This window comes from Colias eurytheme, chromosome 14 (assembly GCF_061535395.1).
Source record: "Colias eurytheme isolate Ceu_HAF_F1 chromosome 14, ilColEury1 Martin Lab GWU primary, whole genome shotgun sequence".
Taxonomy (NCBI): Eukaryota; Metazoa; Arthropoda; class Insecta; order Lepidoptera; family Pieridae; genus Colias; species Colias eurytheme.
In genome coordinates this window covers 5783961-5928139 of record NC_142993.1, presented here as the reverse complement: position 1 = coordinate 5928139, position 144179 = coordinate 5783961, and the positions used below count along the sequence as shown (strand labels likewise).

General features: G+C 32.1%; 15 protein-coding genes and 1 long non-coding RNA gene across 27 annotated transcripts; 11 read left to right on the top strand and 5 right to left on the bottom strand.

The window, feature by feature from the left end:
- Positions 1–5587: 5587 nt before the first annotated feature.
- Positions 5588–28878, top strand: LOC149902914 (uncharacterized). Of its 3 annotated transcripts, none has more exons than XM_090109745.1 (7): positions 5588–5681; positions 24058–24131; positions 24304–24477; positions 25072–25186; positions 26240–26374; positions 26592–26862; positions 28703–28878. In XM_090109745.1, the coding sequence occupies exons 2-7, from the start codon at positions 24073–24075 to the stop codon at positions 28840–28842; spliced, it is 894 nt and encodes a 297-aa protein (XP_089965871.1). In that variant the 5' UTR covers positions 5588–5681; positions 24058–24072; the 3' UTR covers positions 28843–28878. The 3 variants fall into 3 exon arrangements, with proteins under 3 accessions (XP_089965871.1, XP_089965870.1, XP_089965869.1); XM_090109744.1 differs by lacking the exon at positions 5588–5681 and adding an exon at positions 23571–23685; XM_090109743.1 differs by lacking the exon at positions 5588–5681 and adding an exon at positions 23594–23869.
- LOC149902916 (uncharacterized) lies at positions 12202–18568 on the bottom strand. Its single transcript, XM_090109700.1, has 9 exons — positions 18335–18568; positions 17976–18139; positions 17355–17548; positions 16701–16910; positions 16167–16338; positions 15871–16045; positions 15164–15800; positions 14703–14818; positions 12202–12372 (listed from the first exon to the last, which is right to left on the bottom strand). Exons 1-9 carry the CDS (start codon positions 18566–18568, stop codon positions 12202–12204), a joined length of 2073 nt encoding a protein of 690 aa, XP_089965826.1.
- LOC149902915 (ubiquinone biosynthesis O-methyltransferase, mitochondrial-like) lies at positions 19274–21953 on the top strand. The gene is made up of 5 exons (XM_090109699.1): positions 19274–19437; positions 19872–19986; positions 20082–20216; positions 20466–20736; positions 21826–21953. Exons 1-5 carry the CDS (start codon positions 19274–19276, stop codon positions 21951–21953), a joined length of 813 nt encoding a protein of 270 aa, XP_089965825.1.
- A 645-nt stretch (positions 28879–29523) lies between the features above and the next one.
- On the top strand, positions 29524–33509 carry LOC149902913 (ubiquinone biosynthesis O-methyltransferase, mitochondrial-like). 4 transcript variants are annotated; one of them, XM_090109746.1, is made up of 6 exons: positions 29524–29651; positions 30932–31078; positions 32012–32126; positions 32386–32520; positions 32774–33044; positions 33310–33509. In XM_090109746.1, exons 1-6 carry the CDS (start codon positions 29590–29592, stop codon positions 33423–33425), a joined length of 846 nt encoding a protein of 281 aa, XP_089965872.1. In that variant the 5' UTR covers positions 29524–29589; the 3' UTR covers positions 33426–33509. The 4 variants fall into 4 exon arrangements, with proteins under 4 accessions (XP_089965872.1, XP_089965875.1, XP_089965873.1 ...); XM_090109749.1 differs by lacking the exon at positions 29524–29651 and adding an exon at positions 30067–30467; XM_090109747.1 differs by lacking the exon at positions 29524–29651 and adding an exon at positions 30067–30585.
- Positions 33510–35020: 1511 nt separating this feature from the next.
- LOC149902912 (ubiquinone biosynthesis O-methyltransferase, mitochondrial-like) lies at positions 35021–43258 on the top strand. 4 transcript variants are annotated; one of them, XM_090109754.1, is made up of 6 exons: positions 35021–35291; positions 36892–37038; positions 41239–41353; positions 42331–42465; positions 42637–42907; positions 43073–43258. In XM_090109754.1, exons 2-6 carry the CDS (start codon positions 36911–36913, stop codon positions 43186–43188), a joined length of 765 nt encoding a protein of 254 aa, XP_089965880.1. In that variant the 5' UTR covers positions 35021–35291; positions 36892–36910; the 3' UTR covers positions 43189–43258. The 4 variants fall into 4 exon arrangements, with proteins under 4 accessions (XP_089965880.1, XP_089965879.1, XP_089965881.1 ...); XM_090109753.1 differs by lacking the exon at positions 35021–35291 and adding an exon at positions 35333–35483; XM_090109755.1 differs by lacking the exon at positions 35021–35291 and adding an exon at positions 35957–36799.
- An 879-nt stretch (positions 43259–44137) lies between these two features.
- LOC149902911 (ubiquinone biosynthesis O-methyltransferase, mitochondrial-like) lies at positions 44138–49300 on the top strand. Of its 2 annotated transcripts, none has more exons than XM_090109752.1 (6): positions 44138–44449; positions 45690–45820; positions 46474–46588; positions 46872–47006; positions 47524–47794; positions 48970–49300. In XM_090109752.1, the coding sequence occupies exons 2-6, from the start codon at positions 45696–45698 to the stop codon at positions 49086–49088; spliced, it is 765 nt and encodes a 254-aa protein (XP_089965878.1). In that variant the 5' UTR covers positions 44138–44449; positions 45690–45695; the 3' UTR covers positions 49089–49300. The 2 variants fall into 2 exon arrangements, with proteins under 2 accessions (XP_089965878.1, XP_089965877.1); XM_090109751.1 differs by having other exon boundaries at positions 44139–44449; positions 45667–45820; positions 48970–49299.
- A 4391-nt stretch (positions 49301–53691) lies between these two features.
- On the top strand, positions 53692–58377 carry LOC149902910 (ubiquinone biosynthesis O-methyltransferase, mitochondrial-like). The gene is made up of 6 exons (XM_090109760.1): positions 53692–53899; positions 54636–54780; positions 56370–56484; positions 57196–57321; positions 57700–57970; positions 58261–58377. The coding sequence occupies exons 2-6, from the start codon at positions 54659–54661 to the stop codon at positions 58374–58376; spliced, it is 750 nt and encodes a 249-aa protein (XP_089965886.1). The 5' UTR covers positions 53692–53899; positions 54636–54658; the 3' UTR covers position 58377.
- A 3976-nt stretch (positions 58378–62353) lies between these two features.
- LOC149902908 (ubiquinone biosynthesis O-methyltransferase, mitochondrial-like) lies at positions 62354–71311 on the top strand. The gene is made up of 6 exons (XM_090109445.1): positions 62354–62457; positions 62669–62814; positions 63096–63213; positions 63546–63671; positions 69535–69805; positions 71142–71311. The coding sequence occupies exons 2-6, from the start codon at positions 62693–62695 to the stop codon at positions 71255–71257; spliced, it is 753 nt and encodes a 250-aa protein (XP_089965571.1). The 5' UTR covers positions 62354–62457; positions 62669–62692; the 3' UTR covers positions 71258–71311.
- On the bottom strand, positions 63792–64808 carry LOC149902909 (uncharacterized). Its single transcript, XM_090109655.1, has one exon. The coding sequence runs from the start codon at positions 64780–64782 to the stop codon at positions 64030–64032; it is 753 nt and encodes a 250-aa protein (XP_089965781.1). The 5' UTR covers positions 64783–64808; the 3' UTR covers positions 63792–64029.
- Positions 71312–72114: 803 nt separating the features above from the next.
- LOC149902907 (uncharacterized) lies at positions 72115–74243 on the top strand. Its single transcript, XM_090109342.1, has 4 exons — positions 72115–72364; positions 72671–72895; positions 73251–73370; positions 73742–74243. Exons 1-4 carry the CDS (start codon positions 72274–72276, stop codon positions 73993–73995), a joined length of 690 nt encoding a protein of 229 aa, XP_089965468.1. The 5' UTR covers positions 72115–72273; the 3' UTR covers positions 73996–74243.
- A 1682-nt stretch (positions 74244–75925) lies between these two features.
- Positions 75926–80492, bottom strand: Adck1 (aarF domain containing kinase 1). Its single transcript, XM_090109341.1, has 6 exons — positions 79923–80492; positions 79093–79503; positions 78438–78611; positions 77977–78177; positions 77225–77431; positions 75926–76197 (listed from the first exon to the last, which is right to left on the bottom strand). The coding sequence occupies exons 1-6, from the start codon at positions 80361–80363 to the stop codon at positions 76081–76083; spliced, it is 1551 nt and encodes a 516-aa protein (XP_089965467.1). The 5' UTR covers positions 80364–80492; the 3' UTR covers positions 75926–76080.
- A 4063-nt stretch (positions 80493–84555) lies between these two features.
- On the top strand, positions 84556–89830 carry RpL18A (ribosomal protein L18A). Its single transcript, XM_090109438.1, has 4 exons — positions 84556–84649; positions 85067–85243; positions 87518–87697; positions 89642–89830. Exons 1-4 carry the CDS (start codon positions 84632–84634, stop codon positions 89798–89800), a joined length of 534 nt encoding a protein of 177 aa, XP_089965564.1. The 5' UTR covers positions 84556–84631; the 3' UTR covers positions 89801–89830.
- Positions 89831–91029: 1199 nt separating this feature from the next.
- On the bottom strand, positions 91030–130780 carry Dcr-2 (Endoribonuclease Dcr-2). 2 transcript variants are annotated; one of them, XM_090109168.1, is made up of 36 exons: positions 130708–130780; positions 130529–130618; positions 126098–126232; positions 125542–125669; positions 125061–125171; positions 124355–124532; positions 123939–124062; positions 123284–123476; positions 122020–122198; positions 121675–121811; positions 121194–121434; positions 120428–120546; positions 119947–120059; positions 118585–118687; positions 118006–118178; positions 117564–117679; positions 116479–116608; positions 115875–116158; positions 115352–115529; positions 114900–114985; positions 114015–114153; positions 113049–113263; positions 111961–112043; positions 111605–111701; positions 110559–110663; positions 109721–109832; positions 109170–109342; positions 108569–108805; positions 107585–107720; positions 98094–98285; positions 97038–97142; positions 96679–96834; positions 95736–95947; positions 95238–95391; positions 94419–94603; positions 91030–93701 (listed from the first exon to the last, which is right to left on the bottom strand). In XM_090109168.1, exons 3-36 carry the CDS (start codon positions 126219–126221, stop codon positions 93545–93547), a joined length of 5175 nt encoding a protein of 1724 aa, XP_089965294.1. In that variant the 5' UTR covers positions 126222–126232; positions 130529–130618; positions 130708–130780; the 3' UTR covers positions 91030–93544. The 2 variants fall into 2 exon arrangements, with proteins under 2 accessions (XP_089965294.1, XP_089965295.1); XM_090109169.1 differs by lacking the exon at positions 110559–110663.
- On the bottom strand, positions 91030–134645 carry LOC149902902 (uncharacterized). The gene is made up of 2 exons (XR_016457442.1): positions 134603–134645; positions 91030–92577 (listed from the first exon to the last, which is right to left on the bottom strand). It is a non-coding gene; the product is annotated as an uncharacterized LOC149902902 (long non-coding RNA).
- On the top strand, positions 100460–106930 carry LOC149902904 (juvenile hormone epoxide hydrolase-like). 2 transcript variants are annotated; one of them, XM_090109408.1, is made up of 7 exons: positions 100460–100619; positions 102174–102359; positions 103465–103854; positions 104130–104287; positions 104753–104943; positions 105502–105730; positions 106045–106930. In XM_090109408.1, the coding sequence occupies exons 2-7, from the start codon at positions 102174–102176 to the stop codon at positions 106265–106267; spliced, it is 1377 nt and encodes a 458-aa protein (XP_089965534.1). In that variant the 5' UTR covers positions 100460–100619; the 3' UTR covers positions 106268–106930. The 2 variants fall into 2 exon arrangements, with proteins under 2 accessions (XP_089965534.1, XP_089965535.1); XM_090109409.1 differs by lacking the exon at positions 100460–100619 and adding an exon at positions 101993–102102.
- Positions 134646–136042: 1397 nt separating the features above from the next.
- Positions 136043–142986, top strand: LOC149902901 (PRADC1-like protein). The gene is made up of 5 exons (XM_090109493.1): positions 136043–136361; positions 136476–136612; positions 138624–138739; positions 139383–139508; positions 141241–142986. Exons 1-5 carry the CDS (start codon positions 136274–136276, stop codon positions 141410–141412), a joined length of 639 nt encoding a protein of 212 aa, XP_089965619.1. The 5' UTR covers positions 136043–136273; the 3' UTR covers positions 141413–142986.
- Positions 142987–144179: the final 1193 nt, after the last annotated feature.

Genomic DNA, 144179 nt, shown 5'->3' with positions numbered 1-144179 from the left:
CGCAGATAAAACCAAAACTAAAAGTAATTACACAAAATGCTCTGACAAATATCTTGCAAATGTTTTTATATAATTGTTTATGAAAAAAAAATCATAATAAGTATTACCATGTCAAGTAGAAAACGTAAAAGTGTGAAAATTAGAGCTAACTTGGTGATTTTTTTTTATCGAGTCAATTTTAATATTTTATGTTTTTGATTAAACAGAATCGTTGAACATATCATCTAGTTTGATATATATTTTATTTTTTAGATTTGGTCTTGCATATTACACGTATCATCTAATAGAAGATTGGTTATTTTGCTTTATGCGCCCCCTTAATAACGTTTAAATCCTGCTGTGTTGTGTACGTAATGTACCTATATAGGCACTATGATCACCTTTATGAATATCAAAAGTTTCAAAATGTTTTTTTCCTACTAAAGCCGATGTTACAGGTCCAAATTTTTTTAAATTTGCCGCACTTTACTGGGTTCAGCTTAGGCTGGCCAGACTGTAATACGTTTGCACTTTATAATAATATAGCATAAAGCAATTTTAAATCAATGTGAAAAATAAAACTTTTCACACAAGCCGCGTATATATTGATACCAGAAATATTTATGAAGAATATTTTTATAAACAATGAAATCTGCTTTAACATGAAGCGATTTATAGCTAATGGATTTACAGTTCTTCTATAGTATAGGTTCGTTCATTCTTTTACTTCGATTAAATAAATCAGATCATTATTTTTACACAACATCCTCCTTTGTTGTCGATGATCAAACGGACCCTAATTTCTTTGTAAAAGAAACTTACAAATTTGTGCCAATCTTCGCCCAAATCTATTTAGTTTAAATCATCATCCGCCGCTTTGTATTATATTGTTGCCTTTTTATAATTAATATTTGTAGCTATTAAGAGCAAAAGATACCAATTCATCTGCCATTCAGAAAAATAACAAAACCGTGGATATTTATTATTTAGTATTTTTATTATTATCATTACCCAATAGGGTACGTTAATTTTTGTACCATTTTAATGTTGATAAAACCTTTTAAAAAGTAAACGTTCAAAAATTCGCATTTTGCTTTGAATAGAACAAACAAAAATTCGTTAGTTTAAATTTAATATTTCTATTTGAATAAAAGATCTGGTACAGTTAAAACGCTAATTATTTCGTTCGTTCAAGGTTCCTTTGACCTATTTAACTTTGAGTGTATTTGAAATGATTAATGAATATAATGAATGCAAAGTTTCACATGTGCGAGAAATTTTGAATTTATGACATAAACTTTTTGCCATACCTAAATTAAAAAATAAAATAGTATTTTTGTGGATTCAGCAAACCTGAACTTTTATATCATTAGTTCATTCACTCTTAGCATTTACTCATTGAACGATTAAGTATCTATAAATTAGACTGCATATTCATAATAATATACTTATATTTATTAGGAAACGAATGTACTATATAAGGATATTTATATAGTATGTGTATTCATTTAGATAAGTATATGCATAAAATACATTAAAAACAAAGCATGTTAGAAAATATTCTACTAGGTAAAAGGGTACTTGACTAAGATCTGTGTTGTTTCTCCCACTTACACTAGAAGTTCGCAGTCCTTTTATTGCTTGGAGTCATTATCAAAGAGAAAAAGACCATACGTACTACAGAAAACCGTGCATTGCATTATACCAAATGCTGTGAATTTGTGTTGATTTATTGAGCACAAACGACAAGATGAATTGATCTTAAATCCGGTGCCGGGCGGCTAAGCTTTTTTGGTCTCCGAGAATTTATCCCAGTCTCAAGGCGCGAATTTAGATTCGACGCAAGACCGTTCGACGCTTAAGACGTTTAAGTAAAATGCATGATGTATTTAGATTTAAGAGAAGTTTAAGTAAAAACACGTACTCTATCGTTATTTTTGTGTATAATAATGGCGTGAAAAATAAATAAGCTGTGCTGAAAAATTCTGCACTACGTGAGTGATAGCGCAAGTCCAAAACTTATATTTAAATTAACCGTTGAATTTTGTACCGTTATGAACCGTTTTCTTATTAATATCTACGTAGCTATCTATATTTGTAATTCTTATAAAGCATTACACAAAAATCTTGAAATATTCATGATTTCACTGGGCTCCTACGCTTGCGCTGCCATAAAAAAGGAAAAAATCTTACGGGTTCAAAAAACAATAATATGTTTCAATTGTTATCATCACTGACGCTCCCGACCTTACACAATCGAACCATTAAAAAAAGTTCGTGTAAAATGACAACTTTTTAATTAAAAAACGTCGAAATGCAAACATTAATAAACTTTCAATTTAGCACCATCTTGTTTACTACTAAAAACGATACCCGGTCGCCAGAAGCATTGTCCCTCGTAACAAAAACCCGTTTTATACACTGTAAATGAAATAAAGGTCCAAACAAACCTTACACAGCGGCCCAATTAAAGCGACAACCGTAAAATTTGGAGCACGATTTATTCTCACGTTAAGCGTAATGTGTTACATAACAACCTAGGTATATGATACATCCTAAATTTACAATGGACTAAACACTGGCTTGATATTTTTTTTAATCTATTTCTTTCTCGATGAAATCATTCATCGGAAAATACATTTCTTTTTACTCTTTTCTCCATCCAGACAGTGAATCTGATAAAGCATTTTGTATGGCAGATAATATAGGAAGGTATTACACGGAACTCTCGTGACTCCAAAAATTGTAATGTCCATATTATGAATACTGCGTGTCGTTATTCCGACCCATCGCCATAATATGAGAGACATCGAATAGACATTGTGTTTGTACGCATAATAAATTTGTGGATTATAATATAATATCTCTTGCGCAGTTGGTTAGTCTCAACTCTCAATCGCAGTTGACTGATGTGTCGATTTTCTCAGGACTAATATACTGCTACTGCTGAACTATTTGTATGCTTGTAACGATGGAATAAATTAATTTAAAAAAATTAACATTATAAATCTACTTCATTCCAAAGTAGTTTTCTCTCTTGAGAATTCAAAAATAAAAAATATAGAGTACTTTTCATAGTTTACAAATTAATCTCCTTAGACTAGATAGTTAAATCTAAATCTTCCTTCATTTAGTCCACAATCAGACTAAAATCGTTTGAAGATAAAATTAAATCTTGAAATATAACCTTTGAAATTGCTAAAGGTCGATGGAAATGCAATAAAATGTCGACTAAAAAGCAGTCTCTACTCAGCTCAGCCAGATCTTTGCAAATGGGATTAAGGAAATTTTATTACGTTTATCTGAGCAATGCTCCGAGCTATTCGTGGCTTATAATCGAACTATTTGTCTCATAACGTGGTTTGTCATCAAATAGACTTAATTCGTTTGACGGAAAATATCTATGGAAAATGTGTATTATTATTATAGTGTCCTTGTGTTACCAATAGGAAGTACTGTTGTACTGTGGTTGTCCCATACACTGTCAGATAAAAAGTTATAATTAAATATGTATATAATAAGCTAACCCACCCAGTGCCTGCTCTATATACCTAAGCATCTTCATATCTGCAGCTTTATAACATTAGTTCCAATTCCCGTTCAATTTTCATACATGAAAAATATTCCATAATGCGCTATAAAATCATTTGTTAAAGTAATACAGTTCTCGTACAATAGGTACCTTCTGAACATAACAAATAATATTATAATCTGTAAAATGGAATGAATATGGAAAATCACAGATCATTTCCATTCAACTTAATGTATTGGATAGCTCTATTGATGGCCCCAAATTCTTTCATCATGCAAATGAATTCAAACAGACGATTCTAAGGTATCTGATAATCTGTAATTCACTTTGATCCTTTACTAACGCAATTATTATTAGAAAAAAATGTTTTGTTAACATGTTATTCAATAAGTATATTAGATATCTAAGTTTAATTAATATATATTTGCGTAATAATATAATGAATTCATATTTCAATTTCATAGCAATTATACTGGTCCTTGCTAATCATACACAATTTGTCATTTTTACACTCAAATATAGACGAAGCACTTAAATTAAATATACCTATCTAGTTAAAATTTTTCAAAGATCAAAGAATGATTTTCTTGGTATTATCATGTATTATTAAGAATGATAATTCAAAGCTAAAGCTTTAATAATCTTCTTCTTATATATAAAAATGAATCGCAAAATGTGTTGGCAAGCGCATAACTCGAGAACGGCTGAACCGATTTCGATAATTCTTTTTTCATTATATTCCTTGCAGTACGAGGATGGTTCTTATGTAGAGAAAAACGTAAATATGGACCACGGGCGAAGCCGGGGCGAACCGCTAGTAAATAATAAGACTTGTATGGACGACTACGTACGACTAGGTACGACTAAATCAAATGTTACTATAATATAAATGCTAAAACAATTAAATTACTAATGTACGCGGCTTTTTATTTGCAAAGAAAAGTGTGCAATACATCACTCGGGCTAACCAATGGATCTATTAATTCTTTAAAGCTCTTTATTTTATTTTGAACTCCTCGATTCAACGTCCAACTAATGAGGTATTGTAGACACGAAGATTCCATCAATGTTACACAGTTCTATCAATCAATTATACCGTAATACAATAATATACACCGCGAGTATATAAGCTATGTAACCAAGAATTATGGATTGAATTAAACAAACAAGTGACTTCATTACATTAATGAAAGGATAAACCAATAAATAAAGGAACGTTTTGAAAGCGTAAAAGTACGGAACTAAAGTTCTCGTGTCTGGAAACTAGCGGTATTCAGGTACCATGTTCATCGATAAAAATAATATTATATTAGGTACGGAAATATTCGCTTATAAAAAACTAATCCATTTACTGACAATAACTTAAAAACATCTCAATTTCTAAATGCATCACACCTATACAATTGTATATAAAATTTTCACTTAAAATTGATAAGTGCTGATCTAGAAAATTCCAATGAAATATTTTACCTGTTCGCTCATGTGTAATATTTTAATTTCTAAAGATTGACCTAAAAGCAAGTGGAGCGTTAATATTCCATCTCAATTATCAATCTAAGCTTTCACCTAGTCAGCATCTGTTTCTATGATTCAACATCACGTCGATAAGAATTTTCACTCAATTTTTTCCCTTAATGAATTGGATATTGCAGTTTTTCCAGTTCTCTAAAAATATTAATATCAAACTTTAATACCATTATTTTATTGAAATTGCTTGCGTGGTCGTGGTTTATAGTATACCTAGATATAAGTATAACAAAATGAATAGAACGTTTTCATTGGGGAGTATCATTTGAAAACCTAGCACAGTATCTATGAAAAATCTATGCAAATTCTAATAAAAAAAACTTGATACCTAAATTAGGAAAAACTTTATTTTCAAAGCGTAATAATTATTATGATGCACTACGATTTACGAACTGCCTATGCCCCCCACGCATTTCTTCAAAACATATACTATACATTACTTTACAAACTAACTTAATAAACAAACGCACCCAATCATAGGTGGTATTCACATTCTACAAGATTTCCCTCCTAAAAATTTTAATACAATATTTCGTATGACCTTCTGTACTTATATTTAAATCAATATAAGCTTTATCTTTGGGTAATTATTGTTATTTGTGTCAGCCACACCTGTTCAACATTGAGAAACCGGCTGGTCATTGTAAGTACACATTGATTATTATTACGAATTAAAAAAAACTAATAAAATAATAGTAATTTGATGAAACATGTCAGTAATAATTTACTCGGATATCATTATACGTTGGACGTCTGTACGAATATTAACTAACTTCTGTCTAAGTAATGCATTTGACTTCGCAATTTTCTTCAAAAGACGACAATGAAAGGGGTGTCTGTAGCAGATTATGGCTCTAAAGCGGCTAAAGCGAGTCGTATTAGTATAATTACGTTCAAGTTTAGCGCATGTAGTGCCATTTGCTAATAACACAGTATCTCATAGCTCGTGAATACGGAACTGAGACAAGCTGGTAACTAGGCAATAAATGACAATGGCCGTTTGTCCGCAGTCGGAGCTATATAGCGTCTCTGCAAACATTAATCACTAGACAAGATCGTGTGTGCTCTCTAATGGTTCTCCAGTGTCTTTGGAGTACCTTCAAAATCGCCTTATATTGAACGATATTTGTTATAATCCTTCCTTTTATAGAATAAACTTGTAGATTGCAGTTTGTGCGATAGTACGATACCACTTACTGGATTCTACTTGAAGCTATTCTCGATTCGCAGTATTTCCATTGTTGAATATATTTTTTCCTTCTTAATTGAATGGCTACGATAGCTTAACAATGCTCGAGATATTTCATACCTATATTTTTTAAAGTCTTGCGACAAATACCCACATAACTATGAGTCTCTCAATGACTCGACCAGTTCCCATTTAACATTTTTTGTTTGTGTCTATTTTCAATATTGATGCAATATATCAATAGGTATCCTATATAATATACCTACAGAAGTTATGAAACTGTAAACAGTGTTTTATACATTGTTACTAATTCTTATCGAACGATAATTCCCAATCAAGAAGGAAACGTATATATCTAAGTATTTAAAGGCAATGTACTAAAGATGATGATGTTATTACAAGTTCCATGAAACTTATTATGTGGCGATGTATAAACGACAGTTTTAGCATGAAAATTACTGGTCTGAAGCATGCCCATCTATTCCGACCGATTAGATCGATAACCCGTCTTAGAAAGTTAAATTGAATGGGTTAGGGCTCCGCTAACATACAAGTTACGATATAAGTACGATATAGCCAACATATAATATGAGTATAATCTATGAATGTCGATGTCCTGTGTATAAATTAAATAGGCTGATATAAATAGCAAGGCGAAACTAAAATCAATTCGACATGTTTAAATTTTAAATTAAGTTATTACTTACATGGATTTTGATTTGTACCAATTATATAACCTTTTCTGACTTACATATTTGACTTTAGACTTAAAAAAATGTTGTGTGGTTTTATGAAACCACGGTAAAAGTGAAACTTTCCGAACACTGCTTTATACCTACTCGTCACGCGACATGCGCTACACAGACCAAAAAGTTTGAGACGATGTAATAAAAGTTTCACTTTAAAAGTTATCTACTCTTTAACGTTAATCATCAAGTTAAGATGTGATGTGATTACAAACCAATACAATTGGAAGCACGGCAAAAACTAAACATTAACGGCAGATTTCACAGGTTCTGCATCATATTTTGTAGAGCTTATGTATTAAATGACGCATCATATAATATATTATGAAAAATAACTCAGAAAGTGTTTGCTATCATGGACATTATTAGGAAGCAATTAGGCTATAAAAATGCATATTTTTATGGAATAAAATCATAATTGATCTTTATAATTGATACTTATGTTTTTTATAACTCTCCTTATTTATTTACATTATAAATCAAATTTAGGTATTAAATTATTCTTAGAGGATATACAAAGTTTGATGAAAATTTGAAGGTAGTAAGGTTATTATATAATTGCTGTTGTAACAATGACACGACCGAAAACGAAGAGCTAATTGGAGGAAAATTAAAAAATACACAATTTCTGGCTTGGGGCATATTGTTTTATCGAAATAAATGACGAATTTCCTTTTCCTTAATGACGGCGGCGTTATTAAGAAAAAGGCGAAGTAATTAATTAAAACATCGTGGGCACAAATCTTTGTTAAACTCTGTATTGTATAATTAAGCCGAAGTGTACATCTTATCATTACAGCGTAGCCCTTTAAACTTTCAAAATTGTAATGACCTTATAGGTAGGACCGTATAGGACATAGGTACACACTTGTTTGAGAAGGAATTTTGCCAGCGGATTGTAAAGTCTATTACAGTTTGTCAGAGTCCAGTTTTATAATACTTATATTAATTCAGTGTTACGTGTCAGATTGGTATCTGTGGAATTAAGTTTAACTAGTGTAGTGTCACGCCAGCGAAGCCAATTCGCTCTCGGCAAATAACTACACAACTAAGCCTATAATATCCAACCCAAATCTAAAGTTATAGGGACTCATTTTCTAAGAGTTAATGTAAAGTTTCAAGAGATCTTTTGTATATAAATGAGAATGATTAAAAAACATAGTAAGAAAGCATTGTTACTCTATTTGTGTTTAATTTTTTATAAGCGAATTATGTAAAGTTCTTGAAAAAGTAACAATAACTCTTTCTTTAAGAAAATTTTAAACTTCACTGTACGATTTACAAATAAAATAAGAGTCATTTTAATTTTTTTAATTATGCATTTTAATTCATCATGCATGTCGTGGACTCAAATTAGTTTATTCACTTGGTATTTAATTTTTGTTTACGTAAATTATTCGTCATTGTAACGAAAAGTAAATGTATGATTTATATTTAATATAGTTCATTGAGGTAACTGCGAACAATGAGTAATTTGGAAAATTGCGATTTCCTCTTAACGTTTAAACTTATTGTACAAAAATACAGTGAACAATGTATTATTTAATAAGTTTGAACTTTTGAAGTAAAACTTATAGAAAAGTAATTATTCTCACAAACGACAAGCAATTAACCAATTAAAATGTGCCTATGTATGTATATGTATAATTAATTAATTAATTGTATAAATTATAAGCCTAACCTTAAATTCCACGAATAAGCCAGCAAGCTGATATATCTGGAGCTCATATTATTTTGTAATTAGCCATCGGATAAACCGTAAAGGTAACCGCACCGCCTTAGGGATAGTTCAAATACCTGGAACGTATTTAGTTAGTAAACAACGCTTGTATAGAGTACGGAATGAAGCCAATCTTTGCAGACCCTGTTTAAATTAAAATTTTAAATTGAGTCTTACCTTCTGTAAATATCATATTATATTTGGTAAATGGTTATAAGTAGTAATGTTATTGCGAGGATTATTAAATGAAGATAATTATGCTTATTTAGCAACCCTCCAAATGTTATCCTTATTTTTGCGCTTGTAGGATTTTGGAAGTGCATTCGTGAAAGCCACTTTAGGTACCTAATTTACGCTTATGTTTTAAATTTTACATAATTATATTTCTATATCTTATTATTTCAATTATGTAACCCCTTTTTCCTTTTCCCTGTTTCCTTTGCAACAACTATCCATGCTAGTTGCACTCACGAATGCGCTTTAAAGTTTCTATAAGCGCAAAAATCAGGATAACATTTTGCAATGCACATTAATCCTAAATAAGCGACCGTTTCCGTCCGCAACATCCGAAAGCCATTTTAGTTTCGAGATAAACAGCCATAAAGTATTTGCGATGAAAATAAAAATTTACAGCAGCATTGTTTTAACATGAGCGAATGAATTTATCGTGAACATATTACGAGTATTTGTTTTACTGGGAAGAGATTACTGGACGGATTAAGGGTCATATTTACATTTTTTCTAGGAATTTTTAGTTTTCAACAACATGCAATATGAGGTTTTGTTATCTTGTAAACAATTATTTCGAAAAACATAGGTATGTAAGATGGGCATTGGGCGCCGATGTAATATTTATCATCTATCTAAAGAAAATTAATTATTTCTAATAATACAAAATAATTTCACTGACAATCTTTGTAATATTTCTACCAAGTGAACTAGATATTATTAATTAGGTATAGGTACCTACTTGCTACTCCAGCAGAAATTGATCTGCCCGATTGACCCTTTTTCGTGTTTTCTCTCCATAAGAACCTTCTATGTCCAAAAATGGATTAAAAAATTTGCCAAATTTGTCCTCAAGTTTTACGCTTAGCAAAACATTTGGCGATTCATTTTTATTATAATTATAGAAAATAGATACAAAAAAAACTTAATAGAATACAAGCAATACAAATATGTTCTTTAATCTTTACTTTACGTTAGTCTTATTAGCCAACGAGGCTAAGAAATGTTATTACCCAAAGAAATAGCACTTAAGTTTCTTCCTTTAATTCAATTTAAGACGAACGCAAAAGAAAATACATATAATTTACCTACCTCTACTTGTAGCTCTACCTTATTAATTTTCTCTTATCATTACCTACATGGATTGTTTTACATTTTAACCTTATTTTATACATGTATTCGGTTTGTTTTAAAGTGTTATCCTATTACCAATTTGCATAAATACTAAATTACAAACGATTTTTTTTTTACTTACATTAAACACCTAATTATAAATAAGCAGACTACGAAATTTACAACTTCATCACTGCCATTCATTTTCTTAATTTCTTTCTACAAGTTGAATAAAAACGTCAATAGTAAAAAATATTCTCATTTGTGAGTAAAAAGCCTTTCGCTTCACCATTGCAAATCGCGTAATATCCATCGATGCATAATGCCCGCTCGCCGCGCTATAAACAAAAATAATGCTCGACACCAACAGTGGTTCAAAAAGACTTTAACAACATTATATTTATGCTACCTATTGATAAGATATACGATTTATTTTACTGTATTTTATATTGTTACATGATTGTACATGATTCATAGATTGAACGGAATTCTGATATTTCTAACGAAGTATGCTTATTTATAATACTCATTGTACTTATGGAAGTCAAATCGTACCTATCGATAAATAAACTAAGTACTTACTTACCTACTTATTAAAACCTTTGTAGTTCCAATTCACGTATCTACTTTCTAATCAGAACCACATCAGAACGCAGTCACGGTCAACCTGTTTATAAGCAATAACACCAAGTTTCGTAAACAGTTAATTATGCAGTACTAAAAGAACAAAACATGAAACGCTTTGGAAAATAATTTTTAGTCGTACTTACCCAACAAATACAACTCTCGTTAGAACATATCAACTCGGTAGAGTTAATTCAAACAAGCTTAAACATTTGCGACAAACTCGACTAAGTATGCACAAATTTTCGTACAATTATTCACTTACTTTGCCTTAAATTATTTCACCTTGCGTACCTACGAAAAGTTTTCCTTCATACGATTACCATTAAACGAATTAACATATTACAAATTACTCGTAAGTGAAAGGAAAGTATTGTCTTGATCAAAAGCTGATAAATTATTCCATACTAGATTTCCGCCCGCGGCTTCGCCCGCGTTTTCAAAGGAAAACCCGCATAGTTCCCGTTCCCGTGGGATTTCCGAGATAAAACCTATCCTATGTGTTAATCCAAGTTACCCTCTATATGTGTGCTAAATTTCATTGTAATCGGTTCAGTAGTTTTTACGTGAAAGAGTAACAAACATCCATACAAACTTTCGCCTTTATAATAGTATTAAGATTAAGATAGAAAAGTCAGCTGTGAATAATAAGAAAATCACGCTTTCGCCTGAATGGACTACGTCTCAGATGCAAGAAGTCGTTTAAACGTGTTTCAAACTTAACAATGAAAGCTGTAATTACAACTCGGTAAGCACTAACCGTAGGCTATTCAGGAAGGTTAATCGGAACTAGACCGCCTGTTTGTGTTTCAGATTATTTTAACTTGAAGCCATCGCGTCCAACATCATAGAGTTTAACAGTTCAAAATATTAATCCGAAGCATTTAATTTCGCGTATCCAAAAGAGCTTATTAAAACTGTAATTATCATTTAATGAAAGAGATCTCTTTGAAAGTCATCGTGTTTATTTTGTAACAATTTTTCATTATTTGATGCAATTTTTGCTGGGACCTTTTTTAAAAATATTTTCAAGTATCGCACTCCGGGATTGTGATGCATTTGGTACTGAAATTGAAAAATACACAATTGACTTAAATAATTATAAATTTCACTTTTTAAAAAAGAGATTTCAATGTCCATTTTTGTGAAGGACATTGAAAACTCATAATGATGGGCGGTGGCCTTTTCGGCATGATTCAAACCTAACTGTAACTAATTACACTAATGAGCTCAAAATGAGCCTTAAATTCAGAAGCATTCCATTCTTCATGTCTCTTAAATTAATCAACTTTATATAAAATTTTAAACTATTAGTTATTAACAATAATTCTCGGAAAATCAACCACTATTAAATTGCGATTAGTCTCTGAACTTCTGTGATTACTGCCGTTCAGAAAACTATATCAACCACCTGAAATCACTACATAGTATATAACGAAGTCACATAAAATAATATAATATACGTCTTTAAAACTACGCAACGGATTTTGATGAAGTTTTTTTTAATAGAAAGAGTGATTCTTAAGGAAGGTTTTTTTCAAGTTTATAATATATCTTTACCCAAATTAATATCATCTCGGAAGGTGCACCCGGGTCGCGGTGGCGAGCACAGTTCCAATCTAAAACTGGATAATTCATCGGGAGATGGCATCTCATTACGGCATGGTGTCGAACGTAATTTATTCGCTAGTAAACGACCGAACTTTAGCATTGCCTGCAAATTGGTGTTAACCATATCTATTATCTTGGTTACTCCAATATCTCTAAATAATATATTCAAAACTTATAGCTCGTTACGATGTATGTTATTCATTAAAAACTAATTACTAAGAAATACAATCAATTTTAAAGCGTACAAGTCCTTGTAGATATAATTAATGTAGCTAGCAAAATACGTGTATTACTTCCATGTTATGCTTTCAGTCCACTCCTTGGGGAATACAAGATGTTATGTAATTTTATATTATAACAGCTTTCTATATGAATATTATGCAAAAATTTTGATAGAGGTGGATCTTAGTCCAGCATTAGTTGAAATAGGTTTTTGCTATAATAAATGACTCATAACTAAAGTTAGTATCTACGTTTAATTTGAATAATGATTTTGACGACAAACATTGCATCATAGATATCAGTTATTAAACACCAATAATATGAAGGAAATTTGACAAACGATGATAACCAAACTAAATATACATATAGTAGAGCCAATTTAATAGGCAACATTTGACGTCTAGCAATTTTATCTTCACAGGGTGGTAACCTGCTTAAAAACATCGATTAAAGTGAATTAATCGATACGGACTTGAAACATTTGTCAATCGAACTTGAAACACATGTCAATAATTTATGATAATTTTTATTCCCAAGTAATCAATGCATTCGATTCTAGATGTCAGATTTCGATTTTTAGAGTAACGTCTCTGGTATTTAAAAAGAAAAAAGGTTTATTGACACAAAATTGTAGCGACGTCAGTCACAGAACAGTAAAAACATATAGAAGTGCTGTAATGTCTAATTAGTATGAAAACCAGTGTCGCCAAACCCACACATTTAAACCGATAGTTATACAGTACACTACAAGTAAACTATGCCTTTGATTGGACAGCTTAATTGGAGTAAAAACTGACTTAGGTTATAAATTCAGCATTTCAATATGTACCCTAACGCACCATGTTACGGTTTATTTTAGTATAACATCCCTAGGTATATTAGCTGTTTTGTTTCTCATTGCACAGAAATTCCAAATTCGAAAACATTCAGCTACTCCACAACAGAGGGCGTTAGTTTTCGATAGATATAAATTTGAAACGCAACACATAGAGATAAGGTTGAAATTTGTGTCACTCAACATTAATGACATTAACTTGATATTTATCTGATGCTATGCTCTGAGGGATGTCAGCCTTGTTATCGATAATTCACAAATAAATATTTTTTGTGTATTTTTTTTTCTTTCTTTTATATGAGTATAGTATAATGCGTCACATTTTGGAGTATGTTTATTACTACTAAGTACGTCTTTTTATATTATTATTATTAAATAAAAAACGGAATAGAATAGTATAAATCTATATTTACAAAATACAAACAGAAAGTATGCATTATTTTAAATCTTGGAACTGCTGTAGGTTTGATGTATCGGTGGCCTTTGTTAGACCGCTTAGTACTGTTCGGCATCCAGTTAACTCGTCACGTTGCATTTATCCATTTCTCTTTTAAATTAGCCTCTTTGGGAAATCTATAAATAAATTAGACAACTGAAAGCTAAGGAAAAATAAAATAAAATTTAATATTTATAATGTTTGTCTTTTCTAAAGTATCGATACTGTCGATATGCACCACAAGCATCACTAAAGCGAAATTCGTTTGTTTATTGCAATAATATTCCAGAAAGTCTTGTTTGCTGTTCAATCTATAATAGTACTAATTTCTTATGGATTAAGGTTCATTTTGACTAGATATTTGTATACAATTTTGACAAATTACGACAAGCGAAGTTATAACATAAAATATAATTAAAATAAATTAAAATAAGACTTACCGACGGTATGAAATGCCTTCATTGCTGATATTATTTCGTCTGCTATAATTTTTGCACTCTTTATACCGAACAACACGTCCTACTTAATGAATAAATATGGAAAAAAGGTTTGACAGCTGACAACCGACTCGAATATTTTTCTGCGCACAACTGAGAGCAAGTTAGGTGATCTAAACTTATCATTGACACGTGGGCCACGCCCACATCACACTTCTATCTACTTTACTGTTCTGTGACGTCAGTTCTTTAAATCAGAAATTGTTTATTATGTTTAGAATGGTTTATCGGTAAAATCAAATCCTAAAATTACTTGTATCGGTCATTATTATTATAAATATGTAATCGTAATTGAAAAAAGTTAAACAAATGTGCAGTTCTAACAAAACGAACTATCATGTTATTCTATGTCGTGGTTACTAGGTTACGTTGTTGAATTTTGTTGAACTGTCAAATGTTGCCTATTAAAATGGCTCTACTATAATTCATTTACTATGACTTACAGAACGAGCTGGTAAAGGTAATGTAGGACGCACATACACTGGAGGACATGCCAGTAATACCGACAAAGGTGCATACATTTTTAATATGGAGAATGGCATAGGTGATATAAGCATATCTGAAATATAACTTACGTTTTAATGATAGGAAACACATTATATTATGTTATCTACAATCTACATACCTACTTGTAAATTCAGTGACACAGAACTACTTCATGAAAACCTATTTAATGAAAAATTACGTAGGTAACACTCTTTTGTAAATGTATGTAAATTATAAAGCAAAAAAAAATAGGTTAAATATAAAAATGTACTTTTAAAAAAGTAAATTTAAATATTTATGAGTTGATTCTTCAAGGCAGCAAATACTAAAGAATGCTTGATTACAACATAATATCTTAATATATACTATAATCGAATAAATAGGGAAAAGTTTCAAGATTTTTTCTGTTATTACTTACTAGGATACAAGCGTGTCGCATAAGTATATGAAGATGAAAACAGAGTTTTCATAGAAGAATAAAAGTCTTCCGCCATACGCCAGATTTGTAAAATAGGACCGTGCCGCCTTCCTTCCACATAAAAAATAACCTTATCCCCTGTATCTAATACAAACCCCGTTAACAAATTATCCCTTTCCGAACTGGCCAATATTTCATCGTTGATCTCAGTTATTTTACGAAGCAGAGCTATGACAGTATTTGAATCGTCAACAAAACAATATAATCTCGATAAACTTAGGCATAATTCCTTTGGCCTACATCCAACAAAACCTATCGAGACCTCTAACGTAATTTGTGCTTGTAAAATGATAGAGGGCTGAACGATTATATCAGGCTTCAAAGGCTTTCGGATGCCATTTATATCATTTGTACAGATACCTTCGCGTTCTAGGTTAATGACCCTTCTGTCGAGAGGGAATAACGAAAATTCTCCTCGCACCAAACGATTAATTCCTTTAGACAAGACACTTGCATCGATTTTTGTTATTGCAATACATGCATCATGCACATCGTTGATCGGTGATCTTGATATCGTATCTTGATTAAAAAACTTTGTATTGCTATTGCTGTTAGAGGTTTGGAGTATTCCTCGTAACTGAAAATTTAATATAAAATCTAGCCCAAAGCGTCCAAATAAGAAATTAAGTATAAAATCGTAATTCTACCTCAATTTCAAATAGATTATCCAAAAATGATGACGTCACATGTGGTGCTATGCAATGTTCTAACGGGATAGCATGGCGGTCGTTAAAATTTACTTGTTTCTTTGTTTTAATTTGTTGTATAGCAGAATCGTGTACTTCGTCCCCAATTTTCCATCGTGTATATAATTGAGATATCCTGAAATGTTATCAGATTGAATATGATTTTGAGAATCAGAATATTTCATATGAGTAAAAATTTAATAATGGAAGTAATAGATACTAATTTTCACGTGAAAAGTGCCCAGCATAATAAATACCTCGCTTTTTTAAATGCTTCTAAAGGTACATCGCTCAATGATTCCACATTCACGAATATAATTGGTAAATCATCATGAGCGGGAAGATTATTACTGCTTATTAACACTATTATTTCCCCGAGTTCTGCTGGTCGGTCACCAATAGTTTCAAATTGTGTTATCCTCCCAACTCCTGAAATAATTTAGGTCATTAGCTTCTAAAATTCCCTTAATTTTTTTTGGCTATAATCTATCTAGATTTAGGCACTTAGGACGAGCTTGACAATAATCCATCACGATGTCCTAAAACCTTTGTCGTCTATAAGGCCGATGAATATTATTTTTATCACTAGTCTTTAAGAAAGCCTAATTTTGTTTAAAACTGTTTTTTAAAACTGTTTCTTTCTCTTTCTTCATTTTCACTTTTCGTCAATTATGTTGCAATATTCATATTGTAATAAACGAGTCAAAAAAGGTAACTTTTAACAAATAAGCATCATCATCATAATCATCGGACAAGACAACAAGCTACATAATATTAGGAACAAAATATACCGGCCAATATAACGTCACCAGTAAGGTTTATTTCAAACTTTATTTTTGGGGCTTCCAGAATTTTCTTTTTTTCTTTTGGAAATTTAGATTCTCGTCTATCTCTTGGCTTGGACAGTTCTTCAGGTTCAGGTTCTATTTCTTCCTCAGACATAATTCTACTTAGAATTGTTTCTTGAACTTTTGAAATCACAGCATCTTGATGTCTGATATCTTATTAGAATAGGAATAAATAATATGAAAATAGGTCATGAAAAATGCATAAAAAGCTTATTTTCTTTACGCTCGAATTCTAAGTAAAAAGTGCAGTAATATCCTAATCATTAATTCAACGAAACAAAACAAAATACTTACTCGAAATCAATTTTTACTCCGTAAATGATATTTGTATCAGTAATGAATACTGTGCAATGTTCCAAATAATTTACATATAAAATAACAATGTCAATTTGTTGCCAATATTAAGAAGGTACTCTAATATTCCGACATAATAAATTAAATTAAAATTAATGAAGACGATTGAAGTGATAATAAAATTTGGCCTTTTATATTGAGAGCTTATCAAATATGAACGCATCAAAGCCAGAACCTTCGGCAATGCATTTTAAGTAAGTAACTAATCTCGCATAAAATTATAGAAATTTTTGAAATCGCAACCTGACACGGTATTGGGACAATCAAATACTCCATCCAAATAAGACTTCGGTATAAATCCAACCACGTTACTCCATATAATGTGTTGAATAAATGATTCTATACTCTCCTCTTTTTCAATGACAGTACCAAAATATCTTCGCTCACCAAACTTCAAATCAGGCAGATATACTTCCACATTTTTGTCATTCTTTGCACTTAAAATAAAATAATTAAACGATATGTTCATTATAGATAAAGGAAAGGAAGTAATTGTACGATTAGTGTTAAAATTAACAGTATGACATTTTCCATTACTGTTTTTGAAAATAACAACGACGTACAAGACCTGTTTCTTGGATCCATTTTTTTAAAAGTAGGTAAGTAAGTGTGACAAACCTTATGTGATACAATTTTTCTCGATTATCTGGTTAATTATAGGAATTCAGGGAAAATATTCGCTTCCAATTTCATAAAAACAAAATAACTTCATTGCCCTCATTCACAAACAAAATAAGCTCAATTTCATCAATCTCTCAAAATGCAAAGAATAATACAATTATTTTATATTTTAACAGTTCAAGAATTGAACAGAAATCTCATCGGATTCGATGGTAAACTAAACTAAATCAAAGTACTGTTTACTTTGCACTGAGTGCCCCGAAACCAAACGTAGGTGTCACTGTAGCTACGAAGTTCTGGAAATCTATAACTCTGACAGGAAAGGCATGGCGTATTGAAAAAGCAAACCAGCGTCTCTCCAAAAACTGCCACGTTCGAACCCATCCGTATTGCATTCCACACCAAATCTGCACATCGAATATGTATTCTTAAGTGATTTATTTTTGGTACATTCTTCTGTATCTATAAGTTGATACCTCCTATAACATCCTGTTTTAGCATCTATTCATGACTCAACTTTATGCTTCTGTTGTACAATGATAGTAGTCGTAATAGCATGTCTTTCTATAATTATTATTATCCAAAGAAACGATTTTACCAACCTTAACCACATGAGGCCAGATCAAAATATCCACATCATAAATCTGCCCTGGGTATAATTGATATTGTACCTTTATCCCTTGGTAACATGTCCCTAAATCTATCCAGCCTTCATTGCAATCATGCCAAACATCCAGACCGAGTATCTCTAAAACAAATGTTAAGGTAAAAACACTTTTAGCATGTGATTCATTGCTGCTCACGATTACATTTTTATTGGACACTCCTTTATTCATATTATTTTATTTGAATTTGATAAACAATCGTTCCTCCTTTCGACAGTTCATAATCTTGAGTTGACACATGAAGACATGTGTAACGAGTGCAAACTCCTTTCTCATAAAAAAGTAAGGGGATACCGTGAAGTTCATATTATAATACTAGTGGTCCGCCCCGGCTTCGCCCGTGGTACCTACATGTTTAAACTATCCTATCTCTCAAGTTGGATCGAACTGCACATGGTGTGAGAATTTTATTATAATCGGTTAAGTGGTTTAGGAGTCCATTGAGGACAAACATTGTGACACGAGATTTATATATATTAAGATTTTGTTATACTAGGCAACCTACAGAACAGTAAAAACCACAACCGTACTATCTAAAAGTGAACAACATATGGACTTGTGGACCATCTAATTTCAAATCGAAAGATTGAATAACCATGACTGCTATGTTTAAGAGTGTTTCAAATAAAATGAACCTATATTCGTTACGATCACCTATATGGATTATCAAATGTAATAATCTGTAAGTATAAAATATTTTATCTAGTAAAATTGAAATTCAAGATGTATTTTTTTCATTACTCATAGCGTTTCATGCATGACAATAAACTAATAAATCCTATAGATAGCTAGTATGAGATAGTTCCAGCAGTAACCTTACCTAAAAATGACGAAAATATGCTGAAAATTTATATTATTTCAGATTTATTAAAAACCATGTACTTAACGAGAAGTGTACCGTTATGTATGAATATGTCTACGTCAAATAAGGCAAAATCAACAGTAGACGAAGGGGATGTTCAGAGACATAGTAATCTGATTAATGACTGGTGGGATCCCAATGGAAGTATTAAGGGATTACATAGCTTCAATTCTATCAGGTGCATGAATACATAAAAAATAAATTGTCCTGCTTCATCAGTCGTAAATCTCTACTGAGAATACTGGATCACGAGAACCTTAGTTGCTAAATAGATAATTGTTGAGGTTCCATAAAGTTGTTTGTTTCCTATCTATCATGTTTTATCAATTGCTATGAAGTTAAGGATCTTCTTTCAAGATCTTCAGAATTATAATTTTAAACACTTGACCAATGAGGAGGTTATAATTTTATGCACGACAGAAATAAATCGGACCAATGTCCGATCTTTCTGTAAAGATCAGAATAAACAAAATATTCGTACAAGAATATTAGCAAATATTAAATTAACTAAATATTCATGTAATGTCTCTTCTAACCAATAGATGTCAATAACATGTTTAGTTAAATTATGTTCATATATCTTTTGTGTAACAAGTTTCTCAATTGCACTAGAGTACCTTTTGTAAGAGATGGTCTTGTGTCGGAAATAGAACGAGATAAAACTTCTACCCCTTTGGCCAATAAGAAGATTCTTGATATAGGCTGCGGCGGAGGAATATTATCTGAGGTAGTCATTTAATTATTTTATTTATTGTCAGTATCCCTTGGCCATTTTATTATTCTTTATTTTATTCTAGTCCTACTTCTTCTTTTTAATTCAAGGGCTTGGCAAGAATTGGTGCAATCATAACTGGTGTTGATGCGAGTAAAGATTTAATTCAATTAGCAAAACAGCATAGCCACATAGACCCTAAAATAGCTGACAACAGACCTACATATTACTGCAATACTATTGAGGTACCTAATAATTATTATTTACAATGCTTTAGATTTCCTCTACGTTTCATGATAACAGCTCTAACTTCGTATTCTACTTTATTGGCCAAATTAATGATGGACAGTATTTAATTTTTTTTTTGTAAAGTTTATTGACCATTTCATTTGACGAGTCGACCTACCTACGTTTTTGCGCCTGGTCCTACTATTTCCAAACTCCTGGTGTACGAAGTTTTTATAACATCAACCAAATCAGGAATGAAATTGCAGGAACATTCAAATGAATTTTTTGAACACTATGACGCAGTTGTAGCATCAGAAATTATAGAGCACGTTGCGGACAAGGAACTGTTTGTTAAATCTTGTGTAGAAGCGGTGAAGCCAGGGGGAAAAATATTCATAACAACTCCCAATAGATCGAGATGGACGCAAATCCTGGGTATCTTTGTAGCGGAGTATGTACTGAATGCCTTGCCGAGAGGCACGCACCAGTATGATAAATTCACGACACCCAATGAGGTGACGACTTTATTGGGAAGAAGTAAGTATTTCATAAATGCAATTTATACAATTATGCAGGTTTTAGGTACACTATTGACATGCTAAATTGCAATTACCTCATCTATACTGAGCACTCTCTGAGCTCCGTACTTGACATGATTTCACCATAAAAATTTTATACCCACTTAAAGGTCGAAAATGTAGTCGTTACGACAAGATATTTTAAATTGTGTATATAAAATGTGTTTCATCGTGTTTTGATCTCTATTCATCCATTCATTTCCAATATCTTAGCAAATTTTAAAATTAATTTAACCTACCTAATAAAACACCCATAAATTACGTTATCTAAGTTTCAATTAAAATTCAAATTAAGTAGATAATAAGTAGGTAGGTATATAAAATATTTCATTAAGTGTTTTATAATTCAAATTTTTTGTTACACTTACACAATAAAATGCCATTTCAATATCGCTTCTATCAAGTCTTACCTATAGAAAGAAGTAGGATATCTATTACAAAAAAAACGTTAAACTTATTTAATAGTTGTTATGACAAAATCCACACTTTCGTTCATCCAACATTTCCCTCATTTAATGCTTAGGTACCTGACAACTGGTGTTTTTAATTGAGTTAATTTTGCTCCGATGAAGTTCTTATAATAAGTACAATAATATGTACTGTACTAGATTTCCGCCCGCGGCTTCGCCCGCGTTTTCAAAGGAAAACCCGCATAGTTCCCGTTCCCAAGGGATTTCCGGGATAAAACCTATCCTATGTGTTAATCCAAGTTACCCTCTATATGTGTGCTAAATTTCATTGTAATCGGTTCAGTAGTTTTTACGTGAAAGAGTAACAAACATCCATACATCCATATTTACAAACTTTCGCCTTTATAATAGTATGTATTAAGATTTAAGATAGTTCAAGTTGTATACCAACATGGACGAATAGAAATATTTTTATTAGTCCATGATACCAAGAAGCTTTTGTATAATCAACTTGTATAGACTATAGACTACAGATCCGCCTCCGTTAAGGTAATCCCAGATTGCTAAAAATTGTAACTTATAACATTTGATACACCGTAGACTATACATATATTGAATATTCGGATTATTTGTTACAGATAATTGCCAAGTGGAGCTAGTGAAAGGGATCACTTACAATCCATTTAACAACAAGTGGGCTTGGGTGAATTCGCATCCTCTGTGCTTTGCGCTACAAGCGAGCAAGTTGAATTCTTCCATATCATAATACATAATTATATTATGTTTAAATTAACTTTATTGAATATCCTAATTAAACCCTGTACGAGCCTAAACGAATAATACGAATAAAGTTGTTATATTAGATACATAAAGAACAGTATTTTATTTATATATAAAATCTATAAGTACCTAGTTACTTTATATATAAAAATCTGTACTTTATTAAAAATTGTGACAATAACGTAATAATACACACACTAAAAATAAGTATACAGTTTCTAGGATAACCCGAGATTTAGTAATTGTGATAATTCCTAACAAGCAAAAGGTAGTACGAGGTGTTCTTTTAAAAATCCTAGTCACAAAACGGATAGCATTGTAATTATTTATATGGCATAGGTAAAGGTAATTAAAGTAAGAGAGCTTAATTTTAACTGAGAAGTAAAATAACTACCTACATATTTTTTTTTTAAAAAGCCTTTAAATTGTGCCTATACATTATGACGTGTCAATCTAAACTGTTTTATTATTTTACACGTGATCCCTATCACGCGATATGGCCCTCAGAAGATAGTGAAGGTATATCACAATTCACACAGTACGATATTACATGCCGGGTTGTAACTTAAACCGTAATAAATCGTTGTTTAACGGATTATAGTAAGCTACATTTCAGAATATTATATTATTCACTATTCGTAGCTACTATAGGTACGAAGGTGGAATATAGGTAGGTATGTATGTATACAATAGGTATGTATATTGTATACACTATACCTAGACATTTAATAAGTACTACGTCCTACAGTATAGGTAATTAATATTTTCCGATTTAAACATCCGGTTGATTTCTCGTTGGGAATAATAATTAAATATTATACATATTTATATAATAATAATAATACATTAACAATAGGTATTAACAGTGTGCCCGAGACTTCGTTGAGGTGCGCTTATATCGCCCATATAATATTAGGGACCATGACCAGGAGTAATATACTACCTACACAACAAAACCTACACCTACCTATAGATACTAAATGGCATAATGTGTAGTTTATATTCTGTAAGTACCTAATTCATGTTTAAAGGCAACAAAACATGAAGGTCGTTACCTCAAGATTACGGTAGAAAGTCCAATGTGTCCGATTCCAAGAGATCCATGAGCTGTTGATTGTGATTCTTTTGGCTGCTGAAGCTGCTCGGTTGCCGACGGATAACCGACTCCATTGCTTTTGTTACCAATGAAATAATATCAAAATTTAAAGCAACTTTGTATAGTAACGCAAAACTACCCTACCTGCTCGTCTTTTAACATCATAATAATATTTAAAGATATTTAAAATCATAATAATATATTATATGTACTGTATGTATATTGTATGTACTTAAAATATATACTAGTCTAAAAAGATGATATTTTTTCAATGTTTTTTTTTTTATTTTACTGTATTCGCGCCAAAATGAAGAGATACATTCCGTCATTTGTTTGAGTGTTACCATAAATGAAAATAGAAATAATTGCTTTTGTTCGTTATTGTGAAATTACTATTTAAACATCTTTCTAAAGGCTGAAAAATATTTTTTTCTGCATTCATTCCATCTTCTTCCTCACTGAATATAGAACTGTAAAATAAAGACAAGCAGTATTTTTTGACTGGCAGCACTCATTACAGATGACAATGACAAGTGACCAATGAAAAAAAATGACAGTCCATAAACCCGATACCCAAAAATAAATAATTATAGTGTTCGAGCTTACGGTTATATGTTTAATAGTACGTACTTTTAAGCTTATATTAAAGTAACGAAAACAGTATTTTATGAGAACTCTTTATAGTTATGTGCTGAATTTATTTTATCGTTCAAAATACAAAAAGTAAACATAACCAACAACCGGTTTCATGCTAAAAATAAAATAATTTTTACTTACTGTTACGAAACATTCGATCGTTTCTGAAGGTACTTGAGGTTCATTATTATTTGACTACTATTAAGGAACAAACATAAGTATTCAATAATTAGTTATAATTTGTTAGAAATATTCGTACCTATTGTAATTGTTCAGCTGATGCATATTTATTCCATTGTGCTAATTTTACAATCATTTGAGAGAGATCCGTTGATAAAGCAGGAGCTTTTTGTTTTAGAGTGTATCAACAAAAATGAACGTGACTTCGTTACGACCGTTTACTTGGGTAACAAAATGTCTTCTCAATAATGGGTAAGTTTATGTGATAATTCCTTAAATCATTAGTACCTATATAAATAATAATTTATTTGAACACATACATTGTTTAAGATATACGATTCATCACTTATATAATAATGCAACCAAAATTATTAATAACTGTAGCGATGTGTTGACTATACAGTTGTAATTTTTGTTATTTCAGACTACTTAAAAATAATTTAAAGAGGAGTATGTCATTAAGTATGAACATGTCAAAGTCGGACAAGGCAAAATCAACAGTGGACGAAGGTGATGTTCAGAGACACACAAACCTGTTGAAGGACTGGTGGGATCCCAACGGAAGTATTAAAGCATTGCATAGCTTTAATCTTCTCAGGTATAACATTTTAATTTCAATGGTACCGGTCAACTTGTATAGCGCTGTCATTTTTTACACAATGGTAATAATAAAAATCTTTATTCAGCCATGAATTCCTCTTAGCAGTATAAAAATATCTTATGACATATTCTCAGACTTACCAAACATAAAAAACTCCATCTCCCTCTTTATTTTTATTACAATATTGCTTGCTTTTTCTATTCTGACTATTTTTAGGGTTCAATACCTCGAAGAAATAAAACCTTTATAGAATAACATTGTTTTTGCATCTATTAATAATTGGCTTACAGCTAAAATCCACTTATTGTTAGTATTGTTAAATATTTTTTTTTTAATATCGTCACATCATATACTAGCAATATACTTATTAAAGTGAAACTTTTATTACATCGTCTCAAACTTTTTGGTCTGTGTAGCGCATGTCGCGTGTATCGCGGCTGCCGAGTAGGTATACCTACTCGGCAGCCGACCGTCACGCGACATGCGCTACACAAAGCAGTGTTCGGAACCGTTCAAACAGTTTCACTTTTACCGTGGTTTCATAAAACCACACAACAATCTTTTTTTTAATTATTTTCTCGTTTCCACTAGAGTACCATTTGTAAGAGATGGTCTTGTATCTGAATCAGAAAGAGGGAAAACTCTTACCCCATTGGCTAATAAAAATATATTGGATATTGGTTGTGGCGGAGGGATTCTATCTGAGGTAATCCATACTAATATTATAAATGCGAAAGTAACTCTGTCTGTCTGTCTGTTACTCAATCATGCCTAAACTACTGAACCAATTTGCATGAAATTTGGTATGGACATATTTTGATACCCGAGAAAGGACATAGGCTACCTTTTATTGCGAAATATGTACCACGGGCGAAGCCGGGGCGGACCTCTAGTACTGAATAAACAAGTACAAGTATTATTGTAAGGTGACATCAGACAACTTAATAATTAAGGAAAATTAATTATATAATAATATAAATTTATCTAAATTTGTAATTACCTAATCAATGTAGCTTTATAATAAGTCTGTTGTTTCTTTGCAGTTATAATAAAATTTTGAATAATTAGATGAAACAACATATTACTAGACTAAAAATAAATTAGAGTTTATATAGAAAATGCAATATATAATCACATAACTAATAACTATTAATGCATACAGAACTGGATAGTTTCAATAATATTATTATTATTGAAACTATCCAGGTCTGTATATAGTGAAAGGTTTACTTCAATAATGCCAAGGTTTGTTTCCAGTTTTGAATCTAAAATAACTTTGTAGTAGATTTATGGTTTGATATTAATGGACTGAATTATCTGTCTCAGATATTTTATAGTAATTAAATGTATTAAACAATTAATAAGCTAGAAGAACTATATGAATTAGTTCTGTGTTATTTTGAAATGAAACCTCTTTAGACGCGTTGAGAGTCGTATGTCATGGAGTAAGGAGACGATTTTGGTATCTTGGAGTATTAGCAAAGAAGTTTCACTTTTGACACGTGTGCTCGGCACACGTGTCTACATATTATGTATTTTACTAAAAATACATTTTAACTAATACATGACAAGATGTTCATGATTGAGTTACTTGTTCCAGAGTTAGTAAAAATAATTGAAATAAATAATCTCAAAAGTTCTTAACCAATTTTGTAAATTGTATCAGAAGTAGGATCTACATTACTCCTGAGTGGTATAGATTAGTTAATAAATTAATGTTGCTTTATTTTATGGAAAAAAATAATTAACTTAATTCAAGGGCTTGGCTAGAATTGGTGCAAACGTAACTGGAGTAGATGCGAGCAAAGAATTAATTGAATTAGCGAAACAACACAGTACCATCGACCCTAAAATAGCTGACAACAAACCTACATATTTATGCACTACTATTGAGGTAAGCTTTTATGTTTAAAATTTGCTATAGTAAATAAATCAGAGTTGACTTAATTTCTATCTAAAGAATATATATTTTTGTACCATATATTAAAAAGTTAACCGCTCCTAACCATACAATTTCTATTGTTAATGTGTCTTGCCTATTGGCAATTATTAAAAAAAAAATATTTTTTTTTTTTTGGGTAGGTATTATAATTTGTTTTATTAAATTCCAGGAACATTCAAAGGAATTTACCGACCACTATGATGCAGTGGTAGCGTCCGAAGTCATAGAGCATGTAGCGGACAAGGAACTGTTTGTCAAATCGTGTGTAGAAGCAGTGAAGCCAGGGGGAAAGATATTCATAACTACCCCCAATAGATCGAGATTGACGCAAGTTCTCGGTATCTTTGTAGCGGAGTATATACTTAATGCTATACCAAAGGGCACACATCAGTATGATAAATTCACTACGCCGAATGAGGTCACGTTTTTATTGGAAAGAAGTGAGTATATGTAGAAATGATAGAATGGGCCGGTTGTAATGGCTATACTTCATACTTAGATTTAATACAGGAAACATTTGTGTTGTTTGGATATATCAGAATAAAACATGAGCTATAGAAATATATGAATTTAACTGCGTGTTCGTCCGCGGGTAAAACCACGCTAGTAATAATCTTTGTATTATTAAAGATAGCTCATAGTCCTTTCATTTTAAAATATCGAAAGTGGCTGATATACACCAATATGTTAAAACTTAGTTTAAATTCTTTTGAATTTCAAACTTTATCAACCACTTCACTCAATAATGCTTATCTAAGAACACAAAGTTGGTTTGTTTAATCCAGTTAGCTATAAGTACTCGACACTGATAAAGGTACTTTATTTGATGTTAAATACAGGATTATTTTACGTTAATTGGATAAATAATATTTTCTTTGAACACATGGGAATAACGGGACCTTGTTTCGCTGTCTGTCTGTCCGTCCGTCTATCACCAGGCTGTATCTTATGAAACGTAATTGTTGCAGTACATTTGAAAATTATACAGTATGTATAAGTAAATAAGAAAAAAGTAAATATTTAAGTGGGCTCTCAAAAAAATAAATAAATGTGGAACTGGAGGACTGCCGCGGTAAAGCTATTGCATAGCATCGCATCGCTGTGCCGGTTGGAGTGGGGGTGTTAGGTTTTTTCGTTACGGATTTTTTACATTCGGTCGCCGTGCTCAAAGTCTGAGATAAAAGCTATGCAATAGCTTAAAAATTCGGAAGATAAACATTTTTTTTTATTTGATAATTATAACGGCAACACGTACACACAAAAATCACAGAATCTTAAGAATGTTGACAAAAAATTCAAAAACAACAATAAAATGAAAATAAAACAAATGTTTAACATCCATACTAATATTATAAATGCGAAAGTAACTCTGTCTGTCTGTCTGTTACTCAATCACGCCTAAACTACTGAACCAATTTGCATGAAATTTGGTACGGAGATATTTTGATACCCGAGAAAGGACATAGGCTACCTTCTATTGCGAAATATGTACCACGGGCGAAGCCGGGGCGGACCTCTAGTATTATATAAAACGGGATATTATGCAAGTTTTTGCTTCATTATTGCTGATAGCGACATCTATTTCCAAGTGATAAGTGCTCACATAAAATATATGAAAATAAAGACATTTTAAAATATTACTTATACAACGTTTCATTGGTTTTTTTAAAGAAAAAATAGCTAGTATGTACGGAACCCTTAAATTATTACTTGACCTATAATAATTCTCTGAAAATGAAGCTAAAATAAGTATATTAGGTAATAATAATCTTTTAAAATACGAAACTTAATATACTACTTTCCTTGCCGGTAGTAACTGGTAAAACTATGTTATCACAATTCAAGAGCGCTTCTAGAAGAAGCTTATAGTAAAACTATGACGATAAAAAATTTATAAAGAACTAGCGGTCCGCCCCGGCTTCGCCCGGAGTACATATTTCGCAATAAAAGGTAGCCCATGTTCTTTCTCAGGGTCTAAAGATTATCTGTGCCAAATTTCATCAAAATCGGTCCAGTAGTTTATGCGTGAAAACCATACATACATACATACAAACCTTTCCTCTTTATAATATTAGTATAGATATAGATAGAAAATAATCGACCACTTGACGGGACTCGAACAATTCAGCCACCCGTGATCCAGAGCCAGCAGCCAGAGCGACCGAATGTATTCTTTCAGTTTTATGTGTCTAATGATGTCAGTATATATATGACGATTCCAAGGAACTTAAAGAAGACGTCTAAATTACTTATTAAATGTTTTGTATGGATTTGTTACAGATAATTGTCACGTGGAGATAGTGCAAGGGATCACATACAATCCATTTACAAACAAATGGACCTGGATTGATTCGCAAACTCTGTGCTTTGCCCTACAAGCTTGTAAGCTGGATCCTAACGTGACATCTACTCTATCATAAGAATAACTTTGTTGTTGAATAAAAGCTGATTAATAAGTATATTTTTTATTAAAAAAAATTGGTTGTTTGTAAAGTAGGTTTACGATCGAGATGTTTACGTGATAATGTCTTATTGGTGGCAGCGCTCGAGATGAGACGGGAGATCGGTCCGTCTCTCTCTCGTTATACCTGCGATCGCGCTCGTGAGGTTTTGGTGTGACACAAGTTTCTGAACATGTCACCCGACTAAAACGATTTTAAAAACGTTGTCACGTCAAAATTTTATGCTTATTTGGTGTCGATTAGTCATTTTGTATTGTCGTTTTACCAATGAATACCAATGCGCTGGACCGACCAAGTGAAATCTGCTGTAGGAATTCGCGTATCAGACTGCGCCAGACAGTCTAGTAACAGGAAGAGATGGCGGGAGATCGTGCGGAAAGCTGTGTCCGCCTCTACCACCGATGTGGACGTCTCAACGTGACCACGACCACTCTGCCAAGAGTGAATCGACAAAGAAGAAGAGTCATTTTGTATTGTCGTTTTACTGACATCAAGGAAGTAACGAGGAAAGTAGGCAGAGGCATAGTGTGGCCACGTTACTCGTCATGCTACTCGTCGTGCTCATCGTTCTGCTCACTGCTCCCTATTTTGTCGGTTTTTGCGCGCGAGTTCAAGGACCGGCAATACGAGTGCGAATGCCTGGCCACATAGCACATACTCGCGCGATAGCAGTCCGCATCGAGCGCTCGCGCAAGACGCACAAGTATGCAAAATTGGAAATTAATAGTTATGTCGTCGCCAAGCATGGATGGTCAAATGAAAAATTGGTTATTTTTTTTTATGTTTAAGGACGACGACGACTATGTATATTTCTTTTTACTGTATTAATATAATAAGCTATACTAAAAATGTATATCGCGCACGCTGCCACCGTTTCAACGTCCACGTGCAACGTGCGACAAGGCAAATGACAAGTGAGGAGCGTCGTGATTAATCGCGCGAGTAGAGCCGTGTGTGGCCAGAGAGGGCATGTCGAGGCGAATAACGGTAGCGCGATGAGCAGAGCGATGAGCAGTGTGACTGCGGTATAAGATTTACCGATAGAGTTATGTATATCGAAATATTATAGATATGTACCTATATTAAGCCTCTTGTTTGAATGAATTAGAAAATCTATTGTGTCGTGGCCCGATCGGGCCGCTCGGTGGTCAAGGGGTAGTAGTTAGTTTAATGTGGTTTTTTAATAGACTAGTAGGTAGGGTTTTTTTTATTTCCTATTAATTTTATCTATACTGTTTAATTATTGAATTTAAATTTATATATTTTACACGAAATACAAACTTTTTAAGCAAACAAGCATCGAAAGTTGTTAATTAATAATTACATTTCTTATTTCAGCCATGAATTAGTTATAATTTTTTATGCATCAGATAAAAAAATGTAATGAACTAACTACTACTGTGAAATGTGAATCGCGCTTTACCTACAACCACGCAAAGTCGGTGTTAAAGCTTTCATATTGTGGCAATACCTATATATTAGACTCGTACGTAGAAAAAATAAATATTATTTAAATAAAGTGAAATAAATACAGACCCCTAAAACTGTAATTACTTTGTTTAACTTATGTAAATACGGTAACGGTAAGTTTAATGGACTTTTGATAGGTTTGTCAAGGTTTTGTTTAAAGACTGATAAAGAAATAATATCACTTATAACTACTAACATCAAGCATAAAGACACTACTTGCATTGCTGAGTGGTAAGTTAAAAAGTTAATTACATATTTTTAATTGTATTAATTGAACCTCAGCGTCCCAGCGTGACACAAAATAAATTGGTAAGCTTTTTTATCTATCTCTTTATAAGTATGTATCTGTTACCTATATATTTATTCTCTTTCGGATCTGGATTTTGATAACGGACAATTCCACGAAAACTTTATTTTTATCTGTATACCAAACTACATAATTATAAATATCTAACATTATATTATCACGAACCTGAGGTAAAGGCAATTTTAATCGTAAGACAATCACAGATACAGTGAAACTTGGTTAAGTGGGAAATATTAAATTAATTCAAAGTACAATATTTTTTATTTTTAGGTTATTATCTGCCATAAGAATGTCGAATCCCGAGAGCTCACTAACTACAGTCGATAAAGGAGAAATCGAAAGACATGGCAAATTAACAGGGGATTGGTGGTTAGAGACTGGTATTATTCAACCGCTACATAACTTAAATGCAATCAGGTAATTAATACCTAATATTATGTACTAGCAGAACTAGCTTTCACTTATCTGCATAAATAATAAGCAAATACCATCTTTAATTTCTTCCGCTTTAATTCTTGAGATGAAATATGCATGTATACAGTATGACTTATCTGTCTATTAATACATGTCCAAATATGTTGAGCTAAATAGTGCTTATATTTTATTAATACTAAAATCTAAAAAATATGAATAAAAATATTAGTAAGTATTTTCATGCCGTACTTATAAGATATAGTAAAAATCTTTCCCAGACTTGGCAATTAACTTTGTAACTTTTAAATACGATGATTACGAAATTATAGCATAGACCATTACTATTTTTATATTTATAAGGTTATTCAGTAGGTTCGTTTTACGTATAAATACGTAAAACTGGTTATTACGATGATCAACCGACATTTTAAGCTTAAATTTCACTACAGAAATTCATAATATAATCAAATACTAAACGACTAAAGTATCGTAAAAAAATTTGTATCGTCAAATCTTCGGTAGGTACTAGGTACTATGGCAGCACCAACATCAAACTTTTATTTCGCAGTAAAAATTGTTAGTAACTACGCACAAAATCACGATTCTATAACGTTAAATTGCCCTTTATTATTAATTATGGTATGTACCAGAATCCACCTGTTTATTATCCACAAATTATAAAATCCTACTAGGTACTTACTTACGAATAAAAATGTTGATGTTTTAACTATTCTTCTTCAAAAATAATCTGACTGATTTCTTTCCACTTTTTTAGCATTCCTTACTACCTACTCTAATAAATTATGCTGTTATTAAGTGCGCTTAACTAATTTGAATTTTTATTTTAATATGTTAGTAGGTATCATAAAATGCAAGGCAACTGAATTAAACTATTTATTATAACATTTTTTAATAATATAATATACTTTTTTCCAGAGTACCGTATATAACAGACTGTCTTGTAATTGAATCGGACAAACGTAAAAGTTCAAAACCGTTGGCCAACAAATTAATTTTAGATATAGGATGCGGAGGAGGTCTAGTCTCAGAGGTAAGCAATTTATCCCTTTTCAATCGACAGAAAAAAGAAAGGTTATTCGATTCTTCTTCGGTAATTCGACTAGGTATATTTTTTGGGTTTGTTAGTTTGTTACCTCAAAAATTTCGAGTGGTTGAACAGATATTGATAATTTTTTTAAGCCTTGTGGCTGGTCTCATTTAAATTTTGTCCTGACTCCTGTTCTGACCATATTTACTTTAAAAATATTCATGACGATAGTAATTTGTTTTATATTCCGTATTCTTTCCAGCCTTTAGCTAAACTAGGAGCAAAAGTCACCGGCGTTGATGCTTGCAGTTCTTTGATTGATTTGGCGAAAGAACATAGCAACGTGGATCCGGAAGTTGCAAAAAACAAGCCGACATATTATTGTGAAAGCATTGAGGTAATTATAGGTACAACCTGCTAAGTCAATAAGCATTTTATAGCTTGTGTGCAATGGCTGTAGGGCTGTTTGTGTATGTGCGCGGCGAGGCGGGGGAGAGTACCGACCGTTCCGTTACTTTCTACTTCTGACTCGTGCTCATTCTTACCCCCACCCCGCCGAAACCGCACATACCTACACCGCCCTACAGCCACTGTACACAAGCTATAACAATTATATTTTATATGAAACTTGTTGTAACTATACATTTCAGGAACATTCGCAAAAATATGCCAATTATTACGATGCAGTCATAGCTTCTGAAATAGTAGACCATGTCGCCAATGTGGAGCTGTTCTTGAAACATTGCGTGGAAACACTAAAGCCTGGTGGGAAAATAATAATAACGACTCCAAATAAAACGAGGCTGTCTCAATTTTGTTTTATATTTTTGGCGGAAAACGTCTTGAATATAATACCAAAAGGAATACATAACTATGCAAAATTCAAGTCACCGAAGGATGTATCTGATCTGCTACATAAATGTAAGTACAAGATATTAAAATAAAGATAAAAAAAGGTTGGTATAAACAATGTCTAAAGCCTAGCCATAGTTTCAGAATAATTGAAGATAAGAACAGAACTTGTTAGTTGTAAATATAATTTCGAACATAAGTTAACATTTCATTAAAAACTTTATTAGTAGTTTGATCTCTCATTTGGTATTTAAGCTGGTGGAAATAATAATATTATACTTATAATTAATAGTTACATTAAGTTCTATAATGATTTTTTTCTCTTTGTTTGCAGATAATTGTCAAGTGAATAATGTTCATGGAATGTTTTATAATCCTATAACTGGTAATTGTTTCTGGTCATACTTTCAAACTCTCTGGTATGCTCTGGAAGCGACAAAGCTATGCTGAAATACTAGGTATATTTCTGTTTGTTTGTTTATAATAAATACTAATTTCCTTGTCGTTTGAACTATTAAACTTTCTTTTTATTCATTGAGCGTTTTAATATCTCATTTAGTGATGTAAAGATACATGATTTTGCCGATACCATACCGATACCGATACCGATATTTTTAGTAAAATCGGCGATACCGATATCGATGGCTTGGTAGAAAAATAAATAGTGAATTATGCATAAAAATTATCAACAGATTAACAGAGACTCAACTGTAAATCGTATTCTTTTAAATAAAAATGCCAAATCAAAAAACAAGAAAAACATTTATTTTAGTATTATTATTTTACAAAGTCAGGTAAACTTTAAGTAATACACTCAATAATATAATCAAAGTTTACTATTGGTAGAGTTTTTTGATAAAACAAAGGTCCCGTGCGCGGGCGACCTCCCGCATCGTTCATTGGGCGGGGGTTTTTTTATTTCGATATCGGTTGTTTTATAATCGGCGATACCGATTTATCGGTATCGTTTCATCCCTAATCTCATTAATCCAATGTCATCGTATTTCAAGTGATAATTTAAATCTGGTCAATAAATACGACGCACTGGGTTAAAAGTATTTATGGATATAGAAATACGATTTTTAAACGAGAAAGAACACACAAAACGAATTTTTAATTATCAGAAATGTCAAATTAACCATGTACAAAGTTTATGTAACTTTGGATTTGAAATTTAATTTAAAATACTTCTGGGTTTAGAGCAGGGGCGTAGCTACCGCCGTATTTGTCGTATCAATTATACGGGGCCCCACCGTGCGTAAGCAAAAATTACTAAAAATTTACCAAAAATTTTGTTTTTTCAGAAATGACAAAAGTCGAAAAAAACAATTTTCTGACCTCCTGTGTGTATATTTAATTTGAATTGTTTGTAAAAATTTTGGAATAAGTGACAGATAGATTATAAATATTTCTTTTAATTTTATGCAAACATTTTTTTTTTCTTTTTGAGAAATCTTCCCTGTTTAATTATTGAATTTAAACCCTTCCTAAGGGCCCCTAAACAAATTTTTATACGGGGCCCCGCCAAGGCATGCTACGCTTCTGGTTTAGAGATAAAATTTACATTCTAATAAAATCAAAGGAGATAACTACATAAAACATAATTTGTACATTTAAATGCATGTTAATTGTAACTTACAATAATTATGACCTAGAAATTGTAAGCAAGATATTGAGATGCAAATGACCCAGATCAGTATGTAATGATCTAAGGTATTTAATTATATAAGTTTTCTGATTATGCGAATCTACGCATGATCAGAAAACTTGTTTAATACAGGCTATCTACCTATTTAAATTATCAAGATTTTATTAGATCGGTAAAACACAAATTACATATAATACTTATTTAAATGAAGAAACTTCCATTTAGACCGCACTTGATCTTTTTACCGATATAAACATAAATTTTAATATATTTAAAGTGAAAGTCAACTTTGTTCGATTAATTATTTAAGTACCTAATAATTGTGCGCATAATATTGATGTTTTTTGCATTAAAACAAAACTAAATTAAGATGAAGAAGCAGTCTATGAATCCTATCCACTAGCTTAAGTGCGCGTGTTCGCGTAGTAATTGTCACTGCCCTTGACGCGCCGCCATCTTCAAATGCCATAGCATCTTCATCAGCAAGCAGTAAACTGCAACGCTGTGTGTTGTATTCAACACATAATACATGTTTTGTTTTAAGTCATAGAGCATGTAGCGGACAAGGAACTGTTTGTCAAATAAATAAATAAATTAAATAAATTTTAAATAAATACAGACCCCTAAAACTGTAATTACTTTGTTTAACTAATGTAAATACTGAAACGGTAAGTTTAATGGACTTTTGATAGGTTTGCCAAGGTTTTGTTTGAAGACTGATAAAGAAATAATATCACTTACAACTACTAACAGCAAGCATAAAGACACTACTTGTATTGCTGAGTGGTAAGTTAAAAAGTAAATTATTTTTAATTGTATTAATTGAACCTCAGCGTCCCAGCGTGACACACAATAAATTGGTAAGCTTTTTTATCTATCTCTTTATAAGTAGGTATGTATCTGTTACGGGTTACCTATAGATATATTTATTCTCTTTCGGATCTGGATTGTGATAACAGAAAATTCCACGAAAACTTTATTTTTATCTGTATACCAATCTACGTAATTATAAATATCTAACATTATATCACGAACTTGAGGTAAGTGCAATTTTATTCGTAAGAAAATCACATAGACAGTGAAACTTGGTTAAGTGGGACCGGGTTCAGTGAGAAACTTCCATAACTGGAACTAATATAGGTATACTTAATTACATAAACTAGCTGTGCTCCGCGGTTTTACCTGCAGTGCTCCGCTCCTGTTGGTATCCTCGAGATGATATCATAGCCTCGATAAATGGACTGTCTAACACCGAAATATTTTTTCAAATAGGACCAGTAGTTCCCGAGATTAGCGCGTTCAAACAAACAAACAAACAAACTCTTCAGCTTTATTATATTAGTATTTAGTATAGATTATAAAGCTGAAACTAAGGAAAATTCTATATATCGGGATTCGTTCTTCCGAATTATCGAATTATCTCTATCTATTATCATAGCACACCTAACTGAGGCAAGTGTGAATTTTATATCCATTAACCTCTGTTACCTACTGAGATAACATCATTTTATTCGCTCACTTACTTTTGTTCCTTAGAATTATATTCGAAAATGCCTTACTCAATTAATTTAAAATTTTGAACTTCCATGATCTTCAGTTTTACTTTTGCTTTGCGGATGCTTAATTGAAAAATACCGAAATTAAGAAATAGAAGGCGAAGATATCAGTCTAATGGCTTAAACTTTCAAAAGAAAATGTAAACTGACAGTTTTGGAACGAAGCGTTGCGAAAGGGGTTAGACGGAAAAAATTAAGACGAAAAGTTGTACATAACACTTTTTGCTATAGTTGTAAGCCGTGCGGCGCGGGCGTGCGCATGTTTCTCTATCTCTCTCTCTCACTCATAGAACTTCGCCTTCGTTCGATTCGAGTGTCCCTAAGACAAATTTGCTGGCCCCTTCGAGCCTCACATAACCATGTTTCAGTCAAGTACAATTACCGTGGTACAAGTTGTCTTTGGTCATCAAGATTATAGATTAGAATATATCTGATCAAAATAACACACAATAAAATACTGTATAAATAATGTGCCTACTAAAACACAATGTTAAGACATCAAGCATCATTTGTTAAAATATTGTTGAACATCCTGCATGTAATCTTTGTTGACAAATAAAATATTTCAAAAAGTAACTAACTAAGTACTTAAAAATTAAAAATCTCGCAATACTAACTAGGTAAGCCTTTTATTACTCATAGTAGTAAGTTACTCGTGCGTGTAGTTGGAGTACTTCATTTAAATTCAAAGTCCAATATTTTTGATTTTTAGGTTATTATCTGCCATAAGAATGTCGAATCCCGAGAGCTCACTAACTACAGTCGACAAAGGAGAAATCGAAAGACATGGCAAATTAACAGGGGATTGGTGGTTAGAGACTGGTATTATTAAACCGCTACATACCTTAAATGCAATCAGGTAATTAATACCTAATATTATGTACTAGCAGAACCAGCTTTCACTTATCTGCATAAATAATAAGCAAATACCATCTTTAATTTCTTCCGCTTTCATTCTTGGGACGAAATATGCATGTACTAACTACCTAGTGCTTTAAATATTTTATTAAAACTAAAATCTAAAAAAATATGAATAAAAATATTAGAAAGTATTTTCATGCCGTACTTATAGGTAAGTAAGTTATAGTAAAAAGCTTTCACAGACTTGGCAATCCACTTTGTAACTTTTAAATACGATGATTCGAAATTATAGCAGAGACCATTACTATTTTTATATTTATAAGGTTATTCAATAGGTTCGTTTTACGTAAACGTAAAACTGATTATTACGATGATCAACCGACATTTTAAGTAGGGATGTAACGATACCGATACAGATACCGATATATCGGCCGATATATCGGCAAGCCGATATATCGGTATCGCCGATAATAAATCAACCGATACCGATATTTTTTTATTAAATTATTTCTTTTCTTTTATGTTTTTGCATTGTATTCATTCATATTGTTTTATTTCTGTTTCTGTAATAGTGTTAACCCATTGACCACCGAGCGGCCCGATCGGGCCGAGACACAATAGATTTTCTATTGTGTCTGTGATCCGAGGACTGACGGATTAATTAAGGAAGAGCGGAACCTCCTGACACAAGCATTTTATTTGCTTACTAGGAGTGTTCCAATCACAAATTTGTTTATGTAAAGGAAAGAAATAAATAATTTTGAATTTTTTTAATTTTTAACGTGATAACGTTTTTAAAATCGTTTTAGTCGGGTGACATGTTCATAAACTTGTGTCACACCAAAACCTCACGAGCGCGATCGCAGGTATAACGAGAGAGAGACGGACCGATCTCCCGTTTCATCTCGAGCGCTACCACTGCATTATGTTATCACGTAAACATCTCGATCGTAAACCTACTTTACAAACAACCAATTTTTTTGATATCAAATAATTCAAAAATCCGCGCCCAATGAACGATGCGGGAGGCCGCCCGCGCGTGCGCACTTTGTTTTCTGAAAAAACTCTACCAATACTGCCGTCCTTTAACTAAAAAGCCGTTATCCCTCAAATGCTCAATTTTCAGTTTTAAATGTAGGGTGATAGAGTTCAGAATTCTCTATCTTTCTGTCTAAGAATCATTTCTCTAGCATTAATAGTTATAAATATATGAAAATATTGTAAGCCGTTAAGTAACACAATTTTCAGCGATTCCATAACTTGAAAGCGTCTAACCAACACTACTTAGCTAAATTTCCTTAAAAGTACCTTAACCGCCAGATTTAATAATTATTTTTTAGCTTTTTACTTGACTAAAAGTACGTTATCAGATTATACTTGACTATAGGGACGCAAAAGGACTATAACTGCTTTATGATATGCTTTCATATAACGATTCCAATGGAAATCCTTACCTTATTTGCAGTTACTCGCCCTTAACGCTTTTTTAGTTAAGTAATTTTATTTAGGAAAAATTCTAATAACACTTTTTTGCTTAGCTACAAAGCAGCTAACCCTCATTTTTAAGCTAAAAGGCAGTTATCCGATTCTGGTGATGCATCAGTTTTGGGGATGAGAGTGATGATGAAATAATGTCGCTCCCAAGCAGAGTACCGATTGTTTTTGATTTTCTTTTACAAGACGTATTGTTTCTGATCAGGTTTACTAAGTTTTAAATAATCTAGCAGCTAAATTACGGAAAATATAACAAGTCAAAGTTACGAAAATTCGGTAGGTAATGGTTACGACAGTGCGAACTTTCAATCGTACTTCTCTGTTTAGACTCTGATTTGTCTCTGTAACCGAGAAAGAGAAGAAAGACAGTCTGTACTATTTAATTTTTAAAACTATTTATTAATTATGTAATTTACCCCTTGGGTGGAATTAGTAATCGACTGTCAAGCAATGTACTAGAGATGGTGATACAAAAATTGTTAGGAGTACACTACCTTTGATCCGCTGACGGGGAGTCCATTTTGCAACTATTGCTATTTTTTCTTATCTTTATATGTATTAGATTATTAAGATTTGTATTTTTTACATAGTAGCAAATAAAAAGTTTTCTACCTCCTGTTATTTTTCACATATTCTGGTATATTATATTTTCTGAATGTGGATGAAAGAGTCTTCTAATCATTTGATATGCGGTTCTACATTATTTATTAAGAGCATCCCACATGTAAGAGCTTGAAGCCCTATTGAAACCAGGGTTTTATTTTTTCAAAAACCTTGTGCACAAGTCTTAATTTTTTTTTCAGGAAACGATTTATGTTTATATGTTTGTGGTTCTATATGTACTCACATATCCGTGACTCGCAGAAGAATATTTAAAAAATAACGTTAAAATTGCAATTCTAAATGAATATACGGTTCCAAAAAAGAAAAGCGAGAAGATTTATCTCAATCTTAACCCCTTCGCAGACTAACTTCGCAGAAGAATATTTATAAAATAACGTTAAAATTGCAATTCTAAATGAATATACGGTTCCAAAAAAGAAAAGCGAGAAGATTTATCTCAATCTTAACCCCTTAATGAGCCACTGTAATGAAATAAACGTGAACATGACGAGAAATAAAGGTTAATTTTATCGAAAACTTAAAAGAGTCATTTAGTAAAAGAGTTTAAAATACTTGTTACTCACAATAAGACGCTAAAACCATCAATTTAGATAGTGTTTAAATCCTTAATACTTAAACCTAAAAGCTTTTGATCCTTTTCCTTTCCATTGGTTGATGGTTGACCTAGAGGATGTAATTCCCGAGAGCAAAGCCTCAGACAGCAGCAAATTTTTAACATTAGTAAGATTAAAATTTAGTACAACTATGTATATAGAATCATAGTACAAAAGCATCCAAAAACCCTTAAACGCTGATTATAAAGTTTTTGAAATTTAAATTAAAACGAAAGTCATAGCTTAAAAGTACATAGTTATAGTAGCTTAACGACGTTTTAGGTAAGCATTTTATTACTAAATAAAAAAAAATCACAAAATGAAAATAAAAATACTAAATTACTTAGCTAAAAAGTCGCTATGGTATGTGAACGGCCGTCTTGTCCAGTAAATAGTTAAAATTTTCAGATTATTATGCTGAACTAAACGAGAAAAAGTGAATTTAAAAATAAATTATAACAGTTTCTGGGTAAAAACTAATATTTATATATAATTAAATGTCGATCGATGTATCTCACAATAATTATTGTAAGTGTCATAATTTTTAAGAAATAACGATTTCCGTGTTTTTTGCCATTTACTCGAAACTCACTTCGTGGGCTTAACGGCTTTCTAGTTAAAGGACGGCAGAATAGTAAACTTTTATTAGGTACTGATTGTATGTGTATTACTTAAAGTTTAACTGACTTAGTAAAATAATAATATGTACTAAAATAATAATTTTGTTGTTTTTTGATTTGGCATTTTTATTTAAAAGAATACGATTAACAGTTGTCTCTGTTAAATGTTGGTAACTTTTTATGCATTATTCACTATTTATTTTTCTACCAAGCCATCGATATCGGTATCGGTATCGGTATCGCCGATACATTACTACAAATATCGGTATCGGTATCGTATCGGCAAAATCATGTATCGTTACATCCCTAATTTTAAGCTTAAATTTTCACTACAGAAATTCATAAGATTATAATCAAATTATACTAAATTCTAAACGACTATAGTATCGTAAAAAATTGTATCGTCAAATCTTCGGTACTATGGCAGCACCAACATAAAACTTTTATTTCGCAGTAAAAATTGTTAGTACGCACAAAATCACGATTCTATAACGTTAAATTGCCCTTTATTTTTAAGTATGGTATGTACCAGAAGTTGTTTATTATCCACAAATTAAATATTGTTTAATATCCTACTACGAATAAAAATGTTGATGTTTTAACTATTCTTCTTCAAAAATAATCTGACTGATTTTTGTGAGATGCCTTCTGCGAAAATATGAAATATTATTAATTATTCTACCTAGTTTTTTACTTACTTTCCTTGATATCATGAATTAAGCTATTGTTCAATGCGCTTAATTTGAATTTTTATTTTAAAATGTTTTCGTATCAAAAAATGTAGTTAAGTCAACTGAATTAAATTATTAATTATAAGTAAGCAATAATTTTTAATAATGTAATTAATAATTATATACCTTTTTCCAGAGTACCGTATATAACAGACTGTCTTGTAATTGAATCGGATAAACTTAAAAATTCAAAGCCGTTGGCCAACAAATTGATATTAGATATAGGATGCGGAGGGGGTCTTCTCTCAGAGGTAAGCTATTAAATTTATCCCTTTTCAACCGACTGAAAAAAGAATCGTTGTCTATTCGACTGTATTTTTTTTGGATTTGTAACCTTAGTAATTTAAAGTATGGATGATTCTTTTTAAAGTGAAAACTTCTTTAGCGGCGTTGGGTATAAAATCTTAAACTCGCGTCAGGACACGTGGCCACTGGCCTGATCGAAATATCGTCGTAACGTCTTGCAATAAAAAAATTATGTCTGATGGATCTATCTAAAGCCAAAAGATTAAAAATTACGCGTTAATAAATGACTTTAAATTACGGATATTTACCTGTGCAGATTAGATGCGTACTAATAAACGCAACCACTGCGGCCAGCCAGACAGCCCGGACTCTAACCGAAATAGGAAGAGAAACAGTATATCAAAGAACCAACTATACTAAAATTCTCTCTTGTCAACGTTGCTAGCTCCCTTACGAAAACGTAAAAAAAAATTAACTGACTTATTACTTATTTACTGACTCGCCACTGTACTCGTTAGGTGTAATCAGTAATCACCCCTATTGCATGCTATGCCTTCGGGCCACACCTCCGCGCCCGTCGGAGTGGGGAGCGTGAGGTTTTATGTTTGATATTTTGGAATGGTATCCGTCTTACGCTTTTTCGATCAGGTCACGTGTCCTGACGCGAGTTTAAGATTTTATACCTATTACAGAAAAAGTGCTCAACGCCGCTAAAGAAGTTTTCACTTCAAAAAATATTAAAGTGAAACTTTTATTACATCGTCTAAAACTTTTTGGTCTGTGTAGCGCATGTCGCGTGTATCGCGGCTGCCGAGTTGGTATACCTACTCGGCAGCCGACCGACACGCGACATGCGCTACACAAAGCAGTGTTCGGAACCGTTCGAACAGTTTCACTTTACCGTGGTTTCATAAAACGACACAACATTTTTTTTTTTATGTGTATGACGATAATATTTATTTTTATTGATTGTTCTTTTTAGCCTTTGGCTAAACTGGGAGCAAAGGTCACCGGCGTCGATGCTTGCAGTTCTTTGATTGATTTAGCGAAAGAACATAGCAACGTGGATCCAGAAGTTGTGAATAACAAACCGACATATTATTGTGAAAGCATTGAGGTAATTATAGGTACAATCTGCTAAGTCAATAAGCATTTTATAGCTTGTGTGCAGTGGCTGTAGGGCCCCCACCCCGCCGAAACCGCACATACCTACACCGCCCTACAGCCACTGTACACAGGCTATAACAATTATATTTTATATTAAAATTGTTGTAACTATACATTTCAGGAACATTCGCAAAAATATGTCAATTATTACGATGCAGTCATAGCTTCTGAAATAGTAGACCATGTCGCCAATGTGGAGCTGTTCTTGAAACATTGTGTGGAAACGCTAAAGCCTGGTGGGAAAATAATAATAACGACACCAAATAAAACGAGGCTGTCTCAATTTTGTGTTATATTTATGGCGGAAAACATCTTGAATATAATACCAAAAGGAATACATAAGTATGCAAAATTCAAGTCACCGAAGGATGTATCTGAACTGCTACATAAATGTAAGAAATTGAATATAAGATATTCAAATATAAATAAAAAATAGCGCTAATGCTCCATACTTATAAGTAGTTTGATTTCTCGATCGGAATAAGCTGATGGAAATAATATTATACCTCCAATTAATACCATAAAGTTCTAAAATGTTTTTTTTCCTTTTTTTGCAGATAATTGTCAAGTGAATAACGTTCATGGAATTTTATATAATCCTATAACTGGTAATTGGTTCTGGTCTTACTTTCAAACTATCTGGTATGCTCTGGAAGCGACAAAGCTATGCTGAAATACTATATTTGTTTGTTTATAATAGTCATTCCCTTATCGTTTGAACTATTAAACTTTATTTTTATTCATTGAGTGTTTTAATATCTCATTTACTCCAATGTCATCGTTTTTCAAGTGATGATTTAAATCTGGTCAATAAATACGACGCAATGGGTTAAAAATATTTATGGATATAGAAATACGATTTTTAAACGAGAAAGAAAACAAAACGAATTTTAAATTATCAGAAATGTTAGTTATGTAACTTTGGATTTAAAATTTAATTTAAAATACTTCTGGGTTTAGAGATAAAATTTACATTCTAATAAAATCAAAGGAGATAAATACATAAAACATAATTTGTACATTTAAATAACCCAGCTGATCTGGGTCATTTGTATCTGTGTATCTTTGCATCTTAAGGCGTTACCCGGCAATTTCGACTATGTTCAACCTCTATAAAGTCTGGTACAACATAAAGCACAATACCGAAAAAAATATATAAAATAGGATGGTCTTTGATCTTTAATTGCTCGCGAGGATTTTTTTCCAAAGTTAATAGATTTCTAGAAAAAAAAATGTGCCGTGGTCATCGATTTTTCCGCAAATACTCTATAAACTTCGTAACCTGCTGACTTAGAGCTCTGAAAATTTTATGTTTAATAAATTATCAGTTACACAACAGTCCCTGACGAGGATTTTTTGTTTCACTGATTAGTATCTTTTTAAATACAAAATGCGAGGAAAAAAGAAGGTGCAGCGGGAGAGGTTTGAGATCCGTCTAGTATGGTCAAGGTTATTAGCGCATGTATAAGCCTTAATATATTATGTAGTGATAGGTACCTATGTATTTAACAAGTTTTCTGATTATGCGAAACTACGCATGATCAGAAAACTTGTTTTATACAGGCTACCTATTTAAATTATCAAGATTTTATTAGATCGGTAAAACACAAATTACTTACATATAAATGAAGAAACTTCCATTTAGACCGCACTTGATTTTTTTTTCGATATAAACATAAATTTTAATATAATTAAAGTGAAAGTCAACATTGTTTTGATTAATCATTTACCTAATAATTGTGCGCATAATAAACAATAGAATTCAGGGCAGGGGATAATTATATTCATAGACAACTCAGGCTAAGTTCAACATTTTTTTTGCACTCGCGATAAGGTAAATTTGTATATAATTCTGGTTAGTAGATACAAAGAAGTTAATTATCGTGTCATTCTTATATCTCAGTAACTCAGGAGTGCACGCGTTTGGATTTTACGTGAGTATAAGACATTTTTTTTGAGCCTAACTTCTTTATACGTTTTATACATTTAAGTTTTATACGTTTAAATTAGATTTAAGTAACTAAGTAATTCCATTAAAATCATTATAAAATAAACAATAATTAGTTAATTAATTGAAATTTATTTGTATTAGTAGGTATTTTGTATATTTTTTGTATTGTGTTTGATCACATTTCTTTTGATTGGCTATGGTTTTTGAACCTCATCGTCCTTATGTTATAATTATTAAAGCATATTTAAATTATAGTAAATTGTATATTGTATACTTTATAATCTATACTAAATACTAATATAATAAAGCTGAAGAGTTTGTTTGTTTGAACGCGCTAATCTCGGTAACTACTGGTCCGATTTGAAAAAATTTTTCGGTGTTAGATAGCTCATTTATCGAGGAAGGCTATATATCATCACGCTAATAACAACAGAAGTGGAGCTACGGGGATGAAACCGCGGAGCAGCTAGTTACTTATATGAGTAATAGAATTACATTAGCCTCATTAGTGTACAGTAGACAATAGGTAGGTATTAGGTATACATGACAAAAGTACAAAACAAAATCTAAACAATCTCTCTTTAAAAGGATATGAGGGACAATTCAGTAGGAATATCAAATTATGAACCTACTGCCCAAAATCATCACTCTAGAATTTAAATAAACTAGGCCATGATAACATAATTAGAATGGTCAATCTGCATACAAAGTATAAACCTTGGCAATTACTATACTTAGTTGGTATAATTAGTAGATATTACATTTACTTACAAACTTGTATTCTATTGTCTATTTTTATACATTTTCTCATGAAATAGTTACACACTCATCCCATGATCATTAAAGGTTAAATATACAATTGTATGTAGATATTAAGATATTTTGTTATGGTATGTAAGCACGAGTTACACACTCCTAATTTATAAGTTACTAGGTTTCCGCCCGCGGCTTCGCACGCGCAGTCAAAGAAAAACCCGCATAGTTCCCGTTCCCGTGGGATTTCCGGGATTGCGTCATTTTCCCGGGATAAAAAGTAGCCTATGTCCTTTCTCAGGTATCAAAATATCTCCATACCAAATTTCATGAAAATTGGTTCAGTAGTTTAGGCGTGATTGATTAACAGACAGAGTTACTTTCGCATTTATAATATTAGTATGGATAACACCTTTGGTAATACAAAAGTTAAATTTATTTTTTTAGATTAACCGGCAAATAATATTTAGATAAAAATGGCACATTCGAGTCCTACGCTTACCACAGTGGATAAAGCAGACATTGAGAGGCACAGCAAAGTGAGTGACTGGTGGAACAAGAAAGGCTCTCTAAGAGGTTTACACAGCTTTAACAAGTTAAGGTACGTAATACTTTTTTATGTCAGAGCAAGCAGGGGCAGGTGGGTCACCTGATGTTAAGTAGTGACAAACACTTGTAACACTGAAAGTGATGGTGCGGAACTGATTTTTCCTTAGCTACCTAATAGATAACAATCATTGTTGTTCTGTCATTACATAATTATAGCTGTTCACCCCAACGCCATTTGAATTTATCTGGTTAATCTAAATAAAAACTTAAACAATACATCAAAAGGGCGAGCGAAATGTATAGCCTTTCGCCCGCGTAGTCATAGAAAACTCCTCATAGGAATTTTCATTTACAATATAGGTACACACCATAAAGATTTCTGTGATCTGGGGTACACACCTACACCGCGGTTATAAGTAGCCTAAATCTCCTAGCCTATCTCCAGACAAAAACTGCCTAATGTAAAGCAGTGATGCGATCTATATCACGTCTGTCCATTAAATTTTATAGTAAAATAGTAAATATGCATAGTGCATTATTTAAAGATAAAAATATAATATTTCTTAAAATATGAGTTAATACTAAGCAAATTATATCCCAACTTCATATCATTTGCATATTTTAACCAAAAAAAAAATTACAAATATTCATCCAAATCATCGTTATTCTTCATATCATATTTTATAATATCATAACTTTCTTTAGGATTCCCTATATAGTAAACAACCTTATACTAACAGATGAAAAAAGAAACTCTTCAAAACCATTGAAAAACAAGAAAATTTTGGATGTCGGCTGCGGAGGTGGTATCGTTTCGGAGGTAATTATTTACATTTTTTACATACATTTTCAGCCTACATTTGTCCACTGCTGGACATAGGCCTCAGTCATGGCACGCCACTGAGCCCGGTCGTTTGCTCGTTGTATTTATAAATTTATAATTATTTGTGTACCATAAATTAAATTGTAATAAAGGTTAATTTATGAATATGGAGACATGCATATGTTTTTATGAAAAACAACTTTAAACAACAATTTTTTAACAATTGATGTGTTAATAAAAAAAACACATTTATTAACAGAAAATAATCATCATTTTACAGGCTTTAGCAAAATTGGGAGCAGAAGTAACAGCAGTGGACGCAAGCAGTGTACTTATAGAGATGGCCAAAAAACACACCGCCTCTAATGCGGAACTTGATGATAATAAACCAACATATCATTGCACAAGTATCGAGGTATTAATAATTTTAACCCATGAAAATGTATTTCTATAAAATTCATACAATATAGATAAAACAAATGTATGCGTGTACTAGAGTAGGCACACACATAAGAAGTGAAACTTCTTTATGACCTTAAAAATGTCTCGAGTATGGCGTAACGCAAAAATATCACGCGTACGGCGTAACGCAAAAATGTTACACTAAATTTTTGTCCAACCCCGATAAAGAAGTTTCACTTCAAAAACAAAATTGATATATTATAAAAAAATATTGAAAAGCTTTACCATAATATTATTTTTAACGGTCTAGCTATTTTCGGACTGTCTCATTAATCTACTGGATTAGTGTCAGTATGCAGCGTCGAAAAAAAATGTACAGTAGAAATGTGGCAGTAGAAAGTTGCCAAAAATGGCAATCTTTTTTTTGGCGGACTTGAGTTGAATTTGATCTTAAGACGTAAATAAATTTGCTATTCGTCGTCCTCGTAGTTGAATTTTCTATCTTAATATACCATTACTTCTAATTACAGGAGCATGCACAAACATTCGTCAACTATTACGATGCTGTAGTTGCTTCTGAAATTGTAGACCATGTGGCCAATGTGGAGCTATTCCTAGACTCATGTGTACAAACCCTTAAACCAGGCGGAAAAATATTCATAACCACGCCGAACAGAACACGCATATCACAATTTTGTGTTATATTTATGGCTGAAAATGTTTTGAACTTGGTACCCAAAGGACTCCATCAATATTACAAATTCAGAACCCCTGACGAAGTTGGTGCTATACTGCAAAAATGTAAGTAGTTACGTACTTTGAGATCTGTAATGTTTCTATTATATTATGACTAGACAGAACGAAAGCTATTAGGTTCTAGTTGATCCTTGAAATATAAGGCCGGTTGCAGAGCTTCACCGACCATCAGTGCGTACGTCAGTCGCGCTTGTCATATGTATGGAAATACGCGTGCGTATGGTCGGTCTAGCTATGAACGGTTTTATGAATTTCAATACATATGACAAGCGCGACTGACGTACGCACTGATGGTCGGTGAAGCTCTGCAACCGGCCTAAAATAAAAAAACTTAACCTAGACCTATTTTATCAAGTCACACTACTCTAATATAACTTTAACTACAGTTTCATAGCTAAAACGCGACTGAACTTATACTTTTAGAAAAATTTCCACTAAAAATTCATTAAAAATAGTCATTCTAGCTATTTTTTTAATAGTGTATTTAACTACGTTGTCGTTAACTTTTATGTCAAGACTATAGTTTAGTACTTAAAACATAAATAATATTTAAAATACCTACTTTCCTTTTTTTTAATTACTCCGAGCTCAATAGAAGGCGAGGGGAGGCCCTTTACTGAAAGAGTAGAAGAAATTCGATTGCTCTGGCGGATTCACGGGTAGCAGAAAGGCTAGGCGTTACCCCGGTTTGGCAAAAAGACGCGAATTCGAATCACGCTTCGTAATCGAAAGAATATTTTATTTTCTTTGTAATATTTTATGTCATATTTATAAAGCATGAATGCTAAACTAAATATTAAAGACTTTATGGTATGATTTTTATGTCTGATCTCTAGAGATAGATTCCGTCTGGAGGCACAACTGCGGTCATGAAAGCCAGTATAATACATATAACTAGATTTCCGCCCGCGGCTTCGCCCGCGTTTTGAAAGGACGCGCATAGTTCCCGTTCCCGTGGGATTTCCGGGATAAAACCTATCCTATGTGTTAATCCAAGATACCCTCTATATGTGTGCTAAATTTCATTGTAATCGGTTCAGTAGTTTTTACGTGAAAGAGTAACAAACATCCATACATCCATACAAACTTTCGCCTTTATAATAGCACATAATAGTATTAAGATATAGGAATAATATAAGCGTATACCCACAGCGTATACCTATACCTATATTATAATACGGCCAGAAAGCTAGTGAATAATTCTGAGTTTCCTTTTTCAGATAACTGTCAAGTAAATGAAGTATATGGACTATTCTTCAACCCGCTCACCGAAAATTGGCTATGGTCGTATTTTCAACATATGTGGTATGCTCTTGTAGCAACTAAATTAAGTATATAAGATTGTTTGAAATAAGAACGATTTTAATGTAAATAACTTTTATCTTCATAATGTAACGTTTGGTATAATATAGGTATAGGAATTATGTTATTATTGTTATTTTTCTTTGCGTGTTAAAAACATATTAAGCATTTTAAAACGTTATCTATCATTGTTCTCGTTTTGTCGTAAATGAGCGACTTTTTATTATTTTTATGCATAGATTATAGTACTTAAGTATATACATATTTCATACCTAATAAGTTAGTAGGTATATTTTTCAGAGATAATACCTATCTACAGACCGTTGATATATGTATTATTAATGGGTATGGTGAAATTTGTAAAATATATTATTTAATATTTACCCAATTATTGTGTGTGTAAAAATACAGGATTTTTGGATCGATATTTTTTTTTATTTGCACAATACCTTTGAAATAAGAAAAAGCTCTCTTTAAAATTTTCAATCTGCTACAATAGTGCCACCTTCATTTGATGATTTTAGCGGACACTTTTCTAATTGCTATAGATGGTCTTGATTGCCTTGCCTAGTATAGTATTATATTATTACTAGATTTCCGCCCGCGGCTTCGCCCGCGTTTTCAAAGGAAAACCCGCATAGTTCCCGTTCCCGTGGGATTTCCGGGATAAAACCTATCCTATGTGTTAATCCAAGTTACCCTCTATATTTTGTGTGCTAAATTTCATTGTAATCGGTTCAGTAGTTTTTACGTGAAAGAGTAACAAACATCCATACATCCATACTTACAAACTTTCGCATTTATAATAGTAATTAGTATTAAGATTTGTGCCTCAGGAATTTTTAGTTTTAAATTACATGCAGACTTAATCAATAAAATGTAATGAGTAAAAATATCTTTATGATGGTTACAAAATGATAATGTCGGTATTTGTTATAGCAGCTAGGTAGTAAGAGAATGTGTGTATTTATGTACCTAAATGATACAATAATGCATAAATTGATCTATCAACACAAAATTATGACTTCCAGTCTTTCGACTTATAAGGAACATCCTTAGTTACCTACTTGTTACACTGTAATAGTACTAATGCTACTAATAATCTCTAAGGACAAATTATCTACGAATAGACCTTTTATCTATCTCGTACATCTGCTCCTATAATTATAGCATCATGCTACAATTAACAATAATTACATTCACTTGCAATCTATAAATCAATATACAATGGATATTTTTTATTTTTATGGACATGCAAAACATGTTATGAGTAATATTTCCAACACCTTGGTTATATTTATTTTTTTATAATTACTATAGAGTAGCAGAGTATCTAGGAGCTATGTGAGCATTGTTCGTTGCTTATAGTTTTACTAGCTCCGCACCGCGGTTTCACCCGTATGGCTCCGCTTCTGTTTTTCTTAGCGTGATGAATGATGATATATAGCCTATAACCTATAACCTTCCTCGAAAAATGGGCTATCCAACACCAAAAGAATTATTCAAATCGGACCAGTAGTTTTTGAGATTAGCGATTAACAAACAAACTCTTCAGCTTTAAATATTAGTAAAGATTTTGATATCGATTGTTTTATCTGTACTGCAAAAATGCTAAATTAAATATGGAAAAAAAATGCAAAAATGCTTATTTTTACTAATATTTGTTCCTACAATATAAATATAGCAAATATGAGGAAAAACGATTCAATAAATGGTCCAATAAAGAGCATTTTAACTACATAAGCAAAATGTTAGACTTGTGCTTATACCAATATTTGTCAGATAATAGGAATGTCAACTACTTATACAGGGTGTGGTGTAATTAATGGATAGCCTTGAGAGAATGTTGTGGCGATTCAAAAAAATATATTTTGTTTTATTTTCAGATATTCCTAATGAATACCTATAACATTATCTCTTATTATTTTATCGACTGGTCATCATCAATTTCCTCATTAATTTACCTACTTATATCTATCTATTCATGGGTAATTTCTTAACTTCCTTAATTTAGGTATCTATTGAGCATGTTTGAAACGTTAAAACCAGAATAAGAATTTTCAAAAACAACGCGTCATTCACAAATAATACATAAATTTTCAAGGTCAATTTTTAGTTTTTATAATTTGTGTACCATAGTTAAATGGTTTAAAAAATTTGTATATGTTATAGTCAAACCCCGTAACACAATCTCTTCGCGGAAAGACTGGTTTATGTTAGGTTTGGCAAAAGCCATCGGGCTATCCTCGAAATACATTTGAATTTCACACTTTGATGGACAGAAGCTAGACAACGACTGACGAAAATTGTTTAATAAAAAGCTGAAATATTTCATTTATTTGGGCTTTCACAAAATCATTATGCCAGACCAGGTTTGACCAGTTCAATCAAGAAGTGCCGGAGCTTCGGGATTTGACTATAACATGCTATAACATATAATATATACTTTTTTAGACAATAGGTACGGTCGTTAACTTATATTACTGTATAAGTACACATACAATAACCAAGTAGATATTTAGATCGGAAAATTATACCTACCTAATGAAAATTTTTGTGTCAGTATCTCCCGGCTCGCCATATAATATTAATGGAGTCAATATAATATGAAGTGAAAATATCAAACTACATAACTAGCAATATAATATAAAAAATATCCAAATAATAAAACATAATTATTCAAAAATTAATAGATTAATTATAACTAGTTATCAACGAGTCAAGGCTAAATTTATGGACGTGTTCAAAAACTATTATTGTTACTTGAACAAGGCAATGAACCGAAATTTTCTTCGAAAGAGTTGATTCTCTGCTCTAATCACTCATCTGTAAAAATATTAGCGCAGCTAATAATAGGTACCTAGATGTGTTTTGTACCCTTCCCTGTATTACACCACTGAAGAACAAAAATATTTTCATTTTTCCAAAGCAAACAGAAATAAGGTATATACAACATTGATTTTATCTATAAGAATTAAGAAGTCTATAAGCTATTAAACATTTTGTTGCCGAACTGACTAAGTTTTACTTAGAGTATAATTTTACAGTAGTAGTCTTACCTCTAGAAGAAAGATGAAAATAAAATTATGACCTTTTAATTGTTTCTGTTTTTGTTTTAAACTCGCCTTTCAATTCAAAACAGACTACAGAGCTTTTCATCTATTTGGTTTTGAGGATGACAAAATGTATATAAAGTAGCTATAATATCTAATGTTATCAACGTACCGGACTATTCTATATTTCATCATTAGCGGTCCGCCCCGGCTTCGCCCGTGGTACATATATCGTAATAAAAGGTAGCCTATGTTCTTTCTCAGGGTCTAAAGATTATCTGTGCCATATTTCATCAAAATCGGTCCAGTAGTTTATGCGTGAAAACCATACATGCATACATACAAACCTTTCCTCTTTATAATATTAAGTATAGATAGACATGTGGCGATGAGTTTATTTCCAAACGCTTTGGTATGTTTTATAAGCTAAGAAGCAACTAAGCTCGAAATAAAAAATACTGCAAGATAAATCGAGCTAATTAAATTCTTCGTAATTGTTTTATGCGTTTTATTACTGATGTTTAGGTACATACATTTCCGTTAACATGTATAAAAACGAAACCCGTTTTCCTTGGTCACGGCATCACGCGTGAACGGGTGGACCGATTTCGATAATTTTTTTTTTATTATTTTCCTTGAAGTACGAGGATGGTTTTATGTAGAGAGAACGTAAATACGTACCACGGGCGAAGCCAGGGCGGACCGCTAGTTAATTATGTATTGTGTTGGCCTTTTTGGGTTTGATAAACGGTTTAAAACGGACGAATGAAATAATTTTAATTTAACGGAATAAGTTGCATACATTTCACCATATTACTGATCCATTGCTAGAGTTAGTGAAAACTGAAACTAAAAACAATTTTAACTAGAAGAAATTTACATTATTGTTTAGAAGTTAGCGAGCCCAAGTGATTACATATTATTATATACCTTTATTGCCTAATATGTACCTCCTAGTAATTGGAATCTGTAATAATTTTACTTTCAACTTGAAAGCGTTTATTCAATTTGCGAAAAACCATCATGTTTTCGTGTTTATAGCGTTCGAACCAGAAAAGGAAAAAATAACCCTTATAGAACCTATTCGTTGTCTGCTTGTCTGCCAGTATGCCTGCCCGCTTGTTTTCTATCTACTAATTGATTTTTGGCATTATATTAAAATTATTATTAGGTAGTTACTAACATAAAAACTATGTACCTACTTATAAAAATATTCAGACTGCCGGAGAGACTGACAGGATTAATATAAAAAAGAGCGTGTGTGCCGAGCACACGTGTCAGAAGTGAAACTCTTTGGTAAAATTCAACGATACCAAAATCGTCACCTTAAACCATGACATGACGGTATTTCCATGACGCAACCTATAAATTAAGAACTTTCACTTCATAAATTTAATCAAGTATTTCTATAGAAGTAGTAAGTAATGGGTTATCTAGTAAATATAGTTAAATATTGTTACCTACTTATATATTGCATTAAACATCCAACCCTATAACGCACGACCTTCAAAGAGAACCGAAGTGAATTGTATTTATTTTAAAACCCTTTTGGAACGAAGTTCCTTATCGCGCGTTGTGAAAGGGGGCTAGACGGAAAAAAATTCTTACGACAGTTGTCACGACACTTTTTGCTAGAGTTGTAATTGCTACTTATGTATAAATTGTATATTTATTTCCTCAAAACTTGCCATATCCCGCGTTGTTTTTCCGTGAAGGCTCAGTAATAATTTGTTTCTGCATCTTAACAGTAACTTTTTCATTAATTTTATTAATATCTACCAAATCTGTGTGAAGTGTACGTATTATTTTAATTTCAATCAATTAATAGTGTTGGTACTTAACTATTTAGATTTAATACACAAAAGTAAATAATACCTAACTACCTCATTATAGAACCATAAAGTTTAAGAAAGTGATATTTTTAATTTTTTAGACTAAAATGTTCATAGTGTTTCGGTTTATTTAGTACACTTAATTAGTTATTAATTATTTTATTTATATTATATATTATATGGATAAATACTTACATAAATCATAATGTTCATTAAAATACGCATCAAAAGTGAACGAAAAACGTTCATAAATTTATAGATAGTTAACTACAACCAAACTTTAAAATAAAATAAACTTATATTTATTTATTATCTGTTTATTTATTATCTCAAATAGCATGGTATTTATATTTAACAACATTTTTCACAAATCTACTTAAACATGGAAATCGAAAATCACCTTTTTAAACTATATTTTTTATAATATATATATAGCAATGAAATAATTGTAAAGTTAATATAATTTTATGCAAAATTAATGGTAGAAAGTTAAAACAATCGATAAGATTCTAATTTCTAATTTAATTCATTTATAAGATGAACTCAAATTCCCGTTAATTCAAATTAGTTTTATGCACATCTTACAGGATCCGACATTCTTCACAATTATTTTGGGGAAATAAAAATGTAACTGGTATATACCTACCTATAGGTTAAAATTAAAACATTTCTAACATTAAAGCAAAGTTTATTTTTCAGACAAAACAATACAATAAGAAAAAATGAATAACAAAACTGGGCCCACTGTTGATGTGGTAGAAATCGAGAGGCATTCTGATTTAAAGAATAACTGGTGGATGCCCAATGGTTCTGTGCCTTGTCTTCATAGCATGAACGACCTAAGGTAAAATCAATCTCAATTATAAACTATATAATCTGTATTTTTTGGTAAAGACGTCACATACCTTGATCTTGTTAAAGACAGACAAACCGTTGTTCTTTATAGGTGTTTATAGTGTTATGTTGTTGGCTGTTGCATGTTACCAGGCCAATGCAACAAAGAATATATAAACATTCTGTATCTTCTAGATAACATAATGGAAATGTTCGCAGCGAATTTTCTATTTATTCCTTATTATACATACCTACCTATGTATTATTTTCAGTCCTGCATAATACAAAATCGTGACGCTCATATTAATTTTTATCACAATTCTTAATAACCTATTACCACAGACTAATAATAATATACTACGTATACAACTATTACTGACAAATGTTATACCTACTTAGCCACTGAAATTATAAACACATGCAAAAATTTACGATCTGCATTTCTTTCAAAACGTCCAGAAAGACCAGAAACATAATACATATATCGTAGTCTATCGAAATCTATTAAAAAAAAGTATAAAACCCAATAAGATTTCCTCTAAAAATGACCTTGATCATAGTTAACTAGATGTTTATAAAAATGTTTTTTTAACACTTGACGTTTGGTTTTTCTTTTTTATCAACATTCAGCAATTACCTATGTATCGATTGATTTACTATGACGCTTATTATAATATAACTTATTAGTTTTTTTGTATAGTAAGCTATACGGGCAATGTCGTGTCACGTGGAAGGCGTCGGTCGCCAGGTTTATAGCTAGTTGAGGGCTGAGGCGATCGTCGAGTTTAAATTTAGGTCAATGTATATGTACTAAATAAACGATTTTTATTTATTTATTATTTTTATAGTTAGTGCTGATATTTACGAATAGTACAGTAATTAATAAAGTATACCTATGCTGGAATGTATTTCCATTTCCATGCAATTATGTTACACCATTAATACTTCAATGGTATTTCAATTTACATTATTAATGGTTTACATGGCTACAGCCATTTATAACTATTATACCACTACCAATAAATCAAAATTTTCTACGAGGTTTATACTTTATACCTAGTAGGTACCTACTTAGGTACATATTTTCTAGTTTAATAAAAATAAGGAAAATCCTCATGGATTCCAAAATTATGCAAATCTTGAATAACTTGTAATAACAAACAGATCTATTTATCTGTTTATAATAAAAAAATTAACACATGTCACGTACCTAAACCTACCTAATGGCATAGAATAATAACTAATAGTATCTAGCTAGCTACTAAAATGGGTAGGTTTGCTTTTGAAAGAATTTTTTTCGAAATTCTGCGACGTTTTTCGTTTGTAAATTGTAGATAATCTATTGGTCCTAGCGATATTATAGTTTTTTCAGTAGGATAACACAATAAATGAACAATCTGGCACTTTTTTTTATTTGGTAGTTAAGGAAAGAGGAACCTATTAGATAAAGAAAGAAAAATAAATAGGTTATTTATAAATAGCCGTCTAATTTTAAAATAAAAATATCGTTCGGCAAAAATACGAAGAACTCGCTCTAGCTGACTTTGATATTCTTTTTTTATAATTATAAATTACATAAAAATATTTTTTTTTTCGCAGAATTCCATACATTGTTGACGGAATAACATCAACAAGGACTATCAAAACCGGCGATCTACCGCTCGCTAACATAAAAATATTGGATATCGGTTGTGGAGGTGGAATAGTGTCAGAGGTAAGAAATATTTTATAATAACCGGCATATAAACAAAATCAAATAAATATAGCCTACTAGCTTTCCACCCGAGCTTCGCCCGCGTTTTCAAGGAAAAACCCGTTCCCGTAGGATTTCCGGGATAAAACCTATCCTATGTCCTTTCTCGAGTATTAAAATATCTCTATACCAAATTTCATGCAAATTGGTTCAGTAGTTAAGGCGTGATTGAGTAACAGACAGACAGACAGACAGAGTTACCTACTTTCGCATTTATAATATTAGTATGGATGCCACGCCGCGCAGGAATGAGGAAGTTTTGTTCTTGTCAAAGAATTTATCAAAACGGTTCAGTCGTTTCGGAGCCCATGTCGATGGAAATAAACAAAAAAAAAATTAATTTTTTTTATAATATTAATAATTAATATTATGTACTTATGTGATGTATTTTATTCTTCTACAAAAAACTCAAACAAATTCTTAAATTGCAGATCACAATAGGTAATTAATAATTATGATGCAAATTGCAACATACACGTTTATTTCATTATAAAAAATGAAATACATATTATTTATAATTACCTACCTACTAGTTAGTTCTTATTCTTAATATGCGTAAAGAATTACAATAAATATTCATATTCATACATTATCTTCTATGCCTAGATTTTATGCACTTCAAGTGCGTACTTTTTATTGAGTAGAAATATATATTGTAACTTAATATTACAGCCATTAGCAAAACTAGGAGCAATTGTCACGGGAATTGATCCAAGTGAAAGTCTCATCGATTTGGCCATAGAACACAGCAAGAATTTCGGACCAAATAAGCCAACATATTACTGCACAACATTAGAGGTAGGTAAATAAATGTCTATCGTTCAGGTATTAGTTAATAAACAACAGATACCTAGCAGATATTTAAGGAATCAAACCCGATTGATATATCTATTAGGTTCATTATGGGCATTAATATAAAAAGACCTCAGCAGAATTTGTAAACCGGAAGGCGGAAACTGCACTCATTTCTATATTTCGTTCCCTAATGCAGGCTTATCAGTCTTATTGCTATTTAAATCTATCAGCTATACTTCTATCTTAAACGTAGAGATAATTGCAAAAAATTGCAACCTACGTAATTAGATGTTCAGCAAAAAATCTTAATACCTATATATATGCATATTATCTTCTTTCAGGAACACTATACTATACTCAATACATATTATCTTCTTTCAGGAACACGCTCCTACCCATCAAAATTACTACGATGCCATAGTAGCATCAGAAGTCATTAGCCACTTGGTCAATAAAGAATTATTTTTCAAGTTATGTGTAGAAACTCTCAAAGCTGGTGGAAAGATATTCATAACTGCCCCAAACAGGACGTGGATAGCGTACTTTTTAGGAATATATTTGGCTGAGAATGTTCTAAAAGTAGTTGCTAAAGGACTACACGATTATGAGAAATTTATATCTCCTGAGGATGTCTCACGCATATTAGAGAAAAGTAAGGCCAAATGTTTTTTTTCTTTAACCTGAACTAACTTTGTTTATTATTATTAGTTTCAGTCTATATAGAATAGTACTAGCGGTCCGCCCCGGCTTTGCAAGTGGTTCAAATTTAGCGTTCAGGCATCATGTACCAAAAGAAGAAAAATTGAAATCGGTTCAGTAGTTAATCGAGTTCATTTGAACGCGATTAACTACTGGACTTAATTAACTACTGAATACATACTATAGTAAATATAAAATAGTAAGAAAACATTGTTTATAAACTATGTTTTCTTTTTGTTTCAGACAACTGCAAGGTGGACAATACCCGAGGTTTAATTTACTTTCCCTTTTTGCACCAATGGCAATGGATGTATTTCAAATCTCTATGGTATGCGCTAGAGGCAACTAAATTGGAATGATTTTAACGAGCTGTATAATAAAGATTTTATTATACTTTATATTTTTACTTTCCCATATACCTAAATACCCTTTGATTCTGAATTGAATTTTACAATTATTTTCGTATTAAATTGCATTAGATACCTAGCGAGCAGAGATGTCAAGTGCAATATGCAAGCCTATACAAATACAAATACATTTCACAATAATGAAATTTTCAATATTTTATGGTTTATACCTACGTAGAAAAAATTATATACCTATAGGTAGTTAGATACTATAAAATATTACCTTTCCAATAGGAAAATCGTTTGCCAAAAAATCACCTACAGCTTTTAGATAGCTTTTAGATTGAAAGTCTACATTCGTCAGTTGTGTAGGTATTTATTGAAAGGCGACGTCTTTTAGAAATATAAAAATTAGCTTTAAAATCGTCAAATGAAGAAAATAAAGAAAAAATTATTCATCTAATTTTGAACGTTGGTAACTACATTCTTTAAGGTGGTGAATGAACATATGTATAACTAGCTGTGCCCGCGACTTCGTCCGCGTGGAATAGTGACTGCATAGTAGTTACTACTAAACACACAATTACTGAGTAAACACGTCTTGAAACACGTACTATCATATACAACTAAATTATAAGTACTTACACATTATTATAAAGTTAAGAAATAAAATAAATAATAACACAAAAGAACTGTTAGTAAAATTTATTACTAAACTGAGCTATAAAACTTAGGTACAGAAGAGTTCAAAATTTCCAGGATGTGGTTATTCTCCCGCTCCCATATTCCTTCTACTTTCACAGACTTTCAACTTTTCCCTTTCACCCCTAGTAAATGGCAGAACCGATTTTGATCTAAACCATGTCTAATCATACCTATATATTATGTACATGTCATATCCTTTCGTTTGGTACTCCATTTGGATTATTTATCCCCACTATCACCCCTAAGGTGCCCTATATGTAATAAACAGATTAACCAATTTTGATAAAACATTTGTAATTCACACGTCATTTGATATGCCGCTTGATTATATTATTATTTGACCACATTCGATTATTCATTCCCACTTTTACCGCTATAAATCAATAAATGGATGAACCGATTTTGATTATATATGCCTCATCATACTTCTCACGTCAGGTCATGCCCTTTCATTTGATATGCCACTTGGGTATATTATTTGACAACTTTTATTCCCACTTTTATACCTATATTCAATAAATGGATGAACCAATTTTGATAAAATACATATGTCTTATTGTACTTTACACGTCATGTCTTTCATTAGATAAGTCACTTGAGTATATTTGATAAAATTTATTTATTTATTCCCACTTTTACCCCTATATCAAATAAATGGATGAACCGATTTTGATAACATTAGACTACTTAATTGTTTCTGACAGGTCGTCTTTTTTCATTTGATATATCACTTGGGTATAACAGACAGCATTCGTTTTTCTCATTCCCACTTTTGCCCTACATATAATTATTGGATGAACCGATTTTGATTAAATATGCCTCATTATACTTCTCACGTCAGGTCATGCCCTTTCATTTGATATGCCACTTGGGTATATTCGACAACTTTTATTCCCACTTTTATACCTACATATTATATCCAATAAAAAAATGGATGAACCAATTTTGATAAAATATTATGTCTTATTGTACTTTACACGTCATGTCTTTCATTAGATACGTCACTTGAGTACATTTGATAAAATTTATTTATTTATTCCCACTTTAACCCCTATATCAAATAAATTGATGAACCAATTATGATATAATTTGACTTGTTGTTTCTGACAGGTCGTCTTTTTTCACTTGATATATCACTTGGGTATAACAGACAACATTCGTTTTTTTCATTCCCACTTTTACCCCTCTATATAATAAATGGATGAACCGATTTTGATTAAATACCTATGCCTCATTATACTTCTCACGTCAGGTCATGCCCTTTCATTTGATATGCCACTTAGGTATATTTGACAACTTTTATTGCCACTTTTATCCAATAAATGGATGAACCAATTTTGATAAAATATGTCTTATTGTACTTTACACGTCATGTCTTTCATTAGATACGTCACTTGAGTATATTTGATAAAATTCATTTATTTATTCCCACTTTTACCCCTATATCAAATAAATGGATGAACCGATTTTGATAAAATTTGACTAATTGTTTCTGACATGTCGCCTATTTTCATTTGATATATCACTTGGGTATAACCTACATTAACAACCTACATTAACAACTAACATTCGTTTTTTTCATTCCCACTTACCCCTATATAATATAATAAACAACTAATGTAACAAAAAAACGCATCTAATTCGTATTACCCGTTAGCGAGCTACGGTGGCACAGATGACAGACAGACACGCAATACACACATAGCGGTCATAACACCCCTCTTTTTGCGTCGGGGGTTAAAAATATAATACCTACGACATAATTTCAAAGACCTTTTATATAGAAAATTTACCTAGAAGTAACCATAATGCTATTTGTGCAGGTTTTAGACTTATGAGCAAAAATCTAAATAAAGGTCCTTTGACCCCCCCTACTACCCCCGCAGCATAACCACCCCCCCCCACGCTTGGGGACTTTCGATATGATCATCTGGACATGTCAAGGAATAACTTTAGCGTATAATTTACGTAATAAAGTAATTCATGTATAGAATGCCTTAGCAAATGTTCGCTGTGATTACTTAAATGGTCATAACTTTTTTATTTATGAACCGATTGACATGAAATAAACACTAAATGTTAAATGAAGTTTACCACAATATATTAGTGAAAACCGCATCTAAATCGGATAAGCCGTTTCTGAGATTAGCGTGTTCAAACATACAGACAAACAGACAAACAGACAAACAGACAAACAGACAAACAGACAAACAGACAAAAATTTTTTTAACAACAGTTTTGGGTTTGGGATCGATTTAGTAATAACCCCTGCTAATTTTTTTTTACATATTTTCATTGTACAGACACCACTTTTCTAGAATTTTATTATATGTATTGATAACTTTTGACTCCTATGAAAATAAATGTTCACTGCGTTGTCCTCACTAGATACACGATTACAGCGCCCTTCTTTTATTTCAGGATGATTTCATCGCCATTCATTGCCATTGTCTACAAAATTTGTTATGCTAATAAGATAAAGAAGTTTCACTTCAAAAATAACAACGACACACTTTTTTGTTATGTACACAGTATTTTAATACATTTATATTACTAGTAAATAAAGTAGAAATACATAGTTAGTTAGGTACAAGTTATTTGTTTTCTAAATTTGAAATTTCTTTTTTGAGTCGTTCAGCGAGTGAAAAAATAAGGTAAGTCTACTTAGTTTTTAAAATACTGCACTTCTACACCGTGAGCTAAAATTAACATAATTAAATTTCAAACAAAAAAGGTGCCGACCTCTTTTACGCATACAATATAAAACATTATATTTTTTTTAGTAGGTAATTGGCAGTTGGCACCAAAACATATTAAAGAAACTCCATAAATTTATTTATTTACTAGTTAGACTTAGTCCGCCCCGGCTCTGCCCGTAGTATGTACAAAGCATTCAGGGACAAGTATAATTCCTGACATTAGGGTCTCCAAGAAATTTTGATACAGGGCCCCACTACCCTACTGCCACGTTTAGACGCTTGCGTTCATACTAATTCATAGTGACATTCAGCGAGCACACGCACGTTCGCCCGTGTTTATTTGTTTGTACCGTAACTTTACATCGTAAGCGCACGGGCTGCTTGAGGGGCTACTTGCCATCGTCTGAACGTACCATACAAATGTTCGTCGAGTGACGAGTCGATCAGCGAACACGAATGTGAAAATGCACCATAAAGTCAACATTCTTACTTTATGTATAAGGCAGGGCTAATTTATGTATACAGTTGCATATTATATAATATGTAGTTTTTTTTACACTAACGCAGTAATAACTTGATATTATACACAACTGCACTGGTGTTAACAGTATTTTTTTATTAATTACCTTATAAAATATTATATTTATGAGCATCTATCCAGTCTAGCCTGTCTAGTGTAAAGTACAAAGGTAAAGGTACGTATTATTTTTTTCCAAACAATTTACAGTGCTGACAATACAAATATTAATAAAGAAAATCCTTATTTCATCCATAACAAGCGAGCTTTTTAAAAACTTAGCGACTGATGATGAGAATTACTAGCTGAACGACTTATAGATATACGATACTTACAGAGAGAAATACTAGGTACTTAAAATATTATGTTTATCTTTTTCTCAGATATCTGCTAAAATAATAACAATAATGAATAACAAAAGTGGTCCCACCGTCGATGACTTAGAAGTCGAGAGGCATTCCGAATTAAAGAATAACTGGTGGATGCCCAATGGTTCCGTACCTTGTCTTCATATCATGAATGACCTAAGGTATTATAACACTAACTGAGCGATCCAGTAGGTCTCTTCCACAGATTAATCAGATTGTCTATTTTTTGGTTTAACTTCGTTGGTTTAACTAGTCTTAGCCATACATTTGAAATTTCCTATAGAACTGTATCAGTTTTTTCTTTTTTTGCATGCTTTAAAAATAAATTCAAATAAATTCTGAATTCAAAAACTATAGTTACCAAACTGCATATTATTATGTCTAAAACCTTATACTTATATTTTTTTTTACATAAACAATTTTTTTAATTTTTTTTATTTAGAATTCCATACATAACTGAAGGAATAAAAACTACAAGGAAAATAATTAAAAACGAAGCCTTGCCACTTGCTAACATAAAAATACTGGACGTCGGCTGTGGAGGTGGTTTAGTGTCAGAGGTTGGTATATCTATTATCATGTAGGTACCTATCAGTATGTCGATGTATCAGTGTGGTATCCGTAACAAATGGGTCACTTTTATTTTAAATTAGCATCATTTATGGTAATATGTAAATTCCGTTGTGAGAGCATTATGATAATCTCCCCATGACAATGATAAATGAATGGTTTCACCGCGATAAAAAGTAGCCTCCTAATTATTTCCAGACACAAAAAAAATCGCTCTATTTCGGCGTGAAAGAAGGGCAAATTAACTCACTTTCACATTCATAACATTAGTAAGGATATATTATCTACTTAATTAATCATTATTTATTTCCCTGTATTACAGCCATTAGCAAAATTAGGAGCAATTGTCACGGGCATTGATCCAAGTGCAGGACTTATAGATTTGGCCAAAGAACACAGCATCAATCTCGGACCAAATAAACCAACATATTACTGCACCACACTTGAGGTAATTATACGCCTATCGTTAAGGGAATCATGTTCTAAATTATTCATAACACTAGGTACCAATGGCTAATAATAAAGGAATTAGGTAAGATCTACAAATAAGCGTACGTAATATTGTTCCCGCTTTAGGCATGGGAACTGGAATTTCTTTAGGGAAACTCAATATTACTTGTATAAAGATTTTATTTTCAACACCAACGCCCCATTTGCACAAAGGTTTCTTTATGAGTAAAAAAATACATTCTACCCGGCCAATAAATAATAAATAAAAATGACAATCCATGTCGGTGCGCGCGCGATTGCTATTATAAATTAACAGGCGTAGACATAATCCTCCCCCCGGTGAAAAGCGTAGATTTTCAAGCTTGAAGGTCTTCAGAAGTGGGCAGAGGACACAGTCGAACCAAAGGTCTTCGAATGCAGCTTCTTGTAGTTTCGACGTCCGCAACTCGACAAACGCCGTCTGTTCCATGGAATAATCGAACGATACGCCCCATGCGCCAACAAAGTGGTGGAGAATTATCCTCTTGAAGCAGTACGAGGTCTCCGACGTTTATTTTTGATTTGTCAACCTTCCATTTGGTTCGTAGTTGCATTTCTGAGATATACTCTTTCTGCCATCTCTTCCAGAAGTGTTGGCGAATTTGTTCAAGTCTGCCATATCTATTCAGGGAGCTCTCTTTAGCGTTATCCAACGAAGGAGCCGGCAGTGCATTCAATGGTCTTCCGATTAAGAAGTGCCCTGGGGACAAGGAAAGGAAGTCATTGGGGGAAGATGACATGGGACACAGAGGACGGCTATTGAGAATGGCCTCCACTTGAGCAAACAATGTCGAAAGTTCCTCAAATGTGAGATGAGTATTGCCCATGACTCGCTTTATATGAAATTTAGCGGACTTAACCCCGGCCTCCCATATTCCACCAAAGTGAGGAGCGTAAGCGGGGATAAAAGAAAATTTTATTCCCTCCTGAGCAGCAAACTCAGAGAGAGGTTCCTGATTAGCCTTTAGAAAACTATTCAATTCTTTCACGGCAGCTACAAAATTTTTACCGTTGTCGGAAAACATTTCGGTTGGCTTCCCACGGCGTGCCACAAATCTGCGAAGTGTCATAATATAAGCATCTTTTGTCAAATCAGACACGACCTCTAAGTGAATGCATTTGAAACGCAGACACACAAACAAACACAAGTAGCACTTAATTACTCTAGCACCGCGTCCTTTACGATTAAGAATGAAGAAAGGGCCTGCATAGCCACTCCAACAGACTTGAAGGGAAAGTCAACGTTGACGCGATTTGAAGGTAAGTCAGCCATTTTTGGATTATAGGTCTGACCACGAAGACGAGTGCAGGTAACGCAGTTTTTGAAAAGAATAATTTAATTAGTCAATTAATAAAATGCCGGTAAGTTTATTATTTTTATTTTGTTTTTAGAGTTGGGTAAAATCGTAGAATGTAAGTGAAAGTTATTTGAAGTTTTGTAAATTTAGAATATTTTTTAAAATCAAAATTAATTTCAGATTCGAGGGCTGTATGGACCTTGACTTCAGGTAAGTCTTCTTCGTATTTTTTGTTAAGTTGAGGCCATTAGGGCATTGAGATGCATCGCTAAACGAATGTAAACGATTTTTGGTGAATCGCAAAGAACTCTACGAGAAATATCGATGTTTGAAAGAAATTTTAGATTATCAACAACATCCAACCAGTCATTTTTGGTATCCTGCGACACAGGTTCATCCCACCCAACACCCTTGAGCCACAATTTTTGGAGCAACATCTTTGGTTGAATAATACACGGGCTCAAAAGACCCAAAGGATCGAAGATTCGAAATGAACTTGAGAGGATATGTCTCTTTGTGATTTTGTCAGTATGAAGTGGAATTTCGATTGGAAAATTGAAGGCATCCTTCGATGTATCCCAACAAAGTCGAGAGTGCTCGACGACTCACTGATTGTCAAATGTTCTGTATTACTTTCGTGTAAATTTTGAAATAAGTTTTTTGAATTAGTTTTGTACTTTCGTAGAGGAAAACAAGCTGAATTTAGAGCGTTTGAAACTGAATTTTGAATGTATTTAAGTTGATCTTCATCATCATAGCCGGTGATTAGATATTATTTCGTCTAAATCTTTTCTCAAGATTTAGGAATCGTTTTTTAGCTTGAGAGTATGAATCGCCGAGGCAGTCAGGTGAGTCCTTTAGGGGTAACTTCACACAGAATCTGCCGCTTTCTAAGCGAGTGGTGGTATTTAGAAAGTGTTTTTCGCATTTTATGTCATTTTGACTTCGAACAGTTTTTTGGGGTAGCTCTTCAAGCTCCCAGAATTTTGTGAGCATTTTGTGAATTTTGTTAGAAGTAGGGTTTGTAATTATGGCATGATTGCAATGAGTTTCGTTACTACGAGAATTATTGATTGGGCCAGCTATTAACCAGCCGAATTTAGAATTTTGCAATTTAGGATTATTAGGACCTAAAGAAAGCTGTTCGCTTTCTAGAATGTCCCAGAAGATATCTGCTCCAATTAAAACTTCAATCGGAGCTGGCTTGTAGAACTCAGGGTCCGCCAAAGTTAAAGAATTAGGTATTTTGAGACCTTGAATATTAACTGGCGTCTTAGGTAAGCGGCCCGTCAATTCGTTGAGAACAAGACATGAAAGAGTAACGCAGTAGTTGCTATTTAGAGATTTTAATTGAGTGAGACAGCTTTCGTGCACTGTATTAAAAGAATTATTGCCAATGCCAATGACATTCATTGCCTGCAATGGGCAAGTTCTCAATGACATTCTTCGTTGCAGGGATTTAGTAACAAATGAAGACTGGCTGCCACAATCCAAGAGAGCACGAACCTTTTCTACTTGCTTATTAATAGGGTTAAAAACTTCTATCAATGCTGTAGATAGAAGAACATGTTTGGACATTTGTCTAGAAAAGGCTGCTACAGATTCGTTTGATTCAACTTGTTCATCTGTGCTGAAGTTGGCAGTGACGTCATCATTAGAATTATGGAGAAGAGTGTTGTGTTTTTGCTGGCATTGTCGACATGAACCCATGCGGCAGTCACTGACAGGATGCCCTTGTCTGAGGCAATTTCGACATAATTTATATTTATTTACATACGACAGCCTATCTTGAATGTTTTTAGACTTAAATGTAGAACAGTCATAAATTCTGTGATTTTCGTTACAAATTATGCAAAGATAAACGTTTAATTTATTTTGATTAGATGTAGAAAATGAATTAGTATTTCTATTTGTATTAAATTTATTATTTTTTTGTGAATTTAGTTGTGAGGGACGTGACGTGAATTGTGATTTAGAATTATTTTGGGATTCATTATTAGTGCCAATCTTATTGCGATTTAAAGATTCTAACACATCTGCACGGTTGATTAAAAATCTTTGAAATTGTTGCAAAGTTGGAATGTCATCAATAGTATTTCGATACTCTTCCCATTTAACAAGAGTACATTTGTCCAATTTAGAAGTCAAAATAAATATTATAAGTACATCCCAATAGTCAGTAGGCTGACCCAGGCTAGACAAGGCGCGCAGATTTTTTGTAACATGATCGACTAAAAAACGTAGTGACTTGTCTGACTCACGAGTTAAAGATTGAATATTAAGTAAAGAATCTAAGTGATGATCAACAAGAAGCCTTTTGTTATTATACCTGTCGCAAAGTAACGACCAGGCTGCCTGGTAGTTTGCTGTCGACACTTCGAGATTAGAGACAATCCGTGCCGCATCACCCTCAAGGTAAGAAAGTAAATAATGAAATTTATGTATATCAGTAATATTTTTGTTTTTATGAACCAAATTTGAAAATGTATCGCGGAACTCTAGCCAACGGAAGTATGAACCATCAAACTTTGAGATTTCGATTCGTGGTAATTTAACATTTGAGTCTTGATGGAAAGAGTCTTCATTGCCCATCGATTTCCTACGATTTTCGTTGTCATTAAATAAATTATCATATTGTTTAATCATTATTTTAGCAGAAGCAATACCTTGGACGAAATCGTTCTCAATGTCGTCTCTTTCATCAATCTCAGATTCTATATTTTCAGAATTAAGAACCTCAATCTCAGTCTGCAACACATCAAACTTTGTTGACAATGCTTCGAATTTGCCAAGTTTCAATTTAAATTCAGCCATTAATAGTTCATTCATTGAAATAGACTCGCTAATTCTGTCCAAATAATTTTTAAATTTTGTAATTTGGCCCTTAATAGCAGACCTTTTTGAATATAAATCTCTTAATAACTTTGGATTAGGTTCCGTAGACATTTTGTAAAATAGTTTGATTGAATATTGTTATGAAATTAAAATTTAATTGTATGTAATTATTTTGAAATTATGTAATTATTTTTCGATTAATTAATTATTTAAATGCACGTCAACAAGCTTGATAAAATTATGGAAGAAATAAAATGCTTATCTCACGCTCCTCGCCTGGTGGAACCTGCCGCTGGTAGCCGGGCTGCTGCTCTCACGCAGCTGCTTCACAGAAGATCGTGCAAGCGATATTTAGTCGCCTGAGAAGACGGCTCCTGAAATTATTCGGCGAAGTCGAGTTTATAAGCGAGAAGGGCTATGATATTCGAGATTGTTGTTAACAAAAAAAATGAATTTAATTTGGAACAAATGAATTACGATTTACATGCCAATCCCGCAAGGGAATCTGGCGTGAAGATATGATAATAGGTATTGATAAACCAATATTACTATAATTTAAATTGTTTTACACAAATGGAAGCGAAATAATAGGTAATTTTTGGATAATTATGAACGTGAATTTTATGTTATAAGGTTAGGTATAGGAATGTGTTATTGGAATTAAGGATTTGCACTTAACTTGGTACTATGAGCTGCACTCCGGCACGACACTTTAGCTGTATCGTTGTTCAGACGAGCAGGTTATCCTTTTCGACAGGAATCAGTCCCAAATTGAAGTCGTCAATTCCAGAAACAATGTTGCGTGGATGTGTAGATATTTTGTAATTAACTCGTATTTTGCGGTGAAATCCGTTTTCGTCCTGTCACGGTCGCCAAATTGTTCCCGCTTTAGGCATGGGAACTGGAATTTCTTTAGGGAAACTCAATATTACTTGTATAAAGATTTTATTTTCAACACCAACGCCCCATTTGCACAAAGGTTTCTTTATGAGTAAAAAAATACATTCTACCCGGCCAATAAATAATAAATAAAAATGACAATCCATGTCGGTGCGCGCGCGATTGCTATTATAAATTAACAGGCGTAGACAAATATCATAATTCATAAATTCCCTGCATTAGGTAAATATTAGTTTACACAAATGGTTAACACGAGAACATAATATTGTATATCGATGAAATAGAAATAATCAGATTTTTGAAGTGAAAACTTCTTTAGCGGCGTTGGGTATAAAATCTTAAACTCGGGTCAGGACACGTGGCCTGATCGAAAAAGCGTGACGGTTTTTTTTTTACACGCTTTATATTAGCTTCACCAGTATGTTTGTTTGTTTGTAACCGACTTCTTTGGGCGCGATTTTGACCCACTTTAAATGGCCAGATTTCGTTCAAACTTTGTAGATTTATTGAGGACCGATGACAATACACTAATTTGATAAAATTTTCTATTTTTTAGTTCGGTTTTCTATAAAAAGCGTGTTTTTTAGTTTTTTTAAACTATTATTATTATTATTAGCCCCATAGAGGTTTCTTTGATCTGTGATTAGCCCTTATATACCACGCGCGGCACTCCCGTCTTTTTTTTGGAACCAGTGCGCATTACTATAATTTGTACTGTGATACAGTTTTGTTTAAACAGGTACCTATATAATTGTTTAGCTCAATAGTGATGAAAGTTTACAATTTCAGGAACATGCTCCTAATCATCAAAATTACTATGATGCTGTCGTGGCTTCGGAAGTCATTAGCCACTTAGTCAATAAAGAATTATTTTTCAAGTTATGTGTAGAAACTCTCAAGCCTGGAGGAAAGATATTCATAACTGCCCCAAATAGAACGTGGTTAAGCTACTTTTTAGGAATATACTTGACTGAATATATACTTAAAGTAATAGCCAAAGGACTACACGATTACGAGAAATTTATATCTCCTGAGGATGTCACACGCATCTTACAAAAAAGTAAGTCTTAGAAGCTTTTTTATTAATATTGTACTTAGATAACTAATTACATCTTTATTATTGAAAAGCAAAAGTATATGTGAAGATAGTGTTTATTTTTATTCCATTCTTCTGCTTGTACATACTTCCTCGTACCTCTATAAGCTTTAGGTATAATAATATATTATTATTAGTCTGTGATAATATCTATGACTAACGTGACCAAGCCAACTAGACCCTTTTCAACTGTGACGTCACCCGCCCATGTCTCGGGTACAGATAGCAAAAATAAAAATATTAATAATATCACTGTTCGCTCTCCGCTATGAATAGTCTTATTTTTCCACATTTCGAGGGCTGTCTATGAATGAAAGGAAAGGGTAAAAACTTAAAGAAATAACAACAAAAAACTTAACAGTCAACAACAAGATTTAACGATTTAACAATAAAACCGGCCAAGTGCGAGTCGGGCTCGCGCACAAAGGGTTCCGTAGCAGCAAATATAATAAATTACAGTTAAATCAACCTATCTCAAAAACTATAAGAGATACTTTGATCAAACCAAAAATCGTTGAAAGAGTTAATTAGCATGCATCACCTCTATTTTTTTTAGAATTTTATACCCCGTAGTTATAAAAATAGAGGGGGGGGGACATACTTTTTACGACTTTGAGAGCTGATATCTCAAAAACCGTTCACTTTAAGAAAAATGTTTTTTAGAAAACTTTATATCATTTTAAAAGACCTTTCCATTGATACCCCACACGGGTATGTACATCGAAAAAAAAAATTTCATCCCTCAGTTACATGTATGGGGGGCCCCACCCCCAATTCTTTTTTTTACTATTTAGTGTCATATTTTTGTAGCGGTTCATACAACACATATTCCCATCAAATTTCATCACTGTAGTACTTATAGTTTCCGAGTAAATCGGCTGTGACAGACGGACAGACGGACAGACGGACAGACGGACATGACGAAACTATAAGGGTTCCGTTTTTGCCATTTTGGCTACGGAACCCTAATAAAAAGTACAGAAATAACTAGCGATGCGAAACGTAGATGCGTCGATGCTGCGATCCGTACTAAGGCGAACGCGGTACCTGAGGCGGTAAGCGGGCGGGGAGGCCGCATTCCACCCGAGAGTCTAGTTGGCTTGGTCGAATAATACCTATAATTATTTATTTAATAAGTCTTTATCAAGTTTTAATCTCAAATGATAAATTATTTACGTTTGAAAAAGTAACTTAGGTAAACTTCAGATTGTAAACTTTTCAGTAGGTAATAGATTATCTATTATCTATTATAGATATGATTTTGTTATAAGTTCTTATGTAGGTATTTCCTTTGTTTCAGACAACTGCAGAGTAGACAATACCCGAGGTTTAATTTACTATCCCTTTTTACACAAATGGCAATGGGTGTTATTCAAGTCGATATGGTATGCGCTAGAAGCAACCAAATTGGAATAAGAAATTGAATTATTGTGTGATATTTTATACTATGTTTTATTACCTAATAAAGAGTTAATTATTCTTTGTTACTAAACTTTTTTGTAGTTTACCAAAGTTCGGACGCTTTTAAAATTGTTACACTACCCATGCTATGAGCTATCATGAACAACAGTTGCATTTTTTTGGACTAAATGCTAAATGGAAACTAAATAAATTTAAAATTTTGGCGTCAAATAACTGGCTTACCGATAATATTAAAATTATATTACTTACTAGCGGTCCGCCCCGACTTCGCCCGTGGTACATATTTCGCAATAAAAAGTAGCCTATGTTCTTTCTCAAGGTCTAAAGATTATCTGTGCCAAATTTCATCAAAATCGGTCGAGTAGTTATGCGTGAAAACCATACATACATACATACATACAAACTTTTCCTCTTTATATTATTAGTATAGATTAAAAAATTATATTGAAAATTTACTGTTAGAAAACTAATGGCTGGTTCACACTTTGATTAGTGCGAGTGCAGGTGATTAGTGCAGTGTTTAGTGTTTAGCGTAGTGTGTAGCGTCGCGAATTGGACACTACTCGCACTACACACCTGCACTCGCACTAATCACCTGCACTCACACCACTAATCAAAGTGTAAACCAGCCATAAGTAACTAGTAACAAGTAGTTACTAGTTACAATTAATTAAAAAGAAAAATAATCGTCATCAAGAACAAGGTAACATTCAGATTTTACTTGAATTTTATGTTTTACTCACAGGTTTTACCGCCTTACCGTTATTTTTTCTGCCATTTAGGAACCGTACGTTACACGTCTTTGCGTTACACAAATATTTAAAAAAATAAGTCGTTGACACTACGCTCAAATCTAATATGCCAAAGTACGTCATAGAAACGTGATCATGATTTCATAGATTTCGTAAAAAGACAATTTTTAATTATATTATGAGATCGTAACGATTATGAGGAGGGCAATATAGGGATAGAACTAAATTTTAGGTTTGACTAAACGGAATGTTTCTGTTATGTCGCTTTTCAAACTTCTAAAAGCGCCCAGCTTGTTATTTAAGAAAAATGTTATTACATTCGTTATTATCCGTAGGCAGGATTTGGGTGGTAAGTTGTCTTTATTACATTTTTTTTCTCAAAACCCCGTCTAGAATCTGTCTAGAAATGTTTTCGACTAAACATTCTTGCTACCTTAACGTACAGAGTGTGGTCAAATTAAACTATATTCCTACAGACTTATCGTTATTGCCTATTTCTTAAAAAACCGTACGTTTATGCTGTCAGACTTCCCGCTCAACTACTTACCTACTGCTGCTTAGAAACATAAATAATACCCTTATATATCATTAGTATTACCCCCACAATTTATTATTTAGTGCCTACACACCCATAAATAGACCTATAATATTACAGTAATGGATGGAAGACTTCGCTACATAGCGGTTAAGCCGTCTGCATCAATATCCATGCTTAGACAGAAAGTGTGGCATCTCCTCGACCTTCCTGACTATTGTGACGAAATCATCAAACTCAAATCACAAGATGGCAAAGAACTACCATTAACTGAACTGCGGAAAGGCAACGATCCACAACATCCTTATATTTTGGAAGTGTGGCCGCCTGGAAATTCGCATTCGTGTGAGAAAATAAATGAGAATCATACGGATAAGATTGGATATATAGTTAATGTGATTTAACACAATGTAGAAAATTAGAACTGTTATTTTTAGAATCGGAAATCTATTATTTTTCAAGCATCATTATTCTTTATTCTTATAGTAAGGGTACTTATTAAGTGTTGCCAACACATCTGCAACTAATTGCTATGGATTCTTATTTTCGACTAGCACCGTATTTTTTATCGTTATGATATCTAGGTTATTAGTTATAAATTATTAAAATTATTTTTATATTTATTTAGTTACATAATATTTAAAACAGATTTTTAAATATAAAAATAAATTACTTATAATATAAAAAAAAAAAATTCCAGCATCAACCACGTTTCATAATATGATTACAATGGGCGATAGCACAATTCTGAATCGAAACACGAGCTCTAGCGGAGATTTTGAGGAAAATTTACATAATGACGCCAGTGCGAAATCCTTAGGTACATTTTTTTCCATATGCAACTGTTATATTTATTCAGCTTACAATTCCTTAGAGCCCTGTCTTTTTAAGACGCTGCAAAGTCGCTGACTGACGTATCCAAGGAGTAAATATTGAAACGCGTGGTACCCAACACACTTGTCGACGGTTTGGCAACGTCGCCAATTTGGACATTTTCATATTTACTGCTTGGATATGCGGGCATCGTCACCGTGGCGTCGTAGAACTCAGAGCAAAGCTAGGAACATTAGTGTCAAATTCCTTTGAGCTTCCATGTTACAGAAATACTGTAGGTACTGATTTTAAAAGTATTTCTTAATCCTGTTGGATTTTGTAATGATTGTCTATAATCTATATCAATATTATTTTCAGTTCCAGGCCAAGCATTATCCAACAAAACAATGCCAGTTAACAAAATCCAGGATACCAGAGACAATCTACCGAACCTCTTACACGAATATAAGCCAGCGGATATGTCAGTTAAGCTATCTACATCCTCCATCTTTTACAAACTCCACGCTAGACAGAGCCGTGATAATTTCACCAACATTTTGTTGAAAATACAAAACGATCTTGTCATTCTTAGCAACAAATTATCGACTTTGGAGAATAAAATTCACATGTAATTTTTTAAAATAAAACAAAATGTGTTCAAAATAAAGATTTATTGTCAACAAGATTGCGTATAAATAAATAATCTTCTTAAGTGTATAGCTTCTATATTATGTTCTTTATCTGTATGTACAAAATTTATTTTACCTACATATAGACTATAGCATATAAATAAAACCTAAATGTTCCCGTTCAAAAAAGAGGTATATAAAACGTGACTAGCAAAATATATTATACAATTCTAACTCAGTCACATGAGATATATAAGATAAATATTATTTACGGCTTTACCAGAAAAATGTGGTAATGAAATGTAACAACATTCGGTGTATAATCGTATTGAAGTGTTAAGTAGGCTTTTGTGCGCTTTCAAATGTACGTTTTTAAAATTAACAACAAATTCTACCGCCTCGATACTTTCACATGACATTAAGCATTTTTTTGATGATTTCTGAAGGATTTAAGTTTTTTGGCAAATAAGGTAAACTAGCAATGGAATAAACGGTGCTAGATAATTTACCATACCCATTTTACCCATACTCGGTGCTAGATAATTTTAATATTTATTTTATTACAAACATTTAAACACTTTTATTTATTTAAAAATAATAAATTAAAATAAAAATATTTTTCTGGAAAAGCCGTTAATTTTTTTGCGTGCATTTAAGAAGTCACACCCTTAAAAAACTTTTTGATCCAAATGATCTTTCAATTTTGATACAGTATTTACATAAAAGCGCAAGATATTGAATTACAACAAGTTACAGTAAAAATTTAAACTAACAAAAAATTTCTTGTGACAATTTTGTGAACTACCCACTGTTTGTGCCAATATTAATTTTCCGTTGTCATGGTAACGACTCCTTTCTAACATTGGGTTGTTACCATGACAACAGCATTTAATTCTACAAATAATTATTTCAACGTAATAATTCAATCAGTACAGAAACTAGTACATTATCAATGAATATGGCGTATTTTATAAATACAATTCAGTTAAATTTCAAAGTCTTGTATTCTAGCTTTTTTCATCTTGTACAAGTTGTTAGCGTTTATGAAATTTGAAGAAATACGAGTACATTATAGGTAAACCAGAATCTCATGGCAATTTGGGAAATCAAAATTTTGAGTGTGCAACCCTAGGGAAAATGGACTGAACGATCTTGATACTGTGTATTTTTTATTTTGTCCTCAATATCTTTAGTCACATTACACAAGTGGATAATACTGTATTTAATAATGAGATATCCACGTATTATTATGTAGGTACTTATTACATGTATAATATACATATTACTTTTCTAAAGGTAATACATAATATGTATTATGTATTTACACATACCTATATTTGAATATATATAATTATGGCATGTGAAAATATGGATGTAATGATTATGCAGATCAAAACTTATTTACTACATATATTAAACGATTGTTTATAATTTTTTATAAAATAAAACAATAATAAAATAAAATCATGTTTATTTTCGTAAGTATTAACACATTATAAAATTGACTTGTACACCTTGGACTTGACAAATAGCCGAATTGGAAACTCCTGTAATAAGTTTTTATAAAATTATATTTTAATCAACAAACAATATTATAGTTACCTATTTATAACATTTTTAATTTAAAGTATCAAAACGGGTAAGTCCAACTTATCAATAAAATCTTTCATGCGCCTTAAAATTGAAAATTGTGATGTGTTTGACCCTTCTTCATCGAATATTTTCCTATACACATTGTAAACTACACCTCTTGCTTGTGATCGCAGCGGTTTTATCAACATTTCGAAGATTTTGAAGACAAAATCCTAAAAATTTATCATCAACACAAATAATTTGACAACCAATTTGATAGTTGTCAAATAAAGTTGCCACATGAAAATCTTTTATTTTTTAAATATAAATATGCCATCAGATTCTGGTAGACCTATAACACATCTTACGCTGACGTTTACGTCATATAAACGTCTAAAACATTTAAAGCCAGAGTATAAAACTGTGAATACAAATAGAGCTCAAAAACACTTATTTATAAAAGCAATTGGGCGTTTTCTATCACTCACGTACTTAATTTATTTTTGGTACAATTATCTACAGAAAATTTACACTATGACGTATATTTAAATAGAGCCCGTAGAAATATAGAACGAATAATGACCATACATACTTAAGATTAAGTACTTGTCGTTTCATTTTCGATTGCTCGTTCTGTAACAAAAAGAAACACCAAATATATAAGTAATTGTATTTTGAAAAAAAAAAAAAAAACACAAACAACTCAAGAAAAAGTTTTTAAGCTATTGCATAGCTTCTATCGCGGGCCTTGAGCGTGGAGACCGAATCCAGAAATTCCGTAACGAAAATAACATTACACCCCCCCCCCCCACCCCCCCACCACGATTGGCACAGCGGTGATACTTTTTATGCTATGCATAAGGTTTTACCGCGGCAGCAGTTCTCCGAGTGCCATACGTCTTTATAAACGGCATCCGGAGGACTCTTAAAGCATTATAAGATCTCAAAATCATTTTTTAACTGAAATTAAATACAAGTACTAGCAAGATGTTGACATACTTTTTGTAATATTGTTACATAATTTTATTTTATTTAGTACTATAGCAATACGGAAGACAATTTCAATGAAACTGAATTAATATTCAATGCACAAAATTTAAATGGACGACCTCGTATACACTTTAATGGTGTACATTGAATACTTAAAGATTTACGTTTGGAACCCAAATGAGAAACTACGAAGTTGATGTCATATTTTAGATTTCATATTAAAAAATATACCTTACAAAATAAGATATATTAATAAAAAATAACGTATCTTATACAAAATAGATTTTTTTATTATTGATTGACCGTAGCCCGCGGTTTCATCTTCATTCATTTGAAGAAAAACACGAGATGTTTTATAGCCTACATCTTTCTCAAAAATGGACTGACCAGTGACCGCAACCACACACAAACATATTATTTTGAATGTATCTAACTATTATTTAATCAGATTAGCGCGTTCAACCAAACAAACCGTTACCGTAAACCGTTTTTGCCTGTCGACGGAATATGCCGTCAACACAAAACTGCAACCGTCGCCACTTGTTAATTAAATTTAATGAAATTTACATGAAAATCAGCGCTTTGAGTGGAGTAGAGATTGAGGTTGAGTTTTACTTTTTTAGATTTTAGTTTTCATTTTAGTTTAACAGTTTGACTTAATTTCACTCACCTTAACTTCAAGCTTGAATATGCTCTCCGTACAACATTTGGTCATGACTAAGAACCCACACATCTTGTCCTGAACGCTCAAAGCATACTCTATACTTCGTATAAGATCATTTGTCTTCATAACTAATAGCGCTTGTCTGTCCACGTGTTGTAGGCAATGTGTGACATGGTGCAGGAAATTCGGTAACTCGTTTTGGAATGTTGATTTCTGGAAAGTTCGAGAAACAGGTGAAAATTGGATTTAAAGTAAGAACTAGGAGGGAAGGCGTGTTACTTTCAAGTAGTGAAATGTAGAAACTTTTTACTGTAGGTATACAAAAGTTTAACTAACGACAATGCGAATTCACCGAATAATGAATTAAGACAAACAAAATAATAAAAAACAGCTGCTACAACAAATTTCTTTGCAATGACCCACTTATATCTAAATTAATAAATATTTTTCTACGAATTAGTGTGGCAAATATTGGTTTAGTATTATAGCAAATCTCAATTTAGATTTTTATGTTATTATTATGTTTAGTTGCATATGCAGATATCTACTAAATGTAAATAAAAGAACCCTTGAGAAAAAAATTTGAATAATACCAAAATTTTTATAATAATAATACTTATGATGTAACATGCATTAAAGTGTTGTTTTTAAGTTGTTACTCGGATGTATGATTTAATCAATTAAACTCAGAATATTAACATATAAAATGGTATGGTATGTACCAAAACTATATTAACATAATAAAATTTATCTCATACCTCTCCAGAAGATGGTTTTGTGACATCAATTCCTTTCATAATAACGTCCCATGGCCTGCCGGTCACCATGCAAGCAAATAAGCCGTAAAGATCCTCTCCTATCCCAAGATTCTTTGCGTAATTTTTGATCCCCTCTTTATCTCTTGCTATTATTGATAGCCACAATTTGGAATAGTCGTAACGGAATTTCTCTGATAATTGCTGTAAAAGAATATATTTTTAACAGAACTTATCAAAATAAACATAAAAATAAGCTTCTTGATATATGAATAATATGCTTTTTTATTAATTTGATATGGAAAAATAAAATTCAAACAGGTAGACTGAGCTGTATAAGAAATTGTATGAGAATCAGATAATTAATAATTTGATAAAAAGAACAATATAATTAACAAAATGACGTATTCAGACGACAGTGTCAGTGAATGAACAATATAAAGAATAAAATTACAACAACTTACTGCATATAGTCCATGATCTAAAAGGAAAACTGTCACATCCTTGTCTCCCGGATCTTTTCTAACTATAATATTGCCTGGATGGGGGTCGCTGTGTACGAAACCAGTGACAAATATCATGTGTGAATACAGGTCGCCTAGTTTTGTGCACAAGTCTGTTCGGCTAATGCCATGACCCTAGAATAATGTTGACATTTTTATTAATAAAATAAAACAACATGTATCTGCTTGCGAACGAGAGGCAAGTATCTTTAATGAGCAAGAACAAATGAACCGATACATCAATACAATTCATACAGTCACCAATTCACTCTCTTACTTACAAGATACAAGATGACGTAGGTTTCATTTGATGTTTATAGATTAAATAATAAATTTTATAGAAATAAAATACTTAAAATAATTACAGTTCTGTATCTTACTGAATTGCTGATGAAAATGATAATGTGTAATGATGATGATGCAGATTTCTTGTTTCATCAAATCACAAAAATATCTAAAATTAAAATTTCTGTAGGTTAACTAAATCTCCATTTATGCATTTTGTAATTTGCATTGTGTTCGTTCAGCCTTTTTTTATAACAACTGTTCAAAATAATATCTTTAACTATTAAACTTTGTACTGTAAACATCAACAACAGCAAAATTTTCTACTTACATCAATATATTTAGTGTCATTAACCTGACCCCCTGTCACATACTCCATAACGAGCACCCTCTCTGAACAGTAATCCCAAAAAATCTTTGGCACTTTCAGCCATGTATAATTCTTAAATAACTCGGCAACTTTTTCTGAATTTCTGCCTTCCTCTAAGAAATTTAGTTCTTTGGCTATATTCTTTTTTGTTTCCTCAACGAGCCAATCCATTTGAAAGTCGGGGAACACTTTAGACATGACGTTAATTAGAAATTCCATCCAAGTTAAGTCAATAGAAATGTTTTTTCGTACATAATGGTGTTGGACTTTTACGGCCACTTCTCTGCCGTCTTTTAATCTAGCTCTATGAACTTGTGCAAGAGATGCTGTACCTAAAGGCTCAGGATCAAATTCCACAAATAACTCTGAAGGCTAGAAGATAAATAGTCAAGTATAAGGAAAACTCCTTTAAATGTTAAGAGGAAAATTTATTAAGCTTGTTCACTGCATAACAACATACATGTTTTAAAGAATGAAGGTCAATAATGAATAATAAATTGTGTTCAGAAAATATATTGAAATATTGCATAACATTGCATTAATGTGTAACAATGCGATAATAATTATGCAATGTAACATTTATGCAATCCATTATTAATATTATGTTTAAATATTCTTCACAAGAAATTTCCAATTTTAAAGATTCCATATAAAAAATCACAGTAATAATTATATTTGTTAACATTTAAGTAGATGAGTTTATATTTATATTATTTGACACAATGTCTAAATATTAAATTAGATTGGGAATGAAGTTAATTTGAAATTTGAATCATATTAGAATTACTTACATCCTTTTTTAATTCATCTTTAATAACTTTATACAATTCTTCTACAGTATTCCTAGGTGCATCTTTGTGTAAAACCCTCATAGTTGATACATATTCAGAGGGCAGCAAATAATCGAGGGCACCGACGTGCTGCCCAACTTTAATGTACACACCTTTATTAGTTTTACATAATTCAAGCAGTTTCTCTGCCCCTGCTTTATGAGCATCGCTTTTTACTTGCAAGTACTCTTTAGATTCCTTGTCCCATTCTTGACTGTAAAGCATAGATTTGTATATCCTTCCGATATCTAATGCGGTACGTGCTGCCCTAGTATGTCTCACAACAGCAAGGGAATCATAATCACCGTCAGTATACACTGATGTAACAAAAGCTCCGCTACCTATGGCCACACTCCCATACAGCCCATACTTCACAACACGTGACACGTTTCTTATTAGCATGTTGCAGTTTTTAATAAATGTTTCACATAGTCTTCTTTATGTTTTATCCTATAACTTTTTAATTAAAGAATAAACGAATTATCAGCAACAACGTCACCGACCTATCTGTCGATTGACCAAAGTCAATTTGAATTTTGAAGTAATAAAAATGACTTATGACATTGAAACGGCATATTTGACTGACACATGTCAAGTGTCACTAAATTATCATGCCACTCGTGTTGGCCATGAAAGAAGTCCCGTAGAACCTCAGAGGAATAAACCTATAGAGTTCATATATTGAGACAGAACAAAATACATATTTTCTAATCTACTTACTCTTAGTCAATAACAGCATAAGTCAGATTGAGATAGCGATAGAGTATCTGCACTGTCTTCAAACGTAGCGCGCCGGCCGCGGCAGTCAGTTTGTTTTCCAACCAGCTGGTGGGCTCAGTGCGTCAAGTGTTTTTAACGAAATATTTAGAAAATATAAAGTGTATAGTGTTTCTTTTTATTTGTCAGTGTGCTAAAATGACTATTGTATGTTTAGCTACCGGCTATTACTAGTCGAATGGGAGTTTTGGATGAAAACAATGAAAAAATATCTTTCCATCGGTAAGTGATTTTCAGCAAATTGATAAATATTTATGTTCTAACCCTATTTGAAGGTTATATCAAGCGCTTTTTTATAAGTTTATGTTGTAACTGTAACATTTACCCACTTTATGGGGTTGTGGAATACAAAAGAATTAAATAATTTTTAAAAAATGTCACAATATTATCAAGTTTGGCATTTTGTTTACCACCGTAGTGTTGTAACACATCTAGCGTATATTATCGATTTATGACAAAAAATCTATTTCATATTAACGTTGATTTATTTATTTTGTTTCTTATATCAGATTTATATGTAGTTGTTGTAGCAAATAATTGATGTATATTTTCTACAGCAGGAAAATAAAAAATACCACGTGGTTGTTTTAGTTTACTTATCTGTTTAGTTTGTTGTTTCTCTTTTAGATTATTAATAAATTCATTTTGTTTTAGATTTCCAGAGCTAAATAAGAAATGGGTATAAAACATGAGACGTGTAGATTGGACGCCGTCGAAATTTGCTAGATTGTGTTCACTGCATTTCGAGCCTGCGTATTATCAAGATGGATACTCTAGAAGAATTGTGCAATCTTACGCTTACGTTTTTTTTTGTTCCTTTAGATAATAAATACATTTGTGTGTGAGTGAATTTTTATTTGGAAATTTTTTTACACATTTACTATAAATGTGTAACTATGTGAAAATTAAACGGTTGATTAAATGACAGTTCTCATAGATGAAAAACTACTATTGAAATACATACTTAATATACATGCGTTTTCAAAGAAAAACCCGCATAGTTCCCATTCCTGTGGGATTTACGGGATCAAAAGTAATTTTTCCAAATTTCATTGTAATCGGTTTAGTAGTATTCGCGTGAAAGAGTAACAAACATCCATCCTCACAAACTTTCGCTTTATTAGTAGGATGTAAGGAAAATGTTTTCTTTAAAACTGTCCTTTTATGAACTTGTTAAAATTCATGCTGACTGTGCCTTTCTCCTCACTCCTTTAACTTTATTGATCTTTATTTTAAATTATGTAGTTATATTTCAAGTTTTAAAATTTATTTTAAAATATACTAGCTTTCCGCCCGCGTTTTTAAAGAAAATCCCGCACAGTTCCCGTTCACGTGGGATTTCCGGTATAAAACCTATCCTATGTGTGTATGTACAAAATTTCATTGTAATCGGTTCAGCAGTGAAAGAGAAAGTTATCCATTCTCGCATAATAGGCATGACGAAAGATTTTCAAAACCTCTTCCATAATGTGTGTATACGTTTATTAAACAAGAAAAACCCTATATTTCGCTAATATACTTAAATTTAACGAAGATAAAAGCCATTTTTCAAAAAATATTTATTAACTGTGCTAAAACAGCTCACAGGTGTCATGGCGTAGGCGTGACGTCACTCTTACGTAAATACGTAATTATCTGTATGCATAGCGAAGTAAAATTAAACAAATATTTAATTATAAAGTGTTATAGAATCTAATTTCAAAGTTTATAAGTGGTGTGCAGTATTGCAATGTGAATCTACATAAAAATAATACCCAAAAAAAGTGTTAGTAATTGTTTAAAGTGAGAAAATAATATGAAATGATTGTATAAATTTGACGCGGAGAAACCCGAAGCACATATTTGTGAATTCGCAATTATATTTCTGTTCTGAGTCGATAAAGCATACGTGAAAAAATAGAAAATAAATAAAAATGCGTATTCTCAGCATATTCATAACAACAAAATACACCTGCCGCGAAGTTGTTGTGAGTTGTTTACGTAGACGTGACGTCACGCGTGTTTCAGTCAAAATGGCCGACTGCAGAATTTCAATGTTTTATTTTATTGATAATCTCATTAATCTTAATGTTTTTAATATTTCTAAGTCACTATTTTTAATGTATATATTATACATTTTCCCTTAAAAACACTAATTCGAACATTTATGGATACTGTCGTCATGCCTATTTCGCATTTATTATATTCGTAGGATTAAACAAATAATGTATTCAACTGAAATTTATGATTAATTTTGTTTTTTTTTATTATTTATTATTTCACGAAACCGTAAATGCAAAATGCATTCACGATTTTATCGATTGAAGCACATCCCATCACTATCACCTTCTATCTAAATACGTACCTATAGTAAAAATGGTGCCATGACTATGTTGAAACGTAGCTTGTAGTCTATAGCTATCTCATTCTTTCTTACGACGTTTTCTTTAGATAGAAAGAAACAAATATATGTAAATTGTATACGCTCGATACAAGTACTCTATAGGTTTATTCCTCTGAGCGTAGAACAGTAGACGCCGTAAAGTCAACGTATACACTATACATACAAAAATTTGCCACTAAAATATACAGGCTGTAATCGTTTAAGTGTGCACAGGCGATTATTCCGTAACTATTGCAGATAACAAAAAACTTTAAACTGATATAGAAAGTACTTAACCTAATGAGTAAAATGGCTATAATAAATTTTTAAAAATTAAACGAGAAACATCTAAAAATGTTACATTAAACGCTCCCATACATTTTATTTCCCATACATTTTGTATTCATAGCAGATTTTCGAAGTGACGTCCTCATTGTGCAATAGAATGAGGAGCTCTATTTACAGTTTTGAAATGAACTTCCCTTCAAATTTGCAAAGTAATTAAAGCAGAGAACCAAAAAAAGAAAGAAAAAGCTAAAATCATCCATATTAAATGTACATGGGGATTGGGGATAGTCATATCTCATACTAAATGTATGGGAGGGTTTCAAGTTAATTTTTTAGATATTTCTCGTTTTATTTTGAAAAAATTGATTAGGGCCATTTTTCTCATTAGGTTAAGTACTTTAGATATCAATTTAAAGTTTTTTGATATTTGTAATAGTTACGGAATAATCGCCTGTGCACACTTAACGATTACACCCTGTATATCGAGGGACAGACTTGTTAAAACTAGTAGTCAATATTGCTGAAAATTCTACGTACGTAATAAAAATTTAATACAAAAGAATACTTATATCGTAACCGTAAGATTAAAATCTTAAGCATATGTACAATTTGGATATAATGGACCAAAAAAAGCATAATTTGTTTTGTTTCAATAAGAATAAAAAATTGCGTAGTATTGTTCGAGACCCCCTCTGTCTCCATTAGTTTTGGAGAGAGAGGGTTACATGAGACTTGACTAGATCCCCTCCCCCCCTAAAACATCTCCTATAATTTATGGACGCCCCCAAAGGGATTTATTTGTTCAACACCTCATTTATGATGAAATGCCGCTGAATATAATTCATAAATTATATTATGCAAAACTAGCTGTGCCCCGCGGTTTTACCCGCAGTGTTTCACTCCTGTTGGTTTAAGCGAGATGATAACACCGAAAGACTTTTTCAGATCGGATCTGAGATTAATTTGTTTGCAAGATTTTATTTAAGTACCATTTTAACCCAATTTATAATACATATTTTAAAACTTTTAGACTATTGCAGTATTAAACTGCTGTATTGCTCTGAGGCTGTTGCAGTATGTACAGTATGTATAAACATGTTTTCATCACAGATTAAAATCATTATTTGAATTTAAATATAATAGACTTGGCAATCCTAGACTCTAGTCTTTACCGCCAGGCGCCATCTTTCTTTGGTATGTGTTCCGCTTCCGTTGACAGTTCTTTTAGCTAAAATCTCCGAAAATGAAAGCCAAAGGCGAGGTAAGATTTTAATGAAAATTAAATTCAGTGCAATTTATAATGATTGTGACGGCATTAAATATTCAATTAAATTGGTTAAAATGTATTTATTATATTAATATTATTAAAACAATGTGTTTGAAAATGTTTGTGAGTTGGTGTGGATAAGACACGTTGCCGCGATAGTTTAGTAATGTTGTTACAGTAAGTTATTAAAAATAAAAGGCTCACAACTGATTATCGGATTGTTAATGCACATAAATAAGTGAGAAATTGTGATTTAAAGTGTTTACTGCACATTATCCACATAATGTTTGTGCATTTTTAGGTTATGTCATGTTGTTACTTACTCGGTACTAGTTTTCATATAAAAACATTACACAAATGCGACTGAGTTTTTATAAGAATTATTTATGAAATAGCCGTATTTTATTTCAGTTGAGGGAATATGAAGTCATTGGCCGTAAGTTGCCATCAGACAGTGAGCCTAAGCCGCCACTATATAAAATGAGAATCTTCTCACCAGACCAAATTGTGGCTAAGTCTCGCTTTTGGTACTTCTTGAGACAGTTGAAGAAGTTCAAAAAGACAACTGGTGAAATCGTCTCAATCAGGGTAAGTTGATATTTGATTAATTTATTACATTTTAGGTACATAGGTACCTATAGATTGCTTATGAATAAATGCAGAGAAAAGCATGTTTTTAGTATTTTTATACACTATTTAGTCAAAATAATAAAAAACCTGTTAGTTATGGATTAAGGATTTTGAATAATTTTATAAGTAATTAGTGATTAACCCATTGACCACCGAGCGGCCCAATCGGGCCACGACACAATAGATTTTCTATTGTGTCTGTGATTCCGGGGACTGATGGATTAATCTGCATATTTTTATAATTTAAAAATATCGTAACTAATTCAAGATTGATATAAAAGGTAAATAAACTTTTTTATTCACATAACATTGCATTCAACACTTCTATTATTTCTGTCACAACACTTGATATGATCTGAAGGGCTATTGTGGATATCCTATCCTTAAGTGTGGATGAGAATATTGGTTATTGACAAATATATGTATTTAGTTCTTGATAGTGCCTCTAGTTGTAGCAAATGTAGCTGTAGAACTAAATCCAACTTGAATACTGCAGGTCTGTCCCATAGTGCATTTATATTATTCATGTGAAAAGTTGAATGATTAGCGTGACAAATAACAAACTAATAAAAATATTGCACTCTCTTATTTGTGTTAACATCGCTCATTTGGATCTAATCAAAGAGAAGACAAATGTTTTATGGTCTAAGACGCAAGTTTAGAAAAATATACCCTAATCTGTTAATTAGATGAAACAATTTTTATAGGCTGATTTCAATGTTATGAATTTATAAAACAACCGGAATCAGAATACGTGTCTGAGAGAAATCAGTGAGGATGTTATTGTTGTAATACCCTGACTGCTGCCCTCACCACTGACAATACAAAGAGTTAATTCATTATATTGAGATTTATATTGCACGCCTCATAAGCGAAGCGTTGAGGTGGGTACTACTGTCACTTCGCGCAAAACATCTGATTTTTCAAACTTAAAATGTCTTTATGTATCATACATTGCACTTGTAAGATAATAACATACACACACATATTAAGAAAAAACACTATTTTTAACATTCATAATATTTTTGAAGTCATTTTTGTTATTTAAACTAGTTAAAAAACAGTTTAAAAAAGTTCTGTCTTGGACGTCCGCGTGTCTGTATGTGCGGATCCTTTTTCTTGTTAACACGATAGCGACCGAAATACTTTACTAATCGAGTCTTTTTTTTTCTCTTACGCTTGAGTATGCTCAGGAATAGAACCCTTTCATTTTTCAGGGTCTGATTCGATGTGGTTTAATTGTTATTAAATAAACAAAAATAATAATTAAAAAAAATTATGAGGCGTGCACTTTTGGATTTTCCAAACTATTTAAAATTTTAATTGATGATTAATCTAAAGATATACTGTTTAAACATGTCATTTGATATTGTAGAAAACAGGTACAATTTGTTCAAAAAATACACTAAAACAGTTTTAATTTTTTGTTACTGCTGTTATCCCTGATAGCCCCTTGACATTTTAGTAAATCTTATATATAAAAATGAATCGCAAAATGTGTTGGTAAGCGCATAACTCGAGAACGGCTGAACCGATTGCGATAATTCTTTTTTTATTATATTCCTTGAAGTACGAGGATGGTTTTTATGTAGAGAAAACGTAAATATTATGTACCACGGGCGAAGCCGGGGCGGACCGCTAGTATTAATATAAAATTATTATTACCAGAGAGCTGAACAGAACATACAATGAAACAGAACATATTGCTTAATTCTTAAATGTGTCAACAGCCCCTATTATTCAGTACATACTTATTACTTGCTATTTTTCTTTCTTTGTTTTATATTGTACTAGCTGCTCTGCGCGGTTTCACCCCCCTGGCTCCACTCCAGTTGGACTTAGCGTGATCATATAATATAGCCTTCCTCGATAAATGGGCTATCTAACAATGAAAGAATTTTTCAAATCAGACCAGTAATTCCCGAGATTAGTGCGTTCAAACAAACAAACAAACTCTTCAGCTTTATAATATGTATTAGTATAGATTAATATAAAATTATTATTAACAGAGAGATGAACAGAAAATACTATGAAATAGAACCTACCGCTTAGCTGTGTAACCAGCACCTATCATTTCGTACATACACTTAACCTATAAATATGCTTTCTGGGACTCTTGTTTTGCCACTTATCACCATTTTTGTTTCTTTGTTTTAGATAAAGATATATATTGTTTTACATGATAGCAAAAATCTATTTCTCGTTCTCTAGCTAATTACTAACATTTCTCAGGAAATCCCCGAGAAGAGCCCAATCAAGATCAAGAACTTCGGCATCTGGCTGCGCTACGAGTCCCGCTCGGGCGTGCACAACATGTACCGCGAGTACCGCGACCTGTCCGTGGGCGGCGCGGTCACACAGTGCTACCGCGATATGGGCGCCAGGCACAGAGCGCGCGCTCACTCTATCCATGTGAATATCTTTTGTTATTTGTCTTGTTTATCCATACTAATATTATAAATGCGAAAGTAACTCTGTCTGTCTGTCTGTCTGTTACTCAATCACGCCTAAACTACTGAACCAATTTTCATGAAATTTGGTATGGAGATATTTTGATACCCGAGAAAGGACATAGGCTACTTTTTATCCCGGGAAAATGACGCAATCCCGGAAATCCCACGGGAACGGAAACTATGCGGGTTTTTCTTTGACTGCGTGGGCGAAGCCGCGGGCGGGAACTTAGTAATGTATAAAACTACCATTTTAAAAACGTATTCTAATTGCCTATATTTGACAATTTACGTGACATTTTAATATTATCGTGTAATACTTTATTGGTCGGATAAGTTTTATCCAAGCATTGAAAAATCGGCCCTAAATGGTATAAAATAAAGGCGCTTTCCGACGCCTGTATATCTGTGTGATACAATCTATAAAACTATACAGTGGATAATAAAATATTTGCTATTTTCAATTAAGTCAACACTGTTTATAGACTATGTCTTATTTTTAAACTGTACCCACTTTAATTTTGAAAAGAAAAACAGTTATGACTAAAAAGCTAGTAGTAAAGGAGTGTGGTGAAAGAATATTAGTATTATACAGGGTGTCCCGTAAGTAGTGGACCAACGGGTTATGGGGAGTAGAGGAACTTATTATCTAACAAAAATAATAAAATTTATTGTCCTAGACCATAAAGTTTTTGATTTATGTTTTATTTTCAAAATTTGATAAAAATATCATCCACATAAGCTTAATATGAACTTTTACCATTTCTGTTTTTATTTTATTCTTATTTTTTTGGTCAAGGTTGTTAAGAATACATAAGTCTTCCTAATTAAAATGATACTCAAGCATAATTAACAACAACAAGAAAATTAGACCAAAAAATAGAGCAAAATTTTACGTTTTAAAGTTTACGGACTGAAGTTTGAACAAAGCTGGTGTAAAAAAAATGTATGGTAACCTGTTAAATTGGCATACAACATTCAAATTAGAAATTATCAGGTAGTCAACTCATTAAGTTATTCCGAGAATTATTGCCTTTATGGGCGCGCGCTGGAATTCTTTTGTATTGTTTCTGGCCAATCATAGACGATACTTGAACCCACTATTATTTTCTTTGACTTTCAACTATTTCAGTGACCTGCTTATAGCTCGGAACTACACGCGTGTTTAGCTTGATCCCGTCATTACGATATTATTCTTTGTTGAAGTACGCTTGAATTTGGATGTTATGTTGATAAGTCCCTCTACTCCCCATAACCCGTTGGTCCACTACTTACGGGACACCCTGTATATCATGCACCACAGTAAAAAATGATCTGTCACTGTCTAGCTTCTTATCTACTATCTCCAAACAGAAAAATATAAAAAAAACACGGGTTGCACTCCGGGAGTGCCGGCAGAAGTGAAAACTTGATTATTAACGTTGAGCATGTTTGATATTTTGGAATGGTATCCGTCTTACGCTTTATCGATCAGGTCACGTGTCTTGACGCGAGTTTAAGATTTTATATCCATTACAGAAAAAGTGCTCAAAGCCGCTAAAGAAGTTTTCACTTCAAAAAAAAATATTGAGCTCCATTTCATAATAATTGTTATACTAACTATTGATAAGGTTTGTTAATAAAGTATTCATCAGTCATAAATTTGAAACAAACAAATTCTTATTACATACAACAAATTCTGAGCTTTATTACATTAATGGCCGATTTTTCAATCCCTGGTTAAAAGTTATCCGTCGAATAAAGTATTACACGATAATATTAAAATGTCACCTGTAAACTGTCAATTGCGGGCAATAAGAATACATTTTGAAATGGTAGTTTTATATGTTATTCGACGAATAAGTTTTAACCAAGGATTGAAAAATTAGCCCTTAGCCAACTAATTATTATCAATTCCCAATTCCAGATCATCAAAGTGGAGGTGATCAAAGCAGCGGCCTGCCGCAGACCGCAAGTGAAGCAGTTCCACAACAGCCACATCAAGTTCCCGCTGCCCAAGAGAGTGCACCACCACAAGCGACTCAACACCTTCGCGTACAAGAGACCAAGCACTTACTTCTTGTAATTTAATTAATAAAACCCACGTGAAGTGAAATTGTGTTTTATTTGCTTTCTGCCGGGACATAATTACAGTAGAACCCGTTTAAGACGATTACTAATATGATTTCTCGCATAATACCGTATATGCCAACATTGCTCCAATCAATTCATAAGAAAATTTTTAAATTGCAAAAATTCTTTCATAATTTGGCAACATTAGTAATAGTATTTGGTGTAAAATAGGTTGGTTATATGTCGTGTGTAGGCAGTGGCCTATTGTGTGTCGCGGAGACAATCTAGATTCTAGAAAATAGCACAGCAAGATGTTGATACGTGGATGGCAACACTTCCCGAATTGTTGCAAAATTACGAACAGCGAGTCAGCGAGTCATTTTATTTTTAACAAACGAATTCGGTTTATTTCTTAAATTGGTGCCAGATAAATCCTATGTTATACAATAAATATTAATACTTTCGTATGTAACTAGTAGGTCCGTTTTTTATTTTCCTATATCCCGCATAAAAGCATATACAGACGCTCCGATTAGGTTGGTGCCAACCATCCGACCACGACCAAATCGGAAAGTGAAGAGAGCGGTCGGTCCGACATAATTATTATTAATATTGGTTTGACGTGGTCGGATGCGCCGGCGATCCCGACCAAGTTTGCCATTTAAAAAAAAAAAAAGTATAAGAAATTGACACGTGGGTGTTCTACTCTTACATCCCTTGATCGATAAATACAATAAACAGCACAGGGAATTTTTTTGATCTAATGAAACACTGCAATGTTGGAATGGTTGCCATGTCGGTTCCAATATGGTTGGCACCAACCAAATCGGAGCGTCTGTATATGCTTTTACGGTTGTATAACGATATTAGTGATTAGTGAATAATAAAGATACCTACTGCTTTTAGAACGTCATCAACTGTGGTAATCAAGTACCTAATACCAGAGTCTTTAGAGACAAGTTTGAAATAACATAAAACATTTTTTTTCCAAATGTGCTTATGTCAACAACATATTGTTAACATTTTTGTGCGTCGACGTATTTCAGCTCGATATCTCCACACGATCCTGAGAAAAAGGATCTTGATAGACAGACAGACGGACAACTTTGTGATCCTATTAGGGTTCCATTTTTTGCGGTTTTTTTGAGGTTCGAATCAAAATAAGGTTTTCTCGAAATCCTAATAAGGTTTCCACATAGGCGTAGCCGGGGCGAACAGCTAGCTTTAAATAAAACAACATAGGTCCTGTAAATATCTTTATTAAAAAAATAAACATCTTCTATCTAACTATCTAAAATAAATGTGTGCGTGTACTAGTGTACACACGTAAGAAGTGAAACTTCTTTATGACCTTAAAAATGTCACGAGTATGGTGTAACGCAAAAATGTCACGCATACGGCGTAACGCAAAAATGTTACACTAAATTTTTGTCCAACCCCGATAAAGAAGTTTCACTTCAATAAACATCTTCTATCTAGCTAAAATTAAAATTCATATTCAAACCAATCCAATGATACAGTTAGACATCATTGTATCATTAAAAGTAAAACAGAAAGCAAAATTTAATAAAAAAACAACGGAAGTATGGAATACAAGCTTAAAATTACTAGGTAGGTACTTATGTAAAATTCGACCTGTTTTCCTTAGCCAAACGGAGAACAGAAGTTGTATCTACCTACATAGGTACTACATTTTTTCTTTTTATTCCTTCATATGGAACAATTTTATAAAACATTGCACTGAATATCACTTGCTTTCTCTGTCCCTATGTCCCTATATCCCTTTGTACGCTTAAATCTTTGAAACTACGCAACGGATTTTGATGCGGTTTTTTTCAATAGATAGAGTGATTCAAGAGGAAGGTTTATATGTATAATAACATCCATTAAATAGTGGAGAAGTACTGTTATTTTTGAGGTTTCTAATGTGATGTCGTAAATAATTACATTTTTTCCGCTTACATTGCAAACGCAGCTGCAGCAGGCCTCCGTCACTCGCTCAAGGTCGCGCTATAAGTGCCTACCGCACAGTAGGTCGGTACCGACCCAAGCGGCAGTTGGTTGGCACACGCGAGACTGCGCACCCGCGTCACGTTTCCCGCGCTCGCTACCAAGATGCCCGGTTATTGCGTCTGCGATGTGGACGGGTGTCGGAGTTCAAGAGTGAATATCAAGGAATTGTCTTTTTTTCAAACCAACAAACCTACCAGGCTACTTTTTATCCAGGAGACACATATAGCGGGTCCACGCGGGTGAAACCGAAGGAAACAACTACTATCAATAAGATTTCATTTTTTTATTGTATAATGTAACAAATATAATTAACAATAAAAAATTAAGTGTTTCAGCAACTTTGTGTTTAATTTACGCGCTCAGTACAACCCTAAAGTTTTCGTTTGATGACGCAATCACGCGGCGTGCGCGGGAAACTCGCTTCTCGGTGCGTGTTCGTAGAGTACATTTCTTACTGCAGCCGAGTTGCGGCGCATTTTGTAGGTAAATATAGCGTAGGTATTTTAGCTTTTGTATGGGAGTGATGTATCTGTTACGAAGTAACTATTCTCTAATCTGTGGCTGCAGGCTGACCCTACGAGTTTTATCAAAATAATGTACTAAGTATTGTACCTACACATTGAAAAGGTCTACAGAAAAGTCCGCGATACTATATGTCTATCTCTTATGGATAACCCACAATAACTTCTTTTTGTCATTTACTTTTTACGACAAATAATGGTTAATTTTCGAAGCGATTTTAACCAATACAGCATTAATCCTTAACTAATTAAATACCTTGAATACATTGTTCATTTAATATAGATCTTATACCCTTACACCGTATGATTTAATTGAATATTTTCGAAGATATTACAGATTTAAAAATTGCGGGACGTAGCGTTTGCGGCGGTACCGCCCGGCCGCCATTGCACCCGTGCGAAGCCGGGGCGGGTCGCTAGTTATTTATATGATACATTTTATCACAAAAATGTGACGAAATTGATCTTTTAGAAAGAGCAGATAGACTAACAATAATAATAATTCAGTCTGCCCCTATATAAATTATCAGGAATCTCAATAACACTAATTAGTATTAAATATACACGATATCATTTTGTATAAAAATAAATCATACAATGACATAATTCAGTTCGTTGTCTCACTCCCTCCTTTTGCTCTCGCACTTGTACAAATGCATCAATATGAATCTAATGGAATAAAATACAGGATAGTAGTAAATTCTTCGTTTTTTGTGACTCGTATTTTTAAATAAATAATAATCAATATTCGTGATAAAAAACCTTAGATTATAAATTAAAATTTTAATTATAACTGTTTCAATCTTTCACAAAAAAACCGCTTTAAATGCGCTTTTAATAAATGTGGCGCCGAAATAAGTTAGACTAAATATTTTTTAAAATTTTAAATTACTCAGTCTCACAATAAATGCGCCTCTAACGATATCTATCGTTTATGTTACAGAGCACACAAAAAATCATAGAAATTATACTTTAAAATGTTTGAGAAACTTTATAATAAAATAATACGGAAATAAAATGGGACCCAATAATTTTATGAAAAATAACTATTTTCTGAATCAAATATTATACAATATTTTAAGCGTGATACTTTAAAATATTAAACTAACAAATTTTATTACAATAGTATTCTATTTAGGGCTAGTCTAATTAATACACATAAAACAATTTACATACATAAAAACATCGAGATTTTTTTTTGCTTGACTAATATTTTTTTTTATCTAAATCGCTAGGATTTTTAACGCTAATTTAGACGCGGCTCTCTTAGCTTGAAAATTGTTTGAGCCCACGCCATATACCGTGTGCCTTTTCCCTTGCTTCGAGAAAGACAACGGTACCATGACTTTACGTACTCCAGAAGACGTTTCTATAGGTTTTCTGAAAAAAAAAACATATTAAGGAAAAAGAACATCTAGCATCTAATAGATATGTTACTGTAACGTCTAAAAAAATAAATTTTTGGATAAATAAGTATAGAGGTAAGGAGTATGGGAGACGAGTAAAAATTGACAATTTTTTTTGCTGCAAATTAGTTAAATTATAATTTTTTTATTTACATACATAATTGGTAAACTAGAGAACTTCATAATTATAGTTTGTACAGCTTACAGTATGTCAAGAATTTCAAAGAAAACGCAACATAATTATTGGTGCTTTTTTATCATTTTTTTTGGACACTGTCTCACGGTTTCTTCATTCCTGTACCCCCAAAATAATTAAATGTCAAAAAATGACAGCAAGTAAAGTCCATTGTTTTATTGATTTTGCTGGCCAGGGAGACTGGTGGTTCACGCTAAATCTATACATATAATGAATCTGTAGAAGGGTCAATTCTGTACATTGAAAATATTGAAAAAATAAATAGCAATAGCAGTGATACCGAACCCAAATATGTGATTAAAAAAATTGTTGTCTGTCTGTCTGTATGTTCGATGAAACTTGGTATAATTATACCTTATTATCCTGGGCATAAAATGGGATACTTTTTATCCTGAAAAAATACGTAGAAAAAAAAATCTTAATTTTTCCGCGCGGACGGAGTCGCGGGTGGAAGCTAGTTATATTTTTGAACTCAATAAACATTTAATTACTTACTCAAAATTCGGGCAAGCATACACCATCTCGTGCAAGACTCGCACGGGTTGTTTTGGCACGCATTGTGAGAAACTTGCTATTTCCTTCCACATAATACGGTATACTACGCGCCATACTGTATCTAGGCAACCTTTGCTGTCCAAGTATATAGCGCCTACTAACGACTCGAATATATCGCTCACCGCCTAGAATATTCACATAAAATAAATATTACAATGGAATAAAGGAATAAAATCAGATCTGAGAAAAATTTGTAATGTTTTGAGCTACTTTTTTCGAAGTGTGTCGATAGGGTAACAATATATATCACGTAATTTTAACAAAACAAGTAACAGTAATATTGCACAATTTGAAGTAAGCTAAAAGGAAAAAGAAGAGAATCCTATGTAACAAGAACAGATTAAGTACGGCAAAAGTCCACGATGTGTTTTATAATGGAAAAGGTCAGATCATCCATAAAAATGTCTCATTCAACAGGTCCCTTTACTAGTTTTGAACAAAACCATAACAAAAATCAAAATTCATCAAAATCTTAAATTTTCCATACGGACATGTAAACAAAAATTCCATATAGACAAAATATGATTTCCCTACCTTAGGAATGACCGCCTCCTTGGTACAGTGGTTGACGCGTGTGCGTAGAACCAAGGGGTCCTGGGTTCGATTCCCGGTGGAGACGAAGAAAAAAAAATGTCTCGGTCTGGCAGGACACAGAAGGCTGATCACCTACTTGTCCCTAAAGAAAATCGATCAGTGAAACAGATGTATGAATAATGCATCTGCCCCTTACCCCACTAGGGGACATGGGACTTCACTTACCTTAGGAACCTCAACATATTCAGCAATTTGGCACTCCTCTTCATCAATAAGGTATAGAACATCTTCTTGTATCTCATAATCTCTTTGTTCTTGATGCTCCGCGAATGTTAAAATCGCGTTGTCCAACACAGGGTTTATATTTGACAAGAGGAACCTGGTCAATTAAAGAAATTTATAACTATATAAACAGTAAATAGTGTTAGTAAATTAACGTTTTAATTGGGTAATTTAAGGCTTTATTATTTTCTTTATCACAGATATTTGATAATGTCCTATAATTCGCTAGAACTATTTTCGAGTGTTTATATCACTAATAATTTAGTTTACAAATTTTGTAAGAAAATTTACTATTGAAATAATAATTTAAGTATAACAAAAAGAAGAACGCTATCCAACATATTTTATAGCTGTAATAAACGTTCACGACAAAGTAAAACAGTCCCCATTGTGTTTTATTTTATGTAATTTGCGACATGAAAAATTAGAAAAAAAACGTACTTATGCAGTCCTAATTTAACAACATACGACGCAAAGGTAACATTATTAACAAGCGCCGATCTCAAATCCGTCAATTCTCCGGGTTTCAAATCGCCACAATTTTCAAATATATGTGACGTAATTAGAAAATCCAAGATGGCGTCGCCGAGGAACTCTAGACGTTCATACGAACGCGTGTAACGGTTGCGTATGTATGATGGATGCGATAATGCCTGGAAAAAATAATTATTGTTACGGAATAGTAGCAAAAATAAACATAGTATTCTATATCTATATATTGTATCTAGTACAAATAAATAAAATAATTAAATACTGTATACTGGTGGATCCATTGAATGAAGTTTGGAATTTGACTTTTATTAAAATAATTAAGGGCCGATTTTTCAATGCTTGGATAAAACTTATCCGTCCAATAAAGTATTACACGATGATATTAAAATGTCACGTAAACTGTCAAATACGGGCAATTAGAATACGTTTTTAAAATGGCAGTTTAATACATTATTCGACGAATAAGTTTTAACCAAGGATTGAAAAATCAGCTCCTAAATTAAATTATTAGCCAAACTTTCGAGACAATTTGTTTTATCGACATAAAAGTCGCCACACTTACGTTTTACAAAATGACTTTAAATTAAGAAAATTAATGAAGCGGTGCGAAAGCCGCTGTGCAAGGCCAATAAATTATAATAGGTATTATAAAAATAGAGCAGAAAAGTTTTTATATTAATCGTATCTGTTAATAGTCGTTTAAATCAACACAATTTTTAGACCTATATTATGGATATGTAAATCATATCTAATAATTTATAGGGGAGTGAAAAATGAAGAATACACTTACATGCGATCGAAATTGTAAATCATTATTGCGTAACACATCCTTTTACTATAAAAATATATTTCTATCCATAAGATGTATATAAGATGTCAAATTAATATTTACCTCCAATAAGAAGCACGGGTCGTTGAATTTGTAATCAAGAATATTCTCAATTTTGTCTCTTGTATAATTCAACAGGACGTCAACTTCCTTTTCAGTTATCTTTTCCTCTTTGATTGGAGTTGACACGGTCTTATGAAGGTATTGTATGAAATTATCCTGGAAAATAATATTTATTTTAATTATAATATATTTTTTAATTAACCAACTTAAAAACGAAGAAGTAGAAGTATGTAGATGATAATATGTTTTTTTTTCAGATAATTACTACCTGTTTTACATTTCACAAATTAGATTTTTTTACTGGTAACTTAAAAATACAAATAAAGTTATTTTTTATAAATACAAAAATATATATTTACCTCTGGTGGTAGTACTTCCATCCATTCTAAAATCTTAACAGCACCTTCTATACCACCACTTATTAGATATGTACCAATGAATGCTTCAACGCAGTCTGCTACCGACTAAAAAACAATTTATTTTTTACATAATTTTTCATTTAACATTTTTTTATCTTGCTGTCATTATTGAATCAATCTAAGTAGATATTACAATAAACATAAAATTGTTATGTTATACAGGAAGCAAAGAAAACCCGTTCATAAAGTAAAATAAAAAATAAATTCAGAAATGTACATATTGTGCAACGCAATTTAGACGTTAAAATGCATTTTTTTATATTGGATTACCTATATCTACGCAATGGTACGTTCATTGCGCAGATATAGGTAAAAAAATGTTATATAAAAATATTTTCATGTACAAGTAGTATCATCCTACAACAATAAATAAATAAATTGATCGATTTTCGATAAATCGATTAAATATTTACATTCAATATTAAACAATTTTGTCTAAATTTCATGCAATGTTTTTTGCAACCAACTTTTTATATATATGTATTTTTGCATGTGATGTCATGTCTGTATTTGTATACCTAATCGACATCAACTACTTGAATGCAATCAGAGACGTGACGAAGCGAAATTTATGATATTTATATAAAAATATCGTAATAATTATAGCCCAAAAAAATTCGAGGAGGATAAAATGAAAATTTACATTATACTTCACACATCCTATTGCATGAATGATTAATATGATTTTACATACCGTCGTTTGGCTTTGCAAAATTTAAAGTCTTTTTAAACTTATCACTCACTATACAGGTATAATAAACCTATTATTTTTATTATTTAGTCCACGCAAATTAATTGATATTTTTTATATGTTGGTAATTCTATTCTTTTTTTTTTATTATATTAGAAATTCTGAAATGTCCATTCCTATTTGAGAACCTGGCAGTTATTTTTACAACTGACAAAAATATGGCTTTTGTAATTAAGATTACTTACGATTATCCATAAGATTTACTTTTTTTTAATATGAAGCATTATAAATAAAATAATAATTACCTTATCAGACACAGCTTGCGCGCCAACATATCCCTGCATGGCATTCTGGACCATACCCTCAGGCTCGGCCTCCGCCGTGCTATTCATGTCTGTGAACCTTTGCTCAACCATTTTCAGACTTTCAGCGGAAAGGTTCCCGCTCAAAGCCTCGGCGAGAGAAAACTCCATACCTATTAAGTATGACGGACGGATCTGCAAAATGGAGAATATATCTATACTAATATTATAAAGCTGAAGAGTTTGTTTGTTTGAACGCACTAATCTCGGGAACTACTATTCCGATTTGAAAAATTTTTTCGGTGTTAGATAGCCCATTTATCGAGGAAGGTGATAGGCTATATTTAATCACGCTACTGGCAACAGGAGTGGAGCCACGGGGGTGAAACCGCGCTGAGCAGCTAGTTAATTATATGTGAGAGTATGTGCGTTACGCCAACGGAACCCTAATAAATGGATGTTATTGGGTATTTAGAGAATGATATTAATTTATTAAGGGAAATGAGAATTTTTTTAACAATTCATTTTCTTTATTATTACACAGTAAAGAGCATGATGTGTAAATACAATTTTATTAATTTACTCGAGATCATAGTAGCTTAGAAAAGGGCGATGAATGAAGTGAGTGTGCGTGTGTGTGTTTATAGTCCCTGTGTGTGCTTGATTTGAATTCACAGTGTTCATGTTTTACGATTATGAACATCGAAAGAACACAGCGTTCGATAATATATAGGATTTTTATTATGAAATTTGTCATTGTGTAGCACAGACAGGCGATGACCAGATTTTTCTTGCTACAACCACCTACAATTAATAAGAAACGATATCTATAATTACTGTTTATGGAAGGAATAGTGACGTAGGGACAACAAATGAAATAAACATGTACACAGTACAAAGTATACATATAATTACTTGGACAGGGATTCGCCTGATGAATTTTAAAATTGACGTGTGTTTAAAGTTCGATTGACAAATGTTTCAAGTCCGTATCGATTAATTTACTTTAATCGATGTTTTTAAGCAGGTTACCTCTGTTCGAAGATAAAATTGATAGACGTCAAATGTTCCCTATTAAATTTGCACGACTATAATATAGGTACCTACCTAATAAATAATATTAAAACCGGTCAGGATTCACATGTATATACCCAACGGTGTAATAATTTTTGAAATCGGTCCAATAGTTACGGAGATTATTTCGTTCAAACAAAAAAACTATACATAATATGGGAAATATACCTACTTATTGGAAATTAATTTTGATTTACAAAAAAGAACATTTAATATATAAAAATGTTATTTTTTTTAATCAAAATACATATTATAATAAGTACAGGAATACTTTTAAATTGACACTAAAATACTCCACTATAAGTAGGTTACCTAATATTAAATTTAAACAAAAAACAAATACACCCATTCTAAAAATAGACCGTATACAAGTTATTAATAACGTTGATGAGGTTCAAGTTATCTTTTTGCGAAGTCAAAATTGTCAGATCCTTTTTATGTCCGCATGTTAATCGTCAATGGAAATCTAGTATCAAAACTTTGTGTTCATCTTTTTGAATTTCACAAAATATGTCGCCGTTGTAAATGATGATAATATAAGAGGAGGAGAGGATTATGAATGACTTAAAATAGGTAAGTATTTTTATTTAAAAAATGTGTGTGTGTCTAGTGTACACACGTAAGAAGTGAAACTTCTTTATGCCTTATTTTTCCAAAAATAATTTACTATAAGCAACTTTACAGAAATACGTCGTATCATGCGTGGTAGGGATAAGAAAAAGATCCCGCGTAACGGAAAAATATCACGCGTAACGCAAGAATGTTACACTAAATTTTTTTAAAACCCCGATTAAGTAGTTTCACTTCAAAAAATCATTCAATACAAACGAAGTCGTAGAAAATAGCTAGTTAATATTACGTCAACAATATAATTTGTTATGATCACGTGTGATTTTTTTTTATTCCAACGCAATTAATTACATTTCTTGAATAATTAGAAACTATTTATATTGTAATAATGAACAGTTTAAGTTTTTTTACGAGATACATTTTTTATAACTTTGTTTATAAAACTATTTCTTTCCTTAGTAATCTAACTTACATTAAAATAATAAGAAACCCCGGATAAGAATATTAAATTAACTATTTCTTTGAAGCTTTTAAATTAAATACAACCCTAAATGATAGAACAGACAAGCACTCCAGTACACCGTTACATAGGACATAATTTAAAAATTACATAAACAAAACTTTAAACCATAGTTTACATAAACACATTAGCTAGTACCATAGCTGAGCGGTGTGTACAAGGTCGAGGCCGAATTGTAATGCCCATAGATACGCTACAAGCAGACGTTTCTCCTCGTGCCGATACGGCAACACGCGCTATATCATACAATTTCGGCGTCGAAGCCGGCGCACGCGCACGTGCTAAACATATCCTCCAATTGTGTGCACAAAACAGTGAATTTGCGTTTCTTCACACCAAGCAACACAGAAGAAATATCCGTCAAGGTATTCTTTTTTTAATATTTTTTTTTAAGATTTTTATATTATTTTTTCCTGGAGTCCCTTCGTCGCGTGAGGATAAATGTAACAAAGGACATTAAATTTAAGTGAAAGTGAATTTGTGACAATCTGCTATCTCTTGTGACCCAGTTTTTAAACTTAAACAATCAGTTAATGCTGCGGTCATCGCCCGTAAAGTACCGCACATATTGCAATAAAAATTAACCGTACTCCCGTGTTCGATCGAATTGACGAACGGTTGCATCTGATTCCATTAGAAAAAGTTCAATTGTTGCATAAATTTTCCATTCTATACACTCTATTGCAGTATGTACCTTTATTATGAGTAGTTAACTATACTTAAAGATGCAGTTTATTCATAACTGTTAATGAAAACATATAATTTAATAGCAAGGGGAGATAAATATTTATCACTCAACGAAATATATATTGCATACAATTTTGTTATTCGCGACTAGAGTCAAACCGACTAGTCATTTAATGCATAGTTCTATTACCATTGAAAAATATAATCTTTTTATTATTTATCGAATGCAGGTAGATGTTAAACGCACAAAAATGCATATTATTATAATGTAACGTTGTAGGCTTACATATTATTATACGAATTACGATGTTGATATTCCACAAATTTATAGGTTTACAATGTTCTTCTAATTCATAAATTACATTTTTAACAAAAAACGTTTCACATTTTTTCTCATAGTTAAGTTCTTTCCTCTATTGATATTATGTTTACGGTTACGACCAAAATAAGATTCTTTAAATCTTGAAAAAATAATAAGCATTAAAAACGTTAAAAAATTGACAACTAACACACTTTTAATGTTTAGAAACTGATTTTTTTTTTGAGATTAGTAATTTAATTTCTCATAAAAATATTAAATCTCGCACGAAACTTAATACAGGGTTTTCGAGATATCAAAGTGTTGCAGGGGAAAATGTTTACTTCCGCAATAACACACGAGTTATAAATAATTAATTACCACAGATAAGCAACAAACCGATAGAGGTATACTATATAATAATATTTCTGAAGTCATAATAGTAAATCTACGTACCTACCACCTTTGTACGGAATAGCAGCATTATACATATGTAATTAGTTTTTCCGCCCAAGCCTACCTACTGCGTTGTTTTTATAAGGGTTTTAGAGAGTAAGATATTTATTCATTAGTAACATTTTTTACGGCTCAACAATGATCCATTGAAAACAATGATCATACTTATAAGGTATAATTATAATCGTGTTTATTATGCAAGATAATTTTTTTTCTAATCTGATAACGTGTGCTTATATCATATTTATGTAATACACCGTACACTGGTAGTTGGTACATATAATTATTTCTTGTAATGTTATACAGCATTGTGAAGTGGCAAGTCAATTTCATTTAAATCAATTATTTTTATATCACCTTGTTTAGGCACCAGCCTTTTTAAAACATAATTTATGTAACTAACAGATGTGAGAAATGTCTCAAATTTTTTTTAACTTCCAATACAATGATGTTAAAGTAACGTAACGTTCTTTTTTAGATGTTCAAGACACTAGCGTTCTACATAGCACTAGTTGCAATCTGCGCGGGAGTGGGCTTCAAATACTATCTGGAAGCAGTGCCCGACGTGCCCGACTTGGATTACCAGAAGTGGTGGGGCGATGGCCAGAAACCGGAGAAAGATGATGAGTCCATACGCCCCTTTAAAGTCACTTTCAATGATTCGGTGAGTTATCAACCAACTTCACAAAAAGGAGGTTCTATTTTTTTTGTATTAGACTTGTTTTTTTCTTTTTTTTGTTCAGTACATATTCTTATTTGATTTGGAAGCTTGAAATTACCTTCTGGAACCTTCTACCTACCTGGAAAGTACTTTCCAGTTGGTCCCATTGGAATTTTGTCTAGTTCTGACCACTTGAAGGCGTTTTCGTTTTTGTTAAAAAATCAAACTTGTTTATTGGACTTATTCTATTATTTGATAATTTACACTAACTCAAATGTAATTACTAGTAAATAACAGACGGATTAAAAAGTATAATAGGCTTATTGGAAATTTGTAATCAATTTTGTATGTGTATCTGATTAGATATTTAATATTCGCAACTGCACTGTAGTCTTTACTCCCCATGTAACAGTTATTTTTATTGTATTACAATGTCTTTAAATAATGTATACGGCGGGGAGGATCATCCTCACCAATATTTACATTCATAAATATAGTCCGAGTTCAGTTTATTTATAGAATTTTTACCATTTGGTATTGAAACTGATAATTAATTGGAAAAACAAAACTGACATAAGTTTATTATAACATGCCTTTCATATTTGAAAAATTTTATTAGGTATAAGTACTTTTTTTTAATAAAAATTTTATGAACGGAATCAGTATATTATAAATTTATAAATGATAAAGGTATATGATTCTTACTACTTTTTCACGTCAAAGCAGCTAATCAGATCTGTATGAAATTTGGTACAGAGAATATAGCATGTATTAGCATAAAGGCTCCTGCTTACCCGGACACCAGTGACATTGCGGTTTCCAGCTAGACATCCATAAAATAGTTACGATACTTTTGAAATGCAAAAAAAATATAAATCGCCAAGCATTACATTTACTAATATTATTCATCTAAGCCCCAATTGAGACGCTTCTCAAACAAATGTAAATTTGCGATACGGTTAAAACGGTTAGACAAGTTTTTCGTGAAAGATAATCCTTACAAACGCACTCAAGGCATCGTTATGAATCCGGTTTATCTAGTTAATTATAGCCGAGCAAAAAGTGACAACTGTGATGATAACATAAATATTTTCCTTTTCTATTTTAGATGATCGATGATTTAAAACAACGTTTGATGAAAAGACGACCTTTTCGACAGCCGTTAGAGGGCGCCCAATCTCTGTACGGCATGAATACATTTTATTTAGAGAAAATAATTAAGTATTGGCTTGAAGAATACAACTTTAAGGAGAGAGCAGATCGATTGAACAGATTCCCTCATTTCAAAACAAGGATTCAAGGTCTCGACATTCATTATATGCACGTTAAACCTGAGGCCAAAGATAAGAAGGTATTGCCATTGTTAATGTTACACGGATGGCCCAGTTCCTCCAAAGAGTTCGACATGGTGATACCGACGCTAACAAAACCCGCTGATGGATATGATTTTGTGTTTGAAGTCATCGCTGCTGATCTGCCAGGCTTTGGATTTTCGCAGGTTAATATTATTTTTACTTACAAGATAATATATAAGGTTTCTTAAATATTTAATCGCAATTTTAAAGCATTTTTTTAATGAATTCAATTTTTAAACACTTGTATCACAAGAAATGTAATTAAAAAAATACGCTTAACATTTATGACATCTTTTTATAAAGTTATCTCACTTTTAGAAATAACAATTCCTTCATTCATATGCGTGTTTCGAAATGTTACCAATTAATTTTTTACCATCCGAAGTGTTAATAATAATTTTACACGGTATTATTGTAGGGAACAAACAAGCGCGGTCTGAGTCCCTTGCAGATGGCCATAATAATGAGAAACCTGATGAAGCGTCTAGGATACAAGCAGTACTATATCCAAGCTGGTGACTGGGGTTCACAAACCGCCACTCATATGTGTACCCTGTTTCCGTACGATATCTTAGGGTAAGATACATTTATGTAAAGGTTCGTCTTCAATTGGAAAAAAGTTTAAAAATTTAGTTTACTCAACTGTGCCAAATTTCATACAGAACACATATCAGAACAGATTAGGAATACGTATTTATTGTTTCACTCTTTTTTATTAGCTTGATATGACATTGCCTATAGTTAACCGAAATGAAAAGATGTATAATCCAAAAAACATATTTCAATTCAAAGCAGTAATTCGTAACATTAGCATTTAGCTCGTTCAAACATACTTCTAACAACTTGATAATCTTATATGTAAAATTCTCATATGTACGTTGCCATACTCCTCAGAAACGGTTTGACCGATTGACATATTGAATTAAATAGGTTGCTAATTATTATCTATATCTTAGTTGATACCGGCAGAACAACGTTTGCCGGGTTGGATAGTATTATACATTTTAGCCTTAAATAATATAAAATCTTATTGTATTACAGATTCCACACAAACATGCCTGTATCGTCAAGGCCGATAAGTGATGTGAAATTTTTCCTGGGATCCTTCTTCCCGAGTCTAGTGATGGAACAGAAATACATAAGCCGAATCTATCCTCTCAAGAAATTCTTCGATTATATCATGAGAGAAAGTGGGTACTTTCACTTGCAGGCAACTAAGCCAGATAGTGTTGGTAAGTTTCATTCAAACATTAAAATAATTCTAGAATGTAAGAACGTTTTTAATACATTATACATGTAGCTGTGGCTTATATCAACGTTTGTGAATTATCGTCAAATTATCTGTTTTTCAACAAATATTATCGTCTGCTATGTACATAATATGTATATTTCTAAGAGATCATTTAAATCTTATCAGCCTTACAAATAAATGTGGCATACAATTATATACAAAGTAGGTATGTACTAAGAATAGCCAGATCATAACAAAATATAAACTTTAGAATAACTATCCATACCCAACCTTATGATACCCAAAACCCGGCCCCTGTATAATATGCAACAGTGTTTTATGCAATGCAAAAATATTACTCAGAAAATATTTAACATTTTAATTATAGAATTTCGTGCTAAAAATAGGGTAAAGATTCGCGGATATTTTCGGATTCTTTAATGAACACATTGATGTTAAACTCAAATTCAAGACTTTATTCATTCAACTAGATTTCATATCGCGCATTTATAAGCGCTTTTGAATAGTCAAAAGACTAAATAATATTTGTCTTTTCCAGGTGTAGCACTAACCGATTCGCCAGCTGGCTTAGCAGCATATACTTTAGAGAAAATCGGCGTTTGCAGTAACCGAGACCAGCTAGATACTCCCCACGGGGGCTTAGAGAATATACCCTTAGACGATCTCTTGGATACCGTAACTATTATATGGGTAAACGATTGTATAGTGACATCGATGCGAATATACATGGAAGCTTTCGCGTCGGACGATGTATTTATTGTTCACAAGTAAGTTGTTATAGCTTATTTAATATAATATAGAAATATTTGTTAAAAATGGTATGATGTTACAAATAAGTAATAGTTAGAACAATTTTAATCAACCTTTATTATTTTCACGTAGGTAATTATAAACTTTCTAAACTTTAGAATCTAAAGGATGCTTCTATATTTGTACTTTAAATAATTATTAAATTTTAATAACTACCTATTTCTTTTCAATAAATAAAAATATGTAGTGAAAAATATTGGTTGTTCATTTCAATAAAACAGCATTAGATCAGTAACAATATCGATCTTTAAAAAAAAATATCGTATTTCAGCATTCCGACTCCAGTGCCAACAGCGGTGGTGAACTTCAAGCATGAAGTCGTGTACCAACCCGATTGGATACTACGCGACAAGTACCCTAACCTCGTGCGATCGACCACCCTCGAGTTCGGTGGCCATTTCGCCGCCTTACACACCCCCAAAGAATTCGCCGAAGAAGTTTTCGCATCCTTCAAAGATATCTTACAATTTTACAACACCAATAATACCAAATAAACGTACTTAAAGACTTTTATTAGATTATAAGTGAATCGTTAATGGCTTTACGTTCGTCTCGGTATGAATAACGTTCGTCTCGGTATGAATAACGGTCGATTTACACTACCGTCATATTCTCATGCGCGATCAATCTAACGGTTTAAGATTTACTATGTTTATAAAATTATGTAAACAGCTGAGAACATGCGGACGTGTAAATCGACGTTGATTACATGGAAATTTATTATTTATAAGCGTTCATAATCATAACACATGCGTATCGGTGTAGTCCCACCTATTGTTATAAAATTTCATACGTTAAGATAATGCGTAAGTCATATACTTATTGATTAGCACTGATTGTTTATAAAGATTGTGTGATGACGCAGACTGATCTCTTATTTTTAGTTGTATTTTTATATTTCTTGTAATTTTTATATTCACTGAGAATGGTTATGTAAACAGTAAAACGAAAGCTGTGTTTAAAACATTTTTGATATAAAATGTTTTTAAATCAATGAAACAAATTTAACTAAGTACTACTTTTTTGATTTGTTATGTAACTATTACGTCATAGTGACCATCATATTTGCACAAGTAATTTCACTTTTAAAGGTTATGTAAAACTAAAGATATTTAAATGCGAAGTGTGCTGAATAAATATTAAACATGACTTTTTTGTTAAATACGTTAGAAGGTGGAAAGGAAAATTAAAACATTCCAACATTTAAACAAGTTATTTTATTTCTAATCATTGAAAGGCTATAATATATCATAACACATAAAAAATAACTTTTACGACACATAATTTTAAACTTTAGTAAAAACCAATGGTGCAGAAATATTTAAAAGTAGTGTGAAAAAAATGTGTTTTTGTCATAATTATTAAGTTATTCATAAAACTAGTTTCAAATTTCAATCATATGATTTATATTTGAGTAAAAAAGGGTAATGTGGTAAAGTAGATCAAAAAATATAATCTAACAAGATAAATATTACCTAACTAAAATCTCCCAAGAGGAAGTGTTGCTAGAAGAGTTAAAATCGATAGAAAACATGTGATTATTGTCCATCTACAAATAAAAAACAAAAAAAAGTGAAGTCCCATGTTCCACTAGTGGGGTAAGGGCAAATGTATACATCTGTTTCACTGATCGATTTTCTTTAGTGACAAGTATCAGCCTTCTGTGTCCTGCCAGACCGAGACCTTTTTTTTTTCTTCGTCTCCACCGGGAATCGAACCCAGGACGACTCGGTTATACGCTCGCGCGACAACCACTGTACCAAGGAGGTAGTCTAAATAAAAAACAAAAGCGTACAAAAAAATTATCTTACCTTATGTTGTTCAATGAATTTGATGAGTTCTTTTGGCGCGAAAAATCCCGGCACTGCGAAATCACTGCGCGGACTGAATTGTTCCACCTTCATTCTACCAGCGAGGCCCTTCTTCACGCCAGCATAATAGAGATTCCTACAAATCAAAAAAAATCAAAAATATTCATTCAGTAACAAATATGTTTACAATTACATATATCAATCATTGAGACATCCTGTGAAATTTATTTTATTAAATGACTAGTACTGGACTAGACTACTAATTAATTAAATGACTAGCATGCACCCTTAGTGGTGTAAATCTTAAGAAATAATATACGTACCTACTTAAATTTTCCTCAATAACTATCAGTTAGCGATCAATTAGCGAAAATCGTTAGAGCAGATTTTGAGTTATACACATTTAAATACATAATAGGTACATGGCTATTTTTAAATTTAAAACATAGGTAGGTAATCAATTCCACTATATTTTTTGCAATTTTGATGCGCAATTGTGACTTGCTATTAGTGATATTTTTCTAGTCATGCTACAAAGGTCACTTATAAATTGAATAGCCTTTTGTGAAAAAAAATAGGTTTGTAAAATACATAATATGCAAAAAAAAATTGGATTTTTAGATATTGGGAAAAATATTTATAGCAGCGCTCTACAATCTGCATGAACAAATGAGGCCAGATCACCTTTTTTTCTAAAGTTTAGCACATAATTATCTAGATTCTAGAGAGTGCGGAAATGGGTAATATCACTGTCTGATTCGGTTAAAAATAGAATACCAACCGTTAATATTTCTATTTGTTTGTCTTTCTTTCAAATCGGAGTCGGTCTCAACGGAGCGATTAAATGATATGATTTTATTACCCGAGAGGAATAAAGACCCCTTTACCGGTGTAAACACATCATTCCTATTCTAATTTTATTAAAATACGCGAGCGAAACCGCGTGCGTATAACTAGTTAACTAGAAACAGCAGCAAAACTCACCTATTTCCAATCAATTTGCATTTAATATTGGTTAATTGTCCTTCATCTAGCGCCGGGAATTTGTGAAATAAATACAATGACGCAGCAAACTTCAAGAACGAGTCTCCCAAAGTTTCAGCGCGTTCTAAATTGAATGTATCGTTTGATTTTATAGATGTTAATGCTGATACTATATCTCGTAGTTCTGGTCCACGGCCTGTTGCCGTTTTTGATAATAATTCTATGTTATCCTTATACCTGGTAGATGGGAAAAACTAATTATAATATAACTATTTGATACTTGAAATATGCACTTAAATAGATGCTTCCTTCTGTGTTATTTGAAATGGAAAAACTAGTAGAGAACATCAGTAAATCGTGTTTAGGACATCTTTTATGCTCTGCTTCTGCCGATTAACTACATTTTAACTTATAAATCGAACATAAAAATAAGGAAAATTCCTTCTTTCTATTCATTATTAATTCCAGAAGTTATTTTTAAAAATCCATCTAAAATCACATAAGTCTATAATCATACTTGAGAAGACCAGTCGTTTATTTTTGTTCTATACCTAAGTAGGTACAAAAAATTACGATAAAATAATAAAAAAAAACATTTTACCTAAGCGGTGGTGGCAATATAGCTGTAGGTAATGGCTGTTTGTTTGGCGATCGGACTGTGTTCAAATTCTTGAGATCCGCGATCGGCGCCATCACAAATGTATCGTAACATTCAATATCCATCAGAGTCACTTTAGAAAGATTCCTTTCTATATCTATCGGCTCGGCTGTTTCCTGTTTAACGGTAACTTCATTAAAAATAGAAATACTTTACTCATTTTCTGTAAAAATGGGGAATTTTCTACAAGTCTTATGTGTATCTTTGACTTACACTTACTTATTTATGTTTTGTACTGTAAGTCAAAGATGTATAAATAAATAAATAAATAAGTCAAATGTTTCGCTTGTAGATTATAAGATTATTAACACATTAACACTAATAGCTATAATACGTCGATTTTCTTAACTCTTTTTAGCCCTGTTAAATCTACCCCTTAATTTTTTACTTAAGCTTACCATTTTGTTAATCTTGTCCCCTTACTGTATTTATCAAGAGTTACAAATTAGGCCAACTTATAAAAAAGTAGTAATTTTATATTTTAAATATCTTACCTCCCAAGCATATTCCTTATTCAATTTTTGCTTTTGTAGCTGGTAAATGCTTTCTTTCTTCGTTAGAATATTAAGCGGACGAGGCGCATTTTCATCAATGGGGTCATTAATTCTGTTAATACAAATTACCTATATTAGTTTTTAGTGAAAATTACAAATTCACGGATATAGTGCATATTGACCGGAATGTGACAATTCTCATTAGATAGTTTTTAAAACGTAAAAACAGCAAATAACAAAATCGGGGTGTCAATTAAATTGAAACATCTGAATTTAAACAATATCTTAAACAGTTCCCAACACAAAATTGTTATAACTGATAGGTTTTAAAGTGAAGGGAATTTGTTTATTGACTTATTAAATAAGGGTCCAATATTTTTTCCGACCTCCTTAATGAATGTCTTCGTGCAATCCTGTAGTGTCAATATCTTACAACAATATTAATTACATTCATTAAAATCCTTTTCATTGATAACAGTTTTCAATCAATTTTTCACAACATCACCAGATAGTTTTGTATATATGATAAATGTATTCTCAGAATAAAGTGTTTATAGGCTGATTTCAAATTTCTATATCCTCAAGAACGATTCCTTAATATTTAATCATTCTGAAATCTGAACAAGTCCAGTTTGATTCAGTAATCATTCAATCGGTAAAGAAATCGAGGATTATTCATAGTTCCATTTACAAACACCATTCTATACAATTCTAAACTAAAGAAAATAAATACTTTTCTAGCTACGTATTTAACGTTTTACAAGATACTTTTGTTATCCATGTTCAGTATTTTTCCTTAATCAAATTTGCTTATTATATTATGTCTTGATTGTCTGACCTGTAGCTTACATGTGGCGATCTGCTTCGTTCTGGCGAAATATCATTTTTAATTTGTGTGCGCAATTTCTTGTCTCTGGAATCTTCCGTCTCCGATATATTTTTGCTGGAAATATGTCTCATTAGATGTTTTTTTTCATACATTTAGCATCTGCAATTTCTTCCAATCCCAATATTGTGTAATGATCACGATTCCAGAAGCTTTTGCACTTTACTTATGCAGTGAATCTTTAGCCAATATTTAATTATTCCTCGCGTCTTCTGATATGAGATTTCAAGCTTTATTTAAATAGCACTTATATGCGTAAAGATTGCTTTAAAATTCGTCATATGGAAAGCGAATAAAAATTCTATAGATTATGTGTTAATTTTTAAACCAATCATCGTTAACGTTCGTAACATTTTACAATATCATGGCTTTTCTATATCTTTCGTAAAAATCCATTCAAACCATTCATCTATTTTGATTAGGTACATACTAGCCATACTTTTCCACAGAATATGCGATGCAATATAAAAAAAGATGTATGTGTTTATGAAATTCAAGCAAGATCAAGCTTCCATTCCATTCTGATAACATTTGATGATTTCAGATTTGCTACAACCTCATTCACATTAAATCCTTACAAGAAATGTGAAAAATGGACCAATTTCTAAATAAATAATCATGCTCTGCTAAGCAATGCGTACTTTGTTCATAGAGATATCCAGTCCCCTCGGTTAGAAAAACCAACTTTATCCATATGGGTTAAAAAAATGTTTTTTTTTTGCCAATGACATCTAAGGGCATTTTTTACTTTTTAAATAAAATAAATAGTAATATCCATATGGGTTAAAAAAATGTTTTTTTTTGCCAATGACATCTTAGGGCATTTTTTACTTTTTAAATAAAATAAATAGTAATACCTATAAGCACATAAAGCCGAAAGAGATGAAGATTTTCAATTATCCAGGTTGGATACAGGGAATGATGCGAAGGTTTTTTTCTTTAAATCTTTTATATATTTATGCAATATAATTTTTATCCAAATGTTAAGTTTTATATACCTGTCAATACTATTATTTGATGCAGGCTCTTCAACTTGTGACAGCAAACTTTTCATAGCTACTTTCAAGTTGGCTTCTAATGGGAGCCATTCTTCACCTAAATAAAAAAAATACACTCATAAAAAAAATAATAAATCGGTCAAGTGCGAGTTAGACGTTTTAATGTTACAAATAGACATTCGCATATGTATTAGTATATTGATGGATATAAAGCGTAATGTTTATTTTTGCAATGAAATATTACCATATAAATAGTTGAAAGCTCAAACAAATACTTATTGAATGTTACAAGCAAAATATATTAATATTTTAATGTTTTTTTTTTGGTTAGTACATAGTTAAAAACAATTTTTTACCTTTTTGTAAATTGGGTTGACCGTAATTGGTCGCATTCGCAATTTCCGCACGCAATTCATGTGCTGCCAATAGCATAGTTACTCTGTGTTGAAAATATATTATATTTTTATTAGTTGTTAATGATGAACAAAAATGTCCCGAAAGACATGATTAAATACAAAAGTATATTATGAAGAATAAAATCGATGAATTTGCAAATGATTAACTGTTATAGAAGTTATTAAAAATGCAATGCTAGCAGTATTGCTAAATAATATGAGTAAATCTGGATAAGACAAGACTTAAAATGATAACTTATAACAAAACTAATCGATACAGTATTTTTTTTTTGTTATATTGAAAAATAAACAACAACTTTAAATATATGAGTCAGATGAGATTATTTTAAAGATAAAAAAATCGCTCTGTATAATAAAACATATCAAAATTTGGTATTGCTACTGCATTGCCTCCGGGATGTTCGCAAATGCACTTACTTATAGAAATTATAAGCATTACATACAAAAACAGCATCTATATGAGTATACTTATCTATACGAAGCGATAATAAGAGACAGGTCTCCATGAATTAATCATAATTTTATCATTAAAAATTAGTTATATCATGTCATTTTAGTAGCAATAAAGTGTGTTAACCAATTTTTACAAACAACTAAATACATATTATATAATAGTTTTTAAAGTACAGACATTTATTGTATACCTAATCCTGCCCGGATTTGAATCCTGAGCTAACGAATACCGCCTCGCGCTTCATATTTTTTTAATTCAACAAAATTTTTCAAACATTTTAACTGCAATTGACGACGCGGTTGGCGCAGTGGTAAAGTAACCGCCTACTGAGCCGACGGTCCCGGGTTCGATCCCCGGTCAGGGCAAATATTTGTGTGTTGAACTCAATTATTTGTTCTTGGGTCTGGGTGCTATCTATATATGTATTTATTAAATATTATATTTATCGTCGCCTAGTACCCACAACACAAGCCTTAATTGAGCTTACTGTGGGACTAGGTCAATTTGTGTAATAATAATGTCCTATAATATTTATTATTTATTTATAATTACACCTAGCACAAAACCAACTCACCTATGCACAACGCTTGGCAACATAACAGCCTTGTACCAAAGAACGCCGGGATAATCGTAATGTATGCAGAATTCCGGTATGAAGATTTCATTGAAACCCTTGGGCTTATCATCTCCTTGAGCTAGAGAGACCAGCTTGCATTGCTTCTCTGTGAACGCTTTTATAGTAGGAGCCCTTGGCATTAGGCAGTTCATTCTGCTTGTTATACTGCGCACCTGCAAGTTAATCATTTTAGTACTAAACGTTAGCGTTTGCGTAAGCAAACAAAAAAAACTCAATTATAACAAAAAATATACACTCCATGGGCAAAAAAAAAGGACGGGTTGCACTCCGGGAGTGCCGGCAGAAGTGAAAACTTGATTATTAACATTGAGCATGTTTGATATTTTGGAATGGTATCCGTCTTACGCTTTTTCGATCAGGTCACGTGTCCTGACGCGAGATTAAGATTTTATACCCATTACAGAAAAAGTGCTCAACGCCGCTAGAGAAGTTTTCACTTCAAAAAAACTCAATTATAACAACAAATATACACTCCATGGGCAAAAAAAAAAAAAAAATATCGAATTCACGCCAAACCATCTAAAAAGGGCAAAAAAATATAACTGATACAACTATACGGGTATAGGTTAATATTTAGTTCAGTGTAAGGTAACCCGTACTATTTAATAAATAATTTAAATCGTGTTTTAAATCCGTTTATTCATATTAAACATTTTATTTCCATATTAAGTTTAAAATAATTCCTGAAAAATAAAACACGGGTTGCACTCCGGGAGTGCCGGCAGAAGTGAAAACTTGATTATTAACGTTGAGCATGTTTGATATTTTGGAATGGTATCCGTCTTACGCTTTTTCGATCAGGTCACGTGTCCTGACGCGAGTTTACGATTTTATACCCATTACAGAAAAAGTGCTCAACGCCGCTAAAGAAGTTTTTACTTCAATAAATTGTAAGTATCTTACCTCCAATAGAGGTTGATCAGGCGGTCCCTCTATATCTAGATTGTATTTGTTCACATAATAATCAGCAAACGACGTGAACGAATCGTCATCGAATCGAGAACTTGGCGTCATGTATTCGAGAACATCTGATACTATGTATCTAAATAAGCCAATGAAATTTAAATACTATAATTAATTTTATTATCATACTATAATATTATAAATGCGAAAGTAACTCTGTCTGTCTGTCTGTTACTCAATCACGCCTAAACTACTGAACCAATTTCCATGAAATTTGGTATGGAGATATTTTGATACCCGAGAAAGGACATAGGCTACTTTTTATCCCGGGAAAATTACGCAACCCCTATGCGGGTTTTTCTTTGACTGCGCGGGCGTAGCCGCGGGCGGAAACCTAGTTATAATATATTGCAGATTTGATCTTTGACACAGTTTGCTTTTGCACAAAATTTTAGTAAAGGATATAAAATAAAATCTAGTACTATTATAAAGGCGAAAGTTTGTAAGTATGGATGTATGGATGTATGGATGTTTGTTACTCTTTCACGTAAAAACTACTGAACCGATTACAATGAAATTTAGCACACACATAGAGGGTAACTGTGATTAACACATAGGATAGGTTTTATCCCGGAAATCCAACGGGAACGGGAACTATGCGGGTTTTCCTTTGAAAACGCGGGCGAAGCCGCGGGCGGAAATCTAGTGCATAATAAAAAATGTGTTACAAAGTCAAAGTCGTGCTATATTACATTTTACGACTTATTATTATGTATTTACTACATATTAATTAACAAGTAGACATATTGCCTTTAAATAAAGCATTACCTCATCTTTTTCGAGATTTTTATAGAAATTAATATGTAAAATAAAAATATTTCTTACCTATCCGGTATAACAGTCACTCTATACCACGGAGTGACCACTGTATTTTGATATGTTTCTCGAGTAACCTTGACCGATCTTCGCTCCTGTTAAGTTTAAAATATTTTATTTAACGCAAAGTGTAGGAAAGTAAAAATCATAAAAAAAATTTTTTATTGAGATTTTAATATTCATTCGGTTATCCTAACTCTCTGTCTCTTCTTCACGCTTCAACTACTGAACCGATTAAGATAAAATTTAATACTATGAAACTCGAGAAAGGACATAGGATAGTTATTATCTCGAAAATCTTATGGGAACGGAAACTGTAGGCTTTCCTTCAAGCGACGCGGGCAAAAAGTTTTAATCTTACTAAAGTTAGTTTAGTTTTTACAATGTAGGTCATAATAAATATTATATTATCAGTAACATATTTTATATTACAACATATTTAATTAAAACATTATATTCACCTTCAAAGTGGGAACAACGACTGGTTTAATTTCCGTATATGTCTTCATAACGTCCCAATCTATTTCGAAGCCACCCTTATTGCACACCGGAACAACATATAACCCATTTATTGTTCCATCGAACACTATGAACTTTTTGGCTATCTCGAGCACTTGATCAAATATGAAGAAATGGAACCTGTTGATAATAAAGAGTGTTTTAGTAAATTGTTAATAGATATTTAGAAAGTTCTCATCATAATGAAAACCTTATAAAATATAAATTTTAAATGTTAGCTGCAACATAGGCCAAGATCGAAACATAAATACCAATGACTATCACTATATTCTAAACTAAATATTATTGGAGAATACAAAAAAATATTACTAAGCCAATTACGATTTTTGTTTTTTTTTTTTCACTCTTGATAAGTAGATATTTTACAGTTATCAATATTAATAATACACTAAATTCAATATAGGTATTCTATAACATCAATTCTAAATTCTAGCTTAACAAACCGTAACATAATCAAATACTTACTGCCTGACCAACTCAAACAGCGGTACATTCAATTCAACGACAGCGTAGTTCATTTCTATAGAAGTTTTTACTTCTCCGACTGTCAAAAATAGTGGAAAACTGCACAATTTTGGCAACGGCTTCATTGTCAAGAAACCGTATCCCTCGTCCATTTTGAGAAGATTGTACAACGCTCTCTCGCGGGACGTCGTCGGTTTCTCAAAGGCTGTGTCGAATTTGATCAAATGCAAGTAAAATGTGTGTGTGCCATCGTGGAATTCCTTGCCACTTAGACAGCTGGGATACTGTAAAAAATACATTTATATTAAGGTACCAATTTATTAAATTACAACTAATAAATTCTAAAAAAAATATTTATTCAAATTGACTTCCCTCAGAAGAACTTTAGAATTGTCAAAACAAACAACGAGTGTATTGGAAATTGAAATTTATTTTTGTTCCTTGTTAATTAAACATTATTTTAATAGACTTCAAAAAAAGACTTTCTTATTTCAACTGTATTTTTTTTGGACATCATCTCAAAACTTTCGAACAGGTAATTTGAAGGCGGTAAAATTTTTTGGTTATAAAAATAATTACTATTTTATTTTCTAAGTATACGAACCAATTTCTTGTGTTTCCTCACTCTTCCCTTAGAACCCGGGGGGGAAGTGTTCGGGCATTCAGGTTCTGGTTCATCCCACGGCCAGTTGGGGAAACATTGTCTGACATCTTCTTGTTCGAAGTTAATTGTACTAAAATATTGAAGTGAAAACTTCTTTAGCGGCGTTGGGTATAAATCTTAAACTCGCGTCAGGACACGTGGCCTGATCGAAAAAGCGTAAGACGGATTTTTTTAAGCCCTTATATTCCATTCGTAAGACACAATAATCAAGTTTTCACTTCTGCCGGCACTCCCGGAGTGCAACCATAGATGTAAAGCCGGTTATTAACGATTTTAACCGTGCGGTTAAAAATGCATTTTTCGTTATTAACGGTTAATTAAGTTAATAACCGGGGGCGGGGGGAGGTTGCGCGCCGGCAGCATGAGATGATGAAAGGTTATCGTTTTTAAGCTATTCATTTCATAATTATTATGTTGCAATGATTAAAGAATCTATTTTAATCAATATGTATAGTAGGTAGGTATGAGTCGTTTGTGTTATGTTATTTATTATAGGTATAGGTTTGTAGTATGAATATTTTAGATAAGTACTTAAATTGTGTTTAGTTTACGTTAAGTGACTTACAAAAAAACAAAACACAGTACCATTTTTATAGGTCGCAGTCGGATAACTAACCGTTATTTACCGCACTTTATGGGTAGCTAACCAAAAATTTAGTTAAATAACGGTAGCTAACGGGTATTTTACAACTATAATGTGCAACCCGTCTTTTTTTTTGTACTCATCACACTTTTGTACTTACGGTTACTTTTAAAGACATTTATTTCTCAAAAGATTACATTTTAATCACTTACGGAGAAATATCATTTTATTACAATCAAATAAAAATAGATAAAAGAAACATACAAATATAACTAACACTACATTGTTAAATCTATAAGCTTATGATTAACATTTGTGAAGAGACTGATTACGCGATAAGTATAAAATACTTGTGTTACAGATATATATTATATCTCTCATTATATTATATTCTTATATTTACAACAATAAAATTTATATTTAAAGTAAAGTATATACTAACCCATATTTCCTCGGCAACATCGTATCTTGTTCCAATTCCCCGATATTATATAACTGAACACATGCATTGAGTGCCGCAGACCTTTTCGCAGATTTAATGTTGTTGAATGCATCGCCCTGAAATATAACAATTTAAAGTCTATACTATTTCTACGCTTTATTCGTGTGGAATAATTTTCCAAAATTAACACTAATTAATCTCAAAATTAAAAAAAAGCCACAAAATACATATCTCAAAATTCTAAAAAAAACAAGAATTTTGTACAAAAAAAGATGCATGCAACCTGAATATTTTGAAAAAAAAATATTAAAGTATGTATGCAAGCTTAAAATTGTAAAAAATTGTCAATTATAATACAAATGCAATCATATTAATCAAATCAAGCTATACTTTCCATATTAAAACATTAATGAACCAACGATACAAAAAAATAAATAATTACCGGTATGGGTTTTTTGATGGGGCACGCAATTGGCATCATTATTGTGACAAAGCATCGTTCATTTTCAAGCTTTTCTAATATCCACATCGGCGTTATAAGCGTGTACATGTCGTGCGGCAACACTGAACAGTACCGACTGAGGAGACTGATAGCGGACGACGAGTATAGCCGAACTAGTAATAATATTTGTTAATTAAATAATCTTAATATAGTAGGTACCACGGGCGAAGCCGGGGCGGACCACTAGTTAAAAATAAAACTTCATTGTCATAATAAATATGTAGGTACAGCTTGTATATGAATGTGGCTCCTGCTGTGTATCAATTAGTATATTCATTTAACATAATAATAGAGTAAGTTTTTGTGTTTGTTTATGTTTAACTGAAAATGTGATCATTTACTAGCAATCCTTATTAAAAATATCTTATTATTTTGTATGGTAAAAGTGCCCGTATTTTCAAGAATTGTAGTCATAAACAAGCAGTTACAATAACTATAGCCAAAAACATATGTTCTTGTTATTAATTTCTATAGATAAAATTTGAAAATTTTATGTAATATAGACCAAAAATAACTTACTTCCATTGTCAGTAACAAATGGTGGTATTTCGTCATTATATAGTTTTTCCTGAATGTCGTCTTCGGTTGGCGCAGCGCGATCCGACGTATTACCCATTAATAACTGTAAATAAATAAAGTTAACATTTTTTTTTTATTAATCGACACTGACAACTTCGCTCATTGCCTTTATAGCAAAGAAAAAAAACAATCTCTCTTTTTAGTCATATATTTTTAACTGTATCTCAGTGTATTATAGGATATCCTATGATATAAAAGAAAACGATGTATACTACTTATTCTAAATATATTTATTGTTTTAGGAATCCTTTCAATTAGGGATGTAACGATACATGATTTTGCCGATACGATACCGATACCGATATTTGTAGTAATGTATCGGCGATACCGATACCGATACCGATATCGATGGCTTGGTAGAAAAATAAATAGTGAATTATGCATAAAAGTTACCAACATTTAACAGAGACAACTGTTAATCGTATTCTTTTAAATAAAAATGCCAAATTCAAAAACAACAAAACCATTTATTTTAGTATTATTATTTTACGAAGTCAGTTAAACTTTAAGTAATACACATACAATCAGTAGGTACCTAATAAAAGTTTACTATAATTGGTAGAGTTTTTTCAGAAAACAAAGTGCGCACGCGCGGGGGGCCTCCCGCATCGTTCATTGGGCGCGGATTTTTGAATTATTTGATATCAAAAAAATTGGTTGTTTGTAAAGTAGGTATACGATCGAGATGTTTACGTGATAACATAATGCAGTGGCAGCGCTCGAGATGAAACGGGAGATCGGTCCGTCTCTCTCTCGTTATACCTGCGATCGCGCTCGTGAGGTTTTGGTGTGACACAAGTTTATGAACATGTCACCCGACTAAAACGATTTTAAAAACGTTATCACGTTAAAAATTAAAAAAAATCAAAATTTTTTATTTCTTTCCTTTACATAAACAAATTTGTGATTGGAACACTCCTAGTAAGCAAATAAAATGCTTGTGTCAGGAGGTTCCGCTTTTCCTTAACACTATTACAGAAACATAAATAAAACAATATGAATGAATACAATGCAAAAACATAAAAGAAAAGAAATAATTTAATAAAAAAATATCGGTATCGGTTGATTTATTATCGGCGATACCGATATATCGGCTTGCCGATATATCGGCCGATATATCGGTATCAGTATCGGTATCGTTACATCCCTACTTTCAATACATTATCGGTCTAGGTCAGGTAGTGAACTTAATGTATAGATTTTTTTGCAAAAAAAAAATTTAATAGAAACTAGTTTACTTCAAAAAAATAATATTTATGACTTGTGAAAAAGAAAAATAGGAACAATAAATGAAATACAAACCTGATGAACACGTTTCTCTATATTTTGGAAAGCTATGTAGCGTTCTACAAATGAGTTTTGATCTTCAATATTAACCATGAGGATAAAATTAGATTCCCTGCTTCTAGCACGGCCTAGGAATTAGAAAAAAAATATATCAAAATGTGATACATTTATTTTTTGATGGCCAGATCTAAGTAAGATCTAAAGGCGGGTTTTCAAATTTATCAAGCTTCGTGCAGACCATATCAATATGCGACTTCCAGTTACAGTGTTTATCATAAATTACCCCAAGAAATTTAGCTGTTTCGACATCTAGTATTATTAGGTTATGTTACCATTAATATATACCAATAATAATATTATAACCAATAATAATAATATGTAACCATTAAAAACTAAACTGGACGCCTTTAACAATTTATATGTGATAAAAAATATTGTACCTATACCTATACCTTACTAAGAGCAAATAAATATATTTTTTATTGTATTTACAAACCTTTGCTTTGTATATATGATCTGTAATCAAGTGGTGGATCGTATCTCACAATCAAATGGCATTGCGGTACATCCACACCTTCTTCGATAACTCTTGTTGATATTAAACAGTTCAAATCGCTGAAACATAAATAAATAAATAATTATTAAAAAAAGTCAGTGTCAGTGTCAGAAGGGAAACTTGTTTTGACAAGATTTAGAGATAACAACATCGTCGCCTTACTCCATGACGTGACGGTATTGCCCTGACGCGACCTTGAAATTTTACTCTCAATGCGCCTTATAAAGGCGAAAGTTTGTAAGGATGTATGGATGTATGGATGTATGGATGTTTGTTACTCTTTCACGTAAAAACTACTGAACCGATTACAATGAAATTTAGCACACATATAGAGGGTAACTTGGATTAACACATAGGATAGTTTTTATCCCGGAAATCCCACGGGAACGGGAACTATGCGGGTTTTCCTTTGCAAACGCGGGCGAAGCCGCGGGCGGAAATCTAGTTATATCATAAAAATAATAAAGGTGTTTGTTTTCGAAGCGAAACCTTTGTAGGCGAAGGGTGAAATTTTACGGATAAAACGAAATAAAATTATCTAATTTTATCGTCACAAAAATTTGCAGGGTTTTTTTCTGCAGAGAAATAAATAAAAAAATTGTAATTATTTAGAAAAAGAAACAATGTTTTCAATTCATCCCTATCTCTTAGAACAAATACATCTATAAAAGATTAAAAATAGATAAAACACAGAACAATTGCTCACCAATTTTTGAATTTCAGCAATGCTTGGTGACTCATTTTCTTAGTGTAATACTGTTCACGAGTATTATTGTAAGGGTTCACATTAAATCCCACAACAAAGTCATGTTTCAAATGGCCAAACTCCTCTGGGTTAGCGTCGATCACATCGTTCAATAAATTATACAAAATCTTTGATGTAAATCTCTCTTGAGTAAAGATTATAGCCGATAGAGTTTTTTTAAACTTGTTAATTTTTAGTAAGACTGAAACAATGCAAGACAAGTGAGATAACAAGTTCTCAGAAAATATACAAATTATTCAACATTAAAAATTCATTCTAATCCAAAACTATTATTAACGATATTGATAGGACTATTTTTTTTAATTATTATTTCGTTCTCTCAAATAATACTATGGTATAATAGTCACATTATTAAACACGAATTATGGAATCAAGACTCACCCCAAATAAAAAATAAATTTAAGTTAACAACAATTTTTACCTCCATTTTTGTTCATAATAATTGGATTGTATTCCTTTAAAATATCTAATAAATAGTTGATTTTATCAGATGAATGAATTCTGATTTTATCATATCCTTTGTCATGCTGCATTGAATCCAATAGAACCATTCTTACTCTGTAATTAATTCATAGTATGTATTTATCAATTATTATTAGAAAAAATATTTTATATATCAGTCTTCTTTTCTTAAATAAACCATATTATAAAATAATATTATTATTTTAAGCAAATATTTATGACTTTAAATATACATTTATATCCTGTTTAGTGAAAACAACAAAAAAAACATATTATTAAAAAAAATACTTTTTAATGTACTCACTCTGTACAATGTGTAATAGTGAAGGCATATAACGTCATCTCTTCCTTGCTCGTGGCTACCCGTTTGAGTCTCTCTAGAAGCACAATATAAGCGAGCACACAAATTGTACCGCCATACGCACCCATTTCTTCTAGGTGATTTATCATAGACTGTACCATGTTCGAAACTTTTTTAATTATCTGTGAACATAAAAAAATCTTAATACTATTATAAAGGCGAAAGTTTGTAAGTATGGATGTATGGATGTTTGGATGTTTGTTACTCTTTCACGTAAAAACTACTGCCCCCCTAGACAAGTGGCTTTCTATTAGCGTAAAGTTCAATAGAATAGATTATGAATATATGAGATTGACGTTTGATTACGACGACGACGACGATTGATTACGTCAATCTCATACATTCATAATCTATTCTATTGAACTTTACGCTAATAGAAAGCCTTGTATAGGGGGGCTGAACCGATTACAATGAAATTAAGCACACACATAGAGGGTAACTTGGATTAAACACATGGGATAGGTTTTATCCCGGAAATCCCACGGGAACGGGAACTATGCGGGTTTTTCTTTGACAACGCGGGCGAAGCCGCGGGTGGAAAGCTAGTATACTATAATATGTAGCGGGTAATCTATTTATCGAATTTACTATCCGACTCTATAGGAAGTAAATAAGGGTAAATTTTTTGTCTTATTTTAGGGTCGCGAATACTAAATTTTAAAAGGGTGTACGCTACTCATGTGATTGTATGCCAAAAAATTTGGTTGTCTGTAAAGTCGGTTTACTGACGATAGTTGCACATGACAACGTCCGATTGTGCTTCTTTGTCGCTCGTTCCGCGCTCTCGCTCGCACTTCAAGCCTTACACGGAACGCCTCAGAGCGAGGTAACGCCGCATGCGTCATGTTTTTTCGTGCGTGCAGCCGGCTCATTCGAATTATAAGACGTTGGCACGTCAAAAATTAATAGTACATCAGTTCATAGTATAAAACAAATTCACTTTCTCTGTCCCTGTGTATGCTTATATCTTTGAAACTACGCAACGGATTTTGATGCTATTTTTTAATACATAGTGATTGAAGAGGAAGGTTTACATGTATAGTATCAGCATTGCACACGTGCGAAGCCGGGTGCGTTATATGTGTGTTTTAGATAAAGAAAAATAACGTTCCTTAATCCTTTGTCTGTCACAGCATGTGCTCAGTAGACCTCACTCACGATGCTCACTTAGACCTAAATACGTTACGTAAAATATTTAAAAAAATACCTTATTAGGATCGCTCGTTATATCCATTTGATCCTCACGCAATGTCATACATGAATTTTTAAGAATTTGAGGTAATTTGACGCTGCGTATCAAAATTATCAGCTCATTTAACATTGCCTTTGCATCTAAGACAGCTCTTGTAGAAGTAGGAGCTTTGTAATATACTATCTTCTCTTCCGGGTTTGTTGAATATCTGAAAAGTTGATATAATATTTGAATTAGAAAATTTTATAGGAACAGAAAAAATAAAGTAGTACTTGGTAGTAACTACTACAGTGATCTGTATTTATTCCTTCTAATAACTTCAATTACCTGTCAGCTTCTCACTTGTAAGCACGAAAAATGAAGAAAAAGCTGGTTTTTTTTTTAACTTTTCCTTGTATCAGAATACAATCATGCAATTATAATATACTAGCGGTCCACCCCGGCTTCACCCGTGGTACATATTTCGCAATAAAAGCCTATGTTCTTTCTCAGGGTCTAAAGATTGTTTGTGCCAAATTTCATCAAAATCGATCCAGTAGTTTATGCGTGAAAACCATACATACATACAAACCTTTCATCTTTATAATATTATTAGTATAGAAAAGAAATTGCCATATACAGTCACTTAATTATTATTAAATACAACAAAAAATAGGAAATAAAAACTTACTTTAAAACCTCTCCCATGTCATTTACAGTTGCGATTGTGGCATGGAATGTTGTTTCGAGGTCTTGTAGAGTTTTTTCAACTTTATTCAATGTGACATTGGAATTCAACAAAGTTGCTGTTAAACCTACAAGAATCAATTAATAAATGGATAAAAAATATACATGAAATAGAGAATGATTTTAATATTTAATGAAAATAACACGTTCTTAATAACATTGAATAAGAAAATGTATTTGCAGAAACAACAGATACGGTAACAAATCACGAAAAAGCGATATGGCCATATTTCATATAACCTTTGCACCCGCGCTTTCGCTCGCATTTTATGGTATTTTACTACTCTAAAGCTTAGGAACGGAGTAAAAAAAAAGAGATACACAGATGTACTTTCGCTTAACAATAGCAGAGATATTTACCTAGAATTCTCGGCTGTTCATTAGTAGGACAAGCTTCAAAATGCTTCATAATCTGTCGCATTGGGTGTCCTTCCACAGCATGATGGCATTCATCAAATATGATCAAGTTTATATCTTGGATCCTTATGTACTGATGCGTGAGCATATCATTCAATATTTGGGTGGTCATTACAATAACCTGTAACATATAAAAGTTCTAGAATAAAATAAAATTATGTCAGATTATACAACAAATTTTGGTAGAGTAGTAAGACAGGGATTCATTTTTTACCATAATAAATGTGCATTCACCAATTATTTTATAATCCCTACTATATTATAAATGCGAAAGTAACTCTGTCTGTTACGCTTTCCCGTTTAAACCTCTCAACCGATTTTGATGAAATTTGGCACAGACAATCTTTAGACCCTGAGAAAGAACATAGGCTACCTTTTATCAAAACACCACGCGGGCGGAAGCTAGTAGTAAATAAATTCTGAGTACCTTAAGGACAATAGTCAATAGAGTATAGCTAGTGATAGTGTCAAGTCATGACGATTTCGTAAAATTTCCACATTTTAATAATATTACTCATCGTGATATCGTGTGTATATTAACCCATTGAGCCCCAAGCGGCCCGATCGGTCCACAACACAATAGATTTTCTATTGTGTCTGTGGTTCCGGGGCCTGAGTTATTAAATTATAAATAAGTAATAAAACTCACATGATATTTGGAAAGTTCACTGTCCCATTTGGCTTTTTTCCAGAAATCCACCCTATCTTCACCACTATAGCCGCCCACTTCCAAAGGGCACATTCTTAGAATAACTACTTTCTGAAAAATAAAACAAGTCACATAAGTAAAACTCATAAGGCTCTCCTAGTAGATCTCTCCTCAAAAACATCTACTATAACTTGTAACAGTTACCAATGTTTATCAAGGTTCTTAAGTACAATGAATAAATTTGTACTATTATTATGAATGCATATTATAAAAGAAGAAGAAACCAACCCATGTCTGTACATTATTTTAAAGCTGAATGCAATAATAACTTTTCGTCTCTCTTTTACACATTGACTTGAAAAGCATAAGATTTTTTGGATAGGTGACTACCATCCCTCCCTATTATCCACAATAACTGAGAAACCCTGTATATACCCCACAAAGAAAAACACGAAAGAAGTTCTTCAAACATTTACAGTACCTGTTGGTTCACCAAGGGCACAGTGTTTACAAGAAAGAAAGTCCTTTTTCCTCCCTCACCCCATGGCTTTTTTAGGGCATTCATGAATCGTTTGATTAATTTCACAGCAATGAACGTTTTTCCAGATCCTGTTATAAAATAAGGACACTTTTATTTCATTAATAATATTAGAATTTGCTATGAGATTTTACCTATTTCTGCTAATAAATCTACTGTAATTAATACAAACATCCATCATGTGTTTACCTCTTAAGGTCACAGGGGAAAAATTAGGCACAGGTAGTTGATTAAATTTTTGAAGACTTGAATGTTCAATTAGGAATAATTTTTTTAATGTCCATGGCTCAAAAACTCACGCAATTCTATGATTTAAATGAAGAATTCTTCAACACTTTAAATATTCTTAAAATTTCATAATTTGTTATTTAAACTTTTATTTATAAACACAATTAAGAGTAGGTATATCTAGTATGGGATCACATTGTGCCGTGTGAGAAAAATGTCCTGAAACATATATTTACAGTATATATGGATTGCAATAGATTTTTATTATTACCTGTTGGCAAATGGATGATAGTATTCTTTTTAACTGCAATTTCTTCTAGTTGTGTTTGATACAGCCTAGGTAGCATCTCACTTGGGTCATCATCGTAGGAATCAATTTCATATTCTTTAGACATATCTTAAAGACCTTCAATATATTTCATAATTATTATATTAAAATATAAAAAAAGAAATGTTATATAGGTTTGTATATACAGGGTGAAAATTTTCATAGGTCCTGGAAGAAAAAAAATCACAAATTCACTTATATTGACCAGAAATAAATGCAGTTCTATTTATATTTCTAAACTAGCTGTGCCCGCGACTTCGTCCGCGTGGAATAGTGACTGCATAGTAGGTAGTTACTACTTAACTTTTATTGAATAAACACGTACTACCATAAATAATTAAACGAACTGTTAGTAAAATTTATTACTAAACTGAGCTAAAAAATAAAAATAAATTCCTTCCTTGTATGGATGTTTTTGACAATATATATAACCGTTTCTACGAAAAATCTATTTTTTCATTCGTTGATCTCAAAAATAAAAATTCCAATCACCAGAACGACAGGAAATTTTAATAATTTATTTTTAATTGTGTTTTGCACAATTTTGTTAAATTACGACTGGATGAAAATTTTGTTCGTGGTCGTCGTCGTCGTTGGTAAGGTGAACAAATCCTTATCAAAACATCATACGCTTTTAGACAATAATCATTAGTATCGATAGCGGATTCTATTCCTTTACGTTTTGACGTTTGTCTCAGCGCTCAGATCTTTCCTGTCTCACGCCGTAGTAACTAAACCGTTTAGACCGTGCAATAAAAATTAAATAAAAAAAAAACTCAACGCAACGAAGAAAAGTGCATAGAAAAAGGAAAAAATGTTGTGTGGTTTTATGAAACCACGGTAAAAGTGAAACTTAGGCACAAAATTATCGTATTTGTACGATAATGACTTCGATACTGCTTTATACCTACTCGGCAGCCGACCGTCACGCGACATGCACTACACAGACCAAAAAGTTTGAGACGATGTAATAAAAGTTTCACTAATTTTACAAACTTCCCGAAGATCTTTAAAAATAAATACCATTTTAAATATTTATAAAAATAAAAAAACAAAGTCATCGGGGCTGCCATACCATCATTATCATATCATATACAATTATATTTTTTTTATAATGGTACTTAATTTTAAAGATCATCGGGAAGTTTGTAAAATTATTATTTATTCCTTTTCCTTCGTTGCGTTGGGTTTTTCTTTTTAATTTTTAAATTTTTAACTTCGGTTTCTTATTTTCATGTGATATTTTCAAGTGAGCGAGACATTCCTACATCATATTGATATCTATAAGTTTGTTGCTCCTTGACATCTTTTAAGTTGGGCCGTAACCGTGCACAAATTGTAATGGATCACAGTGGCAAAAGAAGTGGTATCTTTAGGAAAAAAAATTGCCAAGAGCCAGGCCTATGTGGCTTTGAGTAGAGTTCAAAATTTCCAGGGTGTGGCTATCCTCTCGCTCCCATATCCCCCTCTTCTTTCACAGACTTTCAACCCTTCTCTTTCCACACCTAGTAAATGGCAGAACCGATTTTGATGTAAACCATATTATCTAATTATACCTATATGTACACGTCATATCCTGTCGTTTGATGCTCCATTTGGTTTATTTATCTAACCACTGTCACCCCTAAATGTAATAAACGGATGAACCGATTTCGATAAAACACGTTGCTCTTTTATATTTTGATATGCCGCTTGAGTATATTATTTGACCACATTCGATTATTGTTCATGCCCACTTTCACCGCTGTAATCTAATAAATGGATAAACCGAATTGGATAAAAATATAACTAATATTTTTTCCCACATTCCCACTTTTACCTCTATATACCTAGGTATAATAAATGGATGAACCGATTTTGATACACTTTATCTAAGAACCAGCGTCGGAAAATATGCTGCCTAACACGCATCTAATTCGTATTACCTGTTAGCGAGCTACGGTGGCACAAACAGACAAACATAGCGGTCAAACACTTATCACCCATCTTTTTGATGGTTAAAAATGGTTAAAAGGGGTTAAAAATATAATACGACATAATTTAAAGGACATTTTATGTATAAAATTTACCTAGAAGTAAGCATAATTCTAATTTGACCCCTTCCCCCCCTACTACCTCAGCTTACAGGAATAATTACTGTAGCGTATAACAGATAACTTACGTTTTATCGTACACTGTATAGTGTACAATAGAATGCCTTTGCAAATGTTCGCCGTGAATACTTAAATGGTCATAACTTTTTTATTTACAAACCGATTAACATGAAATAAACACTTAATGTTAAATGAAGATTACCACAATATATTAGAGAAAACCGCATCTAAATCGGATAAGCCGTTTCTGAGATTAGCGTGCACAAACATACAGACAAACAGACAAAAAAAACTATAACTACAGTTTTGGGTTTGAGATCAATTTAATAATAACCCCTGCTATTTTTTTTACATATTTTCATTGTACAGACATCACTTTTCTAGAATTTTATTATATGTATTGATGATTGATGATTGATGATTGACCACGCGCAAGGTTACTAATTTCCACTACATCCTCACGCAAATCGTCAATTTTTATGAACATTGAATCTGTAAATAAAAAAAAATCAAAAGATAAGTGTACCTAATTTTAATAAAAATAAATAAAGTTTTATCAAGAACTAAAGTGACCTTCTTTGGGCGTATAATATAGTCTTGTAAAAGTTATACATGATAAAAATAAAATTTCATCATTTTCTTATTTTGAAATAACTTTAACTAATTAAAAACTAATTATAATAAACAATAAATATAAAAGCTACAACTTACCTTTTGTGGGAACGCAAGAAGGCGAAAATTAAAAAAAAGCCGAAGATTTTTAAAAATGTAACCAATGAACACAATCACTGTTATCTACTATTACCCAAAGAGAATACAAATACTACGTCTATTACCTATATAACTGTAACTAACATCAAATAATAAACATCTACCCTCACTTATAAAAATTTAGTATATTCACATGAAATATAAGCGCACCTGAAATTTACTCTGGGAAGATATGAATTATTTATTTAACTTTAAAAAAAAAACAAACTCACCAACATCATAATATTTAAATTATGAATTTCCAAGGAGCTTTAATATTATGTAAATTGATTTAATTTTAATGAAATCTCATAGATGGCGCTGTTTTAAATTTGTCTTTATACTACTAAGATTCATTATACTGTTTCTCTGCCAAAATTACTTAAATGATGTAGTTTTTATAGTGTAAAGGTAGACAATAGCATGGCTTACTCAAAAACAACATTTAAACATGAGTCTTTATATTGTACGCTGTCGTAGTACACGGAATACGTAAGAAAAATAAAGGTTCACAGCTCCTCCCCCGAAGGTGATAGCATGATAATATGTATATAACAGCCTGACCCGACCTGTTAGTAATATTCATGCAAAATTTGAAGTAAATCCGTGCAGTACTTTCTGAGATTAGCCTGGACAAACATACAGACAAACAGACAAACAGACAAACCGACAAACAGACAAACAGACAAAAATTCTAAAAACTATGTTTTTGGCTTCTATATCGATTATAGATCATGGATTATGTATTCTTTTAAAAAAATATTCAATGTACAGTTTTGACTTTCCTACGATTTTATTATATGTATAGATAAAGGAAGGTTCCCTTTCAACAAAATTGGCTAACTTCAATATTAAAATTTTCTTAAAATTTATACTTTTCCTCCAGGACCCATAAAATTTTTCCACATGCATTAACAATAATAACATTTTGGCTCTAAGTAATTTATTATACATATTATCAATTAATTATTATGTCATATTATGATGAAACAGTTGTTTAATAATCTATTTAAGGTTCCAAATATTTTTAGGACTATGAAAAATCATAAATCCATATATGATTATGCATGCATTCAATTGTATTTTATTTCATTATAATATACCTAGTTAAATTCTCTTTGTCATAAGTTATGTACAAAAATAGAATAATATTATTTCTGTTGAAAAATGGTTCTGTACCTACCTTCACAATTATCTCTTCACACCTCTCTGTACCATGTTTTTGGCAAATAAATGTTATTTTATTTTATTTATATTTTATTCATAGGTACTTTCCTATTGGCTTAATAAATCAGGGTAAAACGGGTTATTTAAATAAGAAGCTTTGAACAAAATTTATACTTATCTCATATTATATTGAAATATGTTTCAAAATAAAATAAGTTGAGTTTAAATAAAACAAATTTTAAAGTACCTAATAAAAAGTTATAACAACAAATATAATTTTTTCGCCTATTTCATATTTTTTTGCAGTGTTGTAAAAATATATAATAATATTATGTGCAACTTAAATATGTATTGTAATACTTACTGATGCAACTACCAACTTCTCTTTCTCAATGAGACCAATTTCTCCTTCACTCAATAGAGGGGCTCCGACAATGTCTAGTGTAATGTGGGGCTGGGAAAGTCAGGACAAGTCAAAGAGTATAATGTCTAATAGGACAAGTTCCTATCCTACTTGTAAATTGTAATAATGTAACTACCTACTTGTAAATGTTTTCAATTTTTGTTATCAAACTTCCGCCGGCCCTTCCACCAATCGGCAATCTACACACTTGTCACTTACACAGCCAATCTACTGACAGTCATCATATCAAAGCATGACATTTGACCTTTTGACCAATTTCAATAACGTTTGGTTTTACGAATAAGAACAAAAGTGTATTTTTTACATAAACTTTTCATTATTTCTATAACAAATATTATTAGATATTTAATCGATTATGACTTTAAACTTTACAATCTGCAATTTTAATAATATATATCAGATCTTAACAATTTTTCAAACAGTTTATCCTTCATAATGGCACTTGTTATTACGTAAAATGGATAAAAGTAGCAGTATGCCAATAGAAAAAAACTAAATATCTTGTTGTCGACATACCATTAGGTAAAAGCCCGTCTATAAACAATACATTGCTTACGTGTCAGCTTTTAATTGACGCTTTCGAATTCGCGTATAGGAGCTACCAACGTTGACAAGAGAGAATTTTAGTATAGTTGGTTCTTTGATATACTGTTCCTCTTGCTATTTCGGTTATGCTGGCCATACACCATACTTCCTATCGTCCATTCGGCATGACGCTACCGATTGGATCAGTTAGAACTGACCATGTGTGGGAGTGGATTGGCATTATTTGGCATGATAGTTATACTTGACGGAACAATCGAATTTCGATTCTTTTGGCTTGATCATGGCGATTGGATCATGTCTATTGGACCGTGTATGGCGGTATGCGATCGTCTCTTCAGTCTGGTCAATTTTCTGGTCATTTTTCGTCCAAGCTGAAGCATAGGCGCTTCGCTCGCTTGGTGGATAAATATGAAAGTATATGGATGTTTAGATGTCAACGGTTACGGATTTGAATAAGATTTGTTTGGGAGATAGATGAAGTACCAGATTACTTAACACATTGGGTACTTCTCATTAAATAGGTACATATATATAACAACAATCTTCCCGGCATATAATCCTTTTTTTGTTTCATTTTTACGAATAAAACGCCCAAAATGGCTAAAACATCGTCGTCTGTCACCGGTGACGCCATGGCTTCAACTGAACGTTGCTGCCGATTGGACAATTCAAACGTTGTGTCATGTGTGTGTGGTCTCTATGGACAAACTGCAGATTGGATCAAGCTACAGCGTCATGCCGATTGGACGATAGAAAGTATGGTGTATGGTCAGCATTAGAGTCCGGGCTGTCTGGCTGGTCGCAGTGGTTGCGTTTAGTAGTGCGCATCTTATCTGCACAGAATAATTTCCTTAATTTTAAGTCATTTTTTAACGCGTAATTTTTAATCTTTTGCCTGATAGATCCATCAGACATAATTGCACGCCTCATAAGCGAAGCGTTGAGGTGGGTACTACTGTCACTTCGCGCAAAACATCTGATTTTTCAAACTTAAATTAATGTCTTTATGTATCATACATTGCACTTGTAAGATAATACATACACACACATATTAAGAAAAAACACTATTTTTAACGTTCATGATATTTTTGATGTCATTTTTGTTATTTAAACTAGTTAAAAAACAGTTTAAAAAAGTTCTGTCTTGGACGTCCGTGTGTCTGTATGTGCGGATCCTTTTTCTTGTTAACACGATAGCGACCGAAATACTTTACTAATCGAGTCTTTTTTTTTTCTCTTACGCTTGAGTATGCTCAGGAATAGAACCCTTTCATTTTTCAGGGTCTGATTCGATGTGGTTTAATTGTTATTAAATAAACAAAAATAATAATTAATAAATATTTATTAAAAAAAAATTATGAGGCGTGCACTTTTGGATTTTCCAAATTTTTTTTTATTGCAAGACGTTTTTTTCGTTGTTAAATAGGTGCCAGACGCAATTTTTTATTTCGCTTTTATAAAAAATTCAAATTATTTTAGTATGTCTGTAATTTTCATATTATGTTCTTTAAACATAATATAATCTAAAATTAATTAGCCAGACGCTAATTCGATTGTTAAGTATTAAATAATGTGTATAAATAAATAAAAGTAATGAAGCATGCAGCTCATCAGCTAGTGTATTTTAATTATGCGACAGGAAATAATTGCAAGAATACAATATTATTTACACTTGTTCTTATAAATAAAAGTTAAAATGAAAAAAAAAACATAAAAGTTAAAAATAAATTAAAATTACGGTATACATTCAGACTGAAGAGTTTTTGAAATTGGAAGCTTGAGACAACTAAAAAATTAGTTTCAATATTGATGTACACACATACACACACACAAACACACACACACACACACACACACCACACACGACACACACACACACACGCATGTTTAAGTTTGTATTGAATTTAACTAAAGTAGTTTGCATGAATTTATATAGGTATACTAGCAGTCCGCCCCGATTTCGCCCGTGGTACCTACATGTTTAAACTACCTATCCTATCTCTCAAGTTGGATCGAACTGCACATGGTATGCGAATTTTATTATAAGATATCGGTTAAGTGGTTTAGGAGTCCATTGAGGACAACATCCATTAAATAGCGGAGAAGTACTGTTATTTTTGAGGTTTCTAATGTGATGTCGTAAATAACTACATTTTTTCCGCTTACATTGCAAACGCAGGCTGAAACGCAGGCCCTACGAGTTTCATCAAAATAATGTACTAAGTATTGTACACATCCAAAGTCCGTGATGGTATAAAATGTCTATCTCTTATGGATAACCCCATAGAAATCTAAATAACAAGACACATAGAAGTGCTATAATGTCATAATTCGTATGAAAACCGCTGTCGCCAAAATCAACACATTCAACCGAAAGCTAAGCAGTACACACAAGTAAACTATGCCTTTTATTGGACAGCTTGATTTTAGTGAAAACTAACTCATCTATTAAATTAAGCTTTTGAATATGTATCCTAACGCACGAATTTACGGTTTATTTTAGAATAACATCCCTAAGTATATGAGACTTTTTGCTCCAATACGAAAAAACGTGATAATAAGAATGGTCGACTGTGTCATTCATTGTTATTTCGATTACTATGGTGACACTCGTAATACTTGTAAATAATTTGGAAAATCCAAAAGTGCACGCCTCATAATTTTTTTTTTAAAAATATTTATTAATTATTATTTTTGTTTATTTAATAACAATTAAACCACATCGAATCAGACCCTGAAAAATGAAAGGGTTCTATTCCTGAGCATACTCAAGCGTAAGAGAAAAAAAAAGACTCGATTAGTAAAGTATTTCGGTCGCTATCGTGTTAACAAGAAAAAGGATCCGCACATACAGACACACGGACGTCCAAGACAGAACTTTTTTAAACTGTTTTTTAACTAGTTTAAATAACAAAAATGACATCAAAAATATCATGAACGTTAAAAATAGTGTTTTTTCTTAATATGTGTGTGTATGTATTATCTTACAAGTGCAATGTATGATACATAAAGACATTAATTTAAGTTTGAAAAATCAGATGTTTTGCGCGAAGTGACAGTAGTACCCACCTCAACGCTTCGCTTATGAGGCGTGCAATATTCTATAATTTTAAGGAAAAACGGCATTATTTCTAAAAAAAATATTTTCCGATGAAATATTATTCCTTTATAAGTATAATTACAACTTGTGGAAGAATTTCCGCAATGGGAATTGCTGAAACACACCATGTATACACTCATAGGTCTCCAGAGCAACTGAACAGTGACGAATGCACTGGTGATGTGCAAATCACCTGAGTGGCGACAAGGTCACGCACGCTTACGACTTCTAGTGTCTTGTTATTTACATTTCTATGGATAACCCACAATAACTTTTTTTTGTCATTTACTTTTTACGACAAATAATAGCTAATTTTCGAAGCCATTTTAACCAATACATACAGCATAAATCCTTAACCAATAAAATACCTTGAATACATTGTTCATTTAATATAGATCTATATGGCCCTTTACACCGTATGATTTAAGTGAATATTTTCTGTAATATTTTCGAAGATATTACAGATTTATGGATATGGAGGATATATATATGGAGTTTCTTGCCGGTTCTTCTCCGTAGATACTGCTTTCGGAATCGGTGGTAAGTTTTAAAATATGTAATGACGTTTCAAAAGTGTTATAAAAGTTCTATAAGAAGTCTAATTGAATAAATAAATGTTTGAGTTTGAGTTTGAAAAATTGCGGGACGTAACGTTTGCGGCGGTACCGGCCGGGCCGGCGCGGCCGCCCGGCTATATATTTTATACCTGTGCGAAGCCGGAGCGGGCCGCTATGTTTTTTAAACAACGTTCACAGTTTTTCTGTAGTGTATTTAGTATCAACATTGCGAACCCGTGCGAAGCCAGGGCGGCTCGCTAGTTAAGTAATAAAAAAAATTGTTTTGTATAGAAGATTGTTGATGTACCCTAATACATAGTTTATTTTTTAGCCTAAGGAATAAAATGTACCATGGAAGGTACTTGTTCCCACAACACAGGGAATCGTAGAGTAGGAACAATTCAATTTCTATGCCTCTTATATTTTCGAAAAAAAAAAGTTATCGTTTATTGTTATTTAATTTTCACGGCCGACCCTTTCTATCTCTCTTGCACTTTAAACTATCTCTCCATGAGCTCTCGATATACACAATCATCAAATTGTGATGCTTACCTACTTTCACTACGTTATTATTTGTACATATTTAATACTTAACAATCGAATTAGCGTCTGGCTAATTAATTTTAGATTATATTATGTTTGAAGAACATAACTAATATGAAAATTACAGACATTCTAAAATAATTTGAATTTTTTATAAAAACGAAATAAAAAATTGCGCATGGCACCTATTTAACAACGAAAAACACGTCTTGCAATAAAAAAATTATGTCTTATGGATAGATCTGAAGGCAAAAGATTAAAAATTACGCGTTAAAAAATGACTTTAAATTAAGAATATTTTCCTGTGCAGATAAGATGCGCACTACTAAGCGCAACCACTGCGGCCAGCCAGACAGCCCGGACTCTAACCGAAATAGCAAGAGGAACAGTATATCAAAAAACCAACTATACTAAAATGACTTTTTTTTAAACGTTGCTAGCTGCCGTACCATTCTTTCGAAGTCGAAGTTGATTCTAAGATGTTATATCTTTTTACATTGCAAAAAGAAGTGTTATCAATTCCCCGTTTTCCAATTACAAAGCATAATGCGACTCAGTGCCGCACAATGCCGTATTATGCTGATGCTTAATTGGAACATGAAACGCACCAGCAGGTTGCGCTAAATAATAATTGACTTGACAGTGACAACTTACTTGCTCTGTGGTGACAACATGTCTTTTGTCAATACTCAATTCATCAATTGGCATTTGTTAGATAAAAAATTGAAATTAATAATAATTTTTATCGCGGTCGAACGTTAATAAATATTGATTTTATGAGAAATGCGAGCTTTCAAAATGAAAATAATAATTAAAATGAGTAGTTAAATCTGAAGCGTGAGAGTGTTCGACAATAAGTCTTCTATGATGGTCTTTGTCTTCTTTTTACAAATTTAGCAATTTTCCGAGCGCATATTAGGTTATTATACGTATATTATTATGTTTTCTATTAAGTTTAAAAATTTATCATATGTAGTGCTCTTTACTAGTTTGTTTTTTTCGTTTTTAGGGGAAGTTTCTCCAGGAGGTGAGATTTTTAAATGTTTATTTTGAATTATCAATACATACACTGCAGCAAAGAGAATAATCTTATATTATGTATTGTTAAATTATGTCTAATGTCAGTCATTATTATTTTCAGCTAATGATTTGCACTTTCACGATGGTTCAACATCAGCCGACGTTATCGGGGGTGATGTGTTTTTTGAAATCTTGGAGCCTCCTGAATTGAGATACTCTTATCGTATAAGACCTGCCAAAGACTTTGGTGGCACATTTGTAAGTATTAAGCAATAATTGTTGAAAACTAATGTAATCTGGTAAAACCACCATCATTCCCCAGGGATCAAATTTATTTTGTTTCTTTTAGCATAAAAATTTAAAATATCTATTACCCTGTTCATAATGTTTACCTTAACCCTAGATCACTAACCTTATTTTTCACCGTTTAATACTAACCTTCGTCGCTTCGACTACGCTTTTTATTGGAGGGGATTAAGGGGTTTAATTAAAACAATATATTTGTAGTTATGTTTTTATTTTAAGGACAATGTATTAAATTATTAATCTACATATAAAAATATTGAAATACTTATATTACCATATTTTTTATTCAAACAGTCATCAAAATGAGATCATAGTTTACATGCTTTATGAAAGTTCTAAAAATTTTTGAAAAATTTGTACACATAATATATACCACTAAATTGCTCGAAATAAACTTTTAATTGTAAAAATAATATCTGAAAAATTAATAAAAAATATAATTTTGATAATAGCTTAGGATCTAAAACATTTGTGACACACATCAAGTTTGTGTTCCGCACACAACGATTTTTTGCACTTAGTGCACCTATTTTTAGTCTACCTTTGCTTTACGGTGGGAGTTGGGACATATAGCATATTTATGTTTCTTTTATTTTGCTGTGGAGGGACATAAGCATCATTACTTTGCTCAGTCTCATTTATAACATTAATATTACTTCTATCTGGCATGTTTAAAATTTATGTGATTGAGTCCCGCAGAGTATCAGTAATGTCATCAGTAATTATACCTGAAAAACATGGAAGAGGATCTAAAATATCTTGAAAAAACCGTACAGGCCCTCGTGTTATGTTTCTATGTTCCTTGAAGGCCTTCTGCTTTGTGACCTTGACTATTGTGGTGACCATATGTGTTTATCTTTCCCAAGAAGAATGGTACGTGATGGTCTTATAATTAAATCACTTGGGTCAGCTGAAGTGCTACGTTTTTCGTCTTCAATGTCACGTTGGCAGATGTATTACTACATGCCTCATAATCTTGATCTGGAAATTTCTCTTTATTTACAATAGAAACTTCATCATCACCCACTCCATTTCATGCCTCATCAGCCTCAAAATGGTCTTCAGGCTCTCTCGCAGATGAATTTTCCTCAACGCTTTCGACTTCTAATAATAACACATAAATCGTATCTAAAAAATAAAATAATAGGCACCATTATAAAAGATAAAATAACGTAAAAAAAAAAAAAACTAAATAGTACGAAAAGTTACGTTAATACTAACCTTCGTCGATGTGACGAGCCATGGTTACTGGTACAGCGCGTGTGCGCCTTCCACACACAAAGCACTACCGTCCATCGCAAGAGCAATGGGTCGGCTGAGATTAGCTGAAGTTAGAAAACCATTCGGTCGCGCGCGTAAAAGTTATAGCGATTTTTTTGGTGACGCGTCGTCGAATCGACGAAGGGTAGTAATCTAGGGTTAAAAATACTGATTCATATAATATTTCATTGCAATGGGTTGTGGGCGTAGGAGAAAAACCAAAAATAGTTTATTATTATTATTTTGACCGCCTCCTTGGTACAGTGGTTGATGCGTGAGCATAGAACCGAGGGTTCCTGGGTTCGATTCCTGGTGGGATTCAAAAATGTCTCGTTCTGGCAGGACACAGAAGGCTGATCACCTACTTGTTTCTAAAGAAAATCAATCAGTGAAACAGATGTATGCATAATGCATTTGCCTCTTACCCCACTTGGGGACATGGGACTTCACTAAATTATTATTAGGTCATTCAGAATCCAGGTCCAGTTGTATTTGTGTATATTTATAACAAACAATTACTTTCAGAACATCAAAGAAAGTGAATTTGAAATATTTTGTCAGGCATATATAGTATATGCAATACATAATATATTACATTCAAACAAAAATAGAGATACTCTTTCTTAATAAAATATCAAATATGAATCAATCTATTTTATATAAAGTACTGTATCAAACTTTTAAATAGCTTTATTAATTACAGAATTCGACCTTCCGCATGGAAAAAGCAAGACTTGTCCCAACAGATCCTATTAATAGTTGTTCTGATATTTCAAACTATGAAGAGGTTGATGGTAATATCGCACTCGCAGAAAGGGGGTAAGCAACATTTACTTGATAAGCATATCTTAATACTATTATATATTATTATAAAGGCAAAAGTTTGTAAGTATGGATGTATGGATGTTTGTTACTCTTTCACGTAAAAACTACTGAACCGATTACAATGAAATTTAGCACACATATAGAGGGTAACTTGGATTAACACATAGGATAGGTTTTATCCCGGAAATCCCACGGGAACGGGAATTATGCGGGTTTTCCTTTGAAAACGCGGGCGAAGCCGCGGGCGGAAATCTAGTAAGAACATGACACAGAAATTAATGAATGATAGCCCATTTATTGAGGCTATATGCTATAAATCATCATGCTAAGACCAACAGGAGCCGAGCACTGTGGAAAAAACCGCAGGGCACAGCCAGTATCTGCTAATCAGCAGAATGCTTTGTATAGTAATAATTTTACGAAAGATAAGCTGTAAAAATTTTTAATTACCTACATAATTTATAAGTCTGTATATTTTTTATTTTCATGTAATACTTTATTGGTGTATATTATAAAACATCATCAAGATATTTTACAAATTATCAGACATTTCAAATCTTTGCTTTTGCTTCTTAGCTTTAAACCTATTTAACATCAATTGTATTGTGCATTACCTTATTTCTATAATCTATTTCAGGGATTGTTCATTTGTATTCAAAACAGCTATTGCTCAAATTGCGGGAGCGAGGGCCATTATTATCACTGAATCAATCCATCGATGGGATGACTCATTGGATCATTTAATAGAAATGGTGGATGATAAGTAAGCAATCTTTTTTCCAATTTGTAAATGTTAAAAAAAATTGTATATGAGTTTATGTAATATAGGTTGTATATAATATGATTAACCAACTTACCAAATAGGAGGAGGATTCTTAATTAGACCATATTTCTATGTACATAGTATAAAGGGTGTAATTGTTTTGTGTGCATAGGCGGTTATTTCATCACTATTACAGATATCTAAAAACTTGAAACTGATATCGATATATCTTTTGATTCGAATAACTTTTTAAAGATAAACTAGAAATATCCAAAAATTTTACATTAAACTCTTCCATTCCATTTCCAAAGTGTCTATTGAGTTTTGTCATTATTATATCGGGATATTAAGGAGGCTGTACACTGCTCTTAAACAATAAAATATGTTTGACAAATTAAATGTACATTCATATAAAGTTATCGTGAATAGAGCACATTAGTCATATAAAACACTTTAGGATCACTGATTTCAATTAATATTCTAAATTGCTAATCATACTAACATTATGGTGCTTGGTTTGATTAATTCTAAGCACTTCCAGAGCTTTCATTTTGTGTATATTTTGAGCTACTTGTAAATATCTCACTCCATTTTCTATGTCGAACGAGTTATCATGTTTAATAAGATGTCCAGCGAATCTGGAAACTGATTTTGTCTACTTTCTACAGCTGGTAATATATTTTTAAATTGTATTTTATATATTATATTTTAATATTATGCATGTTTATATATTCCTTGTTGTCATTGAATTCCTAAATGGCTTCACCGATTTTAATGAAGTTTTTGTGTCTATAGGAGAATTTAGTGTATAGATTTACAATTCAAAGGTGAAGGAAGCCGCAGGTAAAAGCTAGTAAACTATTTATACAGGGTGTCCCACTGTTGGTATACTAAGCTCAAAGGAGGTTATAGTTTTGCATAAGCTGAGTACATTAAAAATACTTATAAAATTCCAGACCCATTTTTTTTTCAAATAGATGAATTCTTAAAACTCTATGTGTACACCCAAAACAAGCAACCCGCCCAGCTTTACCACCAGCACGTGAGCTATCGTTTAAGATTATGTTTTCATAGACACAATGCTCACATTAGAGAAGCGGTATATGAAGAAAACATGGATTTTCAGGAAAAATTTAGCAAAAAATTTTTGACGTAATTTTGTTGTTTAAGTATTTTTTACTTTATCAGTGTATGCAAAACTACAAGTTCCTTCGCGCTTAGTATACCAATAGTGGGACACCCTGTATATACATAATATCCACTTAGTGCGTGCTAATGTTATTCATGCTAGTTCAAGCCATTTAGAAGTGCTTTTGCTATACACATACCTTTGAAATAATCACAATTCCATAAAGAATTCGAAACCATCAAAAATATTGCTACTAAAAAGTATAATATAAAAGTTGTTTATTTAAACACGCTAATCTCAGGAACTACTGGTCCGATTTGAAAAATTCTTTCAGTGTTAGGTAGCCCATTTATCAACGAAGGCTATATTGGTGCGGGTAAAACCGCAGGGCACAGCTAGTTTTAAATAACTGTAAAAATGAACCGACCATTTTGTAATTGACAAAACTTCTACTGTAATTTTTGTATACTAAAACAATCTCTTATCATTTCAATACAAAATCTTATACAAAAATTATAAAAAATCAATATAGCAACAGGTTCAACTGAATATAATAGCTTAATAGTGATTAACGCCCCTAAAATAAAATTTTAATGTTTCCAGAATGCAGATAGATGTGAATATACCATCCGCTTTCTTATTGGGAAGAAATGGAGCCACAATCATAAGAACCCTCAAGAAGTTACATTTACAATATGCAATTATAAATATTCCAGTGAATATGACATATATCCCTATCAATAAAATGAATCAACCTCCTTGGATAACATGGTAAAAAGTACAATATTGTAATAAATTTTAAATGTACTGTATACATAGTAAACCCTACGTAATATTTATTTAAATTCTGGGACTAAATCATTGATTTACTACTACAGTAGAAATAGTGCGTATAAAGCAGCATTACCAATCTTCTACTATAGTAGAGCCATTTTAGTAGGCAACATATTTTGACAGTCCAACAAAATTCAAGAATGTAACCTAGTAATGACGACATAGAATAACATGATATTTCGTTTTGTTAGAACTGCCCATTTGCTTGACTTGTTTCAATTACGAATACATATTTATATTAATAATGACCGATACAAGTAATTTTAACCCATTGACCACCGAGCGGCCCGATCGGGCCGAGACACAATAGATTTTCTATTGTGTCTGTGATCCGAGGACTGACGGATTAAGATTTCATTTTACTGATAAACCATTTAAAACATAATAAACAATTTCTCTGTACTATTTAAAAGGACATGTCGCAGTTCAGATTATCTGGTACCCTACTCTAGTAGTAAATCATAGTTTTGAATACTCAATCTGTTTTTATGTTTTATATTGTCCAACGGTGTTCATATCGATTTAGTTTTGTATGTGAAAATTCATTCAAATTCAAATTCAAATGATTTATTGTGTGTATCAATAGTATACATAGGACTTTGACCAAAAAATTCTAAAATGTTCAACCATACTCCTGAAACACAGCGAAAGCTATATTAGGAGTCTGGGGTCCTCTTTTTTGTGTAATGTATTTTGGTTCAATAAATGATTTTTATTTTATTTTATTTTATACTGATTGAATGTAGCATGTGGTATATTCATAGTTTGTAGGACTTGATATACCTACTTACTGTAAATATTTATTTCCTTATGGGCCGATTTTTCAATGCTTCATAAAATTTCAGAATTGTAAAAATGTCTACCATGTCTACAATTATTACGATTATTTTATGTGCATACGCGAATTGTAACAAAATCACTTAATCGAAACATTTGTTATTATCATTTTGGCTCAATAAATAAATAGAATTATTTATACTACACACTAGTTTTAGCGTATAGTTTGAGTAACTGACACTAAGCTGCATCCAAAGCTGTAAATAAAGAAGTTTCGTAATAATACAATGTATAAAGCTCAATAGAAAGTTAAGTAAATGCAGTGGTTTATTATTGTTATTTCTAGCATCTGTTTGTCCTTATCTGTTGGTATGTATTAAAAGGTTTTTCTGTAATTAGTAAAGTCTCGATTAGTTTTGGATTTACTTGAATATTCATAATAATTTAGATATTCTTACCTTCCCCTTAAAATCCTATAAGAATACAGTATATAGTCTTTAAAATAAAATATTGCAAATTTTTGGCAATTAAGCAATAAACAGGTGTTCAATAATGTACATTTGCTTCTGGGAATGGGTCCCCTAGAAATGCTAGTCCATCATAGTTCAATACATATATTATTATGATATAATAGATCTTCGAGTTACCATAAGGTACGCGTTATGTTCTAGCGTAGCAATTGTACATTCCTATTGTTTAAAACGTTGATAATGTATGAAATAAACGATTTTTAAAAATTGATTGTGTTTTAATAAACTTCCTTTTACAAGAATAGCGTCTATAGGAGACGCTGCTGTTCTTTTTTTTGGGAAGGGTTAATAAATTTATTTTTAGCTGGTAACATGTTCTTACATACGATATTCTAGTGGGCATGCCGTGCCGTAAGTAATAAATATTTAAAATTATTTTGAATTTGTACATTAGACTTTATTGCACAAACTCAAACTCAAACTCAAACATTTATTTATTCAATTAGACTTCTTAAAGAAGCACTTTTGAAACGTCATTACATATTTTAAAATTTACCACCGATTCGGAAAGCAGTATCTACGGAGAAGAACCGGCAAGAAACTCCATAGTTGCTCTTTTAAATCATGTCAGTTTTACAATTTTACAAAATACATATGTAACAACATATAAGTATTGTAATAACATGCCAAAGAACTGTCCTGTGGTTTTTACGCGACAACCCTCCATGGGTTTTTATCGTCCATATATTCCTGAATACTGTAGTACGCTCTCTGAACTAGTACATTTTTTATATAAGTTTTAAATTTAGAACTACTAAACTCTTTAATATTATGAGGAATTCTATTGTAAAAGCGTATACCTTGACCCATAAATGAATTTTTAACTTTAGCTAATCGGAAAAATGGCATTTCAATTCTATTTCTGTTCCTTGTGCCATAACAGTGTCTATCTCCCACTCTTGTGTGTAAGTCGGCGTTTTTGTGTACATGCAAAATATTATTAAATATATACTGTGATGGTACAGTAAGGATACCAGTATTCTTAAAGAGATCTCTTAGTGAGTCCCGAGCACGTAAATTATATATAGAACGAATGGCTCTTTTCTGTAAGATAAATATAGTTTCTATATCTGCTGCCCTGCCCCATAGTAGAATTCCATAGGACATAATACTATGAAAGTAGCTGAAATAAACCAATCTAGCTGTATCTTCATCGGTGAGATGCCTTACCTTTCGGACTGCATATGCTGCTGAACTGAGCTTACCTGCAGCGGTGTTGACATGGGCTCCCCACTGTAGTTTCTCGTCCAATGTTAACCCAAGAAATACAGTCGATTCTGTAGGGTGTAATACCTCCCCGTTCAAGGTAATATTTCTGCTTAACTTTTTAACGTTTGGTAGTAAAAATTCAACACAAGTTGTTTTTTTGGCATTTAATAATAAATTATTAGCAGTAAACCA

Excerpts from the sequence above, each read along its gene's own strand:
- LOC149902914 (XM_090109745.1), top strand. The coding sequence starts at position 24,073 with ATGAACGTGACTTCGTTACGACCGTTTACTTGGGTAACAAAATGTCTT. Across the intron at positions 24,132-24,303 it reads AAATGTCTTCTCAATAATGG|ACTACTTAAAAATAATTTAA; the intron begins GTAAGTTTATGT and ends TTGTTATTTCAG. Across the intron at positions 26,863-28,702 it reads CACGTTTTTATTGGAAAGAA|ATAATTGTCACGTGGAGATA; the intron begins GTGAGTATATGT and ends GATTTGTTACAG.
- LOC149902904 (XM_090109408.1), top strand. The coding sequence starts at position 102,174 with ATGTTCAAGACACTAGCGTTCTACATAGCACTAGTTGCAATCTGCGCG. Across the intron at positions 103,855-104,129 it reads CAGGCTTTGGATTTTCGCAG|GGAACAAACAAGCGCGGTCT; the intron begins GTTAATATTATT and ends GTATTATTGTAG. Across the intron at positions 104,944-105,501 it reads AACTAAGCCAGATAGTGTTG|GTGTAGCACTAACCGATTCG; the intron begins GTAAGTTTCATT and ends TGTCTTTTCCAG.
- LOC149902909 (XM_090109655.1), bottom strand. The coding sequence starts at position 64,782 with ATGACACTTCGCAGATTTGTGGCACGCCGTGGGAAGCCAACCGAAATG.
- LOC149902916 (XM_090109700.1), bottom strand. The coding sequence starts at position 18,568 with ATGAATAAAGGAGTGTCCAATAAAAATGTAATCGTGAGCAGCAATGAA. Across the intron at positions 15,801-15,870 it reads ATAATCTATTTGAAATTGAG|TTACGAGGAATACTCCAAAC; the intron begins GTAGAATTACGA and ends TTAAATTTTCAG. Across the intron at positions 12,373-14,702 it reads TACCTTTACCAGCTCGTTCT|GCAATGCTAAAGTTCGGTCG; the intron begins GTAAGTCATAGT and ends ACCAATTTGCAG.
- Dcr-2 (XM_090109168.1), bottom strand. The coding sequence starts at position 126,221 with ATGTCTAAAGAATATGAAATTGATTCCTACGATGATGACCCAAGTGAG. Across the intron at positions 122,199-123,283 it reads TAACGAGCGATCCTAATAAG|ATAATTAAAAAAGTTTCGAA; the intron begins GTATTTTTTTAA and ends TTATGTTCACAG. Across the intron at positions 120,060-120,427 it reads ATCATATATACAAAGCAAAG|GCCGTGCTAGAAGCAGGGAA; the intron begins GTTTGTAAATAC and ends TCTAATTCCTAG.
- LOC149902908 (XM_090109445.1), top strand. The coding sequence starts at position 62,693 with ATGAATAACAAAAGTGGTCCCACCGTCGATGACTTAGAAGTCGAGAGG. Across the intron at positions 62,815-63,095 it reads CATATCATGAATGACCTAAG|AATTCCATACATAACTGAAG; the intron begins GTATTATAACAC and ends TTTTTTATTTAG. Across the intron at positions 69,806-71,141 it reads CACACGCATCTTACAAAAAA|ACAACTGCAGAGTAGACAAT; the intron begins GTAAGTCTTAGA and ends CCTTTGTTTCAG.
- RpL18A (XM_090109438.1), top strand. Across the intron at positions 85,244-87,517 it reads GTGAAATCGTCTCAATCAGG|GAAATCCCCGAGAAGAGCCC; the intron begins GTAAGTTGATAT and ends AACATTTCTCAG. Across the intron at positions 87,698-89,641 it reads CGCGCGCTCACTCTATCCAT|ATCATCAAAGTGGAGGTGAT; the intron begins GTGAATATCTTT and ends TCCCAATTCCAG.
- LOC149902913 (XM_090109746.1), top strand. The coding sequence starts at position 29,590 with ATGCAAAATTGGAAATTAATAGTTATGTCGTCGCCAAGCATGGATGGT. Across the intron at positions 29,652-30,931 it reads GATGGTCAAATGAAAAATTG|GTTATTATCTGCCATAAGAA; the intron begins GTTATTTTTTTT and ends TTTTATTTTTAG. Across the intron at positions 32,127-32,385 it reads GAGGAGGTCTAGTCTCAGAG|CCTTTAGCTAAACTAGGAGC; the intron begins GTAAGCAATTTA and ends TATTCTTTCCAG.
- LOC149902910 (XM_090109760.1), top strand. The coding sequence starts at position 54,659 with ATGAATAACAAAACTGGGCCCACTGTTGATGTGGTAGAAATCGAGAGG. Across the intron at positions 54,781-56,369 it reads CATAGCATGAACGACCTAAG|AATTCCATACATTGTTGACG; the intron begins GTAAAATCAATC and ends TTTTTTTCGCAG. Across the intron at positions 57,971-58,260 it reads CTCACGCATATTAGAGAAAA|ACAACTGCAAGGTGGACAAT; the intron begins GTAAGGCCAAAT and ends TTTTTGTTTCAG.
- LOC149902901 (XM_090109493.1), top strand. The coding sequence starts at position 136,274 with ATGTTTTCTATTAAGTTTAAAAATTTATCATATGTAGTGCTCTTTACT. Across the intron at positions 138,740-139,382 it reads ATCGCACTCGCAGAAAGGGG|GGATTGTTCATTTGTATTCA; the intron begins GTAAGCAACATT and ends AATCTATTTCAG. Across the intron at positions 139,509-141,240 it reads ATAGAAATGGTGGATGATAA|AATGCAGATAGATGTGAATA; the intron begins GTAAGCAATCTT and ends TAATGTTTCCAG.
- Adck1 (XM_090109341.1), bottom strand. The coding sequence starts at position 80,363 with ATGCTAATAAGAAACGTGTCACGTGTTGTGAAGTATGGGCTGTATGGG. Across the intron at positions 79,504-79,922 it reads AAGATGAATTAAAAAAGGAT|CCTTCAGAGTTATTTGTGGA; the intron begins GTAAGTAATTCT and ends TTTATCTTCTAG. Across the intron at positions 78,612-79,092 it reads ATGACACTAAATATATTGAT|GGTCATGGCATTAGCCGAAC; the intron begins GTAAGTAGAAAA and ends ACATTATTCTAG.
- LOC149902912 (XM_090109754.1), top strand. The coding sequence starts at position 36,911 with ATGTCGAATCCCGAGAGCTCACTAACTACAGTCGACAAAGGAGAAATC. Across the intron at positions 37,039-41,238 it reads CATACCTTAAATGCAATCAG|AGTACCGTATATAACAGACT; the intron begins GTAATTAATACC and ends ACCTTTTTCCAG. Across the intron at positions 42,908-43,072 it reads ATCTGAACTGCTACATAAAT|ATAATTGTCAAGTGAATAAC; the intron begins GTAAGAAATTGA and ends CTTTTTTTGCAG.
- LOC149902915 (XM_090109699.1), top strand. The coding sequence starts at position 19,274 with ATGTACTTAACGAGAAGTGTACCGTTATGTATGAATATGTCTACGTCA. Across the intron at positions 19,438-19,871 it reads CATAGCTTCAATTCTATCAG|AGTACCTTTTGTAAGAGATG; the intron begins GTGCATGAATAC and ends CAATTGCACTAG. Across the intron at positions 19,987-20,081 it reads GCGGAGGAATATTATCTGAG|GGCTTGGCAAGAATTGGTGC; the intron begins GTAGTCATTTAA and ends TTTTAATTCAAG.
- LOC149902907 (XM_090109342.1), top strand. The coding sequence starts at position 72,274 with ATGTCGCTTTTCAAACTTCTAAAAGCGCCCAGCTTGTTATTTAAGAAA. Across the intron at positions 72,365-72,670 it reads CCGTAGGCAGGATTTGGGTG|TAATGGATGGAAGACTTCGC; the intron begins GTAAGTTGTCTT and ends ATAATATTACAG. Across the intron at positions 72,896-73,250 it reads GCCTGGAAATTCGCATTCGT|CATCAACCACGTTTCATAAT; the intron begins GTGAGAAAATAA and ends AAAAAATTCCAG.
- LOC149902911 (XM_090109752.1), top strand. The coding sequence starts at position 45,696 with ATGGCACATTCGAGTCCTACGCTTACCACAGTGGATAAAGCAGACATT. Across the intron at positions 45,821-46,473 it reads CACAGCTTTAACAAGTTAAG|GATTCCCTATATAGTAAACA; the intron begins GTACGTAATACT and ends AACTTTCTTTAG. Across the intron at positions 47,795-48,969 it reads TGGTGCTATACTGCAAAAAT|ATAACTGTCAAGTAAATGAA; the intron begins GTAAGTAGTTAC and ends TTCCTTTTTCAG.